Consider the following 132,665-nt stretch of genomic DNA (forward strand, 5'->3'; position numbering starts at 1 on the left):
GGGAAATGAGGAAACTGTTGAAGTCCACATTGATGCCCTTGGGTTGAAGTGTTCCGAGGCGGAAGATGAGGCATTCTTCCTCTGGGCGTCTGGTGGTGAGGGAGCGGCGGTGAAGGAGGCCCAGGACCTCCATGTCCTCGGCAGAGTGGGAGAGGGAGTTGAAATGTTGGGCCACAGGGCAGTGTGGTTAATTGGTGCGGGTGTCCCGATGTTCCATAAAGCGCTCCACGAGGAGGCATCCAGTCTCCCCAATGTAGAGGAGACCGCATCGGGAGCAACGAATACAATAAATGATATTAGTGGATGTGCAGGTAAAACTTTGATGGATGTGGAAGGCTCCTTTAGGGCCTTGGATGAAGGTGAGGGAGGAGGTGTGGGCACAGATTTTGCAGTTCCTGCGGTGGCAGGGTAAGGTGCCAGGATGGGAGGGTGGGTTGTAGGAGGGCGTGGACCTGGCCAGGTAGTCACGGAGGGAACGGTCTTTGCGGAAGGCGGAAAGGGATGGGGATGGAAATATATACCTGGTGGCGGGGTCTTTTTGGAGGTAGCGGAAATGTCGGCGGATGATTTGGTTTATGCGAAGGTTGGTAGGGTGGAAGCTGAGCACCAGGGGCGTTCTGTTCTTGTTACAATTGGAGGGGTGGGGTCTGAGGGCGGAGGTGCGGGATGTGGACGAGATGCATTGGAGGGCATCTTTAACCACGTGGGAAGGGAAATTGCGGTCTCTAAAGAAGGAGGCCATCTGCTGTGTTCTGTGGTGGAACTGGTCCTCCTGGAAGCAGATACGGCGGAGGCAGAGGAATTGGGAATACGGGATGACATTTTGGCAAGAGGTAGGGTGGGAAGAGATGTAATCCAGGTAGCTGTGTGCGTTGGTGGGTTTGTAAAAAATGTCAGTGTCACGTCGGTCATCATTAATGGAGATGAAGAGGTTCAGGAAGGGGAGAGAGGTGTCAGAGATTGTCCAGGTAAATTTAAGGTCAGCATGGAATGTGTTGGTGAAGTTGATGAATTGCTCAAACTCCTCGCGGGAGCATGAGGTGGCGCCAATGCAGTCATCAATACAGCGGAGGAAGAGGTGGAGAGTGGTGCCGGTGTAATTACGGAAGATTGACTGTTCTATGTAGCCAACAAAGAGACAGGCATAGCTGGGGCCCATACGTGTGCCCAGGCTACCCCTTGGTCTGGAGGAAGTGGGAGGATTCGAAGGAGAAATTGTTAAGGGTGAGGACCAGTCCGGCCAAACGAATGAGAGTGTCGGGTGGAAGGGTACTGTTGGAGACGTCGGGAGAGGGAAAAACGGAGGGCTTGGAGGCCCTGGTCATGGTGAACGGAGGTGTAGAGGGATTGGATATCCATGGTGAAGATGAGGCTTTGGGGGCCGGGGAAACGGAAGTCTTGGAAGAGGTGGAGGGTATAAGTGGTGTCTCGAACGTATGTGGGGAGTTCCTGGACTGGGGGGATAGGACAGTTTCAAGGTAGGTAGAGATGAGTTCAGTGGGACAGAAACTTGCTGAGACAATGGGTCGCCCAAGGTGGTCAGGCTTGTGGATCTAGAGAAGGGGGTAGAACCGGGCAGCGTGGGGTTTCTGGACTGTGAAGGTTGGAAGCTGTGAGTGGGAGATCTCCTGAGGTGATGACGTTCTGTATGGTCTGGGAGATGATGGTTTGGTGATGGGGGGTGGGGCCATGGTCGAGGGGGCGGTAGGAAGAGGTGTCCTTGAGTTGGCGTTTGGCTTCAGCGGTGTAGAGGTCAGTGCGCCAGACTACCACTGCGCCCCCTTTATCTGCTGGCTTGATGGTGAGATTTGGATTGGAGCAGAGGGATTGGAGGGCTGCGCGTTGTGAGGGTGAGAGGTTGGAGTGGGGGAGGGGGGTAGACAGGTTGAGGCGGTTAATGTCCCGGCGGCAGTTGGAAATGAAGAGGTCGAGGGTGGGCAATAGGCCAGCGCGGGGTATCCATGTGGATGCAGCGTGTTGGAGGTGGGCGAAGGGGTCCGCAGAAGGTGCGTGGGAATCCTGATTGTGAAAGTAAGCTCGGAGGCGTAGGCGACGGAAGAAATGTTCGATGTCACGGCGTGTATTAAATTCATTGATGCGTTGATGGAGGGGGATGAAGGTGAGTCCTTTGCTGAGGACTAATCATTCGTCCTCAGTGAGGGGAAGGTCTGGAGGGATGGTGAAAACTCGGCAGGGATGGGAGCTGGGATCTGGTGTGGGTGTGGAGCTGGGAGTGGGGTCGGAGCCAGTAACTGGAGTTGGTATGATGGTGGGGGGAATGGGGGTGGATTCATGAGCAGGGGTAGTGTTCCCCTCAGGGTTCTGGGGTTGGGGATAGTGGCAGTGGGGTCTGTGGGGGGGGGGGGGGGGGGGGGCGTGTCAGCAGAATGCAGGTGAGTGGCGTTAGTGTGGGCGGAAGTGGTGGCAGACACGGCAGTAGGGGTGGCGGAAGTCACTGAGCGTGTGACATCAGCGATGATGCGAGGGGCGGAAGTGAAATAAAGTGCTGACAGAAAGTGTACTCTTAGCACTGAGTACCCTCCGCTCTAGGTCAGATTTGTAGGGATCTGTCAAATGTATAGTCTTATTTTTGAATAAAATCCCTAACTTGAAAAAAAATAGAGGAGGTCCCTGCTGGATATTTCTGTGCTAACTGATCAAAAGACATCATTTTGTCTCCCTCAAATAAATCACCCATGCAAGACACACCCCTAGCTGCCCAACGTTTGAATCTATCTGAATTTATCATGCCCGGTTGAAAACTCCACATACCCATTATAGATGTAAGAAAAGATGTTTTGTCAATATTGCCTTCTCTCTGTCAAATTGCCCTCCATGCTTTAACAGTGGGGTTATGGTAATATTCCTCATTTTGTCCAAAAACGGCAAACTAGTAGGCGGGCACTTTGCCTGAGAGGTTTCAATATTGAAAAAGGGTCCCCACAAGCCCAATCACTCACCTAAGATAAAAGCGAGCTCAGTTGATAGTTTTTAAAGTCCAGGATATCCACTCCACCCTCCCCCCAGTCTGTGAGACAATTGCAGTTTAGCTAATTTAATAAGGGGCCGCTTACAATGCCAAATAAAAGAGTTGATCCAATCGTTCAGTCTCCTGAATGTTAGTTTATCGAAAATCAGGGGAAGTATTCTTTTAGGGTACAACAAACTGGGGAGAATATTTGTCTTAATAAGAGCTATCCGACCTAACCATGAGATCAGAAGCGCCTCCCATCTTTGAAGGTCTTGTCTGATTTTGTTAAATAATTGAACAAAATTAGCTTTAAACAACTGATCAAAAAGAGGAGTGATGAGTATGCCCAAATACATAAAAACTTCCCGTGACCACTTAAATGGGAATCGAGATTTGCCCTCAAGACCTAGCACCTTCATAAGACCACCCATAGGCATAGCCTCTGATTTTGCAAAATTAATCTTGTACCCAGAAAAGGTGCTAAGTGAGCTGATGCATTGCATCAGGCAAGGCACCAAAACTGCTGGACTTGACAAAAAAAAATGAGAACAATGAAATCTTATGTAATTTTGACCCCACTTCTGGAGCCAACATATTGGGATCCCTATTAATGCCCTCTGCCAACGGTTCAATCACTAATGTAAAAAGCTGCCCCTAAAAATGTTAAAATTGCTTGATCATACCCCACTGGTGATGACTGCAGCGACAGGGTCACTGGAGAGAACCTTTACCCATCTTATAAAGGCTTTGCCCAAGTCAAATCGCTCTAGAATATAAAAAAGGTACAGCCATTCAGCTTGGTCAAATGCCTTCTCTGCATCTAGAGAAATCATCAATCCCTGTATTGACTGTTGCTGACATGCTTGAATTACATTAAGTAGCTCCTAACATTATTGGAGGATCTACAGCCCTTTATGAAACCCAACTGGTCCCCTTTAACAATGGAATGTAACGCAGTTTCCAGCCTTAACGCAAGAGTCTTAGAGAGGATTGTAAAGTCAACATTTAAGAGTGAAATGGGCCTGTAAGAAGCACAGTCCTTTGGGACCTTCCCTTTTTTAAGAATAAGTGAAATATTGACCTCTCTTCAAGATGATGGGAGATGATCGTGACTGTATAAGTCATTAAACATGTTAAGCATCAGGCCTGACAATCTGTCCAAGAAGGATGGATTGCACCTAAGTTGGAAGGGGACTAATATACTGGCCGGGAAATTTGCTAGAGCTGCTTGGGAGGATTTAAACTTGTAAGGTGAGGGGTGGGTGAGGAAAGAGATCAATTTGAGACTGGTACAGTTGAAAACAGAAGCGACTCAAACAGTCAGGGTAGGCCGAGACAAGGTAGGACTAATAAATTAAACTGCATTTATTTCAATACAAGGGGCCTAACAGGGAAGGCAGATGAACTCAGGGCATGGTTAGGAACATGGGACTGGGATGTATTTACATGGGAGCAATTACAGAAACATGGCTCAGGGATGGGCAGGACAGGCAGCTTAATATTCCAGGATATAAATGCTACAGGAAAGACAGAAAGGGAGGCAAGAGAGGAGGTGGAGAGGCATTTTTGATAAGGGATAGCATTATAGCTGTACTGAGGGAGGATATTCCTGGAAATACATTCAGGGAAGTTATTTGAGTGTAACTGAGAAATAAAAAAGGGATGATCACCTTATTGGAATTGTATTATAGACTCCCTAATAATCAGAGGGAAATTGAGAAAACAAACTTGTAAGGAGATCGCAGCTATCTGTAAGAATAATAGGGTGGTTATGGTAGGGGATTTTAACTTTCCAAACATAGACTGGGACTGCCATAGTGTTAAGGATTTAGATGGAGACAAATTTGTTAAGTGTATACAAGTTAATTTTCTGATTCAGTATGTGGATGTACCAACTAGAGAAGGTGCAAAACCTGATCTATTCTTGGGAAAAAAGGCAGGGCAGGTGACTGAGGTGTCAGTGGGGGAGCACTTTGGGGCCAGCGACCATAATTCTATTAGATTTAAAATAGTGATGGAAAACGATAGACCAGATATAAAAGTTGAAGTTCTAACTTGAAGAAAGGCCAATTTTGATGGTATTAGGCAAGAACTTAGGCAAAGCTGATTGGGGGTAGATGTTCGCAGGTAAAGGGATGGCTGGAAAATGGGAAGCCTTCAGGAATGAGATAGTGAGAATCCAGAGAAAGTATATTCTTGTTAGGGTGAAAGGAAAGGCTGGTAGATATAGGGAATGCTGGATGACTAAAGAGTTTGAGGGTTTGGTTAAGAAAAAGGAAGTATATGTCAGGTATAGACAGGAGAGATCGAGTGAATCCTTAGAGGAGCATAAAGGCAGTAAGAGTATACATAAGAGGGAAACCAGGAAGGCAAAAAGGGGCATGAGATAGCTTTGGCAAATAGAATTAAGGAGAATCCAAAGAGTTTTTATAAATACGTTAAGGACAAAAGGGTAACTAGGGAGAGAATAGGGCCCCTTCAAAGATGAGCAAGGCGGCCTTTGTGTGGAGCCGTAGAAAATGGGGGAGATACTAAATGAGTATTTTGCACCATTGTCTACTGTGGAAAAGGATATGGAAGATATAGAATGGAGGGAAATAGAGAGTGACACCTTGAAAAATGTCCACATTACAGAGGAGGATGTGTTGGATGTCTTGAAATGCATAAAGGTGGATAAATTCCCAAGACCTGATCAGGTGTACTCTAGAACTCTGTGGGTAGCTAGAGAAGTGATTGCTGGGTCTCTTGCTGAGATATTTGTATCGATACTCACTGGTGAGGTGCCAGAAGACTGGAGGTTGGCTAACGTGGTGTCACTGTTTAAGAAGGGTGTTAAGAACAAGCCAGGGAACTATAGACCAGTGAGCCTGACATCAGTGGTGGGCAAGTTGTTGGCAGGAATCCTGAGGGACAGAATGTACATGTATTTGGAAAGGCAAGGACTGATTAGGGATAGTCAACATGGCTTTGTGCGTGGGACATCATGTCGCACAAACTTGATTGAGTTTATGAAGACGTAACAAAGAGGATTGACGAGGGCAGAGCAGTAGATGTGATCTATGTGGACTTCAGCACGGCATTCAACAAGGTTCCCCATGGGAGACTGGTTATCAAGATTAAATCTGACAGAATACATGGATACAGAACTGGCTCAAAGGCAAAAGACAGTGTGTGATGGAGGGTTGTTTTTCAGACTGGAGGCCTGTGACCAGTGGAGTGCCACAAGAATTGGTGCTGGATCCCTACTTTTTGTCATTTATATAAATGATTTAGATGACAGCTTAAGAGGTATAGTTAGTAAGTTTGCAGATGACCCCAAAATTGGAGGTGTAGTGGATAGCGAAGAGGGTTACCTCAGATTACAACAGGATCTCGATCAGATGGGCCAATGAGCTGAGAAGTGGCAGATGGAGTTTAATTCAGATAAATGCAAAGTACTGCATTTTGGGAAAGCAAATCTTAGCAGGACTTATACACTTAATGGTAAGGTCCTAGGGAGTGGTGCTGAATAAAGAGACCTTGGAGTGCAGCTTGATAGCTCCTTGAAAGTGGAGTCGCAGGTAGGATAGTGAAGAACGCGTTTGGTATGCTTTCCTTTATCAGTCAGCATACTGAGTACAGGAGTTGGGAGGTCATGTTGCGGCTGTACAGGACATTGCTTAGGCCACTGTTGGAATACTGCACACAATTCTGGTCTCCTTCCTATCGGAAAGATGTTGTGAAACTTGAAAGGGTTCAGAAAAGATTTACAAAGTTATTGCCAGGGTTGGAGGATTTGAGCTATAGGGAGAGAATGAACAGGCTGGGGCTGTTTTCCCTGGAGCATCGGAGGCTGAGGGGTGACCTTTGAGGTTTACAAAAATATGAGGAGCATGGATACGATAAATAGACAAAGTCTTTTCCCCGGGGGCGAGGAGTCCAGAACTGGAAGGCATAGGTTTAGGATGAGAGGGGAAAGATATAAAAGAGACCTAAGGGGCAACTTTTTCACACAGAGGGTAGTACGTGTATGGAATGAGCTGCCATAGGAAGTGGTGGAGGCTGGTACAATTGCAACATTTAAAAGGCATTCGGATGGGTACATGAATAGAAAGGGTTTGGAGGGATATGGGCCAGGTGCTGGCAGGTGGGACTAGATTGGGTTGGGATATCTGGTCGGCATGGATGGGTTGGATGGAAGGATCTGTTTCCGTGCTGTACATTTCTGTGACTCCATGACTCTGTATGCTTATAAATTCCTTATAGAATTTGCTGAGAAGTCCATCAGGGCTGGGCGCCTTTCCACTCTGAAATAGCTTCACAGCCTCCTGCACCTCTTGCTCTGATAAGGAGGCATTGAGAAAAGACTCTTGTTTAGGGGTCACATCCAGGAGCTCCAGATCGTGAAAAAGGACTCCATTTTGGCCTCACGCTCCTCACAGCCCTCAGATTGCTATAATATGGAGTTAAATCTCTGGAATGCCGCATTAATCTTTGTGGAATCACGTTAGCCTCCCAGACCCTTCCCGAGTTGACCCAATGGCTCGAGGGGCACTCCTTTTCTTGGCGAGATATGCTAGGTACTTGCTCATTTTGTTATCATGCTCATATAGTCTTTGTTTTGCAAAAATAAGCTCCTTCTTTGCTGTCTGAGAGAGCACGGAATTCAATGCAGACTGCAGCACCATAATCCTTTGTAGCTTGGCAAAGGGCCTGTCAAACTAAGCCTTCTCTGCTGCCTTCAACCGTACTTCGATGAGACGATGCTATTCACCCTTCTGCTGCTTCCTACTGGCAGATAGAAAATAACTAACCCCTTGGCATAGGCTTTGGCATTTCCCAAAGGATAGACGGGCTACGAACTGAGCCTGAATTAATATCAACCGCCCTAAATTCCTTACAGAAGTACTCAACAAACCTATTCTTCTTAAGGATAAAGAGATCCATCTTAACCAACAGGTACACTGGAGCGTGTTCGGAGATGGTAATATTACCAATTGTATAAGATGCTGCCAAGTCCAGGGTTGCCATGGAGGTCAGAAAAATAAAAATCAATTCTGGTGTGACATCTGTGTGGATTGGAAAACATAAAATCCTCACTTGTAGGGTGGAGACGCCTCCAGATATCCACCAACCTTAACTCCACACATAGATCCACTCATTGTTTAGTTTGCACAGAGGGCATCAGGTGGCTTTGGGTAACCGGTCTACTGTGTGATCCACAAGACACTGGATGTAGGCTTGCTTGCTGAGTTGGAATGTTCATTTCCAGACATTTTGTCACCCTATTAGGTAACATCTATAGTAGGCCTCTGGGCAAAGCACTGCTGATAATTCCTGCTTTCTATTTATATGTTTGGGATTCTTTGGGTTGGTGATATCATTTCTTGCTCTTTTTCTCAGGGGTTGGTAGATGGGGTCTAGCTTGATGCGTTTGTTGATAGAGTTCCGGTCAGAGTGCCATGCTGCTAGGAATACTTGTGAGTGTCTCTGTTTGGCTTGTCCTATGATGGAGGTGTTGTCCCATTGGAAGTGGTGTCCTTCCTTATCTGTATATAAGTATACTAGTGAGACAGGGTCATGTCATTTTGTGGCTACTTGATGTTCATGTATCCTGGTGGCCAGTTTTCTGCCTGTTTGTCCAATGTAGTGTTTGTTACAGTTCTTGCATTGTATTTTATAAATAAGAGTAGTTTTGCTTGTTGTCTGTATAGGGTCTTTCAAGGTCATTAGCTGCTGTTTTAGTGTGTTGGTGAGTTTGTAGGCTACCATGATGCCAAGGGGTCTGAATAGTCTAGCAGTCATTTCCGAGATGTCTTTGATGTAGGGGAGAGTGGCTAGGGTTTCTGGACGTGTTTTGTCTGCTTGTTTGAGTTTATTGCTGAGAAATCGGCAGACTGTGTTCATTGGGTACTGATGCAGCTTCATCCCAATCATCCCATCATCCACAAACGAAGCTGCATTGGAACATTATTTCAACGAGCCAAAACACACTGTAATACAGAGGAATTACGCAGAGCAGAGAAAAATCACCTACACCATCTAACGAACCAGTCCTTATTTGATAGGACGCGACTTAAACTGCGTAGGAAACTTTCCCAAACAACCTAGGAAAGACTTGCCCTTTGCTGCACCTTACACTATCAGTGTCCTGGTTTGTATTTCACTAACTTAAGTCCCCCTTTATAGCTATTCTACAAGGTTGGCATTTCTCGGAGATTTCCCTACAGGATTTGTTCCTGTACATCCTTTCCACTAGTCAGTGGTCTACAGACTACACTGAAAGAAAAATGCAATTAACTTTTTTTAATTCCTTAGCTCTAACCAAATTGCCTGTGACATCATCTCTCTCCAAAACTGTATTGTCCTCATTAACCAATATTGCTGTTCCTTCTGCTTTTGTTCCTTTATTAAAAATCTTTAATGAATAACTAATACACTGGAATATTTAACTTCCATTCTTGACCTTCCTTGAGCCAGGTCTTGTTGCCACAATATCATATTTCCACATGCTAATTTGCATCTGTAAATCCCCAATCTTATTTACCATGCTCCATGCATTTACATGTATGCACGTTAACTGTGTTTTGAACTTCACTTCTTTCTCTCTCACTTCTCACTATTAAACTATTTTCTATGTTACTGCCAGCTGCATCCCAGAGTATTTTGTGAACCCTGGTACTCTCCTCTATTATTCTCTCTTGATTCCCAGTCACTATCTCACTCAGGTGAAGTCTCCTTCATTTTGAGTGGTTAACTCTGTTACTTAAGATGTTTCTGCAGGAAAGCTAACAGAATAGATGAGTGCCTGCTGTAAAAAGGGAAATGTGGACATAGCCTTCGTCAGAGCCTGTTATCAATGACCTTCATCCACTACTTGGTGCAGCTCAATGTCACTTTTTTGCATAGATTAAAGTGGCTATGTTGCTTATACTGCAATACGTGGTTTAGGGAAGAGTGAACTGAACAATTCTGCAACCTATGGCTCTAAAGATTGACTAGAAAAAGGAACAAAAGAAATAATCTAACTTTAACTTAAATTGACCAAAGAACAAAAGTACAATATTAACAAACCTCAGCCAAGATCAAAGAATAGGTGAAAGATCTTTCCCAATGTAGTTGATGTAACATGACTTGCCAACTTCTATGCTCAACGCCCTGACCAATGAAGCAAGCATGCCATATGCCTTCTTTACCACCTTATTCATTTGAGTTGCCATTTTCAGAGAGCTATGCATTTAACCTCCAAGATCCCTCTCTATAGCAATGCTTTTTAGGAGTCCTGTCATTGACTGTATAAGGATATGTGGAATTAACTGCCTTAAAAATTAGACTTGAATAAAAAAGCTACAAGATTATCTGGTTAAGAATAGAATTAAACTATGAATATACATTATGAGCTGTACAGAACATTATGGCTCCAGCACTGCTGGCTGTAATGTCAGACAGATTGATTCACTGAAGTTCACAAGATTATTCAGCAGGTTAGTGACAAATTTCAGAACATTTTCTTCTTAGATGTTTTATCCATTGTTAATCATCTCCTTCAGCGGACTGAATAAATTGGATCAAGCCAATAACAGTACAAATGGTACATGATCTCCAAGAACTGGATCGAATTAAATGTCCAAAATCAAACAGTCAATACTTATGGACAAGATGTTATGATTACTTTGGGCTGGAATTGACCTATCCCAACAATAGAGCCAAGGGTGTTAATCCACGCCACTGCCCGGCCTGTTTGTCTTTACTCAAAAATTAAGTAGATAAGAAATGCAATACCACAACTCAAAATAAATTTCATTCATAAGTTTAGTCAGACAATTTTCTGTATTTATTAGACTCGTTACAATGAACATTGAATACATTGCTCACTAAAGTGGAACATAAATACATAACATATTCTCCGATGAGTTTCTTTAGGATGATTTACAAATGATTCTTAACTAATACAGCAAAGTAAAATGAAAACATTAATATCTGTGAACTTGGGAAAAAAAAACCATGGGATATTATATACAATTAATATGCATGCATCCCAACTCAAATTATATTTTAAACTTTTATTCGAGCTTCTGTTTGTTTTAAATTTAAAACTACGAGAAAATATGCAATCATATTCTAAGCATTTTACGAACCATGTATGTCCCAGTATTACAAAGCAATAACGTGCGGTGCTTTGGAACAATGAAACCTTGAGTCACACCATATCAGCAAGATACCAATCTTTGCCATATTGTGAAAATACTTAGAATAGACAACTGCAAATAAAACTGAAAAAATAAAGGGAAAACATACTTTAACTGTTAGCTTCCATCTTTTTTGCAGCCAACTCAGACATTAACTTGTGCCTTTCTGTCTGCAAGATGGAGTGGACAAGTGAAAATAGCTAATTTGAAAAAGTAGGGTTTCCACCCTTCAAAATATCAAATATTCACAGACACTCAAAATGAAATTTCCTAGAATCTTTAACTGTTTGCAAAAAAGCATTACATGTAAAAGTTTCAATGAATATTTACATATCTAGTGAGGAAACCTCCTTGATGGGTTGTGGATTTCCTTCTAAAACAGTATACCATATGGAAAAATAAATTGGTTTCAGATGTAAGGCAAAAAGAAAATTACTATGAGTGGCTATGTACACGGGACAGTAGAACTGGTCTGAAAAAAAGTACATTTTTGCTGTTATCTCCATCAAGTAAACAAGCCAAATATGCGAGGAACAGAGTCCCACACTGTGTTCCATTTATGCATTTTCTTTCCATTATTAAAATGCCAATTTATTGGGTATAATTAGTATTTAGTGTTACATAACAGTTGTTCATCTGGTGAAAACAGACCATTAAGTAATTACTCAAGAGTTTTCTGCCCAATCTGAACAAAAACTTTACATAGTAGGCAACATTTTTCCCACTTGTGCTTTTGTGCAGTTTCATTTTGCTTCTTTATGAGTTACATTTTGCATAATAATTTTATTTTCCAAAAATAGAATTAAAGTTTCCTGCAATAAACTATATTTAGCCATGTAATTAATAACTTTACTCCATTGCAAGTATTTTTTAAGTATCATTATTAGTCAGTTCAATAACTTTTGAAAGAACTTACATCATAACAGATTCTGATGAATTATATCATAAGTACGTGAAACATCAATGAATGCAAAGCATAACTTGTACCAACATTTGTTACAAATTAGTTCTTGGGCACATCAGTGAGAAGCCATCAATCCACACAAATCATTTGAAAACGTCTCATATAATGGATTAGGTCACTTGTTTAAGTCAGCGTTTTCACTGCTACCATTCTGCGTCCCCGACAGCTTTAGAGAACACATAATCCCTCCCATTGAAGGTCATTATTCCATCTTTAAGATAAAATTTCCACTTGTTTTTACTTCTGTGAATCTAATACAAAAAGAAAACACTCACACCATTGTAGTCAAATACAGTGCATCATATCAATGATGCCAATGATCACTTCCATAAAACTGTCTTTCAGCATAAAAAGGTAAACTGAATAGCAATGCCAGATTCATATAGGGACCATTGGAAGATAGGAATAACATAATAAGTTGGAAGAACAAACTGCCTTGGAACAAATTTTTAAAATCAGACAATACACAGAACTCCATGAAAATATGAATTTAAAAAGACAAGCTAACATCACAGGAATGGATCTTTTGTCAAAATCCAGTGTTCTAACAAAGGATTGACAACTGAGCAATTTACATTGCAATTAAAGTCAGTAAGAAGGAACAAACTGACAGCTACACACAATTGTTCACACCTCCATGCTGTGTCAAAATGACTACAATTTGTTGGAAGTCAATTGTGTTGGTAACAATAGCAACAAATTAATATATAACAACATTTCACAACCAGCAAGTGCAATAATGACCAGCTATTCTGTTTTCAAGGTGGTGCAATTAATATTGGTTGTGCCAGAAAAATACCCTTTTATCCTCAGTATCTTTTACATCCACGTAAACAGGCAGGTGAGGCTTTAGTTTAGTCTCTCATTAACAACCCAGAATTTCTAGCAACGGAATAATGAAGCATCAGGACAGAAAATACAATCAAATCCTCAAAGTGAAATCAGGATTTCCTAACCAAGACAAGTACTAACACTGGACCAAGCAGTAGGATTCACTCCAACTATTTCAACCCAATCAATTTTGATGAACTTAAGCAAGCCAATTATGGCATGTTCTCAATTCAGTCTCACTGGTTGAAATCATGCAACTGTAGGAACTCTGAAAATTACACTGCTGGCTTTACATTTTTATGGTTATCTTTTCCAATGAAGAGGGGTAATTTAATCTTCAAATACAATCTCAGACATTTGCAGCACAGGAGAAGGCTATTTGGTTTATCATCATCAAGTGTGTGGTGCTGGGAAAGCACAGCAGATCAGGCATCATCTGAGGAGCAGGAGAATTGACATTTTGGGGAAAAGCCCTTAATCAGGAATGAGACTATGAGGGTGCAGAGATAAATGGGAGAGTTGTGGGGCTGGGTGGGGGGGGGGGGGGGGGAAGGTAGCTGAGATAGGAAGATAGAGGTGGGGGTAATGGTAATTGATAGGAGAGGAGAATGGAGCAAATAGGTAGGAAGGAAGATGGACAGGTAGGACCAGTCATGAGGGCGGTGCCAAGTTGGAAGATTGGAACTGGGATAAGGTGGGGGGGGGGGGGGGGGGGGGGGGGAAATGAGGAAACTGCTGAAATCTACATTGATGCCATGGGATTGGAGGGCCCTGAGGCAGAAGATGAGGCATTCTTCTTCCAGGCATCAGGTGGTTAGGGCATGGCGATGGAGGAGGCCAACTCGAAGACACCACCTCCTATTGCCCCCTCAACCAGGACGTCACCTCCCATTACCAAACCATCATCTCCCAGACCATACACAACCTCATCATCTCAGGGGATCTCCCACCCACAGCTTCCAACCTCATAGTTCGGGAACCCACACTGCCCAGTTCTACCTCCTACCCAAGATCTACAAGCCTGACTACCCCAGCCTACCCATTGTCTCGGCCTCCTCCTGCCCAACTGAACTCATTTCCATATACCATGATACTGTTCTATCCTCCACCTCCAACCCCTCCCGTTCCAGGAACTCCCCACATACATTCTGGACACCACCCATGCCCTCCACCTCCTCCAAGACTTTCATTTCCCTGGCCCCCAAAGCCTCATCTTCACCATGGACACCCAGTCCCTATACATCACCATCCGCCATGACCAGAGCCTCCAAGCCCTCTGTTTCTTCCTCTGTTGACATCCCCACCAGTACCCTTCCACTGACGCTCTCATTCGTTTGACTGAACTCGTCCTCACCCTCAATAATTTCTTATTTGAATCCACCCATTTTCTTCAGATGAAAGGGGTAGCCATGGGCAGCCGCATGGGGTCTAGCTACGCCTGTCTGTTTGTCAGCTACGTGGAACAGCCCATCTTCTGCAGTTACACCGGCACCATTTCCCCACCTTTTCCTCTGTTACATTGATGACTGTATCAGCACCATCTCGTGCTCCCATGAGGAGGTTGAACAGTACATCAACTTCATTAACACATTCCACCCTTAAGTTCACCTAGACCATCTCAAACACCTCACTTCCCTTCCTTCTCCATCTCCATCAACAGTGACTGACTCAACACTTTGACTCCCACAGCTACCTGAACTACACATTCTCCCATCCTGCCTCCTGTAAAAATGCTATCCCTTATTCCCAATTCCTCTGCCTCTACCGCATCTGCTCTCAGGAGGACCAATTCCACCACAGAACACACCAGATGGCCTCCTTCTTTAAAGACCACAATGTCCCCTCCCACGTGGTTGATGATGCCCTCCAGCATATCTCATCCACTTCTCACACCTCTGCCCTTGAACCCCCCACCCCCAAGTCCTCACCTTCCAACCCACCAACCTCCGTATACATCGCATCATCTTCCACCATTTCCGCCACTTACAAACAGACCCCACCAGAGATATATTTCTCTCCCCACCCCATCTGCTTTCCTTAAAGACCATTCCCTCCTCGACAGACTCACACCCTCCCTCTCAGCACCTTCCGTTGCCACTACAGAAATTTCAAAACCTGCGTCCATACCTCCCCCCTCAACTCCGTCCAAGGCCCCAAAGAAGCCTTTCACATCCAAAGTTTTCCTTGCACTTCCACATGTCATTTACTGTAGCCGTTGCTCCAGATGCGGTCTCCTCTACATTGGGGCGACAGAATGCCTACTCACGCAGCACTTCAGAGAACATCTCTGGGACAACCACACCAACCAACCCCACCATCCCGTGGCCAAACACTTTAACTCCCCCTCCCACTCCGCCGAGGACATGCAGGTCCTGGGCCTCCTCCATTGTCACTCCCTAACCACCCGACACCTGGAGGAAGAACACTTCATCTTCCTCCTCGGGACCTTCCAACCTCACATCAATGTGGATTTCACCAATTTCCTCATTTCCCCTCCTCCCACCTTATCCCAGTTTCAACCTTCCATCTCAGTACCGTCCTAATGACCTGTCCATCTTCCTTCCCACCTATCCGCTCCACCCTCCTGTCCGACCTATCACCATTACCCCCACCTCCATCTACGTATTGCACTTTCAGCTATCTTCCCCCCAGACCCATTCCCCCTCCCATTTATCTCACCATCCCCCTCAGCTCACAGACTCATTCCTGATGAAGGGCTTTTGCCCGAAACATCGATTCCCCTGCTCTTTCGATGCTGTCTGACCTGCTGTGCTTTTCAGCACCAAATTATTAACTCTAATCTCTAGCATCTGCAGTCCTCACTTTCACCTATTTGATTTATCATGTCTGTACTAGCTGTAAAAGGTCCCACTTTCCTGTTCATAATCCAGATAGCCTTGCATGTTATGGCATTTCAACTATATATTAACTACTTCTTAAATTTGATTTCTGCCTCTTTCAAGTTTTCAGTCAAATATTTCCAGAATTCTCTTCCTCCGAGTGGAAAAGAATGCTCTATTCCCTTCTACAATTTATCTTAAATCTATGCCTTCTTACTCACCACTGCAAATTCATATTTATAAACAAGTTCTTCATTCACTGTGGAGTTTTTTCCTCTCCACCTCTAGCTCTTACTTCTTTCTCTCCCTTTCAGTTCACTATTTCTCTCCCTTCCTCTCTCTTCAGCACAATGTAGAGGAGACCGCATCTGGAGCAACGGCTACTCACTCTTTCTGCAAAGAAGTCTTAATCAGAACACATGCAGGGTTTAATTCTTTTCCATGGATAAACAATTTTACTTTTAGAACCAGTTTCAACAGAATGAAATTATTGCTAAGCCAATGAGAAGAAAGAAAAATAACCTGAGAAAGATACAAAGTCACACTGACCAAGTCAATACACCTGACTTTATTAAAGTTCTCAACACGCAATAAGTTTTGGCACAGAAAGATGATCAAAGAATATGTTGCACACAATCAGCAAAAAAACTTGGTGGATTTTTATTTCAACAAGTAGATTTATTTCGCTGTAACTATAAATAATGCCAGTTTTGACTGTGTCTCTCCCTGAAACAGGCAGAACTCCTACCTCTCAAAAAACATTTATAAAGCTAATACACAGCAGGAGGAGGTATTGCAATCATGAAGTTACAACAGGGTTAATGGGAATGAATTTGTTTTCTGCACGTTCATTCATGGACGCGAGGTAAAAATTAAAAACAAATGTCTGCATTTTTGCAGCAAACGGCATCAGAAATCTATGCAAATACTTTGCGGAGTTCATCTTTAAGACTGCTCAAGACAGTTTCAAAACACTACTCTAAAATTTAAAGCTGATCATGAATTTTATGATAGAAAAAATTCTCTAACTTTTATTTATTTTGAAATATTAAAATATAGTGATTCAATTTCAAGTCTTCAGAGAATCCAAACAGTTCAGAGTAACAACAGAATGTCTAAATTTAGAGCAAAAGCAAAATACTGTAGATGCTGGAAATCTGAAATAAAAACCGAAATATCTGGAGAAGCTCAGCAGATCTGCCAGCAGCTGTGGAAAGAGGAATAGATTTAATGCTTTGAGCCTTGAGAACAGTACTGAAGAGGAGTCTCAAGATGTTAACTCTGTCTCTCTCTCCACAACTGCTGACAGACCTGTCAAAATTTATCAAATCTCTTTAAACTGACTTCTTTACAGCTCCAGAATAAATAGGTTAGACGGGTATTCTGCAGAGGTCCAAGACAATTCTGTTTGATATGCAAGGAATATTGGCAATCCATCACCTTAGTGAGGAACAGAAAAATGCATGGTCATTGTACCTAACATGATTTCATGTGGAAGTACTGTTCCATTAAAAGTAAAATGAACAAAGGAATAGCCTGCTTGGAAAGCATAAAGGATGCCACTAAGTGTTTGACATTGAAATTATGCTGAATGTAGTGGACAAGCATCTTATAGATATAGTGATTAATTTGGTGAACGAAGGATAAAAGAACCTCATTCATTGCGTATAAGGAAGAAGAGTGGGTGAATGCAAAAGCTTTGAAAACTGTAACATGGAAGAGTGAAAAGCTCAGTTGAAAAAAAATTAGCAATCTGAGAGATTGCAGTTTAAAATTTATCAGCTTTGATACCTCCATCAGTAGAAAGATCTTTCATCCCATTTGCCTCCACATTCAATGGAGCATCTTAAGTAATTTTCATCACTTCAGTGTAATAGTACAAAACACATATACATCCCATCCCCAGTATCAGAACTGCAAAGCAACATTTTGCTCGAAAAGTCTCTGGTCCACTTTTCCAATGCTTCCAGCATCATCCCATGCATATGCAGAAAATGCAACATCTGCTCTTTTCCTTCCAATTTCCTCATTGTTTGGAGCCCCAAACACAGGTGAAATACCTTGTGCTTACTTCAATTAAGTGTGAGAGATTTTTTTTCCCTACTTGAAGGTGGTAAGGAAAGTACCAGGAATGGGACACATTCACCATTAGATATATTTTCAAAGCGAAACAAAGTGAAGTAATTGAAAGCCAGATCAGATTCAGCGAAATGGAGCACCATGCTGGTAGATAGGGTTTGGTTGGGCTGCCATTCAATGAGAAGCCAGAAATGATACAGGTAAAGTTCCAGTGGGACTGGATATCCTTGTGAAAAGCAAATAATAATGACAACATATCATGGGGCTTCAGAAGTTTCACAGCACACAGACAGACTGAATTTATCAAGAGAGGTTGGATGTTAGATGGAACCAGTTTAATAGTACAGGAGGAAACAATATCTGTTGATAAAGTAGGAATGAGCATTATAGAGCTAATGTTCAATAAGTTAGGAGATGCCACAAGAGGCTATTCAGCCCATTATATTTCCTTAAGTATTATCCAGTTAATATAACTCCACCATCCCTTCCCCATAAACTGCAATATGTCCCATCTCCTTTTGAAAGTTATTACTGAATCTGACTTCATTATCCTTTCAGACTATACATTCATGATCATCACCACATATGGAAAATGTCTCCCCACCTTCTAAGAACTATGATCACTGGAATCCTTTCTCCAGAAGACTTCATTGCCATCTACCAGATTGTCTCTCAGCCTGTTATTTACTTGTTTTGGAAAGCTTTTCCTCACCAATGTGACTCGAACACATACTGCCAACATCCTATTTCTGACTAGAGTATCCATTCTCATTTGCTACTTACCTGGTCCTGCATTCACATTAAATTTTGTCATGACAGAATGATGCCACCAAGCAAGTCTTCTCCCTTGGCATGCTGGTCAGAAAAAAGCCTGAATTTTCACAATGATGGAGTTGATCTCCAAAGTGCCAAAATGGTTCTGGAGCTCATTTTCTAAAAAGGTCCTGCCTGTAAATCTACTATGTATAATTTTTGCCGGGGTGAAAGAAACAGGAACTGGTTGTAGCTTCCAGTTCTCAGAGGGGAAATCATACAACTTTGCAAATAAGTTCTAAATGTACTGGAGTGTTGTTTAAATTTAAATACGCTTTTAGAATATTAAAGTTCTCTTCTGGATCGGTCCAGGGCACCTTGGAGAGAAGTAAGGCACCCTTTGTGACTAATAAAGGTAGACGTGAATGTGGGTAAAAATTGGATAAACGAAATGGAACTGTCAAGCTATCCAAGGAAATGTTAAACTGCTAAGGGCATTAAATCTCCGCCCTGTAGTTAAAAGAAACAATCTGCAATTTAGAAAAAAACCAGTGCTTGCTATTTCATTCTGCTGACATAAACTCCAGGTCTGGATTTGTGCTGCATGGCTGATTTATAAAAACCATCATTACCACATTTTCATTAACAGCTGAGTTCTTGACGTGCCTTCGTACAGTGCATTGGTAGTGCCCCTTACTTTTGGGTCAGGAGACCCAGTTCTCAGTTTCACCTGCTCTCCACATTTATCATAACATTTCTCAACAGATTGATTAAAAATATCGAGAACAAAGATGGAGTATTGTATCAGACACAAATGGGCAGAAAAGTCTCCTTCAGCACCATAATTCTGCCTTGTGGAGCTATGAGTAAACATGCATATTTCTATATTATGTTAGGGGAAGTTAATCAGTGTTGAGACATTTTAAAAATATTGTGGAGTCATGGGTAGACACTTTGGACTTTTTATTTATTTGATCTCAACATAGGTCCTGAGTCTGCCTATTGTGGGCACTTTGAGTTAGCATGGAGAGCTGACTGTCAAATGATAGTGGGTGGAGGGTATAGGATGGCATAAAGTTGCCATAAGGGCTATAATGGATTATAGTGTTGAGTAGCAGGGCATATCTTGGCATAGTGTGTGTTGTGCAGGGACATAACATAGCATGAAAGGAGTGTAAGAGTCTGTTGGCAGTGAAAAGTGGGATACAGCTTAATATGGACAGTATGAAGGCTATGGGGTTAGTGGGTCGAGGGCATGACGTGAGGATATGGGTAGCAATGAGGGTTCAGCGTGGTGTATGAGGTGGTATGGATGAGGCATGCTGAATATATAAGAGCTGAGTACTGATTACGTTTTATTTTGTTTCACAGCTGGGGCAAAGTTCTGGAGCACCAACAGCAGTCTTTCAGGCAACCCACTTCGACACCCAGCAACCCAAATGGTCTCTGAATTTTTTCTATTAGTAGAGCACTTGCATTTCATTAACACCCCTACCCAGGAAGAAAAGCTACATCACTTCGGAGTCAGGTTTGTGGAGCCAGGGATCTTCCCGACTCTGTCGGATACAGGAGCAAAACTTCAAGCCAAACTGCTCTTTCCGCAATGCCCCTAGTTGCTATGAAATTGATTCAGTGACAGTATTCTTGCATTTACAAGTGGTATAAAACTCTACCCTTAAATGTGTAATCTAGGGTATTATTTCAGTAGCAAGAAAACTCACTGCCAGTGATCCAACATTACAAAATCTGGTTCTTGCAGTTTACTAATTAAAATAATTGCGTAAAGAAGTTGCCATTTCTTGATCACAGTGAAGTCAATCAAGTGATAAAATACCATAAGAAGAATTAGTACAATGTACTGTGGCACATAATCCATGTATGTTGACAGGCTGTTTCTTCTGTTTACTGAAGATCAAGCATAACATTAACTTCTACAATATTCATTCTTATTGAAATACTTTGTCTGTGAACCAGACATCAGAAAGTCAACAGGACTATGACATTTTGAATCAGTGTATTATCCATACAACCTCTTTACTAATTCATAAAACTGTTTTATGATTTCATAATACAAGCATCATTCTAACATCAGCAGTGCCGCCTTAAGTTCTAATCCAATGTGCCCAGTGAACTATTTTGTAGACCACCAACCAAACATTTCTCACACCACAAAGAGAAAATTTTTATTCATCTCAATGTAATTAGTGACTTAAAATTGCTCAAACTTCTGTTTGAAAGTTGCAATTAATGACATCAAGAAGTTCAGACAAATTTCTAATCACATAAATAATGACAGACATAGCTAGAGACTGTTCGTGTACTATCCATTCACAATCAGGCCACTACTTTTGACTGGTTAGAATCTATGTTTAAGTAGTAAGAACTAATTCTATTCCTTTCATTGCTACTCATCCCATTATCTGAATCTTATGAACTCAACAAATTTACTGGTTAATTAGGAAGATATTATCTATTTTCAGACAAGGAAGCATAGAACTGATATACTCAAATAAATTTCATACTGCACACCAGAATTGCCTCAAATGCTCTACATTGCTTGATCTTTCTGATATTGGACAAAATCCACCTTTGCAATCATACGTCTGACCATTTTTCATAATTTACCACTTGAAGTCTGACACCTGACACTTTTATTTCCCTCTCTACGTTGACAGGACTAAGTAAATATAAATTGCTGATGTAGAAGATCTTTTTTGACAAGAGAGGTGGAAGGAAGAAGTAAAGAATCTTCAATTGTCTTTGGGCAAGTGTCAAAATCATCCTAAAATGGAAGGAAGAATAAAAGCCAAGTAGCACTAGCTCATTTTGAAACCTAGAGCTTCAAGTACTTTATAATACAGAACACCAACTGCACAGACAAGGCTCAAAACTACTCATCTTTTCTGCATTCCTGAAATTCAATGTTTTCTAAATGAACTATAATCATTTTTTAATTAAGTCACGTAGGACAGATATTAGAGCTTTCAAATGGGCATTAATTAAAAGTATATCACAAGTGTAGTTATAAATAGTTCTGCAACTGAAATAAATGAGCTCCCAACATAAAATTGTATTTTTTTCCTGAGCTTTTCCATTTTTTAATATTTTCATTTTACTCTCATTTTTTCTGAGATGTACAGATCTTGTGGCAAGTGATGAGCCAAACATGTGCCTGCTTACAAGGTTTCTACATCTTATCTGACAGGTAGAAAGACAGCCGAGTATATATTTCTTTCTAACTTTATCTCTTGTCATACGGTTAAATAAGTAGTTTCTTCTTCCACCACCCCATAGCAAAAACATAACAGTAGGGAATTGAAAACAATTGCTGCATGAATCTGCCCATCTACTGGGTATCAGATAACTTCTAAAATAAAAAACATGATTTGAAAGAAAAATATAAATACATATTTGCTTGAATGCACTAACAAAAAAAGTTCTCACCTTGTCATATTGGCAAACAATTACATTATCTGTATCAAATAGATCAGGTACCTCCTGTTCACTCACATCATCGCCTGAATTTAAAGGATCCTGCAAAATAATTGCATTCAAATTAATTTTGCACCATTAATTACCAAAGATTAATAACAATAACATTTCTGCAGGCTTTATATAAAATTGAAAAAGTAAACAATTGAAAGACCAAGATTCACAGAACACAATTTTAATAGAAAAAGATAGAGGAAAGGAATTGTATTACTGTAGTGCCTTTCATAACCCACAATGCTTTACTGCCAATGAAATAACCATGAAGTGTGGACAGCAAGCAATATTGGGAAGAAAGGACAAGGTAAACCTGAAAGTAGCTGGGTGTTGCAAAGCTTCTAAAATATTAAAACAAACATTCAAATGTCTTTTAAAGATTAATGACAGTTGAGAGAAATAAGAAAAAGAGATTAAAAGCAAAACCAACTATACAAAATAATGGTTGCAATGGAAAATTTGCACTATTATACTACTTTTCATTTGACTTGTAGAATTACAGATCAATTAGAAATTTGCAAGGAAACTGAGGTGGCAATGCTTCAATGGTCAATGACAAAAAAAAGACTAATCTCATGGAGACAGTCAAGCTCTGGCCCACAAGATCATTAAAAGTAATTTCAAGATTGAAATGAAACTCTCTTTCTCTTCAAGCTTCAGAAGGTCTAGAGAACAAATCCTGTTTCCAGTATGAGTAATGTTACATCAGGAGCTCAAACAGAAGTATTTCTTTCCTCATGAATGGAATCCCTGACCATTTTGATAATCTGTGTCAGTTTACAGTCTGTTTACTTAACCAACAGAAATGAACCCAAGCAAGATATCCCCTGATACAGTAACACTCTTGTTGAGCAACTGAACTCAAACCATCATGTACTACTTCCTAACAATCTGAGGGGTTAAGTAATAATAATGTGTTAAGACTATATGTATCAACAAGGTCGTCTCTCTATATTTATCCATATGCTAAAGCTTTTCAGTAATCCCAGAAGGTAATATGCTGTTTTTTGGACAAAGATCTAATTCAGTGCAAGTAGGTTAGACAGAAGTATGTATTCAGTGAATTTGAGTTAATACAATGAAAAGACCTTGAAAAAATAATCTTAAATATGAAAATTCCAAGCCTGTTAAAGGTCTATTTCTATTGTTCTAAGCATTGGTTATATTATCAGCCTCTTTCCCTTTGTCAAAAATGGCTAATAACTGCAGGTGACCAACTTGCTTTTGGGGATTTCTGGGAATCAAATTTCCTTTATAGGTCAGCATTTATTTCTCAACTTTAATTACTCTCAAGCTGATGGCAGTTCACTACCTTCTTTAATCACTTTGATCTAGTGTAAAGATCACTACAACTGCCACTCATATCACCGCTGTTCAAACTATGACATAACTAAATAAACAATTATAATGCACCAGTAGAACACAGTTCAACTTGTCAATCTGGTCTTACATGGGAGGCAGAAAGCCTCTGCAACCAATCTGGATCCATTAAAATCTCTTTCAGTCCAGTCAATGCAGTATTCCGCTCTTGAATTTCCTCAGTGCGTGTGCAGCAAAAGCTTTTCTTTGTCCATCCCATCCTTCGTTTTCCAGGTTTAGAGGGCTAATTAGGTGCCCTTCTGCCCTCATTTATCTTTCTCTTACGATGTTCCATTGATGCTTCTGACCATTCCTCTGTCGCACTTCTTCCTTGATGATGTCTCTCCAAGTGATGCCCAAGACTTTTGGGAGGCAATAGTAATGGAAAACCTCCACTTGTTATACCTTTTCTCTTCTTTTCCATGTTTCACTGGCACAGACTGCAGTTGGCATTACTATGGACATGCAGCTTCATAGTCTTATGGTTGTGTTCATGGTGGATACTGTGACCCAGTAAAACACAGGCAAAGCAGTCATAGAGTCATAGAGATGTACAGCATGGAAACAGACCCTTCGGTCCAACTTTTCCAAACCGAACAGATATTCCAACCCAATCTAGCCCCACCTGCCAGTACCTGGCTCATATCCCTTCAAACCCTTCCTATTCATATACCCATCCAGATGCCTTTTAAATGTTGCAATCGTACTAGCCTCCACCACTTCCTCTGGCAGCTCATTCCATAGACATACCATCCTCTGTGAAAAAGTTACCCCTTAGGTTTCTTTTATATATTTCCCCTCTCACCCTATGCCTATGCTTTCTGGTTTTGGACTCCCCTACTCGAGGGAAAAGACCCTGTCTATTTATCCTATCCATGCCCCTCATAATTTTATAAACCTCTGTAAGGTCACCCCCTCAGCCTCCAATGCTCCAGGGAAAACATCCCCAACCTATTCAACCACTACATATAGCTCAAACCTTCCAACCCTGGAAACATCCTTGTAAATCTTTTCTGAACCCTTTCAAGTTTCACAACATCTTTCTAATAGGAAGGATACCAGAATTGCATGTAATATTCCAACAGTGGCCTAACCAATGTCCTGTACAGCCGCAATATGACATCCCAACTCCTGTACTCAATACTCTGACCAATTTCAAGGTCCTTACCATTAAGTGTATAAGTCCTGTTAAGATTTGTTTTCCCCAAAATGCAGCACCTCGCATTTATCTAAATTAAACTCCAACTGCCACTTCTTTGCCCATTGGCCCAACTGATCAAGATCCCATTGTAATCTGAGGTAACCTTCTTCGCTGTCCACCAAGCCTCCAATGTTGGTCTCATCTGCAAACTTACAAACTCTTCCTCTTATGCTCACATGCAAATCATTTATATAAATGAAGAAACCTAGTGGACCCAGCACCGGTCCTTGTGGCACATCAACGGTCACAGACCTCCAGTGTGAAAAGCAACCCTCCACCACCACCACCCTCCTCTTCTACCTTTGAGCCAGTTCTGTACCCAAACAGCTAATTCTCCTTGTATTTCATAAGATCTAACCTTGCTAACCCGTCTCCCATGGTGAACCTCGTCAAACATCTTATTGAAGTCCATAAAGATCACGCCCACCACTCTGCCCTCAACAATCCTCTTCGTTACTTCTTCAAAGAGAAAATTGCAAACAGATGTATTCTATCCAGGAGTACGAGAAAAGAAGCGAAGTACAAAACAGCAGAAGAGCAAGGCACAGGCTCAGTCACAAACCAAAGAACAACAGCAAAGATTAATGCTGCAAAAGTCACAAAATTCTTGCTAATTGATATCATGGGCAGGAACCTCTTGCTTTTACTGTTCATGGTGTCAAGTTGACTGCTAAAGAATAACTCAAAGGAAAAAAGTCAGTTTGTGAAAGCAAAGCTGTCCATCCATCTCTGCTGATGCCAAAGATTTCCCTGCTAATATTAGCTATGGTAAAACACTAATGGAGATTTTTTCCAAGATTATAACAAGAAAAATGGAGAAACTTGTTCAGTGGTGGACACTGCTGGATCTGCCATGTCTTGCACTGAGTGCTACTGAAGTAGTTAGTCCTGGTTAACACTTCACTATCTTCTTATGAAAGCAGACTTTACATTTACTTATATCACTTCAAACTAAAGATGTAATGTTCAGTTACTGTCTGTCTCCAGGGATTCATTCCAATAACAAATCAAAACACCCTCTTTCAGTTTTGGCTAAGAAATTCAAGCAAATCTGACAAAAGTTACTTTTTATTTTGACTACTAGAGATCCCACGAAAAACACATGAAACCCGAAGACCTGTATCCCATAAAAACAACAAAATGTGCCAAACCTTTGAAGGAAGGATACAAAGCAGCATATTTGCTGAGGAGCTTTCACCATGTAACAGGAGCAGAATTGACCTTATTTAACAAGCAGCGATGCAAAGTTGTACAGAATATATCCTTGGGTAAGAATATAATAGAGAAATTCTAGTTCTCCTTTTGTTCTTCTAAATTGCAAAACAGTTTTATCAACTCTACACCTCTGAAATCATTTTCAAATCTGCTATTTTAACTAATTTCCTCTTCACTTTAAAGTCATACATGTAGCAATCTTATGGATTACAATTCTCATAATCCAACTCCATCCATACTTTCCCCTCAAATCTTCAGCTTTTTAAACAAGAGCCTGACATTAGTACATCAGTACTTCCTATTTGCCTTATCTTTTTGTATTCTTCTTAATCTATCTGATAATCTACACCAAGTGTTTTGGCAGCACACATGAATTTCCTAACAAAAAGACTGCACACCACATATAAAACCAAGTGTCCAGTGCCATTTTTTTTGTAATGCAACAAAGCATTGGGCCTTTGTATAGTTTACAAAATTGATTTACCTAAGTGGATTCATAATTTATGGACCTTTATTTTAAATAAGCAGTTGACTGTCACTTACAGCAATAAATTTTACTTTGGTTAATTAGGTTATTGAAACAGACAAGTAAGGTTAAAAATGAATTATGTAACAAGATGTTGTTAATGTATTGCAGTCAGAACCATTCAAGAACTCATTGCACATATTCTGAATCATTTTATAAACAGCCATCATTTTGTAAATCAATAAACTCGAATTTTGGCGTTTTGTTAGAGACCAACAGCTGCAGAATTTTCACAATTCATTTTTCCAAGGATCCAGTTAATGTTTAATTCTTCAAAAATATTGTCTGTGAGACTTGCATGTTTGCTTCATATTATTAATTATTCTGAAAGAAAGATTAGCAGACAGATTCATAATGTTAAGTTGAGGGATTTGGGCAGAGGAAACACGTCGAGTACAGAGCATTTATTTATAAAATAACTGGAAGAGTATTAAGTTTATATGGCTCATGCAGTAAAATCTCATTGGGGAATCAAAACTTCTCAGCAGCCAAAAGTCTCAAATAAAGACCAGATTTGGTCTGGATGATTGCCAAAAATCAATACAATACCTATAAAGGAAAAACTGATATTTTGGACCAAGAACACTTCTTAATTTCCTGCCTGCATGAACAAATTCATTTTTTAAAATTAATAGTTCAGCATTACAAGATATATGAAGCACTATTCACTACGTAACTGCTAACCCAGTTATTACCAAATATCAAAGGACTGGATTTGTAAATTCACACATTATGCTTCAATGATGTACCTCAGACAGGAATACCTAACCAATTTAAAATATTATCTAACATTCTTAATTAGAATATACCTCTACTGCTATTAGAAACACTGAGTTAAAATCCACCAGACCTCTAAGATCTGCCAAGTCTCACAAAATATACTTTCGAAGTAAACAATATATTAAAGCTTCTGTGCCAGCAGTAACTCTAAATCTATCCTCTTAATTTGCTAAAAATATGATGAGAACCTGTACCAGAACAAACGACAAAATAAACATTTTTACCATACTTCCATTTAAGATTACCAAAAATTGGGCTAAACAAAATGGAAATCCTTTTAGTACCAACAGAAGTACTGAAATCTGGATAGAGTCAAATATTTACTTGTCTTATGATTGAATGGCCCAGAGATCAGAGATCAGGCTATTTTGGATCTGATAATGGGCAAATGATCTCAGAATAAAAGATCCCCTCGGAAATAGTGACCATAACATAGTACTAAGTTTCAAAGTAAAAAAAAGGGTCAGAAACAACAGTGCTAAACTTAAATAAGGGCCATTACAAAGGAATGAGGATAGTGTTGGCTGGAATAGATTGGAAAAGCAGTTTAATAGAAAACACATTTGATGAAAACTGGCAGATATTTTAAAAATAGTTCGTGACTTACAACAAAAATACATCTCAGTAAGGAGGATTCTTGGGAAGTGGATGAATCAATCTATGTTTTTTATTCATTCGTGGGAGGGCATCACTGGCTATACCAGCATTTATTGCCCATCTCTAATTGCCTAGAGGGCAGTTAAGAGTCAACCATATTGCTGTGGGTCTGGAGTCACATGTAGGTCAGACCAGGTAAGGATGGAAGTTTTCTTTCCTGAAGGATATTAATGAACCAGGTGGGTTTTTCCCAACAATCGACAATGGTTTCATCATCATCATTAGATCATTAATTCCAGATATATTACTGAATTCAAATTCCACCATCTGCCATGGCAGGATTTGAATCCAGGTCCCCAGAACATTAGCTGAGTTTCTGGATTAATAGTCCCGTGATAAGACTACTAGGCCATTGTGTCCCCAGTCATGGTTAACCAAGATAGATCAGGACAGTATCAAATTGAAAGAAAAAAACATAATGTGGGAAAGAACTTTTAAGATTGGAAAAGTTATAAAAACCAAAAACATAATAAACTGGGAGAAAATGAACAAGGATAAACTATCAAGTAAAGAAAAAATGAATAGCAAGAGCTTCTTTAAATATGTGAAAAGAAAGGCCAGAATGAACATAGCCCCCTTAGAGAATGAGGCTGGGAAAACAATAACGGGAAAGCAGAAAATGGCAGAGGAGTTGAATAAATACTTCACATCAGTCTTTCGGATAAATACATGAACAGCATTCCAAGAATGCTAAATAATCGAGTGGGATGGGTGGGCGAGGGAGGAGGAAGAAGAAATAAACACAAAAATAAATCACTGGAGAAAACGTACTAGATAAACTAACAGAGCTAAAGGCAAAAAAATCCCCTAAGCCTGATGAGATACATCCCACATTGTTAAAGGAAGTATCTTCAGAGATAATGGGTGCATTTGTACTCTTCCAAGAACTATTATATTCAGCAAAATACCACAAGACCATGTAGCCCATCGAGTCTACACCACCTTTCAATCATGGCTGATACATTTCTCAACCGTATTCTCTTGCCTTCTCCCCTTACCACCGAAAACTTATGTATATCTTAATAATGCTCATTTGAGGGATGGGGATTTCACTGGCTGAGCCAGCATTTACTGTTTATACCTCATTGTCCGTGATAAGGTGGGAGGGAGCTCTTACGTTTAACTGTGGCAGTCCATGCAGTGTAGGCAGACCTACTTGCCATTTGGGAGGGAATTCCAGCCTTTGAGGACCTCATGTATAAATTACAAGAAGCTGGCATACAAATTCAGTAGTTATTAGGAGAGGCAAATGGAATTTTGGCCTTTGTTTCAGAAGGAATAGAATATAAAAATAGGGAGGCCTTGCTAAAACTGTACAGGGCACACGTTAGACCACAGTTGGAATACTGTGAACAGTTTTGCTCCTCTTATCTAAGGAAATGCAAACTTCCTTTGGAGACAGTCCAAAAAAGGTTCACTAGATTGCTCCTGGGCATACAGGAATGTTTATGAGAAGTTGGGTCTGTACTCACTGGTGTACAGAAGAATGAGATATGACCCTATTAAAATCTATACTATTATTAGGGAACTGTTGAGAGGTTGCTTCCTTTTCTGGGACAACATAATCTCAAAGTAAGAGTCACCCACTTAAGACAGGTGAGGAGGAATTTCATCTCTCAAAGGGTCATGAATCTGCGGAAGTTTTTTTACAGTTGAGACCTGTAGAGATTATGTTGTTAAGTATATTCAAGGCTGAGATGGACAGATTTTTAACCAGTTAGGGAATCAACGGCTGTGTGGATAAGACAGGAAAGGGGAATCAAGGATTATCAGATCAGCTATAACTTAACTGAATAGTGAGGGAGAGCTGATGGGCTGAAAGAACTACTTCTGCTCCCATGTCTTATACTTACTACAATTATATGTGATTACTCATCTTTATAGGAACTAAGATCATGATCAAAATATTTTACATAATTACTTCTTCTATAATTTCTTCTTTAGGTTCTTCATCAGAGCCATCACTGGAGGTGTCAGGGCTAGAACTATCATCTTCATCATAACCTTCAAGAGCTTTAAGGTCTTCAGCATCAATAATTCCAAGTATATCATTTTCTTCCACTTCCCGCAGGTTACCAATTTCTTCATCTGAAGACGTATCATTAGTTCCATCTAACTGTGGGATGGATGACTCTTCAGCTTTGATTGGTTGTTCCTCAGATGTGGTGGCAACCATTAACAAGGTTTCATTCACCTAAATGGTATAATCAAAATTTAATTCACCAAAACAAATAATAATCAAATTGTAAAGCAAAAAAAAAATGCTACAGTAGCCTCAAGATATCCAGTCTGGTTTAAGGTTGCTTGAACATAATCTTGTGCAAATTTGAACACGAGTTCATGACTGTACAAGTGATACCATTAAGATGATATAATTAAATACATATTTTATTTGGAAAAAAACAGGAGGAACTATTTCCACAGATTTGGATCTTTCTAAACCTACAGCTTTGTGTGGAAATTTGAGAGGGTGAACATAAAACCGTGGTCACAAACTTCAAAGAAAATGAGCAAAATAGTAACCAAAGAATTTATAAAATCCTGTAATTACTGCAGTTCTGCTCATTTAACCTGCTGTTGCTTTTTGTCAGATGCTAAATGCCAATTCTAACAACTCTTCTTCAACCATGACTCCATCACCAATCATCAAGCTATAATTTCTCAAATGGTCACTGACATCATCTCCTTTGGGGATTTCCCACTCTCTTTCCCACAACATTTACCAATAGACTTCAAGCCTAAAACTTCAGAGCCTGTGTCTACCTTTTTCCAAGGTCCACATACAAGATGTCCCTGGTAACCTCAATGTTTTGTCTCGGATAACTTGTTTCTGCCTATCTCAACTAAGTTTTCTCTCATGACCAGTTTCTTCTAAAACTTTTCAGACACTAACTTCCACTTTAAAAGGTTTCTGGCTCTTAACTCGCTCTTTTTGCAGTGGACACCAATTACATTAGAAACCTATCCTTCACGAGGACAGCAATTTCTTCCTTAAACAAATATATAAATAGCCCCGACCATCTCAAACCTACTTTAGCTGATTGAACCTGTTCTTATACTGAACATGTTCTCTTTTGACTCACAGAAAAATTGACCAAGCCACTCAGCCCAATGATCTCCTCTGCCATTTAACTAGTTCACTGATCTTCTACTGCAATGCCATTTTCCCCCACACTATCCAAAACACCCTTGATAGCTTTAATGTCTGGAAATCAAATAATTGCAGGCTTGAATATATTAAATGCCTGAACCTCTACTCCTTTGGGGTAAAGAATGCCTAAGATTCATCACTCTCTAAATGAATAAATTTCTCCTTATCTCAATCCCAAGTGGCCTTTCATTCTACTAAAACTGTTTCCCCTGGTTCTAGACCGGAGTCAGAAGAAATCTCTTTCCCTTATTTCTCTTATCAAAGCCTCCAAGAATATCACATGCTTCAATGGGATTTTTCAAAACTCTAGAGAATAGACACCCAGTCTCCTCAAAGGAAAATCCCATTCCATGGATCAGTCTTCTGGTGAATTTTTGTTTAACTCTCTCTATGATAAGTATATCATTCTTTATAGACTGAGAACATGAAACTCCAGGTGTGGTCCTACTAAGAATCTAAAGAATTGCAGCAAATGTTTTTAAAACCTGTTTTCTGTATTGTTAAGGCAATAGACAACTCACATTCCTATTGGCTTGTTAGCTTTCAAGTGACTTATGAAAGGGGCACCCAAGTACCTTTGAACATTAACACTTCATAATCACTTGCCATTCAAAAATATTTTGCCTTTCTACTTTTCCTAACAAAGTGGGTAACTTCACATTTCCATGTGCCATGTTCTTTACTTGAAGGTCTTTTGCAACCTCCAAGCAACTGACACTGCCAGCTAGCTTGTCTCATCAGAAAGTATGGAAATATGACATTTGGTCCCTACATCCAAATCATTGACACAGACTATGAATAGTTGAGGCCGAAGTAGTGATCCTTGCAGGTCCCCACTAACATTAGAATAACAAATCCATTCTTTGTCTTCTAACCATTAACCAATCCTCAATCCATCCCAAGTGTTCTAATTTTGGTTACTAACCTGCTGTTGAACCTTAGCAAATGTTTCCAATGACCAAAATGCATTATTTTCTCTGGTTCCCCACTTATCCAATCTGAGAGCCACATCCTCAAAAAACTTCAAACAGTTTGTCAAACATGATTTCTCTTTCATAAATCCATGTTGACTTTGCTCAATCCTAACATTATTTTCGAGTGTCCTGGTGTCACATTTTTAATAATAGATTCTAACATTTTCCATAACAATTCATTTACTGGATTATGGATGTACCTGTCTGGGCCAGCATATTTTGCCCATCCCTAATTGCCCTCAAGAAGGCAATGGCAAGCTGCCTCCTTGAATCACTGCAGTCCATATGCTGAAAGTAGACCCACATTTTCATTAGGGAGGACATTTTAGGATTTTGAGCCAGCTACACTGAAGGAACAACAATATATTTTCAATTCTGGATATGAGTGGTTTGGTCAGGAGCTTGCAGATGGTAGTGCTGGCATACATCAGGTGTCCCCATCTTTCTCAATGTAGTGGCCATGGGTTAGGAAGGTGTTGTCTAAAGATCTTTGATGAATTCCTGCTATGTATCATGTAGATGGTACACATTGTTGCATCTGAGTGGAGGGAGTAGATCTGATGCCAGTCAAGTGAGCTGCTTTGTCCTGGTTGGTGTCAAGTGTCTTGAAAGTTGGAACAGCTGCACTCATACAGGCAAGTGGAAAGTATTCCATCACATTCCTGACTTGCACCTTGTATGTGGTGGACATGTTTTGGGGAGAGTCAGGTGGTGGGGTACTCTTTGCAATATTCCTAGCCTCTGACCTATTCTTGTAGCCACAGTGTTTATGTAGATAGTCAAGTTCAGTTTTTGGTCAATACTAATCTCCTGGAGGTTGATAATGGATTGAGTGATGGTAATGTCAAGGGGCATTGGTTGGATTCTACCTTTTGTGGAGTTGAATACTGCCTGGCACATGTATGGTACAAATCCTACTCGCCATTGTCAACCTAAGCCTGGATATTGTCCTGGTCTTGCTGCATTTGGAAATGAACTGTTTCAGCATTTGAGGAGAGGCAAATGATGCTGAACATTACACAATCATCAGAGAATATCCCCACTTCTGACCTTATGATGGAAGCATGGTCATTGATGAAGCAACTAAAAATGGTTGGGCCTAGGACATTACCCTGAGGAATGTCCACAGGTGTCCTGCATTCGAGATGACTGACCTCCAACAATTACATTCATCTTAAGTGCCAGGTATGACTCTAGCTAGCAGAGTGTTCCCAAGCACCTATATACTCTTCCCATTTTCCAACATTTAGCTCACAGCCTTGTATCCATTTCAAGTGTTCATCCAAATACTTCTTAAGTGTTGAAGTGGTTCCTGCCTTTACCAACATTTTGTTGGCATTTCTGATTTACTTAAGATTGGTTCAAAAGCAATAGATTAATAATGTTTCCAGGTGCTCCACTCATAAGAAACATAGTAAACCAGCATGCTACATGGTGTGAAATAATTAGCTACTTTTTAGCCATTTTCAATTCTCCACTCAGTTTGTATTTTTAAGCAGATAAAACAATATAATTTTATATTAGAACAATCCTTTATGTCTCAGCTTCTCAACTTCCTGATGTCAGAAGCTGCATGTTATGGACATAAAAATTTTCAAATCTGTACATTAATGTCTTTCAGTGCTCATTTTTCTAATCTCTTACCTGGGGTGTAAACTGTTGGACTACACACTGCTCAGAAACACATTGTGGTATGTTTGTTCCTTCATTTGGTTCAGGTGCTTGGTTTTGTACAATAAGTGTATGAGCTGGAAGAGCATTATCTGAATTTTGAATTAACAGATGTTGAGTCTGGCCAGTGGTCACTTGTTCTTCCACAGACTGTTCCATTTGAGTTGGCTGTGTGGATATTACATGTTGTGCTAGCGTTCCTGTGTTTGCTATGGACTGTCTCTGAATAACAATAGGTGGCCCTGTCTGTACTCCCACTCCAGAGTGTTGTAAAACAACCTGTTTCATTGTACCCTGTTGTTGAATATATACGTGTCTTGATATGCCAGGCTGTTGCAGAACAGACTGATTAGCTACATCAAAAGATTGGTTGGTCAGCAATTGCTGATGTGTGGAAACTTGACCTGAATTGGATTGTTGGAGTGTTGGTGCTTGGTCTTGTGAAGTCTGCTGAATGACATGTGTTTGACTAGAAACAGAGTTTTGTTGGAAGAGAGCTGTCTGCCCTGTAACTGGATTTACTTGCTGAATGAAATGACGAACAGGCTGCTGGAAATATTTCTGGCCTGCAGCACTTTGTGTTACCATCACTGGAACATTGACCTTATACATATGACCTAGAAAAGATAAAGATTGAATAGAATCAACAACATGTGAATTAGAATAGTCAGTAGCGACAAAAGACAAATCAATCAATCAGAGAACCTGTATCCCAAAGGCAATACTGTTCTCCCAAAAGGATGTAAAACAGAAGTATTTTTAGGAATCTTATTCAGTGTAAATTAATCCACTGATCATTGCCTTCTCAGAGCCCTAGGATAGTTTACTATAAAAGCTTTCAATCACAGCAATGAAATAAAAATACTGTTCATAACTATATTAATAAAGGTAAAAACAGATGTTAAAATGTTCAAATAAAAAGTACCAATTGTTATTCAAAGTTATTACTCAAAAAGATGAGAATTGTAATCTGAATACATTATAAAAATGAGGGCCAAATATGAAAAGTTACAGTCTAGAGATTTCCAAATGTTTTTTCAAGTCACTGTTTCAAAGACCCATTTCATATCGGCTCCCTCTTTTTAAGGAGCAGCAGGGCCAAATTAGTCCTTGCCAATAGTATAATAGCACGATAGCAAATCGGCTGTGTAGTAATGATAACTGTGCATCCGCAGCAGCTCTCACTGGGCTCAACATTCACTTTTAAAAATCAGTAGGAATTCAAACACTGCAAGCAATGCTAAACCAATTATAGGTTCATCTTTGTATATGCTTCCCTTGAATTTAAACTTAATTGTATTTTAGATATCAGATTTTGAGTGAAGTTTGGCACTGAATATTCACTTCCTCAGTCAAACTCTTTGCCTCACATTTTCTCTGATATCCTTTTCATATTCACCAGTTTCAGGAACTTCTGCTACAACAAAATGTAAACAGCTGACACGTTAGTACTTTGCTTACATGTAGATAAAATGTAAATTGTTCTTTAACTGAAAACTGGGAAAAGGATTTCCTTTCAACATGATTTTAAATCTGAGTACTGTTATAAAGAATGTCAAACTTTCAAATTACACCATTTAAAATTTAAATACAACTTATTCCTATGTACTCTCAATAATTCTAAACAGTCAGCAGAGAGCCAGAAGCAAATAGCACAGTAACAGGGCATATTAATAGTGTCGCTGGGCTAATAATTCAGATCCCCAGGGTAATGTTCTGGGGAATTCCACCAAGGCAGATTTGAAATTTAAATTTAATTAAGAAGATCTAGAATAAAGAAAAGCAGCTAACCTAAAAGTGACCATCTAACAACTGTCAAATGCTATTTAACAACTCATCTGCTGACTAACATCCTGTAAGAAAAATAAATCTGCCATCCTTATCTGGTTGCCCTACACATTACTCCAAATCCATAGCAATGACTCTTAACTGGCCTCTGGAATGAGCAATAAATGCTGGCCTATCTAGCAACACCCACATCCATGAACCTACAAAAAAAATGCTTTCCCTGAATCCAGGATTTCCTCTCCTTAAGTTTTATAACTTGGTAAAATTTTATACCTTCGAGATAAAGGTGTCATAATTTGCTTGCTGCAGTTAAATTGTTAAGTTGCCAATATTATTTTTCCTAGCCTCACAATACCTAAAAGTTTGCAAACCCAGAAATCCAATTACATTTTCTTACTTTAAAAATGTGCATTTTAAAATTTGTTCGAATGCTTATATTGTCCTGAATCTACATTCTATGTCAGCAATAATTATTTATGCATTAAGTGTGTTTGGTTCACAAGCTTGGATATGTTTTTAAACTGACTTGTTCAGACATATTATGACACACTTCTGGGCACCTGAACCTAGATCTTCTGGCTTAGAGATTTGGGACACTACCACTATGCCACAAGGGCCCTCACAAATTTGTATAAATAGATTAACAGCCTCTATAAAACGTCTCTGCAAATAGTGTGCACTCTGAAGAGACAAAATAAAGCAATTTGGATTGACAAAAACAAGAAAAATAATCCAACATTTAACACTGGAAAAACCAATTTACATAAAGTGATTTATTGGAACAGTCAGGAAAACAAAGTACTTGCCTGAAGCAGTCTGCAAGGTAACTCCAGCGGGAACCTGAATTGGAAGAGCAATGCCAGAAGGCAATGCAAGAGTAGTTGTAGCACCTGAAGCATTCTAAAAGAACAACAATACAATGTTAAGGGTATGAAAAACCTAACAGTTAAAAATTTGTTAGGTCACAGCTCTATGATTAGCCTTCAGATAGCCCAAAGCACCAATTTCTGAAGATGAGCCTGCGAACTTGAAACATTAACTCTGTTTTTCTCTCTCCTCAGATGATGTTAGACTTGCTGACTTTCTCCAGCATTTTCTGATTTTATTTCAGATTTCTACCATCTGGAATATTCTGCGTTTTACCTATCATAGCAACGGAGGTTGTCCTTTAATGTAGGTTCTCGGAACAAACTCCATGCACAAAGAAAATCAGTATAGCAGTATCAGAACTGAGTGGAATTCAGGTGCAGGGTTTCCAGGATAGAGGGGTTAGGTGCCATCATAAGGAAGTATACCAGAAAGCAGAAAATGAAACTTTTTAATTGAAATTATTTGTAGGTAGAAGAGTGCTTAACATTAGACATAATTCTTGAAACAAAAAATTAATTGGAGACTGAAATTTCATGCTGCAATGTTCCCAGACAAATGGAGATTACTTTGTGCAGGGTTATCCCTTTTCTGTTCAACACAGGCTTCTCAACAGGGATGAACGAGTGGGATTTACCCCAAATTGGCTACTTAACTCTTCTTATGCAGTACAAGGTGGTCACACTTTCCCCACAAAGTTAACAAAGGACAAATTATTGGACTATGCCAGTGCACATTAATGATAATTGACTGCAGAACTACATTAGGTACAGTAGAAAACTGGTGGGGGAAAGACAATCTAAAATTCAATAGCCTCTAAAAATGAGCACAGAGTGGTGCTATGCATAATAAACCCACACTTTTTCTCAGAAGTAGCACATCAAATTTGTGCTGACTAATTTGCATAATTGGCACAAATAGCTAAACAGATTGTGTGAATTAAATGGCTGTACACCTCAGTATGTTTGAGAAAAGTCAGCATCACTTAAAGCTAGCCTAGAGCTCCTGTGGTGCATCAGTAACACCTCTACTTCTGGGCCAGGAGGCCTGGGTTCAGGCCCCAATACTTCACAGGTGTTAGTGATATTTGAGAAGATTTATAGCTCAAGTTGATTATATGTATATAAGTTAGCTTGCGGAGCAGGAAGGTTTGTTTTCAGACATTTCGTCACCATACTCGGTAACATCAGTGAGAGCCTCCAGTGGAGTGCTGCTGGTATGTCCCGCCTCTCTATTTATAGATTTTGATTTCTTAGGGTGGGTGATGTAATTTCCGTTTTTTTTTCCCAAGGGAAGGTAGATAGGATCTAAGTCAATGTGTTTATTGATGGAGCTCTTGTTAGAATGCCATGCCTCTAAGAATTCTTGTGCATGTCTTTGTTTCACCTGCCCAAGCATGTGCGTGCTGTCCCAATGTGGTGACCTTCTTTGTCTGTATGTAAAGAAACTAGTGATAGTGGGTCGTGTCTTTTGGTGGTCAGCTGGTATTCATATATTCTGGTGGCAACTTTCCTGCTAGTTTGTCCAAAGTAGTAGTTTTTTTACACTTCTTGCATGGTATCTTGTAAATGATGTTTGTTTAGCTGGTAGTATCTAATGGATCCTTTATGTTCATTAGTCACTGTTTAAGTGTGTTGGTAGGTCTGTGGGTTACCATGATGCCAAGGGGTCTGAGTAGTCTGGAAGCAGACACAACGCAACCAAAAACCATAGCCACATTACCTTACATCGAAGACATATCAGAAATTACTTCCAGACTACTCAGACCCCTCGACATCATGGTAGCCCACAAACCTTCTAACACACTTAAACAGCGACTAATGAACCTAAAGGATCCATTAGATACTACCAGCAAAACGAACGTCATCTACAAAATACTATGCAAAAACTGAAAAAACACTACATCGGACAAACTAGCAGGAAACTTGCCACCAGGATACATAAACACCAACTAGCCACCAAAAGACATGACCCACTATCACTAGTTTCTATACATACAAAGAAGGACACCTTTTTGACTGGGACAACACACACATCCTAGGACAGGCGGAATAAAGACATGCATGAGAATTCTTAGAGGCATGGCATTCTAACCAGAACTCCATCAATAAGCACATCGATTTAGATCCCATCTACCTTCCCTTGAAAAAAACCCAGAAATGACATCACACACCTTCAGAAACCAAGATCTATAAATCGTGAGGCAGAACATGCCACCAGCGCTTCACCGGAGACTCTCACTGATGATGTTATCTAGTATGGTGATGAGATGTCTGAAAACAAATCTTCCAGCTCAGTGAGCTAATTTACATGCTTCACAGATGTGTCATGATTTTCAAACATGTTATTAAAAATATCTACAAAATTTAAAGCCAGTCTAGACATCAATGGGAAACATAAAAAATATGAGCAGGAATTCAAATTAGCATGTCTGCTCCTTTTCTCTACTTTCCTCTCAATTCCCCAAGAACTCTCAACTCCTTTGTCTATCACTTCCAACCTGGGATGTACAAACAGCACACGGACTACAATAGTTCAAGAAGGTAGCTCCCTCATACCTTTTTAATGAACAATTAAGGATGAACAATAAATGCTGGCCTTACTTATGACATTAATATCACATGAATGAACAAAAATAAATTCCACAGGGACTGCAAAATGTTCACTTGATAGTGATCAGTGAGTGCATTGTCTGGTGCTTAACCAAATAAGTGAAGATTGACCAAATAGTTGATAGTGAGGAAAAAGATCTTAGGTTACAGGAAGGTATAAATAGATTGGTCAGATAGGCAGATTAGTGGCAGATGGAATATAAGCCTGATAATAGTTACTTTGGAAAAAGTAACAATGAATAGCAGAATATTAGGAAGTTCAGAGGAACAAAGGGATCATGGGATGCTTGCCCAAAATGCCTGAAGGTACTAGTTTAACAGGACAGTTAATAGACACTTGCCTGTGTCAGTTGTGGCATGGATTGTAAGAGCAGGGAGGTTATGTTGGAGTTGTACAGGATGTTGATTTGGCCACCACTGGAATAAAGTCACAGAGCTTTCAGGGATTACTTCAAGCATTCCTCCCAGTGTGCTTCCTTGCACCCACACCCCAATAACCCTGATCTGAAAAAGCGCACTCATAAATATCAATTGAATCAATGTCACAACTTGTGGAATTTTATCTCAGGAACTTGAGTGAGCAATTAAGCATTATTAAATAGCCTGTGGTACACAACCAATCTTTAAAAATAAGTGATTTGTCCAGTGCTTTTCACAAGCGCTGGACATACCTGGAACATGTAGGCATTGATGTGGAGATAAATATGACAAAGTAGGATTGATTAGTAATATAAAACCTACCAAATCTGCAGAGGTAAAATTCTGAACACTTCTACCAGCAGGAATCACAATAGAAGCTGCAACAGAAATTAAGTTTTGATTATCATAAAACAAGATTTGGATTTTACTTTAAATTTCAAAATGTAGCTGACAAGTAAATCTAGCAAAATTATATAGATCTACAATTGTTTAATGGCATTGCCAAAGAAGAAACTATGGAAAGCACACCAGATTAAATTGATCTGACTTGAAACTACTCATTAAAATAGATTACTGAGGGAAAGGTTCTGCAAATAGTATTAGAATAAATTTACCATGTTTGAGAGGGGTTAGCGCCACTTAAAGCTAACCTAAGGCTCATGTGGCACAGCAGTAGTGTCCCTACTTTTGGGCCAAGAGGTCTGGGCGAATTCTAATACTAGTCAATTGCCCAGATGAAAAGGCTTTTGAAAAGGAGATATGGTTGAAGGATCTAATGGCAATCTATTTCACAAGAAATGGTCAAAGCATCCAGGTCTTATTTTTAAATATAGACAGTGTCATGTTGACAAGACGGAAGCACCCAGACAGCATGATGATTCAGCAAAAGCAGGTTCTCCTTCAGGCTGCAAGGGCAAGGTGACAACTCGTCTTCCTTAGGGGAAGGAGGAGAGCAATCAAACAAGCCTGGACTGAGACTGTAGAGGGGCCAAAACCTGCAGACAACAAAAGGTTGTGAATCTAGTGCTGAAAGTGCATGAAAGATCTGCTTTGGTCCTTCAAGGGGAATTCACTTGGCATTTGGAACTTGCATAGGCCAACATAAGTGGCCATGCTTGATGGAGAAAAGTGACCAGCTGTTTGATGACACACAAGATCAGGTAGCATATGTTGTCAGAGGCAAGATTACATTTCAGCAAAAAGCACCTCTCACTGCTGTCCACCACAAGGATGTCATGATTCAGCTGAACAGGACATTGGTTAGGCGACTTTTAGAATATTATATTCAGTTCTGGTTTCCCTGCTGTAAGAAAGTGATTGTTAAACTTGAAAGGATTCAGAAAAGATTTATAAAAATGTTGCCAGAATTGGAGGGTTTGAGCTATAGGGAATGACTGAATAGGTTGGGGCATTTTCGCTGGTACATTGGAGACTGAGGAATTTATAAAATCATAAGGGGCATGGGTACAGTGAATAGCTAAAGTTTTTTTTCCCTCAGAATAGGAGAGTCCAAAATTAGAGGGCATATGTTTAAGGTGCGAGGGGAAAGATTTAAAAGAGATCTGAGGGGCAACTTTTTCATGCAGACAGTGGTGCATATATGGAACAAACAGCCAGAGGAAGGGGAGCAAGTGGATACAACTGTCATTTAAAAGGCATCTAGATGGCTATATGAATAGGAAGGGTTTAATAGGGATCGGGGCTAAATATTGGCAAATGGGACTAGATTTATTTAGGATATTTGATCTGCATGGACAAGTTGGACTGAAGGGTCTGTTTCTGTGCTATATAACTCTAAGTAAGAGAATGTAAGTCCTTCGAGAATACCAGCATACAGGAGAATTTGCGTTCTCTATCGTGTGTAGCTATCAGCCACCAGCATAAGCTTGTGATTATCTCCATAGAGAAACAAAACTGCTCCTTCGTGTATTTTCAGAAGGCCAGCACAGGGCTGCCATACCTGACAACATAGCAAGTGTCCAGTTGCAGAGAGGGGTAAGGGACCATCTGGTGGAGCTGCCAAAAGCTTTTGTACAATGACAAAGGACTCCATCCAACCAAATGCTGATATTTCTTTGGCTTCCTCAATTGAAAAATCAACAACATTCTTGGGGAGTCAGATCCAGCAATGGATGACAGAAGTACGAGCAAACCTGCATATCATTGCTATCTCTGCTTTCAGTTCATGGGAAAGGCAATGTGTTAAGGAGACAACATGCTTGGAGACTAGATCCTCATATCTCTGCAATAAGCAATTGCCTTTCATTTCTAAGGCCTCCTGTCAGAGTGCTTCTCAGGTCCTCTGTTAATACAGACAGTGCTTAGTGTACCTCTTTGTATGATGGGGCCTTCCAGACCTTCAATCAAAAGACTGCCACCAAAATCATCCCAAGATTAAGGGACAAGATGAGCAGGCTGTCAGCAGCTGCGACAATAACTTGTGCAGGAACACCATGTAGGAGTATATATAAAAGATTTAAGCACACATTTGTGCAGTTGGATTTCATACATGAATTCAGTATATAAATGTTGTGTTCCATGTTTGTTATGCTGTTCAATAGAAGTGCTCTTCATCATGGTTTCTTTTTCTTTCAATTCTCATGACCCGATGAAACCTCAACTCCAGTCTGGCTTCTTCAACTGGCTGAAAGTGATACAGTCTTTAACCTTCCAAACGTGCAGTGCGCACCCAGACACTAGGTGATAAACAGCAAACTGAAGGGGGTGACAAAAATGATGCATAAAGGGAATGTTTTAGCATTTCATAATGGTCATAAGAGTCACAAGAAAATATCTATATTTTAGCACATTCTCAACACCCCTTGTCTGTGGTTCATGGAGTTCTTTATCAAGTATTGCCTGGTCAGCTGACTTCTCCAGATCATCAGTGCAGTAAGACTTGGGATCCATAAGGTATTCATTGTCTATTTGTAGTACAGAACTTGAGTATTTCTGAATTTTAAAAAACACATTTGTCAAAGTTTTTTGTCTTACATTCATCAAGACATTTCAGAAGAATCAGTGCAAAGGATAAAAAGCAGAGTATATGTTGATTGGTTGGCAAGCAGACTATGATTCATGAATTCTCCAAATACTAATACCTCTACCAGTTAGATTACGACTGAAGGTTTACTGTAATATGCAATATTAATGAACTTAAACCTGCAAACCCATTCAAAAAGATTAAACACTTAACAATCCATGCTTTTTTCAATATATCATTTTGATTGCATGTCATTGTAATCTTTTACTATAAATTCTGTATATTATATACCATAACCACCTAATGAAGGAGTGGCACTCCAAAAGCTAGTGCTTCCAAATAAACCGGTTGGACTATAACCTGGTGTTGTGAGATTTTTAACTTTGTTCAACATCAGCTCCTCCACATCATGTCATCCATTTTGTTTAGTTGAAACAGTTGCAGTGTTCTTTCTGCCTGCAAAGAATGAAACTTTAGCAGATAATGGTCATTTGATGGTTCATTCTTCATAGTGATGCTTCTACCAGAGTCCACATGCCAACTAATACATGCTTTTCTCGAACATAGAAAAACATTGTTTCTCTTTACATTCTTATGAATTGTCCTGATGAATGCAAGATAAAAATATTTGACAAAATGCATCTTTTTTCTGCAGTACTCAGTGGCTTCATTGTTCAATGCCTAACGTTCTAGGTTGCGAAAAGCACACAACACCACGATGAAGTAAGATACTGCTTATTGGGGAAGACTGAACCCAACAGAAAGATCCAGGCACCTGAATCGCATCTCCAACTGACCTAAGACCCACTTGATGATCACGCAGGATGACTTATGACAGGGCTTGCAACTCGGCCCTGCATCCATAAGTGAATTCCTTACAGGTTTAAACAGCTATGTTTTAATGGCTAGGTTCTGTTTCCCAGTTGCCATCTCTGAAGGTGTAAAGCAGAATCAAAGGAGCTATGGCATCTGGAAGGTATACAGGCATTGTGGCTGCTAACTGAGAACTGTGCACACACTAGAAGGATCACCTTTTACTGGTCATGGATCAATCAAATGTCGAGCAAGAAAAACATCTTTCTTTGTAGAACAGCTCTGATTAATTTGTGGGAGGCTTGATGTCTGCACGCTTGCAATCAATGACACCTCACACCTCAGAAACTGAAAGATGGCGCTAAATTGGTGGAGGTCTCCACCTGACTTGTTGATATACTATCAAACACAGTGACTGATCCGCCTGAACAGGGTATTGGTCACCTCCTTGACGTATACAATGTACCACAATCTGGGAGACACCATGCATCTTCAGCAGATTCCTATAAAAACCAAAAAGTGTGGAAGTTGAGATCAATTATAATCTTCAATGATACTGTCATTAGGCAGCCATCAACCCAATGGGTTTCAGCCCATCCTGCAATATGGCACAATGATCAATGACTACCTCCTTGGAGAGTGCAGACGCTATTACTCAGACATCTAGACAGATCAACCTGAATTAAAATATTCTCTCCAAGGAATAGCCTTTTCTGTGTGTTAAAAATTGGTGGTACACCTGCCAGGTCCTTCTCTGAAGTGCCTACTCCAAGGCTGGCCATATGGATGGTCCTGAGGTTGGAATAAGCCACAGGAACGGCTAAACTTCTTTCACACTCAGCTGTTTTTCCTCCTCAAGGAGAGTCCAATGTTTGGGTGGCCTTGAAGATCTGACATCTTTCAACCAAACAGAAATACTTCACTTTGGTCCTTTTGGATCAAGTTCTATTGCCTGGTGCCATTCTGGCAGCAGACCCCAACAAGACTGGCTCCCTTTTGCCACTGTCTGGCAATGTTTGCTCTGCATCACCCAACCTGGCAAGGCACACTCACTCTCTCGATGACTGCTGAGTGCTATACTGAGCTTCCATTTCCTTGTGGTCTCCCTTAGTTAGACAAGGCTCTGAACCTCTGGTTTCCATATGTCTTCAGTAAAATCAATTTGCATGGTAAAATTCTAGTTAACTAGCCTTTTAAATTCTTTAACTGCTTTAAATTCCTTAATTTTTTAAACATGCAAAGTCAGCCCCCTTTGCTAGGTACCATCAGTAAAATTCCAGAAATGATGAAATAACATCAGACCTTCAGTTCAAAATGCTCTTAACGGATATTAAACCTTAGCATTCCCTCCATCTCCCTCTCTCCAATCTCCAAACACATCCAAGCACTTACACACAATTCAGCCAAAAGTTGCAATGCCAGGCATTCTACAGACTTGAAGCTGTCTGTACAGAGAAGCTTTTTAAATACACAAACCTAGATCTTTTACTTTAAATCTTATGGCTATATTTGTTTTTACTGCTTAAACCAATGCTATAGGAACATTGTTAACATGGAAATCACAAATAATTACTATGACTAATTCTGACATCAACATGGCATTTGAAGAATCCTGAAAGACTGCACTTAAATTTATCGGGGCTGCAGGTAGTGCAAGTTATCATCATGAATTTTAAGTATACAATGCCTGAATCTTTTTGAATATTTCTCAGAATTGATAGAGATTTGTACAAAATGTATCAAGGTTTAAAAGATTTGCTAAGTCCAGAATTTTTGACAGCCATGCTTCAAATTTAGGTACTATAATGTGATGGCTGCACCACATCTGGAGTTTTGTGATTATTACCGATTAAAAAGACAAGTCACGGCGAGAGAACAAAAAAAAGCATCAAGTGCAAAAACAGTAAGTAACACAAAGAACAGAAGCTAACCATGCCTAGGGAACCATACTCTAGTATACTAGCATCATTAGGACAAGGGAGTAAACTGCCAAAATGAAAGTGTTCTCATACTGATAGAAAATATTTTATCAAGTCTTTCCATTACTTCAAACAATTTTGATCAATACAAACTTAATTGAAAGATTTAGCCAAATCCTAGAACTTGGATTTCAACTCCATGTGATTATTTCCTTGGCTGGCCATAGACCTGTGTTCATCATTTTCTTCAGTACCATTGTACTTGGGCAGTGCATAGAAAGACCTGTTGATGCTGAATATCTAACAAAGTTACTCAATGATATTTTACACGATAGAATTCATTATTAGAAACAATTCTTAAACTTGTTGCCAAATTTGCTTTGTGCTTAAGTGGAATAGATTTTCTAAAATGTCATACATGAGAAAACTGATCAATCATGTTTTCAAATTTGTTCGCAATTTCATTGCATTCTTATCTAATAACTAAATTAGATGTGCAAATCTAACTATCATCAATGTCTGTTGTTGTCAAAGTTCAGTAAAGTTCTCATCACTTAAAGTGGGCTCATTAACATCAATGCAATTAGTTGTTACAAGTAAAAGCAAAATACTGCGGCTGCTGGAGATCTGAAATAAAGAGGAAACACTTAAAAATTCATTCAAATGCAAACTGCCTTAATGACTACCACACAGTGGCTTTGACCGCAATAATCATGACTTAGAGGTGCAGCTGTTGGACTCAGGTGGACAAAGTTTAAAATTACACAACACCAGGTTATAGTTCAGTACGTTTATTTGGAAGTACTAGCTTTTGGACCACCTGGAGGATCATCAACTCGGTGAAGGACGCTCTCTGGGTGGTCCGAAACCTGTTGATCTTCCAGCTGAAGGAGTTGACCCCGACTGAGTGTTGCAGACTGGCACATTCCAAGGTCCAGGACTACGTGTTGAGGGACGCGCTGAAGCTTGGGGCAGCTGCCGCCAAGGCGCGGTGGGGAAAGACCACCGTTTAACATCTGCCTGTCGAAAGAAAAGCAGGGGGCCCATGCAGTCATTTGGGCTCTGCTGACGCCTTAGCTCAATATGTGAGTGAGAGATGCACAGATCTGTATGTAATAATGATAATTCGGAGCTGTGTATGTAAATGTGGAAATATGAATGGCATTACCTAATGTACAGTGTATCAAATTATTCTATGCATATTTTATGAATAAAGTATATTTTTGAAATAAAAAAAAGAGCTTTTGGACCACCTGATGAAGGAGTAGCACTCCCAAAGCTAGTGCTTCCAAGTAAACCTTTTGGACTATAACCTGGTGTTGTGTGATTTTTAACTCAATAATTGCGAACTGCTTCAGGAGGCTGGTCATGATCTACAACTCCAGCTTCCCAGCTTGCCTTGATCCCCCACAATTTGCCTACCGACATAACAGGTCCATAGTGGATACCATATCCCTAGTCCTGCATTCTTCCCTGGAACATCTGGACAACAAGGTCACCTATATCAGACTCCTGCGCATTGACTACAGCTCCACCCTCAACACTATTACCCCCTCCAGACTGAACTCAAAATTCTGGGACCTTGGTCTCAGCTCTGCCATCTGCAACTGGATCCTCAGCTTTCTGATCCACAGACCACAATCTGTGAAGGTAAGTAACTGCAAATCTTCCACAATAACACTCAGCATCCTCCCCCACCCCCCCCCCACCCCACCTCCAAGAATGTGTCTTCAGCCTCCTAATATACTCCCTATTCACCCATGACTGTGTTGCCAAATTCCAAATGAACGCCATCGACAGGTTCACTGATGACATAGTTGGATGGATATCTGACAACAAGTCAAAGTACGGAAGGGAGATGGAGGGCTTGGTGAAATGAGAACAATTTCTTCTCAAAATTAGCAAAACTAAAAAACTGATCATTGACTTTAAAAAGAAAGGTGGAGAAAAGACCCCCATCTACTTCAAAGGATTGATGGGGTAGAGAAGTCAAGTTCTACTGAGTGACGATATCTGATAACCTGTCCTGGACTTCCCACGTGGATGCAATGATCAAGAAGGCATATCAGTGCCTCTTCTTTCTCAGACAGTTCAGGAAATTTGGCATGTCCATAAGGGCCCTCACCAACCTCGACACATTGTGACGATGCCTGTCCTTTAACAAGGCTATGCTGTCCTTGGCTACTTTTCCAGAGAGGTTGTAAAAACAGTAATTCCAAAAAGTTTGGCTTGAATGGGTTTTAGGGCCAATTTGATTATAGTTAACAGACACTGTTTCAAGAAAAAGGCTTTTAAGTTTAAAAACACTTGTACAAAGAAAGTGAAATGGCCAGTTCTCCCAGCTCAGCTTTTCTCTGGTATGGTTTGATTTTTGGCAGTCAAGCTGTTGACTTAAAGCAGTCATGCAGGTTTTGAGGCTCCTGATCCAAGAAACAGCTACATTGAAGACAGGGTTCCATGCTGCCGTGTCACTCTCTCTCGTAAGACTGTGTTCGATTTTACCTTTTGTGTCGAGGGTGTTTATGAGGATTGTTACAAATATTTGGAACACCATCATTCAGTTGGGATAATCTGATAGGTTAAACTATTCTTTATTCTATTCCCTTTTGTTTGAGATCCATTCGATAATATTGCAAATAAAATCTGTTTTGTTTAAAAACAAGTGTTTGGGCCAGGTGCAACTCTCCTGGATAATCCAATGTACACCTGCTTAAAACAACTGGCAAAGTTAAGAGTCCGGGCTACTTTCTTGAAATGTTTTGAGGGGTTCTGGTCTGGTCCATAACAGATTCATTGTAGGATTTGTTCTATAGTTCTGATTTGGGATTCAGATTGTTGGACTCAAAGGCTGCGAGTGGTAGGCGTTAGTGTCTTTTGCTCCAGTTGTTGATTTTGGTTGGCTTAAACAACACTTGGGATAGCAATGGCTCTTTCAGTCACCAACAGCTTTCTGCTAGTGGAAGAACTAAGTGACTGTGGGGGTCTTGCAAAAGGTGATTAAGGCCAAGCTGCTGGAGCTGGAGCTTTCTCCTTCTGTGAGGAAAGTGATAATTACAGTAAAAGCTCATTATTTAAATTTGGTGGAAACACAATCAGAATCATTAGAGATGGCTAAAATTTAATTGAACATGAAGCAGATTGAGTTAGAGGCAAAAGACGAAAGTGCAACAGAAATGAAATAGTTTGAATAACGATTAAATGCACGGGAAAGGGATAAAGAACAAATTGCTTTAGCAAATGAAAAAGAGAAGTGACAGAAAAGGAGAGAGGGGAAAAGAAGAAGGAGAGGGAGCTTGCACTTCAGAAATTGGCTTAGACAGGAAAGTCAGCTTTAAAAGGATGGAGATGAAGGTTAAACTTAGTAAAGAACAGAGTGAGGGGGGAACAAACCCATAGTAGCCAAAGACTGGTGAGAAACAATTTAAATATAAAGTCAGATGTACAGCACAAAAACAGACCCTTCGGTCCAACTCATCTATGCTGAACAGATATCCCAAAGCAACTGCCAGCACACAGCCCATATCCCTCCAAACCCTTCCTACTCATATACCCATTCAGATTACTTTTAAATGCTGTAATTGTACCAGCCTCCACCACTTCCTCTGGCAGCTCATTCCATACACATATTACCCTCTGCGTGAAAAAGTTGCCCCTTAGGTTTCTTTTATATCTTTCCCCACACCCTAAAACTATGCCCTCCAATTCTGGACTCCCCCACCCCAGAGAACAGACTTTGTCTATTCACCCTATCCATACCCTATCTATACAGTCACCCCTCAGCCTCCTACGCTCAAAAGAAAACAGTCCCAGCCTATTCAACCTCTCCCTATAGCTCAAATCCTCCAAACCTGGCAACATCCTTGTAAATCTTTTGTGAAGTTTCATAACCTCTTTCCGATAGGAAGGAGACCAGAATTGCAATATTCCAACAGTGGCCTAACAAATGTCCTGTACTGCTGCAACATGACTTCCCAACTCCTCGACTCGATACTCTGACCGATAAAGGAAAGCATATCAAACGCCATCTTCACTGTCCTATCTACCTGCGACTCCACTTTCAAGGAGCTATGAACCTGCACTCCAAGGTCTCTTTGTTTAGCAACGCTCCCTAGGACCTTCCATTAAGTGTATAAGTCCTGCTAAGATTTGCTTTCCCAAAATGCAGCACCTCGCATTTACCTAAATTAAATTGCATTTGCCACTCCCATTGGCCCATCTGATCAAAACCCTGTTGTAATCGGAGGTAAGCTTCTTTGCTATCCACTATACCTCCAATTTTGGTGTCATCTGCAAACTTACTAACTATACCTTTTATGCTCACATCCAAATCATTTATATAAATGACGAAAAGTAGTGGACCCAGCACCGATCCTTGTGGCACTCCACTGGTCACAGGCCTCTAGTCTGAAACACAACCACCCTCTGTCTTCTACCTTTGAGCCAGTTCTGTATCCAAATGGCTAGTTCTCCCTGTATTCCATGAGATCTAACCTCGCTAACCAGTCTCCCCATGGGGAGCCTTGTCGAACGCCTTACTGAGGTCCATATAGATCAGATCCACCGCTCTTCCCTCATCAATCATCTTTGTTACTTCTTCAAAAAACTCAATCAAGTTTGAGAGATGATTTGGCATGCACAAGGTCATGCTGACTATCCCTACTCAGTCCTTGCCCTTCCAAATACAAGTGCATGCTGTCTCTCAAGATTCCCTCCAACAGCTTGCCCACCACTGACATCGGGCTCACCAGTCTATAGTTCCCTGGCTTGTGCTTACCAGCTTTCTTAAACAGTGTCACCACATTAGCCAACCTCCAGCTTTCCGGCACCTGACCTGTGACAATTGATGTTACAAATATTTCAGCAAGGAGTCCATCAACCACTTCCCTATCTTTCCACATACTTCAAGGTTACACCTGATCAGGTGAAGTACAACGTTTATGTGTTTCAAGACATCCAGCACTTCCTCTTCTGTAATATGAAGATTTCTCAAGATGTCACCATCTACTTCCCTACATTGTATGCCTTGCATCTCCTTTTCCATAGTAAGCACTGATGCAAAATACTCATTTAGTATCTCCCCCATCTCCTGCAGCTCCTCACAAAAGCGGCCTTGCTGATCTTTTGAGGGGCCATATTCTCTCCCTATTTACCCTTTTGTCCTTAGTGTATTTGTAAAAACCCTTTGGATTCTCCCTAGCCTTGGCAAAGAGAGTTATCTCATGTCCCCTTTTTGCCCTCATGATTTCCCTCTTAAGTATATTCCTACTGCTTTGATACTCTTAAGGATTCATTCAATCTACCTTGTCTATACCTATCATATGCTTCCTTCTTTTTCTTAATTAAACCCTCAATTCCTTTATTCATCCAGCATTCCCTATACCTACCAGGCTTTCCTTTCACGCTAACTGGAATATACTGTCTCTGCACTCTCATCTCATTTCGAAAGGCTTCCCATTTTCCAGCCATCCCTTTACCTGCGAACATTTGTATCCAATCAGCTTTTGAAAGTTCTTGCCTAATACCATCAAAATTGGCCTTTCTCCAATTTAGAACTACAACTTTTAGATCTGGTCTATCCTTTTCCATCATTATTTTAAAACTAATAGAATTATGGTGCTTAGCGTCAGGAATATCCAGATGATTGGAATAAGGGAAGTCCATTTGTACTTTTTTGCAATCAGAGATGCACTAAATGAATTGACCAAATTCAGTCCATTTGAATTAGTTTTGGGGTATGAGGTGAGAGGACCATTAAAATTAAAGGAGAAATTAGTAAGTCAGGATTGGATTCAGAGACACATATTTGGACTTTGGGTCAAATTTTCAGAATGATTAAATAGAGCAGAGGGGTTGGCTAGACAGCATTTAAATATATCACGGCATTGAATGGAACAGGAAGCAGACAAGTCGTCAAAAACTCAATTTTGCTATCGGGGATAAGGTGTTAGCGTTACTTCCAGTGAAACTTTAAAAGCAAGGTTTAGTGGATCTTATCAAGTCAAAAGGAAGTTGAGTGAGATGAATTATTTGATAATGACTCCAGACTGAAAGAACTCTCACAGATTGTGTCACGTGAACGTGTTCAAAAGATATTTTGACAAGAAAGGAAAGCAAGAGTAGAATGTGTTATTGGTTACAACATAGAGGGAAGAACCAAGTTCAGAAGATTCTGAATTGGACATTCCTCAAATTAAATTGGACAACGAAGAAGTTGTCAAAAATTGGGATAAATTATTGAGTTACCTTCCAGAGCAAAATTAAAATGACCTGAGAGTTATTATATTGCATGGGGTGGGGGGAAATATGTGGAAGTAAGCTGGGAATTATTAACTTAATATGCTGGATGTAAAACATGAGATGCTGCTCCAATTAAGCAACGTCCTTATAGGCATAACCCTCAAGTTGGCACAGTTTCAAAAAGGAGATTGAATACATTCTCCAAGATGACATATTCAAAGTGAGTTACAGTGACTGGAGCTCACCCATAGTGATGGTGCCAAAACCAGATGGTACCCAACAGTTACGGGTGGACTATTAGAAAGTCAATTCAATGCCATTACAAAAACTGATGCATACCCAATTCTACATTTGAAAGACTGGTTTGAAAAGGTAGGACAAGTAACTTATATTTCTAAGTTGGACTTGCTCAGGGGATACCAGCAGGTGCCTTTGACTGAAAGAACAAAGACAATTTTGGCTTTCATAATGGCAAATGGACTATGTCAGTTTAAGTTCATGCCGTTTGGTATGTAAAATGCGCCAGCCACATTTCAGAGACTAACCAATAAGGTCATTGCTGGATTACCCAATTGTGCCGTATATATTGATGACCTGGTGATTTTTAGTCACACACGGAACGGACACTTGCAACGTTTATCAGAATTGTTTGATCAAGTTCGGAAGGCAAGCTTGGCGATAAACCTGGCTAAAAGTGAGTTTGCCAAAACCCTAGTCACCCTCCTGGGCCACGTTATTCGACATGGACAAATGACACCATAGAATGTAAAAAAAAGGTAATTGGGGAGTTTCCCATACCATCAACAAAAAGGGCAATGCGACAATTCCTGCGATTGAGTGGACTTTATCAAAATTCATATCAAATTTTAGCAGTATGGCTGCTCCACTCACTGAATTGCTAAAAAAAAGGCAAGAGGTTTCCAGCGACAACGGACAGCCTGAAAGCAATGTTAACCACTGCCCCAATATCAGCCACAGTACAGAGAAACCTCAATTATCCGAATTTCAGATTATCTGGAAGAAGATCGCAAGGTCCTGACGGAAACATTACATCAAAGAGATGTTTCAACACTGATCCCGTCTTTTGTTTACAATGATTAAAAATGAACTCTGCTTACTGACAGTGGGTGGGTGGTGGGGCTATGGGGTGGGGGCAGATGGATGGGAGTGGGGGCGGGGTAGGTGCAGGCAGGGGGTACCGATTGGGCATGGGTGGGGGTGGGGGCAAGGGTGGTGGCTCACGTGCAGTGTGTCGCTGCCTAATCTCCTGAACAGGGAGCTGACTTAACAAGTGCTCACTTTGTCAATCCCATTGAACAGTTTGGGGCGGTGGTGTGGGGAAGCTTCAGCAATGCCGCAGGTCCCTTACACATAAGTGTATGTACGCTCAGAAACAAACCCTGACAGAGAGAGAGGGAGCATGGCAGGCAGAGTGAGGAACAAGGAAACTTCAGAAAACTCCGAGGCCCAGATGAGAGGCATTGAATCAATTAACCGAATAATCAATTAACCAAATGAAATACTGCCTTCCCATTTCATTCAGCTAATTAAGGTTCCACTGTAATTACACAAAGCTATTCAAGGTGGCTATTGATGCAAGTGATGTGGGTGTCGGTGCTGTGCTATTGCAAGAAGACAACGAGAAGATAGAAAGCCTGGGTATTTCTCCAGAAAAGTGAACATTCATCAGCAGAAATATTCAACAGTTGAGAAGGTGTTGGTGTTACAACACTTCAATGTTTCTTTACCAGCAACATATCTTGAGACAATCATATACACTGACCGTAACCCACTGAATTTTTAAAATGTGATTGATGCCAGCTGCATCCCTCCTGTAATATCACTGTACACCTGCTAACAACAATTAGCAAAGTTTGTGTCCAGGCTACTTTGCTGAAATGCTTTGAGGAGGTCTGGCCTGTTCCAGAACAAAATGCACCATTGAAAAGATGTTGTCCGTGTGCATAATGGCTTGGTAAGGCAACTGCTCTTCCCAGGACCATAAAAAAAATACAGGAGGTGGTGTGCACAGGCCAGACCTTCATGAAAGCCAACTTTCCATCTATGGACTCTATTTACGTGGCTTGCTGCCTGCAGAAAGGCTGTCATCATAAAGAACCCATCCCACCCCAGTAATAATCTCCTATAATCTCTTCCATCAGGCAGAAAATAAAAAGCCTGAACACAAGCATGAGCAGGTTCAGGAACAGCTTCATCCCAGTTTTTATTATATGGATGAAAAGCTGCATGTTGTTCAGGAGGAAACTAAAGGATTTTGATTCAGTGACAGGGAAGGAACAGCAATATATATTTCCAAAACATGGTGAGTGGCTTGGAGGGTAACTTGCAGGTGGTGGCGTTGCCATGCATCGGCTGCCCTTATTCTTCTAATGGCATTTGGAAAGTACTGTCTGAGAATCTTAGTGAATTTCTGTGCTGCATCTTGTAGATAGTATACACTGATCGCCAGTGATGGAGGGATTGGAAATTTATGGATGTGGTACCAAAGTTGGCTGTCCTGGATGGTGTCAAGCTTCCTGGATGTTGCTTGAGGTCAAGTTGGTGTTGTTAGAGTACTGAAGAAACTCGAAATCTGGCAAAACTTCAGGATTCTGAAGAAGTGCATTGAAAGCAAAACATTAACTATGCTTCTCTACGAATAAATGCAGCAGGACCTGCTGAGTTTCTGCAGCACTTTCTGCTTTTACTTTAAATGTTATAAATCTTGGAGAATGTATCATCCTTTAGATCCAGAGAGAGAACAGCAATAGGAAATGTCAGAGTCTGGGAATGAAATGATCATCAGCAACACAGATAACTGAAAGCAGTAAGCACAAAGCAAAATCCGCTCCTAATATTCTATGTGTACTACACTGTGTCGGAATCTGTCTCTCCATGATCAATAGCTCATTAAATTTCCAGTATCAGTAGAAATGCTTCCTGATAAGCTGAGACCCAAAACAGAATAAGTACAGCCAAGGATGGAGAATGGCACGAGGAATCCAAATAATATTTACAACAATAAAGTAGGAAACATGGACTGATCACCTGATGTAATCAACACACTTAATGTATTATATGCAGCAAATTTATAATCGATTCAGTAGAATTGATAAATGGTTAGCATCATTCATTGAATACAGGCAGCTTTTCACAACAAATAGTGGAAATAGTATTAAGTAATTTGCCCTAATATTGTCCTAATATGCTATTTGTTTGGTACATTCAATATAACTGTAATCCAATAATGCTCAATGGGAATCTCTCTTCTATTTGACTCATTCATCTAACTGTAAATATGGTACCATTTGATACATAATTTCACAAAAAGAGGGAGAGAGAAAACAGGGAATTATAGAACGGTTAGCCTGACATCAGTGCTGGACTCCAGAAAGATGCTGGAGTCAATTATAAAAGATAAGATTACGACTCATTTGGATAGCAGTAACAGAATAGGTCAGAGTCAGCATGGATTTACAAAGAGGAAAATGTGCTGGACTAATCTTCTGGAATTTTTTGAGGATGTAACTGTGAAGATGAACAAGGGAGAGCCCATGGATGTAGTGTACCTGGACTTTTTTGAAAGCCTTTGATAAAGTCCCACATAGGAGATTAGTGAGCAAACCTAGGGCCCATGTTATTGGGGACAAAATACCGATTTAGATTGAAAATTGGCTGGCTGGCAGAAAGCAAAGAGTAGTGATAAACTGATCCCTTTCGGAATGGCAGGTGGTGACCAGAGGGGTACCACAAGGTTCAGTTCTGGGACCGCAGCTGTTTACAATATACATTAATGATATTGATGAAGGTTTTAAAAGTAATATTAGCAAATTTGCTGATGACACAAAGCTGAGTGGCAGGCTGAAATGCGAGGAGGATGTTATGAGAATACAGGGAGACTTGGACAGGCTAGGTGAGTGGACGAATACATGGCAGATGCAGTTTAATGTGGATAAATGTGTGGTTATCTGCTTTGGTAGTGAGAACAGGAAGGCAGATTATTATCTAAATGGAGTCCAGTTAGATAAAGGGGAAGTACAACGAGATCTAGGTGTTCTTGTACATCAGTCAATAAAAGCAAGCATGCAGGCACAGCAAGCAATGAAGAAAGCTAATGGCATGCTGGCCTTCATAACAAGAGGAATTGAGTAAAGGAGCAAGGAGGTCCTTCTGCAGCTGTACAGGGCCCTGGTGAGACCGTACCTGGAGTATTGTGTGCAGTTTTGGTCTCCAAATGTGAGGAAGGATATTCTGACTATTGAGGGAGTGCAGCATAGGTTCACAAGGTCAATTTCTGGAATGGCTGGATTACCATATGTTGAAAGATTGCAGCAACTGGGCTTGAACACACTGGAGTTTAGAAGGACAAGATGGGATCTGATTGAGATGTATAAAATTATTAAATGATTGGACACTCTGGAGGCAGGAATCATGTTTCCACTGACGGGTGAGACCAGAACCAGAGGATACAGTTTAAAAATAAGGGGTAGGCCATTTAGAACAGAGTTGAGGAGAAACTTCTTCACCCAGAGAGTGGTGGATATATGGAATGCTCTGCCCCAGAAGGCAGTGGAGGCCAAGTCTCTGGATACTTTCAAGAAAGAGATGGATAGAGCTCTTAAAGACAGTGGAATCAAGGGTTATGGGGATAAGGCAGGAACAGGATACAGATTGTGGATGATCAGCGATGATCATAATGAACGATGGTGCTGGCTCAAAGGGTCAAATGGCCTACTCCTGCATCTGTTGTCTAAAAGCGCAGAGGTCCAGTAACTGTGCAAGATTTTTCAGAATCTTAATTTCAGCTGGTAAGAAGGCATGGTACTTATGTAAATAATAAACACACTTAAAAAAAATCTATGTTGTAATCTGAACAAACCTGATGATGTATGCACAGTTTGATGAGATTTTTGTTGCTGGAGTTCCAACATGATCTGCTGGTGATTATTTTCCCTGAAAAAGCCTTCCACCGCTCTGGACTGCAGAAGTTTGCTCTCCCAAAGCTTATTGCATGAAAGTCAAGAGAGCAAATCAATTACAAAATAGGATTTAAAACATTTTAAGCAAGTTTCAGAATATTTCACGACAAGTTACTAAAAACGAAAAGCAAACAGCTCATCAGTGTAATACTACCCCAGAGTTATCAATGGCGACATCCTGGTGTAAAACTTTTAAGAAACAACTCTCTCAATAGTGAACAGCTACAAATAGAGATTAATAGATTTCTGTGGAAGTATTCACTCATATGGGACAAAGCCTTGAAGGACTAAATATTCTAAAAGGTGTTGAATGCAAAGCAACATTCAGCTACCAACAGCATGGATTGTTCCTGATTGGCATAATCAAAAATTATGCTAAATATTATTCCGAGACTGTTAAACAAAAAAATAAAAATACAAAATGTTGAAAATACTCAGCCAATGAGACAGCATCAGTGGACAGAGAAATAGACCTTACAAATGGGTAATATTATAATGTTAGAGTTGTAATAGGTTTTGAACAAATTACTTTTTATTCATTCATGGAATGAATATTTCACTGGCTGGGCCAGCATGATTGCCCATCAGAAAGGCAGCAGTAAGCGGCATCTTGAACCATTACAATCCATTTAGTGTAGATACATCCACAACGGTATTAGGGAAGGAGTGACTGGCTTTTGGCTCAGTGACACTGAAAGAGTGTTGACATATCTCCAAGGTAGAATGAAGAATGGCTCAGGGGAGAACTTGCAGTTCCCATATATCTGTTGCTGTTGTCTATCCAAATGGTAAGCACCACAATTTGGAAAGTGCTACCTAAGGAGTCTTGGTGAATTTCTGCAGTGCATCTCATAGATTTACTCACTTCTGCTCCTGGGTAGATGTGCTGCAGCCTGAAAGTGAAAAGAAAACTGAAACACGCAGAGGAACAGAAACAAAATAGGCACCAGAGATTATAGTAATTGATCTTAATATTGAGTTCAACAAGGTTGTAAAATACCTAATTAAAAGTTGAAGTGCTGCTCCTTGTGCTTGCATTAAGCTTCACTAAAACAGTGCAATAAGCAGAGGGCATAGCTGTGAGAGCAAGGAGGAAAATATAAAATGGTACACCATCAGAAGCTTGGGGTTACTTTTGCAAATTTAAATTTCCTTTTGAGTCGGAAGACTGAAAACAATAAGTTTGCAAGGGAAATTAAAATTTAATGTTTATCTTCTTTTCAATACAAAAGATTTTACAAGTATTACAAAGACGAGCCAGGCAATATAGGCAGTTAGTATGGAAAGAATTTAAAGCAGAATTGGACAGATATTTGAGGAAACACAGAATAGATCGGAGTTATTTTCAATATTTTGAAGAACCTTTTCAGTCCTCAACCCTCCTATTACAAAGATATCTTTTCTCAACTAATTTAGCAAGCGCATACAGAACGCTACTACACACCTATCACCCCGACGCTTTTCAATCTCCCATAAATCAAGTTCCATCTTCAAATCTGTTCAAAATATGTTTAGTCATGGTTAATATTATGGAAGTAAAATCATGTCAAACATATCAAACTGAACTCTGTTAGGCTGTACATGGCAAAGTAAATAAGAAAAACTGTGGATCTGGATTTATATTTTCAGAAGGCATCCAATAAGATTCTGCATAAGGGGTTCTGACACAACATTAGGTATTATGGAATTCTGTTAATATGTATTGAGGATAAATCAAATTCAGGAAACAGGCAAGACTATGTTGTCTTAAAGATTACATGGTGTAACTAATGAAATGCCACAAGTATCAGCAATCAGGCCCGAGCTATTTAGAGTCTATAAGGCAAAATGAACTAGGTGTGATGTATCCAGGTTTACTGATATTATGCAGTGTAAATTATAAGGAAGATATAAACAAACTGGAAAGGGATATAGTTAGATTAAGTGTACATCACTCAGCATGGGGAGCATAACGTGGGAATAGGATGAAAAAACTGTTGATGTTTTGAGTGGTGATAAAATGCTACTTTTCAGGATCATTAGGTGCTTTTATCTGAGAAACACAAAGATAGCACGTAGGTACAGCATGCAATTAGGAAGGAAACTGTATGCTAGCCCTCATTGTAAGTGGGTTATATAACAAGAGTAACAACATTTCAGTGCAATTCTATAGCACTTTAGATGGACAATATTTGAAGCACTACATATCCTACTAGAATATAGAACATTACAGCGCTGTACAGGCCCCTCAGCTCTCGATGTTGTGCCAACCTCTGAAACTAATCTGAAGCCCATCTAACCTATACTATTCCATAATCATCCATTTGTTTATTCAATGACTATTTAAATGCCCTTAAAGTTGGGAAGTCTACTACTGTTGCAGGCAGGGTGTTCTACACATTTATTACTCTAAGTGAAGAGCCTACCTCTGACATCTGTCCTATATCTATCACCCCTCGGTTTAAAACTATATCTCCTCGTGGCAGCCAACACCATCTGAGGAAAAAGGCTCTCACTGTCCTCTGATCATCTTGTATGGCTCTATTAAGTCATCTCTCAACATTCTTCTCTCCAACAAGATCAGCATCATGTCCTTTAGCCTTTCCTCATAAGATCCTCCCTCCATACCAGGCAACATCCTGGTAAATCTCCTTTGCACCCTTTCCAATGCTTCCACATCCTTCCTATGATACGGCAATCAGTAAATAATACTGCAAGTGCAGCCGCATCAGAGTACGTGCCTTAGAGTGGATGCAATGACAATTCATTAAATTAATTTCTGTGGTGAGTAGATTGGTCTGTGATTGAATAGATTGGATTTATAATCTCGGAGGTTTGTAATGTTCTTCTATTTTTTTATTGTCAGGTCAAGTATTTTTATTGCCACTCATAATTGGCAGACGCTTAGAAAAGTAATACTTAGGATGGAAAATGTAAACTTCTGTGATAACAGAAGTACCAAATACCTGCTTCAGATCCTTGAGAACATGATCGTCAATACCTTCCTCAAGGAAAAAATCATGTACATTGCTGATGACATCCTCAATAACAGATTTATAGAGTCTGGGCTGTAAAACAAAAAACAATTTTATTAGCAGTTAGATATTTTTTCCACAGTTTTGACTTTTATGAGGTTGTTCCTTCCTTTTTTGTATGAGGTAGCAAAACAGTTATGAGCCAGCTATAAGCAAACAGAGATAAAATTTCTTGTGGGATTGCTCACAGCAGTGACGTATAGTGGATCGTAATGCACTGTACATCATTATAGTATAATGATAGATTTCCTACTGTTTACTGAGTTTCAGCATCTATGTTTCAAAAAGATGATCAACCCTGCATTTAAAGTTTTGTAATCAAATCACTTATTCTGGAGAAGCAGAATGCAATAATGCATACTTGGATGATTTGTTTGAAAAACAGATGCAGATGAGATATGTCATTATTGCGGAGGCAGAAATCATTGGCAAATAAGAGGACAATTAATGAATTCTAAAACATTTATCAATGTTGTTTCTTAACTGTCCCCAGTCAGGTATAAAAATCATCAATGGATTTCTTTAACTGCTTTGACCTGAATTTACCTCAGTCACCATGAATAAAACAGATCTTCTGGTCTTATATCTCATCACAGTTTGTATGACTTTAACTGCACCAAGTGGCTATCTGTTCTCCTACATTACGAACAGTGACTACATTTTAAGGCTACTTAACTGGCTGAATGGTACTTTGGGACATCACAGTCTTGAAAGGAGCTAAATAGATGCAAACTAGTTAGACAATCAATAATGATCTCATTGAATGGCAGAACAAGCTTGTGGGGCTGAATGGCTTACTCTTGTGCCTATTTTCTATGTTTTTAATTCTAATTAATAGAATGCTTTGGTTGTCGGAATGGTTTGTTTAGAAGATCTTCAACATTTAGGATAAAGTGAGTGGTGAAGGATGTACTAAGGATGTTAAGTGAAGGTGCTTTATTTAAATATTCCACATCCAGTAATGAGCAGGTCAGCAGATACTACCTGAGTCCTCAGACTTCTCCGTCTTTATAATCTTCCTAATTTAGTTTCTATTGAGACATTCAAGAGATGATTTGATGATTATTAAATAGAGACAATTGACTAAATTTTACCATTATTTACAAAGTCCCTTCTACTCCACAAATCCCCAACCAACTCAAGCTCTTCTCAAAGAAAATTCCCTGCATATTTGGCATTAGCCTAGTGAATCTTATCTGGCCTTGAAGGTTGGATGATCCCTCCAACACTTTGTACCATGCTGCCTCTGGATGCCTTCATGGGTAGATTGACAGGTGCCATTAAAGGCCATGTCCAGCACATTCATTGTCTGCCAGTCATACATATAGATATTCATTCCAGTCCTCTTGCCATTTGTACATACCAACAACAAGGTGACAGGAGCCAAAAGAATGTTATCTCACTCCAGGTGCTCCTTCCTCACAAAATAGACAAAACAATGCCAACAGACACCCACCTGGAGGGGGAACCACATATAGAGTCCCTAGAATTCTTCTCTTATGACACCCAAGGAGTCCCTGTCTTCCAGAGGAGGGTGAACATGCTTTTAATCAGGACAAACCCAGCATGTCTGGGACTTCAAACCAGAAATGCCCAAGGGCTGCATGACCAAAATACCAAGGCCAATGGACTCCAATTACAAGGACATCAAAGGAGGAACAAAGTATTGAGAGACATGAAAGGACCTGAAAGGAAAGGACAAGCTGGAAGGATAGGGTGGTGGGGTAGCTTTGTTATTATAAGATTGAACCAGCATAATAGCTAGAAATGATCTTAGATCAGAAAATGTAGAATCCAAACGACGGAGCTAAGAACTAATAAGGAGATGAAGACACTGGTGGGAGAAATCTACAAGCCCGAACAGGAAAGAGAATAAATAAGGAGATAATCAGGGTATATATAAAAGGTGGTATATTAATCATGGATGACTTTAATTTTTCATTTACATTGAGAAAATGAAATTTGCTGAGGTTGCCATGAGAAAGATTCAACAGAGTGCATTTAACAATTTCCCAGGACAGCATGTTATGGTCTAACCCGAATCAGACTATTTCAGATCTGATGTTTAATGAGGCTGATTTAATAAATGATCTCAGGGTAAAATATCCCCAAGGAAACAGAGATAATAACACAGTACAATTTAGCATTCAGTTTGAGGCAGAGAAACATTGGTCTGAACCAACTACACTAAACCAAATTAAGGGTATTTACAAATAAATGAGGGCAGAGTTGGTTGGAGTGTACTGAAAAAAAATGCATTTAGCACAAAGAAAGCTGATGATCAATGGTAGACATTTAAGAAAATAGTTGGATTCTGGTAACATCTCAGGTTTGAAAAATTGTCAATGCAACCATATTATTCAATAGGGAACAGAGAAAAAAAAACACATACCAGTAGGCCAGATAGCTTCATATCTGTTTTTGGGAGAATACTGGGAGAATAGAATTTTGAGTCTATTAAAAGAATGTAACAGCAATGCATTTAGAAATACATAACGTAACCATGAAAAGTCAGCATAGTTTTATGAAGGAGAATTCAGACCTGACAATTTAATATAGTTCTTTGAGGAGGTAACAAGTAGGATGGATAAAGGGAACCAGTAGATGTAATATATTTGGATTTCAAAAATGCATTAGATATTGCACATAAGGCTGCTTAATAAGCTAAGATCCCGTGGTGTTGGGGGTAGTGCATTAGCATGGATAAAGGGCTGGCTAATTAACAGAAAACAGAGAGTTAGGATAAACGAGGCATTTTCAAGATGGCTATCTGCAACAAGTGTTGTGCCACAGGGATCATTGCTAGAGTGACAATTATTTACATCTGTATCTGTGGTATGTGGGAAGGCGACTGGTGTATGTAGATGGCGGGTAATTGTGATAGGTTGTTGAGGAGGTTGGAGCTGATAGATGGGAAGGAAGATGAGCAGGTAGGACAGGTCAAGAGGGCAGTACACAGTTGGAAAGTTGGATGTGGGATAAGTTGGGGGAGGGGAGATTTGGAAACTAGTGAAGTCAATGTTGATGCCATGTGGTTGAAGGGTCCCAAGGCAGAAGATGATGCGTTCTTCCACCAGTTGGCAGGTGGATTTGATTTGGTGGGAGAGGCAGCCCAGGACTTACATGTAATCGTGGAAGTGAGGACAGATGAAATGGTTGGCCACAGGGCAGTGGGATTGTTCGTGTGTCCCAGAGATGTTCCCTGAAACAGTCTGCGAGTTGGCGATACCAGGTATGGAGGGACCAACTTACGAGCAGACGTTGAGTAGGTTGGGCCTGTACTTACTGGAGTTTAGAAGAACAAGGAGTGACCGTTTTGAAACATAAGAGATTCTTAGGGGGCTTGACTGGATAGATGTGGTGGCGTTGTTTCCCTTTGTCGGAAAATCTAGAACCAGAGGACGTAATTTCAAAATAAGGGGTCACCCAATTAAGAAAGAGATGAGGATATTCTTTCCCCCACAGAGACTAGTGGAATTCTTTACTGCAGAAGGCTATGGAGACTAGGAAATTAAGAATATTCATGGCTGAGATATACAGATACTTAATTAATAAGGGAATCAAGGGGTCTAGGTGAAAGGCAGGGAAGTAGAGATAAAGATTATCAGTTCAGCCACGATCTCGTCAAATGCCTTGGCAAACTGGTTGGGCTGAATGGCCTACTTCTGTTCTTATGTCATATGGGCTTTGTGCTTTGGATAAGAGGGAATCTATAGATGTACTGTACTTGAACTTCCAGAATGTATTTGACACGGTGCCAATTAAAAAGGTTATTATGCAAAGTAGATATACATGATTTAGGGGATAATATATTATCAGATAGAATATTTGCTGGTTGGCAGAAAACAGGACGTGAACAAATAGATAATTACAATAACAATAGATGATGCTATTATCATTGGCAGGATGCGACAAGTGGCATCCTGAGGTCTGGGTTTATATGAATGACTTAGCTGAGGGGAGAGAAAGCTTGGCAGGTAAATTTGCAGATGGCACAAAGATAGTTAGGAACTACTCGTGAAGAGGACATAAAGAAGTTGAAGAGAAATAAGTTGAATGAATGGGCAAAATCTGGCAGATGGAACATACTATGGGAAAATGTGTAATTATTCACTTTGGCAGGATAAAAATGCACAGTATTACTTAAGTAGAGAACAACAATTGAGATGCAAAAAGTTCTAGGTGTTGTAATGATTATTAAATTTTTGTGGCGTGTGCAAGTAATTAAGAAGGTTAGTGGGATGCTACCTTTTATTGCAAGAGGAATTGAATATAAAAGGAATTTGTACTTCAGTTATACACAGCACTGGTGAAGCATATCTTGAATGCGATGTGCAGTTACTTAAGAAGGTTATAAATGTGTTGAAGATAATTCAGAGGAGGTTTGCTAACTTGATATCTGGAATGAGTGGGTTGTCTCATGGAAAGATTGAACAGATTGGGCTATTCCATTCTTCTAAAGTGAGGGTTAACTCAATTAAACTTGATAAGATCCTTGGACAGTAGACCGGAAAAGGATGTTTCCTCTCGTGAGCCAAAACGAGAGGGTATTGTTTTACAAGTTAATGACATCCTTGTAGAAAAGTAATTAGAAGAACATTCTTTCTTTGAGGATTGTGCAACTTTACAATTCTCTGCTTCAGAAAGCATTGGAGGGGGGTTACTTAATATTTTAAAGCAGAGTTAGATTTTTGTTAGGCAAAAAAAATTAAAAAGGGTAGAACAGAAGTAGAAGTTGAAACATGAGCAGAACAGCTATGATCTGTTTGAAGACAGAACAGGCTCAAAGGACCAAGGAGACTATCTCTGCTTTAAATCTAAATGATCCTTCTACAGAGGATCCCTGTTGTGCACTGCCCTCCCTCAAATGCGAGAACACTTGAATATGGAGTAATATGCTGCATAGTGCAACATGGTTGCCTACAATGAGGCTTTTTTTTATTCTTTCATGGGATGTGAGCATTACGGAGGAGATCAACATTTGTTACCCAATCCTAATTGTTATGGAAGTGGTGGCATATTATGGCAGCAAGGTGGCTCAGTGGTTAGCACTGCTGCTTCACAGCACTATGGACACAGGTTTAATTCTATCCTAGGGTGACTTGTATGGAAGTTTACAGATCCTCCCCATGTCTACATGGGTTTCCTCTGTGTGCTCTGGCTTCCTCCCACAGTCCAAAGACATGCAGGCTAGTTGAAATAGGCCATGCTAAATTATCCATAGTGTCAAGGGTTGTATAGATTGGGTGGGTCAGCCATGAGATGCATGGTCACAGGGATAGGGTAGTGGAGTAGGTTTGAGTGAGGTGCTCTTTAAAGGGTCAGTGTAGACCCGATGGGCCAAATGGCCTGCTTCTACACTGTACAGATTCTATGGTGATGGTGAACTATCCATTTAAATTGTTGCATTCATCTGATATAGCATAGCCCTGTTAAGAATCTCCAGGACTTTTATCCAGATAAAAAGGTGCAGTAACACCAATCTAGTTCCAACTCAGGATAAGCGACTTGGAGAAGAACTTGCAGGGGTTGGTGTCCACTGCTCCAGTTTGTTAAAATTGCAGGATGATATTGATACAGGCTTTATAAATTGCAGCAATGTTTTGTGGTTAGGTGATACACACTACTGCCATTGTATGTCAATGGTGGGTGAAACACAGGTTTATGGTGGCAGATGTTCTGCTAATCAAGCAGACTGCTTTGTCTTTGAAAGTGTTGAACCTCTTCAGTAGTGTTGGAACTACATTCATCCAGGCAAGTTGGAGTATTCCCTCATACCCTTGACCTATGCATTGTAGATAACTAGACATTGTTTAGGAAGACAGGATTCAAGTTACTCACCATAGACTCCCAGCCTCTGGTCTGCTCTTGAAGTCAAATTATTCATATGGCCAGTCTATTAGAGTTTCTGGTCAATGGTCACACTAGAGGATGTTGATGAATTTAGCAATAAATGAAAGTGTTATCGAAAGTCAGAGAGATTGTTCGATCTGCTGTTGCTGGAGATGGTCATTGTGTTGGCATTCATGTTATTTCCCAATTTATAGAAGCTTTGACATTTTCCAGGTGTTGGAGTTTACGACTAAACATTGTGCTATCATCAGGGGACACACTGAATTCTGACTTTATAGAACATAGAACAGTACTGCACAGAACAGGCCCTTCAGCCCACAATGTTGTGCCAACTATTGATCCTCATGTATGCACCCTCAAGTTTCATATGCATGTCCAGCAGTCTCTTAAATGTCCCCAATGACCCTGCTTCCACAACTGCTGCTGGCAATGCATTCCATGCTCTCACAACTCTGTGTAAAGAACCCACCTCTGACATCCCCTTTATACTTTGCTCCAACCAGCTTAAAACTATGACCCCTCGTGTTAGCCATTTCTGCACTGGGGAATGGTCTCTGGCTACGATGGAAGGAAGCTCAATAAGGAACTCCTGTAGTGATGTCCTGGTACTGAGATGGATGACTCCAGCAAACAACTATTTTCCAGTGTGCTAGGAATGACTTCAACTAAGGGACAGCCACCTGCACTCCTTGATCTCAAGGGCAGTTGCTCTCACCTTTCATCTTGAGTTCACGTTTGAACCAAAGTTGTAATGAGGTCAGGGGAAAGAGTTTTCTTGTCAAAACCAAACTCAGCATTGGAGGTAGGTAACTGCTGTGGAGGTGTTGCCTCTGAGCTATGGCCTTCAACCATTTCTTGATATCATATGGAGTAAATCAAAATGACTGAAGACCATAGCTCAGAGTCCAGGCAACTTCAGGAGAAGTCAAAGAGTGTGGTGCTGGAAAAGCACAGCCAGTCAGACAGCATCCGAGAAGCAGGAGCATCGTTGTTTCAAGCATGAGCACTTCATCAGGATCCTGATTAAGAGCTTATGCTCGAAACGACGATGCTCCTGCTCCTCAGATGCTGCCTGATCGGCTGTGCTTTTCCAGTACCACACTCTTCGACTCTGATCGCCAGCATCTGCAGTCCTCATTTTCTCCAACTTCAGGAGAAGGCAGAGTTGGATCATTCAGCTGCTTAAGATGACACTCGTATTATAATAAAAGGGGAGTGGTAGCAGGTAGCTGTGATGACAGTTGTACATTGTCTCAAGATAAATGCATCATGGCAGTTCCCTGGGTACCTTATAGAACTTGTATGTTGTTAGAGAAGTAATCTTTCCTCTTAAAAGATACTCCTTATTCACATTCTAGTGCCTAGATAGCAATCCATGTGCAATAAATAACATCCTACACAAAAAAGCTACAAATCCCTGACTATCTCTGGTTAAATGTTAAGGTCAATGAGGAAGATGTCCTACTATGGGGAGGTGAAGGCCGAATGGTATCATCACTGGATTGTCAACCCAGAGACCCTGGTAATGTTCTGAGTACTTGGATTCAAATCCCACCAATATCTGTAATTAAAGAGTCTAATGATAACCATGAATCAACTATTGAGTATTGGAAAACCTATTTGGTTCACTAATGCCCTTAGGGAAGGAAACTGTCACCCTTACCTGATCTGGCCTACATGTGACTCCAGACCAACAGTAATGTGGTTGACTCTTAACTGCCCTCTGGGCAATTAGGGATGGGCAATAAATCCTAGCTTAGCTAGCACTGCCCTCATTCCATGAATGAATAAACAAAATAAGACTTGTGGCCAAGCCAATTACTTGATTGGCACAGTAAAAAAATTCTACAACATGAATACTAATGTAGCTGATGTCTCCGTATCATATGAAAATGGCAAAGTTATTAGCAAAGCATGATGCCATGGTCCATCAGGCCAGGTGGTAGGCCCTACTGCAAAAGACAACCTGAACAAGCAAAAAAAAAAGAAAGATGCTGGTAGGCAGGAACAAAATCAGACATTGCTGGAAAAACTTAGCAAATCTTGCAGCATCGTGTAAAGAAACTAGAGTTAACGTTTCGGGTCCAGTGACCCTTCTTCAGAACAGATCTGCCAAATTTGCAGAGGGTGATTTCTGCTGATTTTTTTTCCAGCAATTTCTGATTTTGGCTTTGAACTTGGAGAAGCAGTCTCCTTCTACAGAAATAGATATCCAAGAAAGTGAGTCTTCACATCATGGGAGATCAATCTTCATAATTTTAACAAAACCCCAACAGCCTGAGGTAGGCATCACTTCTGACTTAAATACCAGTGTGGTTGAAATGGCAGTGGAACATGCACATCATGAATCCCCCTAACCCTGCTCTGAGATACATTTTTCCAACACCAGCTGCTGGGCAACCAGGGTTAAAATCAGCCTGTGTTTTAAAATTATGCTTTGAAACGGCAATGTACCAATCTCTCCTTCAGTATCTAAACGGTCGCACTAAATTCACAATAATTTAAAGTGCATTAAACAAAGTTAATCATGAAAAGTGTGAATAATGAATTTCTGTCGCCTATCCCAATGGTAGTTACTGTCAATGCACGAGTTCTAACTTCTACTGAAAGGTGTCAAACGGTCAGTCCCCAGCGAAAGTAAGGTCCCCTCCCAAAAGTAATTGGATTTGGTAAAGAAGAGTACATGGTAAATGCTGGAAGCTGCTGCCTTACCACCAGGTTGACATTGGGGGAGCAGGCCATGGTGTCCCTCCCTGAAGAGGAGGAGTGCCCCACGCCAAACCGCCGGTTGCTGGCCTCGTAACGTCACCGCTGACCGTTAGGCGCGGGCGTGATGTCACAAAGCGGGCGCTGTGGCGTCATAGAGGCCTCGCGGGATGACGTCAGCGGGGCTCGAGCGCAGTGGCCCAGGTATTTTTAAAAATGAACCTGTTTTGACAGGATTGGGGGGGAACTTGAAACCAGAGTTAAAGGTACTACCCACTGCACCACAAGAACTCCCCTTCCTGATGGCTGCCCCAGGTACTTTTTAACCAATCTTTTCTGATAGGGTCAGGGTTGGGGTTGGCATGAAACGAGGCCTTCTGGTTTAGAGGTCCGGACATTTTGCACAGAGGCTATAGTCCCTTCTGCCTCAGCAATGTTCTGCAGTGTTTGTTTTCCCAATGAGTCTGAGATTTATAGCAGCTCATAACTTTCTATATTTCGATTGTTTACAACTCTATGCCATAGTTTTGTAATTCTCGCTGACCCTTGATGGATGGTACTTAAACAAGGACAATGGCTGAGCAAGGGGGAATTGAGTGGACAGCAGGTTAGACGGTGATCTTAGGTTCAAGGGCTGATTAATAACTGTACCCTGGTACTGGTCCTTGCATGTCAGGAATGCAGATTAGGTGGTTATGCTCGTCTCCCTTTTCCCTATGACTACCCCAGCTAAAACTTGCACAAAGCAAACCTACTATTCTGGTCTGGGCAGATCAATAGGAGTGGACTACTACTAAAAGATGTTTTTAATTCCTCAAGGTAAAACAGACAGATATAAGCACATCTGATGCTATGAAAGCAGATAAAGGCTGCAGTGGATTGACATTCTCCAATTGAATAGTTTGCTATGGCATTAGTGGAAGCCATGCAACTAGATTGTGTAGTTGTCAAATGTACACTGACTACCCTTAAGTTAAAAGGTGACACATGCAATCCTCTACGAGGGGCACAAATAAGCCCTACAATGGTAGATGTTTAGCGTTGTGAACCTTAGGTTTCTTGTCACAGCTCTGCAGATAGATAGTAAGTGCTTAATGGTCACTGACCTTTTGGATTTGACATAGAAGTAACTACAGTAGACAATCAGAATGCAAGTACTGGCAGCCATCCCATCTCTAAAATCAGATCAGCCATTATGTTTTGATAATGGAGCAAGCTCAAATGTCCAGGTGTCCTGCTCTGTGACTTGTTCACATGTTCTTAACAGAACAAATTTTGTTTTAATTACCTGTGTTAGGTGCAACTTCATCTGGAAGAGCACCATCAGCAAAGAAAGAGTCGAATAATCAAATGCCAATGGTGGCCTCCTCCTTTTCAAATCCATTGAACCTAAGCACAGCATCACAAAGGCATCCTTTCATTAGAAAGATAAATACAAGGCCACATGGAGACATTGCTGATTCAAGCATTGTCACTCCCTGAGTTAGACTATTGTCTGTGCCTTTAATGGGAAGGATCTGCACATCAGTAAGGCCATGCTGGGTGCAAACAACTGTTGGATAGACCACAGATTGATTTTTAGTTATGCAGCATGGGTGCTGTTGGCTGGTTTGTATTTATTGGCTGTCTCTAGTTTCCCTTGAGAAGGTGTTGCTGAACTGCCTTCTTAAACCACTGCAGTCCATGTGGGTGTGGGCCACAATACACTCAGAGAATTCCAGGATTTTGACCCAGTAATGGTGAAAAAACAGCAATATATTTCCAAGTGAGGATGATGATGGCTCGGAGAAGAACTTGCAGATGGTGGTGTTCCAATGTGTCTGCTGCTTTTGTTCTTCTAATAAATGAGAATAACTTCATTTTACTCGCAGAGTGAGTCTGTAGATAGGTGGCTGTACAGACTGATACGGTTACCACAGGCTCTGTTATACTTGGAGCAGGAGTTGGTCATAGGAAGGTATGGATGGGGCATTGATGTGGCAGCTTTCTTTCAGTGTTCTCACCTGGCTTCAATTTTTGCTCAGTAACAACAGTGTGTACAATCTACAAAATATACTGCAGAAGTTCACCAGGGCTCCTTGGACAGCACCTTCCAGACTCTCAACCACTACCATCTAGAAGGACAAGTGAAACAGATACCTGAGAACACTACCATCTGCAAGACCCCTCAAGTCACTCACCATGGAAAAGTATCACCATGCCTTCACATCACTGGGTCAAAATCTTGAAACCCCCTCCCTAATGATGTTGTTGACACCGTTCAAGGGCAACTAGGAATGGGCAGTAAAAACTGGCTGAGCGGGTGATGCCCACATCTCTAGAGTGAATAAAGTAAAAGTATTTGGGCAAGTATCTTCAGCCATAACTGCCAAGTGCATAATCTATCTCAGAGTATTCTTGAAGTCCTCAATATCACAAATGCCAAATTTCAGAAAATTTGTCTCACTCCAGATTAGATTACTTTCAGTGTGGAAACAGGCCTTCAGCCCAACAAGTCCACACTGACTCGCCGAAGCACAACCCACCCAGACCCATTCCCCTACACCTAACACTACGGGCAATTTAGCATGGCCAATTCACCTAACCTGCACATTTTTGGATTGTGGGAGGAAACCGGATTACCCAGAGGAAACCCACGCAGATACGGGGAGAATGTGCAAACTCCACACGGTCAGTCACCTGAGGCGGGAACTGAACCGGTGTCTCAGGCGCTGTGAGGCAGCAGTGCTAACCACCATGCCGCCCAGATAATATCAAGAAAAGGCTGAAGGCAATGGATATTGCAAAGGCAATGGGCCACGACAACATTCTGGAAATAGTACTGAAGATTAGTGCACCAGAACTAGACCTGCCCCTAGCCAAGTGTTCCTGTATATATACAACATTGGCATCTACTTAGCAATGGTGAAATTGTTAAGGTATGTCCCAAAAAGGCAGGATAAATCCAAACCTACTAATTACCACTGCATCAGCCTAATCTTGATCATCAGCAAAGTGGTAGAAGTTGTTGTCAGCATCACTATTAAATCTTAAATACTCAACAGTAACTTATACACTGATGCTCAATTTGGATTCTGTCAAGGTCACTTTGTTCCTGACCTCATGGCAGCTTTGTTCTAACCATGGGCAAAAATGCTGAACCCATGACAGGAGATGAAAGTGATATCCCTTGACATCACGATAGAATATGTTTGGGTGGCATCAAGGAGCCCTGGCAAAATTGAAGTCAATGGAAATAAAAGCAAGCTCTTTGCTGGTTGGAGTCATATCCAGGCCAAAGGAAAATGATTGCAGTTGTTGGAGATTAATTGTTTCCTTTCCAGGGACATCACTCTGGGAATTACCAAATCCCACCGCCTTCAGATGTTTTAAGGTAAGAAGTGGGAATGTTCGCTCATGAACTCAACATCATCCTGGACAAAACAACCTACTGAATTGGCACCCCATCATCTTAAACATTTGGTCCCTATATCACCAGTACACAATATACCATGAACAAGGTGCACTGCAGCCACTTATCAGGGCTTCTTCAGTGACAATGTTTCAAACCTGTGACCTCTACCACCTAGAAAACCAAGGGCAGCAGATATATGGGATCATGACAACCTGCAATATCCCCAATTATATGCACACAACTCCTGACTTGAAACTATTTCACAGTTACTTTATTGTCACTGAGACAATATCCTGGAACTCCCTGTGCACCACATGGAGTGAAGCAGTTCAAGAAGGTAACTCACTGCCAACTTCTCAAGTTAATTGGAATATGCTACAAATTGTAATCTTGCCAATAACGTGCACATCCATGAAGAATAAAAATAATCCTGCAGATTCTGTTATTAAGTAATTTCGGTAAACATGCAATTGCTGTAAAGTATTTCCTGGATTTTGCATGACTATTTCAGCACTTGACCCAATCCCAAATATTGCTTCTTTTATCCCTCGTGCCTGTGACTTCAGACTTTGGCTTGGTTACAATGCTTTCTAACCCTGGCCAATTTAATCTGTTAATGTTTATATATATATATATATACTTCTCGTGTCAAATGTCTTCGTATGCTATCATACATATTAGGCCTGACAGGTGGAAACTCCATAAAATGTGGTTAGGTGGGAAAGTTATTCCAATCCAAACACACCTCAACCAAGTGACTAGTTGATACATTGAACATTATTGCATTGAAGTTCCTTTGAAGTGAATTATGAGTGACAATGTTTCTGAAGCAGGAAACCAAAATGCTAAATCAGGTGAGGACTTCCACAAACCTGGAGGTGAATGACTTTCACCTCACTGCTGGACCTAATGTGCCTCGTTAACCCCTGGGAATAGCTACGCCTACTTGTAATTTAACTGCTGAATCATATCTTCTTGCATTTGCTGTCATGTTACCTGTTTTGGGGGCTTTCTATAGTTGGCTCATTTTCAGTGGTCTACATGGAACATGCAGTTAATTTAACAGCTGCTATGTAAACAAGTTCTTCCAGAACTGGGTGGACATGTGGGCCTTTTTAGAGACATTGCACATGGTTGGGAGATTAAAGAAAATCTACTGAGATGAAATCTGCTATTTGCAAACTGGAGGAGAAAGTGAGGACTGCAAATGCTGGAGATCAGAGCTGAAAATGTGTTGCTGGAAAAGCGCAGCAGGTCAGGCAGCATCCAAGGAACAGGAGATTCGACGTTTCGGGCACAAGCCCTTCCTCAGGAATGAGGAAAGTGTGTCCAGGAGGCTAAGATAAAAGGTAGGGAGGAGGGACTTGGGGGAGGCGCATTGGAGATGCGATAGGTTGAAGGAGGTCAAGGTGAGGGTGATAGGCCAGAGTGGGGTGGGGGCGGAGAGGTCAGGAAGAAGAAGATTGCAAGTTAGGAGGGCGGTGCTGAGTTCGAGGGAATCGACTGAGACAAGGTGGGGGGAGGGGAAATGAGGAAACTGGAGAAATCTGAGTTCATCCCTTGTGGTTGAAGGGTTCCTAAGTGGAAGATGAGGCGCTCTTCCTCCAACCGTCATGTTGTTATGGTCTGGCAATGGAGGAGTCCAAGGACCTGCATGTCCTTGGTGGAGTGGGAGGGGGAGTTGAAGTGTTGAGCCACAGGGTGGTTGGTTTGGTTGGTCCGGGTGTCCTGGGAGGCGCAGTAGTAGTTTGGCGCACCGACCTTTACACCGTTGAGGCTAAACGCCAGCTCGCGGACACCTCCTCCTACTGTCCCCTTGACCATGACCCCACCTCCCACCACCAAACCATCATCTCCCAGACCATCCATAACCTCATTACCTCAGGGGATCTCCCATCCACCGCCTCCAACCTTGTAGTCCCACAACCCGGCACCGCCTGTTTCTACCTCCTGCCCAAAATCCACAAACCTGACTGCCCTAGCCGACCCATTGTCTCAGCCTGCTCCTGCCCCACCGAACTCATCTCCGCATACCTCAACATAGTCCTGTCCCCCTTAGTCTAAGAACTCCGCACCTACATTCGGGACACCACCCACGCCCTCCACCACCTCCATGAATTTCGCTTCCCCGGTCCCCAACGCCTTATCTTCACGATGGACATCCAGTCCCTGTACACCTTCATCCCCCATCATGAAGGACTCAAAGCCCTCCACTTCTTCCTTTCCCGCCATACCAACCAGTACCCTTCCACTGACACCCTCCTTCGACTGACTGAACTGGTCCTCACCCTGAACAACTTCTCTTTCCAATCCTCCCACTTCCTCCAAACCAAAGGAGTTGCCATGGGCACCCGCATGGGCCCCAGCTATGCCTGCCTCTTCGTAGGATATGTGGAACAGTCCATCTTCCGCAACTACACTGGCACCACCCCCCACCTTTTCCTCTGCTACATCGACTGTATCGGCGCTGCCTCGTGCTCCCACAAGGAGGTTGAACAGTTCATCCACTTTACCAACACCTTCCATCCCGATCTCAAATTCACCTGGACGGTCTCAGACTCCTCCCTCCCCTTCCTAAAGCTTTCCATTTCTATCTCGGGCGACCGAATCAACACGGACATTTACTATAAACCGACTGACTCCCACAGCTACCTGGACTACACCTCCTCCCACCCAGCCCCCTGTAAAATGCCATCCCATATTCCCAATTCCTTCATCTCTGCTGCCAGGAGGACCAGTTCCAATACTGTACAGCCCAGATGGCCTCCTTCTTCAAGAACCACAGTTTCCCCCCAGACGTGATCGACGATGCCCTCCACTGCATCTCCTCCACTTCCCGCTCCTCTGCCCTTGAGCCCCGCCCCTTCCAACCGCTACCAGGACAGAACCCCACTGGTTCTCACCTACCACCCCACCAACCTCCATATACAACGTATCATCCACCGTCATTTCCGCCACCTCCAAACGGACCCCACCACCAGGGATATATTTCCCTCCCCTTCCCTATCAGTGTTCCGAAAGGACCACTCCCTCTGTGACTCCCTCGTCAGGTCCACACCCCCCACCAACCCAACCTCCACTCCCGGCACCTTCCCCTGCAACTGCAAGAAATGCAAAACTTGCGCCCACACCTCCACCCTTACTTCTCTCCAAGGCCCCAAGGGACCCTTCCATATCCGCCACAAATTCACCTGCACCTCCACACACATCATCTATTGCATCCGCTGCACCCGATGTAGCCTCCTCTATATTGGGGAGACAGGCCGCCTACTTGCAGAACGTTTCAGAGAACACCTCTGGGACACCCGGACCAACCAACCCAACCATCCCGTGGCACAACACTTCAACTCCCCCTCCCACTCCACCAAGGACATGCAGGTCCTTGGACTCCTCTATCGCCAGACCATAACAACACGATGGTTGGAGGAAGAGCGCCTCATCTTCCACTTAGGAACCCTCCAACCACAAGGGATGAACTCAGATTTCTCCAGTTTCCTCGTTTCCCCTCCCCCCACCTTGTCTCAGTCAAATCCCTCGAACTCAGCACCGCCTTCCTAACCTGCAATCTTCTTCCTGACCTCTCCGCCCCCACCCCATTCCGGCCTATCACCCTCACCTTGACCTCCTTCCACCTATCGCATCTCCACCGCCCCTCCCCCAAGTCCCTCCTCCCTACCTTTTATCTTAGCCTGCTGGACACACTTTCCTCATTCCTGAGGAAGGGCTTATGCCCGAAACGTCGAATCTCCTGTTCCTTGGATGCTGCCTGACCTGCTGTGCTTTTCCAGTAACACATTTTCAGCTATTTGCAAACTGGGGTTAGGACAGGAGCAAGAGTGTGCAAATTGGTTTCTGTACCTATGGCTGGCCAAGTGTTCAGGGAGGTAAGAATATTGATTTTTTGAGGAGGAAGTGAGGACTGCAGATGCTGGAGATCAGAGTGAAGAGTGTGCTGCTGGAAAAGCACAGCAGGTCAGGCACCATCCGAGGAGCAGGAGTCATAGTTTTAAAGAGATGTACAGCATTCCATTTGACGTTCCAGGCATAAGCCTTCATTTCTGATAAAGGGCTTATATCCGAAATGTTGATTTTCCTGCTCTTCGGATGCTGCCTGACCTACTGTGCTTTTCCAGCACCACACTCTCGACTGTAATTTTCTGAGACAATCCCTATAGATAGGGGTGGCACGGTGGCTCAGTCATTAGCACTGCTGCCTCACAGTGCCAGGGACTGGGTTTGATTCCATCCTCAGGCATCTGTTGGTATGTAGATTAGATTTTTTTTTTAGATTAGACTTACAGTGTGGAAACAGGCCCTTCGGCCCAACAAGTCCACACCGACCCGCCGAAGCGAAACCCACCCATACCCCTACATTACCCCTTACCTAACACTACGGGCAATTTAGCATGGCCAATTCACCTGACCCGCACATCTTTGGACTGTGGGAGGAAACCGGAGCACCCGGAGGAAACCCACGCAGACACGGGGAGAAAGTGCAAACTCCACACAGTCAGTCGCCTGAGTCGTTTGCACATTCTCTCCACATCTGCATGGGTTTCCTCTAGGTGCTACAGTTTCCTCCCACAATCCAGAAATGTGCAGGTGAGGTGGATTGGCCGCGCTAAATTGCCAATAGTATCCAGGAATGTAAAGAGGAGGTGAATTAGATATGGGAAATGCAGGGTTCCGGGGTGGGTGTGGAGGTGGGTAGTGGGGTTGATGTTTGGAGGATTGGTATGGATTTGAAGGACTGAATGCCCTGTTTTCCACAAGGTAGGAATTCTATGATAGCTACAGCTTCAAATTTCTGGAAAATCAGACTTTGGCCTCAAGTTGTTCATTGTTCTGCTTTTCATTGATGGATGTATATGTTGCTGGCTGGTCCAGCATTTATTGCCATTCTTAGTTATTCTTGAGAATGTAGTGGTGAGATGCATTCCTAAACCACTGTGGTCCATTTGGTAAACGTACATCTACATGCTGTTAGGGATGGAACTGACATAACAAAACTGGAGAACCAGCAATATATTTCCAAGTCAGGATGGTGAGTGCCTTGGAAAGGAACTTGGAGGTGGTGGTTCTCCCTTGTACCTGCTACCTTTGTCCTTCTAGATGTAGGGATTGAGAGTTTGGAAGGCGCTGCCTAAGGAATCTTGGTAAATTTCTATAGTGCATCTTTTAGATGGTACACACTGTTGCTACTGAGTGTCAATGATATGAAGGTTAAATGTTTGTGAATAACGTGCCACTCTAACAGGCTGCTTTGTTCTGGGTGTTAGAGCTGCACCCATCTGAGCAGGAGGGGAGTACTGAATATAGAAAAAAAACCCACAGAATCCTTAGGAAACAGATTTCAACAGCAGAGCAGTACAATCAGGCTTTAGGGAGTTGTGTATATGAGAAACATCTAAAGATAAAGAAACCTAAAAAGCTGGATTTGGTATTAAAGTGAAATAAAATTAATGTTACAGTTTCACTTATTAGCCCAAACTAACCATATAGTGTATTGAGGTGTTTCTGATGAGTCAAAGTCTGACTCTGGGGAATCCATACCATTAGGACCGTTAGAAGTTGAGCTAACAAAATTCAGAAATGGTGAATTTTGGTGATGACCATAACCATAAAACTGGGGGTAGAATAAAGCTGCTATTGGAGGGAACTCAATGACTGGTGAAGAAATTATGCCGAACTCTATCTGAAGGAGACAGTGTTTTGAAGGACTTTGGCACCATGCTCAGCCACATGTGCTAAGAGGACTCCAGTAAATCTGTAAGATCTATCTTTGTTAAATTAACTACCTGAAGGATAATAGTTTCTATTGAAGATCATTTGCCTGATAATTCATGCTTAATTTATGTTGACTTTTGTTTGATTTTAGTGAACATTATAAAAGGGGGAATCTTGTGTTCAGAGTTATTCAGATCTTTTGGGCTATTGGGCTTAATGGTGTTCTGACCACCCTGCAAAGAAGAAATGACTGATAGATCAGGGAGGACAAAGGACTGAAGGTTTTTCAGCGGGAAACCAAATTCAAAAAGGGTGCTTAGGGAGTACTTCTCAGACCTGAAATTCACCTGCCACCTGGTCTATGCTGAAATCTCAACCTTAGGCAGGCAACATGCAGTTGGTATCCTCACAGCATGTCAATTGATAACCATGATTAAGATGCAGTGAATCACTGACTCCATTCTCAGGGTTAATTCAATTTAGTGCCCAAGTTTCTTTGTGACTGCCACAAATTAAATAAAGAATCATTGTATGTGAGCTTAACCCATTTGCCCTAAACTGGTTGTTTGCTATCATTAATCTTAATTTTTAAGTACTTTCAGCAACATTAGAAGGAACTCAGTCGATAGGTAATGTGGCTTAATGGGTTAAAGTGCTTATCTAGTAAGCATGAGATCCTGAATTTGAACCGCAGCTATTTCTTTACTTGTTTTTACAAGTTTTGTAGCATGATGATAGAGGCCCTACCTCTGAACACAAAGGCCCAGATCCAAGTCCCACCTGCTATGGTGCCAAACACGTCCAAACAGTTTGATTAAAAAACATCTTAGAAATGTTTTAGAAAAGTGACTTGTTGTACTTCCTTTTCCACCACCAGGTGGGGCTCTTTACCATAGAAAGTAGTAACCGCACTGTCGCATGCCAAACCAGACAAAGGCATTTTTATGCACTACAAAGACACCCTGAAAAAGCCAGTTACAAACATCTGCATTCCCTCTCTTGGGAAAACACTACACCCAATGGCTTATGTGGAAACAAACATTGAAAATTTGGTTCAGCGTGTCTCAAGGAAATAAATGGCAGAAAGTTCCCGAGACACGAACAACCATGACATGAATGGCCAGCTCTAGATGAAATGGTAGTTTAGCATCAGACTCTCCAATCATGAGAAGACCCACAAAATTTGAAACTTGATTACAGCTTGGGTGTACTCTAGTAACAAGAACAGTCAACCACCATTGCCTGAGGGTAGATAGAATACAACAATTCTCAAAAGATTTGATGGGTCTATAAGTCCTTTCTGTTGGAGTTAGGTTAGAATCGAACACAATATTCTCACTGTTGCCTGCAGTGTCTTTTCTCACTCGCTGTCACACACCCCAATCCTCAACACCGTCAATCCTGCATGCCCTTTGCATTGCCTACTCACTTGCTCAGGAGATATCCTCACAACGTATTTTCCCTTCTAATAATGTCTGCCTCTTGCTCATTCCAGATGGAAAACATCCCCCAATGGGGCAGGATGAGTCCAGAGGCATTGCCCAATACTTGACTCCTCACCATTTATGAGGATAGGATCCTGAACTGTGGCCACTATTCAAAAATTTGGAGGCAGTTTGATATCCATCCAAACCAATGCCATGTTTGGAAGATCTTCCAACAGTCCATGTTTGTCAGCAATTTGATTTAATCAGGAAGAAACTCAGTGCACTGTCAGAATTTGTTAACTTGTCTCCTTTGTTTCCCAGACCATTAGCTTTTCTTTTGCCCATTTTAAAATATCATCTGAGCAGAGGTTTTGTTGTGTTTTGTATTGAGTGTCTGCATTGGAATTAAAAGAAAATATGGTTCTAGTTCCAAATTATAGTTTAGGTGTTAACAATTTTGACGTTTATTTTTAGAAATTAATTCTGTTCTTTAATAAAGATATTATGAGTTCATTAAAGCAGTCTGATGAACATCTTTATTCTCGAAAGCAGTACAGAAGGGAAACAATTTGTCATTTTGGTGATTGAATCAAAACATTTATACTAATTGTGACTCATGGCTTAGTTGACTGTGCATTCTTTCTGACCCTGTTATTACTTAAAAAGTGGAAAAAGGTATTTTTCTTTTACTCTCTTTAACCTTCCTCTGTCTTAATCTTTCTTCTCTTTATTTTCCTGTCTACATCTGACGTCAGTGGGAATTGGGGAAAAACACTCACACTGACTAGAACCATACCTGGCACAAAGGAAGGTGTCTGTCATTTTTCAGGACCTGTCATCTTATTTTCAAGGCATTATTGCAGAAGATCTTTGCGGTAGCGTTTAGACCCAACCATCTTCAATTGTTTCATCAGAAGTTGGAATGTTCACTGATGATTGGACACTGACCCTGCTCACATGTAGCATGACCTGCTTGGGCTGACAAGTGATGAGTACCATTTGCACCACAGCAGCAGAAAGTAGTTCCCTCAAACAAGAGAGACCCTAACCACCATCCATTAACTTTCAATGGCGTCATCGTAATTGATTGTTGGGCCCCATTGTTTGAGGATTTAAGTTCCGAAGTAAGGATGTTTGACGGCAGTTAAACAGGATCTTGATGAGACCACACCAGGAGTATGTATGGAGTCCCAACCTAAAAGGTTATATTTGCTACAGAGGGAGTTCAGTGGAGGTTCATAAGACTGATACGGGGTTGTCTGGACTGTCCTATGATGAGAGATTGGTTCAACTGTGCCTGTATTCACTACACTTTGAAAAGATGAGAAGGCATCTGACTTAAAAGTATAAAATTTGAAAAGGAATGACAGACTAGATGCAAGGAGCATATTTCCCTTATTGGGGAGTCTAGAACTAGGGATCACAGTCTTACAATACAGTGTAATCCATTTAGGGTGTGAGATGAAGAAACATTTCTTCACTCAAAGGGTAGTCAAACTCTGAAATTCTGTCACAGAAGGTTGTAGAGGCCAGGTCACTGAATCTTTTCAATACAGCAATAGATATATGTTTCGATTTTAAAACCTTGACCTACCCTTGGACAGGTGACTGAGGTGTCAGTGGGAGAGCACTTTGGGGCCAGCAACCATAATTCTATTAGTTTTAAAATAGTGATGGAAAAGGATAGACCAGATCTAAAAGTTAAAGTTCTAAATTGGAGGAAAGCTAATTTTGATGGTATCAGACAAGAACTTTCAAAAGCTGATTGGGGGCAGATGTTCGCAGGTGAAGGGAAGCTGGAAAATGGGAAGCCTTCAGAAATGAGATATCAAGAGTCCAGAGACAGTGTATTCCAGTTAGGGTGAAAAGAAGGGCTGGTAGGTGTAGGATATGCTGGATGACTAAAGAAATTAAGGGTTTTGTTAAGAAAAAGAAGGAAGCAAATGTCAAATTTAGATAGGATAGATCGAGTGAATCCTCAGAACAGTATAAAGACAGTAGGAGTATACTTAAGAGGGAAATCAGGAGGGTAAAAGGAGACATGAGATAGCTTTGGCAAATAGAATTAAGGAGAATCTAAAGGGTTTTTACAAATACATTTAGGACAAATGGGTAACTAGGGAGAGAATACGGTCCCTCAAAGATAAGCAAGGTGGCCTTTGTGTGGAGTTGCAGGAGATGGGGGAGATACTAAACGAGTATTTTGTATCAGTATTTACTGTGGAAAAGGATATGGAAGATATAGAATGTAGGGAAATAGATGGTGACATCTTGAAAAATGTCCATATTAAAGAGGAAAAAGTGTTGGTTGTCTTGAAATGCATCAAAGTGGATAAATCCCCAGGAACTGATCAGGGTACCTGAGAATTCTGTGAGAAGCTAGGGAAGTGATTGCTGGGCTTCTTACTGAGATATTTGTATCATCGATAGTCACAGGTGAGGTGGCGGAAGATGGGAGGTTGGCTAACGTGGTGCCATTATTTAAGAAAGCTGGTAAGACAAGCCGGGGATCTATAGACCAGTGAGCCTGACCTCAGTGGTGAGCAAGTATTTGGAAAGGCAAGGACTGGTTTGGGATAGTCAACATGGCTTTGTGTGTGGGAAATCTTGTCTCAGAAACTTGATTGAGTTTTTTGAAGAAGTAACAAAGAAGACTGATGAGGGCAGAGTGGTAGACGTGATATATATGGACTTGAGTAAGGTGTTCAACAAGGTTCCCCATGGGAGACTGGTTAGCAAGGTTAGATCTCATGGAATATGGGGAGAACTAGCCTTTTGGGTACAGAACTGGCTCAAAGGTAGAAGTCACAGGGTGATGGTGGAGGGTTGTTTTCAGACTGGAGGCCTGTGACAAGTGGAATGCCACAAGGATCGGTGCTGGGCCCACTACTTTTCATCATTTATATAAATAATTTGGATGTGAGCATAAGAGGTACAGTTAGAAAGTTTGCAGATAACAGCAAAATTAGAGGTGTAGTGGACGGCGAAGAAGGTTGTCTTAGATTACAACGGGATCTTGATCAGATGGGCCAATGGGCTGAGGAGTGGCAGATGGAGTTTAATTTAGATAAATGCAATGTGCTGCATTTTGGAAAAGCAAATCTTAGCAGAACTTATACACTTAATGGTAAGGTCCTAGGGAGTGTTGCTGAACAAAGAGACCTTGGAGTGCAAGTTCACAGCTCCTTGAAAGTGGAGTCGCAGGTAGATAGGATAGTGAAGGAGGCGTTTTGTATGCTTTCTGTTATTGAGTACAGAAGTTAGGAGGTCATGTTATGGCTGTAAAGGACATTGGTTAGGCCACTTTTGGGATATTGCATGAAGTTCTGGTCTCCTTCTTATCGGAAGGATGTTGTGAAATTTAAAAGGGTTCAGAAAAGATTTACAAGGATGTTGCCAAGGTTGGAGGATTTGAGCTATAGGGAGAGGCTGAGTAGGTTAGGGCTGTTTTCCCTGGAGTGTCGGAGGCTGAGGGGTGACTTTATAGAAGTTTATAAAATCATGAGGGGCATGGATAGGATAAATAGACAAAGTCTCTTCCCTGGGGTGGTGGAGTCCAGAACTAGAGGGCATAGGTTAGGGTGAGAGGGGAAAGATATAAAAGAGACCTAAGGGGCAACCTTTTCATGCTGAGGGTGGTGCATGTGTGGAATGGGCTGCCAAAGAAAGTGGTGGAGGCTAGTACACTTGCAACATTTAAAAGGCATCTGGATGAGTATGTGAATAGAAAGGGTTTGCAGGGATATGGCCGGGTGCTGGCAGGTGGGACTAGATTAGGGTGGGATATCTGGTCGGCATGGACAAGTTGGACTGAGGGATCTGTTTCCATGCTGTACATTTCTATGACTCTGTGACATCAAGTAAGAATGGGGAGGAAGTGGGACTAAGATAGAGGTCAGCCATGATCACATTTGATGGCAGAGCAGGCATGAAGGGCCAAATGGCCCACTTCTGCTCCTTGCGTTTGTGTTTCTCTCAATGACTTATAGCAGCTAGCATTCAGGACAGACAATTTAATGTATTTCACAGATGTACATGAAACATAAAAATAATGTGATAAAATGGTGATAAAATGTAAATCCAAAAATAAAGAAGCATGCATTTCTAATACTCACTCAAATCAGCCAATGATAATATGTCATTGTTTTGTTTCGTTCATCAGATAAAAAAATACCATGGTGTAATTACGTTTTCCAACATTTTAAACAATTAAAAAGTCAAATCATAAATGAGCCAGCCATACAGCATTATGAAAACAGAGAGCTTTGAAGTCATTATTCTTTGGTTGTATGAGACCATGTCATATTTACTTATGATATACTGTATATATGCCTGTAATAATTTACAAAATACATCTCCGTGTAAGAAGACAAAAACCTAGGCTATCCCCTTGCAAACTTCTATACCAAAATACAACATAAATTTGCATATCTATCTATTCTGTAAAGGCAGAATCAGTTTTATTTCTCCCTTCTTATGTTTCTTTTTCTGAGGTTAATCTTTGTATAAAACAACCAAACTGCTATTCAGACTCCAGAAGAAAGAAAACTAGTCCTTTAATATTCCCCTTATACTGTGAACTTAGAGCTCCTTGTGGAGATATTTGTAGCTCTGTAACTCAGCCAATATATCATAATAATGTAAAATGTCAATAAAGAAGTCTTTTTGAAACTGCATGACCAAATGCTACTTTTTGTCCTAACTTAAACTGTTCACCATGGCAGTTCTGCAGAGAGGTGTTCTCTTTAATTGTCACTGACACCTTCAGCCATTTTTTTTAAAGTTTTAAGAACGGAGCATTAAAATAACTTTGGATCATGAGTTATAAAACCTTCTCTTCCTTTGACACACTTTAGCCTACAACTAATCCATTAAGTTGTGGCACTAATGTTGTTGGTGAAGGCTCTTGAAACAGGGAAAATAGGGTCTGTTTTCGCTCAGCACTGTGTTTAATATTAAAGTTTCCCTCCTGTGCAATACACACCTTTCCCCTGCAAAAATTAGTCTGTTGGAAATGAGGCAGTTCTTGTTAATCTGGCTCTTTCCCACCAGGTGTAAGGAGTCCTTCCAACTCAGTGAAAATCCATCACTGGTGTCAATATCAAACACTCAGAGATTTGTACAGCATAATTCCAGATTCAGCCTCAGATTACAGAATTCAATACACCTATGATAGGTGATGGCGTTCAGGGTTAGTGTTTCAGAATGGGAGGGAGGGAGGGGTGGAGTGGAGTTGGGATTCCATTTCTGACAAAGGGAGGACAAAATTATTTGGTATTAGTTTTGCTGTTGCAGCACTGTTACATTATTGCTGACCTTGAGAGTGTTTAAACATTTATTACATCTATACAAATATAGGTGTTATTAGCTGGAATTGGCTTTTCGTCCCCTTGAGCCTAATCTGCCATCAATAAAATCATGGCTGATCTGAATATTGCCTCAATTCTACATTTCCACCTACCCGCAACAATTTTTAACTCCATCACTAGTTAAGAATCTATCTACTCTGTATTAAATATTTTCAATGACCCACCGTCCACCACTTCCTTGGGAAGAGTCTTGACTTGAGAGAAGAAAATACTCATCTCTTTCTTAAAAGGGAGATCCCTATTTCTAGCCTCTTGCACAAAGGGCATACTTTCAGCCTCCTCCCTGCCTAGTCTCTTCAGATTATTAAATGTTTCAATAAGATCATCTCTCATTCTTTTAAAATGTAAGTACTTTACAATTTTATATTTATGTGTTTCAATTAATTAATCGACTGTTTTGACAGTAAATTTAATTGAGTTGATTCAAAGCACTAGTCAAGATAGTTTAGCTAATGGTGCAATACATTTAATAATTTGAGGATTAACAGTCAATATTAAAATCCTGCTTCCAAAAAATAGAATATTGATTAAAAATAGCATTTTTTACAGAATTAATTTAATTCTAAAGCAATTTATCAGCTAGGATTTGAGCAAATATTCAGATTATTAGGAGTTGGTGCTATCAGTATTCAAAGTGGATGTAATCAGGGTTACTTAAATCAATCTTGGTGGACATATTTTACAGAAATAGCCTGTGATTTTAAGTGTTGAAAAGGAAGGTAGCCATACACTTAATAATGGAATCAGTTTGAAATAAAGAGGGTTAGAGTTAAGCTTCTCCAGTTGCATAATCCTGACTCGTGATATCACTGAAGAGAACCCCAAAAGAAAAATGCCTTTTCCAAGGTTGCTTTTACAGGGCATATATGAGGGTAACTAGAAACGACTGATGAACATCACTAAGTGCACAGGAATCTGTCTCCTTTTGTGAAAGTGTACACCTTTTAAATGTTTAATATTATTGGATGGATTTTAGGGTGTGTTTTGGTCTCTAACCATTCAGCTACAATATCTGTGAGCTGTGTTAATTGCTTTAAAGCAAAACATCTGTCCCAATCTAACTCACAACTTAGAGAACTGCAGCCAGTCAAATGGAGCAGTGGCCACGACTGGGACTACAGGCAGTCCTGACAAGGGGAACCCGAACTTAAGTGAAATCTGGCATCTGAGATCAGGATGGCAGACAAGGGATTTGGAGGGACAAATTTGAGAGGACACATACAGGGTGTAAAGAGGGTACAATGAACTTTGGGAAGTGGGGGGTGCTTCTGACGGGCACAGGAGACCTGCAAGGAACATCCTTCAACCCCCTTGCTCAACATTAGCCCATGCAGATAAAGCTGCTGGACTATTCACTTGCCTGTGCCTCTCCTTGCTGTGGGTAAAATAGCATGAGGGCAGAATAAGGCCATTAATCAGTCACCACAGGACCTGAATTGACCTAAGAGTTAGTGGGTCAACCAAGGCTTCCAACACCTCTTGTAAAATTTCAGATAGTTCAGGGATGGAAAGGTAGTCATTAGTAGACTTAACAGCAGATTTTGTGAGGCATGCCACCTTTCAACCCATTGGCGGGGAGCATGACCTCCAACCCATAAGGGGCAATTCAATAAGTAACTTGCCCCTTTTAATATTGTAAAAATCATATCACTCCATTTTAAATATATGAAAATGAGATATTTTTCCTATAGCATTTACTGTTGTCCAAATTTTTAAAATTTTCTGTATTCTTAATGTGAATAAATATTCAAAGCATCGTAATAAGTATATTTACAACATTGGTTACCTTCACGAAAGTAATTAGACCAGTTCCATAATGTTAACAACCAACAGGAGTAACTTGCAAGAAATGAATGGTTAGACTCATTTTGTTGTCGCCTATTCCAATTGTTAACCACACTGCATTTAGCATTTGGAGTTTCTGTGAATAATTTGCTTTTAATTGTTCTTTTGTACTGAATGAATTAATCATAATTGGCTAAAGAAATGTCACATATGAGAAAATGTTTCTTGTTAGTTACTTGCTAAATGCTAATCAATTCCATCGTTAGCATCATTCATTGAATAGATTTAGCCATAACCACCGAGGAGCGTTGTGTGCTGTGCCAAACGTAGATCAGGATTTATACATTTGTCAAAATGGTGAGGGGTTGCTCTCCTTCGATCGTATTACTGAGCATTGCCACTTAATGAGCCACCGCAGTACAGAATGCGCTCATTTCATTAAAGAGTACACTCCAGCCACTGGTTGTTACTGAAGGTCAGGATTTATTTTGGATAATACATTTGCTTAGGTCTACATCTGTGAAAACAGTCAGCAACTACAATTATCAGACTACAAAGGAACATATTTGTCCTTTAATTACAGAATTATAGAATGAAACAGAACTGAAAGATGCTACCATGCGTGTACTGTCGATTTAAAACAACCTTTGAGTTGTTATACAATTAATTCCAATCCCTGAACTTTCCAAACACACTTGTATTATTTTCTGAGCAAATATTTATCCAATTCCCTTTTGAATCCATCCCCATTATACTATTGGCTAGTTTATTCTAGGTGTAACAACTTACTATAGAAAAAAATTCTTCTGATTGCTTTTAGACTTTACGTCAGTTGCCTTCACGCTGTGTCCTCAGGTTACTGATCCTCTGCTTCTGGATAAATCAAATCCTTCGTGATTTTGAAAACCATTGTTAAATATCCCCTTAAATCCCTCTACTCTAAGGAACATATCTCCAACTTCTCTAGTTTGTTCACATAACCAGAGTCTAAAGCCTTGATATCTATCTGAAAATGTGGCATCAAGAATTGGATATAAAACTCCACCTGTGGTTTAACCAATATTTGCTCTCATACTCCATGCCTCTGTGTAAAGTCTCCTGTCATATTTTAACATGTCCTGATCTCACTCCTTACTGGTTCTCTAGATGCTGGCTGCTATCCAGCATCAGTCCCCAGCAGTTAATTACCATGCAGGAACTCAGATGATAGGTCTATCAGTTTATCAAACTGATCCCCATGTGGTAGAACTAATCTATGAAGAGATACTGGATCGGTTTAGAAGACTGAGGAGGGATCTCACAGAAATCTATAAAATTTTAATGGGACAAGAGGGAGTAAACACAGGAAGGATGTTTCCCAAAGACTGCAGAGTTCAAAACCAGGGGTCACAACGTGAGGCTAGTCTATTTAGGTCTGAGGTGAGGAGCAATTTCTTCACCTAGAGCATTGTGAGGCTGTGGAATTCTCTGCCACAGAAAACAGTTGAGACCAAAATATTGAATGTTTTCAAGGAGTTAGATATAGGCCTAAAGTGACCAAAGGATATGGGGAAAATGTAGAAACAAAATACTGGTCAGCAATGATCATATTGAAAGGCAGAACAGGTTTGATGGGCAAAGTGGCCGACTCCTGTTCCCATTTTCTATATCTATGTCCTCCCATCTTCAAAGCTTGTATGCATGGCTCCAGATTTCTTTGTTTCTGCATTGCCTTGAAGATTATAAGTTTAATTTAGATTGTCTTATTTCATTTGCTAAACAAAATGCATGACTTCACATTCCTCCATTAAATTTCATCAACCATGTGTCTGCCCTTTCCACCAATCTATGTTCTTCTAAAGTCTGAGTCTCGCTATTTATTACATTTCTGTATTTTAAACCATCTGCAGAATTCAAAATTAAGTTCTGTGTAAATTAAAATCAAATAAGACAACAAAATAAAGAAATTCCTTGATAGATTGCTGAAATTACCTTCAATACACAATAATTGCCTGACATAGCCGGTGATGGAGAAACAACGCGTGATACTGTGCTCAATGCGGCGTTTCTAATCTCAATCCAGACAATTTTTCATAGAAAGTGGGAAACATCAAATGAAGAGTCTTCACCAGGCCATATTTTCATGATCGTAATTGTAAGTAGCATAAAAATACACTAAGAATAATATCCTGAACTTTCTGTGTTACCACACATTCAATATCACTTTCAAAATAGTCAGGTCCATTGTTATAATCTTAGTCAATAATTGTTACAATATTATGCTGGAGATTATGTACAATACAATATTCATTGGGTCATGCAATCTCCAAATAGTCAGGTCCATTGCTATAATCTTAGTCAATAATTGTTACAATATTATGCTGGAGATTATGTACAATACAATGTTCACTGGGTCATGCAGTCTCCAGGTTTGTCTGGATCTTCTCCTTCAATACTAATCCACTTCTTTTCAATTTCAACCTACAATTAAAAATAAATCCAAAGTAAGTAAGAGAAGTTGCATTAGCTACACAAACCAGAGAGAGGTAAAAAGTAAATCTGGAAACTGGACAAATGTGGTTTGATTTAATGTGTGAATGGACCTGTTCAATCAAATTTTATGAAGGCCATTACACCATAGGAACAGAAGAAAGCTGTTTGACTGCTTGAGCCTACTGCCATTCAACAGAATCATGAGTGAACAGACATTTCTCATGTCCACTTTCCTTTTCCCGTAACCTTTGATTCCCCTACTGACCAACAATCTATCTCAGCCTTAAGTATACACAAGGACTCTACCCCCACAGCTCCCTTTAGGAAGGAGTTCCAAAGATTCACAACCTTCAGAGAAGAAATTCCTCCTCATTGCAGTCTTAAAATGGTGCCCCTTTAATCTGAGACTACACCCCTTTGGTCCTGTACTTTCCCAGGAGGGGAGACATGCTCTCAGCATTTCCCCTGTCAAGCCCATTAAGCGTCCAAAATGATTCATTGAGATCACTTCGCATTCTTCTAAACTCCAGTGAGTGAAGTCCCAACCTGTTTAGCCTTTGCTCATAAGACACTGCCTCCATACCAGGGATCATCCCAGTTAATATACTCTGAACAGTCTCCAGTGAAATGATATCCTCAAATGAAAGGGACCAAAACTGCTCATAGTATTCCAGTTGTGATCTCACCAGCACCTTGCAAGGTCACAGTATAATTTCAATAAGCCTACCAATAATCTACACATTAAGGATTCGCCTAAAACACTAACAACATTATTGTGTCCAAGTGACTAAGACTTTTATCCAGTCTTAATGAAATTAAAGTATTCTTTTAATGATATACATTGGCGATGCTTTTCATGATGTAGCATAAAATAAAATTTGCTGGGTAAAAATGGAGGGATTTCAGTGGAATTATTGCTCATGTACAATTTAAAATATAATCTGTCAGGTAAATTAAAATGTCCATTTTGTGGGTTACTCAGGATGTAAAGAAACTTTGTCCTGATTGTTAATTTAGGAACTAAATTGTTCTCCAGGAACAGTTAGGGAGCTTCGTTACTTATTTTAGGCCCTCCTGAGAATGGACTAGAATAGATTTACTTTTCTCATGTCAGTTTCTTTTTTTGCTCTTTTTGAATTACTTTAAAGGGCCTCAAAGAATATAATTAACAAAACTATAGATGATGGACGAGATATAATCTTGCATTTCACTTTATAGTGTGTGATTTAATTTAAAATAAATTAAATGTTTTCAGTTTAAAAAATAATCATAGAATCAACTCTAATATTCTGTGCATTGATAGTCACAGGTGAGATGCCGAAAGACTTGAGGTTGGCAAACGTGGTGCCACCGTTTAAGAAGGGCGGTAAAGACAAGCCAGGGAACTGGTGAGCCTGACCTCAGTGGTGGGCAAGCTGTTGGAGGGAATCCTGAGGGACAGGATGTGCATGTATTTGGAAAGGCAAGGAATGATTAGGGATGGTCAACATGGCTATGTGCTTGAGAAATCATGTCTCACAAACTTGATTGAGTTTTTTGAAGAAGTAACAAAGATGATTGATGAGGGCAGAGCAGTTGATGTGATCTATATGGACTTCAGTAAGGCGTTCGACAAGGTTCCCCATGGGAGACTGATTAGCAAGGTTAGATCTCATGGAATACAGGGAGAGCTAGCTGTTTGGATACAGAACTGGCTCAAAAGGTAGAAGACAGAGGGTGGTGGTGGAGGGTTGTTTTTCAGACTGGAGGCCTGTGACCAGTGGAGTGCCACACGGATCGGTACTTTTTGTCATTTACATAAATGATTTGGATGCTGCATAAGAGGTACAGTTAGTAAGTTTGCAGATGACACCAAAATTGGAGGTGTAGTGGACAGCGAAGAGGGTTACCACAGATTACAACAGGATGTGGACCAGATGGGCCAATGGACTGAGAAGTGGCAGATGGAGTTTAATTCAGATAAATGCGAGGTGCTGCATTTGGGAAAGCAAATCTTAGCAGGACTTATACACTTAATGGTAAGGTCCTAGGGAGTGTTGCTGAACAAAAAGACCTTGGAGTGCAGTTTCATAGTTCCTTGAAAGTGGAGCTGCAGGTAGATAGGATAGTGAAGAAGGCATTTGGTACGCTTTCCTTTATTGGTCAGCGTATTGAGTATAGGAGTTGTGAGGTCATGTTGCGGCTATACAGGACATTGGTTAGGCCACTGTTGGAATACTGCGTGCAGTTCTGGTCTCCTTCCTATTGGAAAGATGTCATGAAACTTGAAAGGGTTCAGAAAAGATTTACAAGGATGTTGCCAGGGTTGGAGGATCTGAGTATAGGGAGAGGCTGAACAGGCTGGGTCTGTTTTCCCTGGAGCATCGGAGGCTGAGGGGTGACCTTATAGAGGTTTACAAACGACAATTGCAACATTTAAGAGGCATTTGGCTGGGTACATGAATAGGAAGAGTTTGGAGGGATATGGGCCGGGTGCTGGTAGGTGGGACTAGATTGGGTTGGAATATCTGGTCGGCATGGACAGGTTGGACTGAAGGGTCTGTTTCCATGCTGTACATCTCTATGTCTCTATGACTCTATAATTGCCAAAATTTACAGAAAATAAATATTATATCCTAGGACTAATGTTGAATTTAGTTTGATATTAATGTGTCCATATGAAGTGTTTTGCCCATTTGTTCAATCTGTTCGTTTTAAAAGGGTTTGCACTTATGGTACAGTATGGATTAATAAAATTTGCAACAAAATGTTTGTTCCAAATATCACACGGTAGAATTTGAACTCTTCTGAACTGATGAAATAACCAATGGAAAATGTAGTGCGCAGACAGTGAGCATTGATGACAACCTTTTGTTTCTTTTCCTTATTCTGATTACCAAGCAAAGCCACTGCCCACCTAGAATTTTATTGTATAAAAGCAATTTAATGGGGGAGTTAATTTTCAACTGAAAAGTTTTCACCTGAAAAGTTAGAAAATTCTGACAAATTGGAGTTCAAATCTTTTGGAAAGGAAAGGCAGAGTTTGCACAGTGCATGATAATCTCCGTTTCTTTTATTTGAGAGGTTTAAAGAGACCACTTGAGGGTCTCTCCGAAAAGATAATGTTCCTGTGTTTTTTAAAAGATCTCCATGGTACATGACAAGCTGATGTTCTCTTCCAGGCTCCATAAAAATCTCCTGACTTGTTGCCAGCTCATTCTCATTCCACCTCCTCACCAACACCTATCCCTGCCAGCATCTGCTCCCTCATACAAAAACATCCCTTAGTCATCCATTGGCTTTTTCTTCAGTTGGCCATGTTTCCACCGCAAGAAAAAAGCTACTGCAACAGAGCACCAGAAAGACAAAAAAAAACTGGAATATGCCTCATTGTGTAGGTATGTGCAGGCACAATGTTGATATCATGCTTGTTTGACATCCAAATAAAACTTGTCTGAAATGTTTGCTTCTAGGTTCATTCCAATTAGCAATTATAGAGAAGTCATCCAACATAAAGGTGTCTATCAATTTGTATAGTGACTGGCATCTCTCAGTCATATCTCGTTATTCTATTTTATACAGAACACCAAGCGATAACAGTAACTGTGCAGATAGAGCCTCTATTAATATTTAAAGGCAAATCTTGCACACTTCTGGGTGACAGTGGCTCAGTGGTTAGCACTACTGCCTCACAGTACACGTGATCCAGGTTTGATTCCAGCGTCAGGTGACTGTGTGGAGTTTAGGTGGAATTGCCATGCTAAATTGCTACATAGTGTCCAGGGATGTGGAGGCGGTGAAATGAATGCAGGGTTACAGCCAAAAGAAATGCAGGGTTACAGGGATAGAATAAAGGGGTGGGTCTGGGTTAGATGCTCTACGAAGAGTCAGTGCAGGCTCAATGGGCCAAATTGCCTTCTTCCACACTGTAGGGATTCTATGACTTTCTCTTCAATTTTGGTATCCACTGTCCAGTTCTTAGGACTAGATCCACAACAGAAATGATCATAACTAGGGAGGATAGATCAGCATGATGCAGTACAAGAACCATGAGATTGGCTCATATAGAAATAAAAAGTAAGACTCAGGAATATCACCACCTTCGGATCGGCAGGGTATCTGCCTTGAACAAAGAGTAAGCCTGTAAATTCAGTTGTTTTGTTTTAAATCTCTTGTCCTGGAGTAATTAGAGCTGACAAACAGGTGCACAAACTTGAAAATGTTTCATTTTGCAACCTTTAAATTCCTTATCTCAGAAAGTAAAGGATTCTTTCACAAAATTGTAATCCAGAGTTCAGAAACTGCCTTTTTCAAATTTCCATTGAACATTGTAGAACTAAAACCCACAACATTCTGTTTTACAGGCATTAACAGGAAATATTTCCATGCAGAATATTTACCATTCTTTCCAGTGGGAGGGTTCTACATTCTAGACACAGCAAGAAGTTTCAGTAAGTGTAAATAAATTTGATGCCAAAGTTATGTCTCTTGTGGTGTGCCAGACTGACTCAGCTTGCCAACTTTCTAACAGTGGATTTGGTGCTATATGAACAAGGGACTGAATTAAAGTTTTCCTTTGATGTTGATCCAAATGTACATACAGACATGTGTCTGCTCAGTGACACAAGAAAGGTAATGGTGACAATTAAAGGAATTTCATGAGTACTGTTAGCTGATAGTCATGTGCAACTCACCATGTTCTAGCGATTCAGAGACCCAAGTAATGTTCTGGGTACCCAGGTTGAATCCTGTCATAGCAGTGGTGGAATTTGAATTCAACAAAAAACTGGAACTAAGAGTCTTTTGATGGCCATGAAACCATTGTCAATTATTGTAAAATCCTATCTAGTTCAGTCTGTGCTTTAGGACGGAAGTCTGCTGCACTTACCTACTCTGGCCAATATAAGACTCCAAACCCATAGCAAAAGTGTGATTATCTCTTAACTGCCCTCTATAATGGCCTAAAGTTTCACTTAGTTCAAGAACATTTATGGATAAACAAGTGCTGGCCTTACTAGTGGTGCCCATATTCCAATTGGAGGCTGCTGTGGTGGGCACGGAAGAAGGAGGTAGCTAAAGGTGTTGGAGGGGAAAGTAAGAGGCTGCAAAGGGGTATAGAGGATGCTGCAGGAGGGGGAATTGAAAGCTGCAAGAAAGAGGGTAAAAGTGCAAGTCTAATAAGTACCCTGCAAGGATGCAAATAAAGAGGCTATAAGATGGAGTGAAGAAAGAGTATTAAGGGGAATTAACTCTGCAGACACTTGTCTTTTCATGTGTGTGTGGCTGTATTTGGGATTGAGGGAATATAGTTCTATTTTAGATCATAGCTTAGCCGTTACCCAGAGTTTGCACTTGCTTCAAGAAAAAAAAATGAGGGTTGTAGTTTTTAAACACCACGGAAAGAAGCCTTTTGGCCCATTACGTCCATGCTAGTCATCAGATATCAATCTATTCTAATCCTATCTTCCAGCACTGGACCGATAGCCTTGTATGGTATGGCATCTAAATATTCTTAAATGTCTTAAGAGTTCTCACCTCTATCACCCTTTTAGGTAGTGAATTCAAGATACCCACAACCCTCTGCTTGAACGAAAGTCTTCATATCCCCTCTGAACTTCCTATTATTACATTAAAATTGTGCTCCCTTAAGAGAAAAGCTTTCTCCCTACCTACCTTGTCTATAACCCCAAAACTTTGTATGCCTCAAATCAGATTCTGCTTTTGCCTTTTTTGCTTGGAGGAAAACAGCCCCAACTAATTTGATCTCCCCTCATACCAGAAAATCTCCAACCCAGGCAACATCTTTTTGTGCCCTTTCTCGTGCAATTCCTATGAATGGCGACTAGAACTGCACAGCTACAGCCTAATTAATGTTACAAAGTACTCCATTATAACCTCCTTTCTCTTGTATTCAATACCTTGATTCATAAAAGTATGTTTCCCATTTCCCTTCTTAACCATCTTGCCTACCTGTCCTGCTGCTTTCAAGGATCTGTGCTCATGCACACCTCTGCCTTTGATGAATCTGCACTTCCTAGGGTCCTACCATTCAATGTGTGTTTTCTTGCTTTGTTAGTCCTTCTAAAATTCATCACATCACACTCTTCAGGTATAAGTTCCCTTTGCGTTTGTTCAGACCTTGTGACCAGTCCAAATATATCACCTTATAGTCTAAGGCTTTCCTCCATGCTATTTACCACACCACCAATTTGCATGTCCCCTGTGAACTTATTAATCATATCACCAATTTTTATGTTTAGATCATTAATGTACACAACAAACAACGAGGGACCAAACACCACTGAATAATCGGCTTCTTGTCACAGAAACACCCTTCCACCATCACTCTCTGCTTCCTGCCACTAAGCCAAATTTGAATTCAAATTGCCAAACTGCCCTCGATCCCATGAGCTCTAACCTTCTTAACCAGTCTACCAATGGAGACCTTGTCAAAAGCATTACTGAAGTCTTATAGACCATGTCAACTGCACTACCCTCATCTACACACCTCGTCACCTCCTAGAAAATTCAATCAAATCTGTTAAGACATGATCTGTCTCTTACATCTTGTGCTTAATTGCAAGTGGAAATTTAATTCATAATAGCATTTAAAAGATGCCTTAAGCGAACCAGCACAGGAAGAGAAAATACTATGGAAAATTCAAGTTTTTGAGAAAATAATGAAGCTAAATGGAACAGATGTACTTCAAAAGGATTGTTGTGGACATCAGGGCAGTCCTCTGGTTTGGAGCATGAAACCCAGAACAAACAAAATTGTATGGGAGTTACATCTTCTCGTTCCTTTGCAGGAATGGCACAATCATGAGATGGAGAACTCAGAAAAGAATAAGGCAACAAAAAAATTTAGGCATAAAATCTGGGAAGCTAATAACTCTTCAGAACCTCTGGTAGATTAAACAGCCAACCTGCAAAAAAGCATCACAGCACATTGCAATAATAGGAGTTAAAAAATAAAATACCTGCCTGGCTGAAATCCTTCAAATCTTTTCAAATGACTTTACAGTGAAAGAGTGTTCAATAAATTAGCAGATTCAAAATACACTTTTCAGTCCCATTTTATTGCAATGTCCTGTTGTTTACCACACAACAGAAACTCTTGCAAACAAGATGAATATATAAAGTATGACCTGGTAGTGGTATTGAGCTTTTCGATGAATGTGCTTCTCTGGCTGGATATCACTTTCTGTTCCAAATGATTTCACTTGCACTTTGGAAGCTGATGTGTCAGGTACCTCAAACTCCACAGCAATGACTGGCTTCCATTCTGAAGGTATTTCTTGATCTGAACCCAGCTCAAGTTTACAAGAAAAACAGTGTGGATGGTCAGATGCTACAAGATAAAATGAGAGAAGTAGCATTTCACAGAGCAGTGAGGAGCAATACATTGAGCATAACCAAACCTTAGTAACAATTTTTTTCAAGATTAGAATTATCGATGGGACAGTATGGCTAACAAATAATAAACATATTAAGTATTGACATTACTGAAATATTAAAAAGATGTAGTGTTGAAATAATAATAAATAAAAATCTGAACAATCATGGTGTAAAGTTTTACTAATGACCATATGAATTAGGCCTGATCCACGTCCACACCGGTACCTTTTTAATCAAGAATCTATCTTCTTTTGCCTTAAAAAAATTCAGTGCCTGCCTCTACCACCCTCGGTGGAAGGGGGTTCCAAAGATTCACATATCTCTAAAAAAAAACAAAAATTCCTCAATCTCAATCTTAAATGGAAGACCCTTCGTTATGGTAGCGCTATTATTGTAATTACCGTGTTCTCTAGTTCTCATTTACTTTACATATCTCCACATTCTTGGTGAATTCAGTTTCAATAATACAAGTTGTAGTTTTCCTTTTCTTTGATTGTATTTTGAAAGATTTTCATTATTTATAGCTGAACAGGAGGGCAGATGTGTGTGTTCCCAGACTCTATTGGTGCACTTCTCAATATAAAGAATTTATAAAGGTGAAATTATAATGGTGAATAAATTCCTTTTATTCTCCCTCCCTCCCTTCCTACGGAAAGGTGTAACGTCTTCTTGGTACAGCCCCATAGCTGAACAGATGATTCATGGAGAAAGTAATTCCCATTCGTTTACACCCTAACAGCCTGCTTACTGGCTTGGAAGCATCAATGTAACTTGACATGATGTGGGACCCCAGACAGCAAAGACAGCCTTGCGGCAAAATGAGATTCCTTCCTCTCCTCCATGTGTGAATGGTCCTAATGAGATTCACAAACTCAGTCTAAATCTCTTCCATCGCAGCTGGTCCTAACCTGCTGCAGTCCCAGCAGTGGCCACCACTCCCTTTGGTACCTTTGAGACTGAAGAGGTGACTACTATCTAATGGACCAGAAATCTGCCAGGGCAGACACCTCTTAAAAGAGATGGGAAACTCCAATTGCAGGCAATTAATTACCAGAGGAATTTAAAATATAATGGGGACTTCCATGGCCAGTTGAAGTAGGGTTTCTCAATTTTCTGACTGATGTCCACCACTGTCCCATAAAATGTTTAACTTTATTTTATTATTGGATATCAGAAACTATGCACTCGCTCACCAGATGACCCAATTTCTACATTTGGATTGTTCAGCAATTATATGATGGAATATACCTGCATTCCTATCAGGTAGACGATCAATCCTCCAGACAATTGCCTTGAAAGCATGTTCATACTTAGCTGTACCAATGGTGACTTGCATTACTGGTTCACCACCTGTTGTGCTAACAGAGCCAAATCGAGCATTCCGATTCATCTTCGCCTTCAAGGACTTCTGTCTGAAGAGATTCCCAGTTCGAAATATCTTGAACCAAGCTGGAGGAACAGGAAAGCGGATCATCACATTTTCACAATACATAGATGACAGCCTGTTTTGGAGATTGGAATAGGCAGCGGACATAACTAGAAATGCTTGCAATTCTGTGTAGGCTCCATGAACTGTGACCAGACCCTTTAACAAAAAGGGAAGCTCAGGATTGTCACAGACTGTTTTGAAACGCATCAGCTCCAATCTACAGGCATCAGGCAGAGTGAATTTTATGACTCTAGATTTTTCAAACTCATTTTCTTTCACACACTTATGAACCCGGTAGTCAGAGATCTGAATCCATGTGCTATCCATTTCATTTTTCAAGTAACAGCGGTCTTTTCTTTGAAGCTGTAAATCATTAAGAGTCAAAAAACATTCAACATTGCCATTAATGAAGCACAGACAATAAACGTGGGTCACCACTGAAGCTTCAATCATTTTCCCTTCTCTTGAAAATTTTCCCCAGAAGTGATCTGTTATTTCAAGTATCATTTCTTGTTCTTCATAGCTCTTTCTGCGCTGTGTAAGGAGAGGTAGTTTCATTAGTTCCTCTTCAACAGCAGCAATGAAGTCTGTGAAGTCCTTGTAGTCAGTTGTTCCAAATTTCAACACCTGTTCAACCTCTGCTTCATGTAGGACTTCGGTTTTTGGGTGATATTTTCGTTTTTCTGTGTATGACACATGTTCAATCTTCACTGTGTGGATCTTTTCTGATGCCTTGTAGTTCTCCAGCTTGGGTTTTGAGAGCCTACAATACGGTTGCAACTGAAATTCTTTGAAAGGTTTCTCAAGGCCCTGTTCATAATAGAGTTGTAAAACTCCCCCAGCCAGGAGGTTCAGATAGATTGGGCCCCATTGACGGGAAGACATCATATTCTTCTTCTCAGGGATCCTCATCATTAAAGGCCAACCATTTTTGTACCCAATTCTGAAGAGATTCCTAACATTAGGTGAAGATATTTGAACATGATGTTGTTTGTTTTCTGAAAATGTCTTCGAAGGTTGGAAGTCATCTGCTTGTACCTTTTCATGTTTTTGACAAAGAACAGTTAGAGGGGAATTACTCCGACTTTTCTGGGGTCCATTCATTTGCTTGGGGCCATGAAAAAAATTGTTTGTTGTGCTTGTGGTTGAGATTTCATGAGCCTGGTTACTTTCTTGTTCACAGTGAGAAACACCAGTGCTTGAAATATAACTGTGATTCCAAAATGGATTGGTGTATCCATTCTCATTATTATGTGGCCTAAATTGATCGGTTTGTGACAGATCCTCAAACTTAAAGAAACAGCTATCCCCGGATGAACTTGCTGTGATTGGTGTCTGAAGTCCAGACATTGGCGTGGAAGGAAAGTTTGTGAATGGTGAAGAAAGTGGCGTGTTACTGCCAGAGGCAGATCTTCTGGACAAACCATGTTGAGAAGAAAGACTCAATACCAGACCATTGGACTTGTGCTCATTGTCCGAACTGAAGGACTGTTTTGGTGACTGGAAACCATAATCATCATCAAAAGTCACCCAGTTTGGATAATTCAGCGAAGACATGCTGTGTTTAATTCATAAGTAATTCCTCTTTTCACTATTCTGGAAGACTGGTTCCAGTATAGCCTGCTGAAGGAACAAAATAATGAATAGTTTTTGTTTTACTTTAATCTATTAGTGCTAAATGTTAAATTATATCAGATAATAGATGTACAGAAGCAGAGGTCTTTTATTAAACAGTGGTAGCCTGAAGATTTCATCATACCAGTGAAATAATATTGTGCAGTTTGGAGTATAAAACACCTTCAGTAACAACATAGGAGAAGCTCAAGAATATAATGTTTTGTACCAGATTTCATGCTTCAGGGTGTTAAATTTAGATACAAAAAACTTTATGAAAAAAGAACATTAAACCTAGTGATTACTTTAAAAAATCTCTGCAGGTTATAGTCAGCTGTAATTACTTTTTTCCTAGTTTGAGCTCAAAACGTTAAGGTAATTTAGCAACTGAATTTCATGCTGGTGTGAGTCCTAGACCACAAGCCCAGGAGGGGCTCTAGTGGTGCAGTGGTAGTGTCCCTACCTCTGAAACAAAAGGCTTGGGTTCAAATTTCATCTGCTCTATAGGTGAGTAATAACCCCTCTGAACTGGAGTAGTGGGCCGTGAAGAAGGTTGTTTCAAAGTCTAACAGAACCTTGATCAGATGGGCCAATGGGCCAAGGTGTGGCAGATGGAGTTTAATTTAGATAATTATGAGATAGTGCATTTTGGGAAGGCAAACCAGGACAGGACTTATACAGTTAATGACAGCGCTTATAGGGAGTGTTACTGAACAAAGAGACGTGAGGTGCAGATGCATAGTTCCTTGCAAGTGGAGTTGCAGGTAGGCAGGGTGAAGAAGGTGTTTAGCACTCTTGTCTTCATCGGACAATACATTGAGTATAGGAGTTGGAACATCATGTTGCAGCTGCACCGGATATTGGTGAAGTCACTTTTGGAATATTGTGTCCAATTCTGTTCTTGTTGCTATAGAATCCCTACCGCATGGAAGCAGGCCTTTCGGCCCATCATGTCCACATCAACTCTCTGACCAGCATCCCACCCAAACCCACCTCCCTAACCTATTCCTCTAGCCCTGCATTTCCCATGGCTAAACCACCTGCACATTCCTGGACATATACGCAATTTAGCATGGCCAACCTACCTAACCTGCACATCTTTGGACTGTGGGAGGAAACCAGAGCAGCAGGAGGAACCCACACAGACATGGGAAGAATATGTAAACTCCACACAGCCAGTCACCCGAGGCTGGAATCAAACCCAGGTCCCCTATGCTATGAGGCAGCAATGCTAACCACTGAGCCACAATGTTATAAAACTTGAAAGAGTTCAGAAAAGATTTACAAGGATGATGCCAGGATTAGTGGGTATGAGCTGTAGGAAGAGGCCAAATAGGCTGGAGCTACTTGCCTCGGAGCGTCGGAGGGGTAAGATTTAAAAGGGACCTGAGGGGCAACACTTTTACGCAAAGGGTGGTGCATGTATGGAACGAGCTGCAGGACGAGATGGTGGAGGTAGCGACAATTACAACATTTAAAAGACATCTGGATTGGTGCCTGAAAAGGAAAGATTTAGAGGGATACGGGTCAAATGATGGCAAATTGAACCAAATATCTGGTCAGCCAAGGACAAGTTGGACCAAAGAGCCTGTTTCCATGCTGTAATACACTATGACTCAATAACAGGTTGATTAGAAAACATCTAGACTACAAGCACTTAGACCTCAGTGGGCTTTGCACACAAATTAATTAACATGGTGGGAAACACTGGTGATTTATTTGTAGTGGTTAATAGATAGGGAAAAAAAAAAGAGATAATTTGGTTTTGGGGGAAAGAATAATCATTCAGTTGTGCTTAAGAGTGCTTCTGGATATAATAATAAAAAAAGACTATCAGCTTCTTGGAGGGTTCGTATGGTGTAGTGGTAGTGTTGCTACCTCTGGGCCAGGAGGCCTGGGTTCTAGTCACAACTGCTCCAGGAGGTGTGTAAAAACATCTCTGAACAGGTTAATTAGAAAATATCTAGACTTCCAGCCATCAATGTCATGAGAGATTATATCCATGAGAGGTATATTTAAAATTAGTGGCTGGAATTGTCGATCATGCACATGTGCGATTTATTCACATGACCCAATACAATCAGGTTCTGTCTGGCAGAAACTTTACCCTCTAACTGTACATTGAATTACTTTAACCATTTTAGTCAAATTACTTCGTTTGGAAATTATTTCAAATAATTACCTTGTCTTGGAATAAAAGTATTTTCTACTGAAATTTAATTCTAACCAACTTGCACATCTATGGAGAACAATTTAATCCTATTCCTCCCCGATGAGTTTGGTCAGGGTTATTTATTCAGGAGGGAGGGTAGCATGTAGGAATTCTGCTACTTTCTTATCCCCAGCCCAGTTGATTCCATAGAATAAAGATGTGTGGATCCTCTCCTGGCTCAGAACTGTTATTCCAGCAGCCGGTGAGGGGCTTGCCACACGGTGAGGATAACAAACAAATTCCTTCTGGGTTACCTGTGGACACTCAGAGGAATTCTTCATCGAAGGGTGTTCCATATCCAACTGAGGTACTAGCCATTAGGGAAGGGAGGAGTGTGCCACTGAGTATAACACCCTTCCCTCTATCCTTGCTAGCAATCTGAATTCCCAACAGTCCCACCCACTACTTCCACCATTGCTAACCTGTAGCCTGGGACTCAGTGACAATCTCAGGACTTAGTGGGTGCCCTACTGACAGGAAACAGCTGATGTCACTGCTACTTGATACAGTTAGGAGAAAGTGAGGACTGCAAATGCTGGAGATCAGAGCTGAAAATGTGTTGCTGGAAAAGCACAGCAGGTCAGGCAGCATCCAAGGAGCAGGAGAATTGACGTTTCCCGAAACGTCGATTCTCCTGCTCCTTGGATGCTGCCTGACCTGCTGCGCTTTTCCAGCAATACATTTTCAGTACTTGATACAGTTGCCAACATTTGATTGGCCAGCAGTTCCCAGGGGTCGGACTTCATCCGAAGGCCTTTGATCTCAGGGAAGGCTCACAACTGTTAAATAAATTGACAATTCTTCCCCAAAAGTGGTAATGTGTGGCTCTTGCCAACCCTTACTAGCAGGTGATGCCACCTTCACTTTCATTAAACCTGACCCATGAATTTTCTGATGGATTTAAAGAAACATTTCATGTGTTAGATACTTCAAAAAAGTCCCAATTAATGGTATTCTCTCTCCAGAACTATATTTCCAATGTTCCAACACCCCCTCCTCCTGAAGAAATTCATTCTCTTCATATGTCAGATTGCCCTCTCAGTCTTAAATCAGTATAATATTACTACTTCTTTATTGATTTAACAGTATATAGGAAAAAACTTAAATGCAGAGGATTAAAAGGGAGTAATTAATAGAGTTACAGATAATAAAAAAATAAGAGAAGCAAGGTAATCAAGGAACTGTTCTTTAGTACAATAGCTTTGTAATGCCCACATTAAACTTAAATGATTCTGAAGTAATTGCTGCAGCATTATGAAGGTGAAATCAACATTTAGGTGCAGGGAAACAACAGGCAGTAATACTTTCTGTAATAACTAGTTGTATTTCCAAGGTTCAGAGAACTACAACCTCTTCAGCACAGTTTGACTGATTATCTATTGGCATTAGATATCTACTGATAATTTCAATGATATAAAATCATTCATTCACCTTCAAGATTTCAGGAATGGTGTTTGTCAGGGGAGCAAAAAATAAGATGGGGAGATTGAAGAGCTGTCTGGAACAAGCATTTCTGAGACAGATTTCAAAGCATGTTTATAAAACAACACCAGTGAAATGGGAGATGGTACGGGGCAGGGTGACACTAGGCACACAGACACAAGATGGCCGCTGAGCCATACGTTGACCACTTGACACACAACATGGCTGCCAGACCACAATATGGAGAGACACATTTACTGCCTGTGGCCACCAGAATACCAGCACAAAGCACTCACAACCTAGTTGATTAGTTTAAGGCAGGTGGGGGTGAGAATACATATGAGTAGCATATACCGCCCGCCGAAGTGTCTGGATCCAGCCAACACCTTTGATAGAAATGCTAAGTATTTGATACAGACTCCATACAAAGTGCTAATAGGCATAAGTGAGGACTGCAGATGCTGGAGATCAGAGTCTAGATTAGAATGGTGCTGGAAAAGCACAACAGGTCAGGCAGCATCTGAGGAGCAGGAAAATCGACATTTCAGGCAAAAGCCCTTCACCAGAAATAAAGGCAAGGATCCTCCGGGGGTGGAGAGATAAGTGGGAGGGGGTGGGCTAGGGAGAAGGTAGCCAAGAGTACAATTGGTGGATGGGGGTGGGGATGAAGGTGTTAGGTCAGAGAGGAGGGTGGAGCGGATAGGTGGGAAGGAAGATTGGCAGGTAGGACCAGTCACGAGGATGGTGCTGAGCTGGAAGGTTGTAGCTGGGGTAAGGTGGGGAGAAGGGAAATGAGGAAACTGATCAAGTCCACATTGATGCCCTGGGGTTGAAATGTTCCAAGGAGGAACATGAGGCATTCTTCCTCCATGTGTCAACTAGTGAGGGAGTGGCAGTGGAGGGGGCCCAGCACCGGTATATCCTCGGCAGAGTGGGAGGGGGAATTGAAATGTTGCGCCATGGGTGGTGGGGTTGATTGGTGTGGGTGTCCCAGAGATGTTCCCTAAAACACTCTGCAAGAAGGCATCCGGTTTCCCCAATGTAGAGGAGACCGCATTGGATCAACGGATAAAATAAATGGCATTAGTGGACGTGCAGGTGAAACTTTGATGGATGTGGAAAGCTCCTTTGGGGTCTTGGATGGAGGGGAGGGAGAAGGTGTGGGCGGAGGTTTTGCCATTCCTGTGGTGGCGAGGGAAGGTGCCAGGAAGGGTGGGTGGTTGTTGGGGGGTGGGGGCATGGACCTGACCAGGATTCATTCCTGATGAAGGGCTTTTGCCCAAAACGTTGATTTTCCTGCTCCTCTGATGCTGCCTGACTTGTAGTGCTTTTCCAGCACCACTCTAATCTTGACTCTGATATCCAGCATCTGCAGTCTTCACTTTCGCCAAGTATCAACCTGACTCCACCCCAGACTCAGCTCACTTTCTGCTGAAATCTTCATCCCTTACTTTTGTCCCCTCTAAATTTGATTGTGCCAAAGCACTTCCTTGCTGGCATTCTAAATTCTACTGTCCAAAAACTGGGGTCATCTAGCACATATCCTTACTCATACCAAATTTTGTTTGCCTTTCACCCTATGCTTGCTGACCTACAGTGACTTCCAATCATGCAAAGCATGAATTTTTAAAATTCTCATCCTTGTTTTTAAAGTTCACCTGACCTCACCCCTTCATATCTCCTTGGTCATCCCCAGTCCCATAACCTGTTGAGATTTCTGTATTCCTGTGATTCCAGTCTTTTGAGCATTCACAATGTTATTGCTCAAAGATCGATTGCTGAGCCTTCAGCTGTCAACCCAAACTCTGGGATTTCCTCCCTCAATCTCTATATCTCTCCATCTATTTTCTCAATTAGCATATCTATTAAAATTTCTCTGTGGCTGAGCTTTTGGTTATCAGTCATGAGATCTCATTATGTGGCTTGGGTCCAGTTATGCTCTGGAATGCTCCTGTGAGGTGCCTTGGCATAATTATTGCATTAGAGGCACTGTATAAATGCAATTCGTTGCTGTCATGACCCTTTTTTTTTCATCATTTTCAATTTTCTTCCCTCAACCCAGAAAAGGCTTTCAGATTGATCATTTGCAGAACTTACAAATTTCCATTGAGGCACAATGTAAATAGAAACATGCCTATTATTCAAAATGCATGACAAAATATTTTATAACTAGTTGGTTCAGTGTTCCAGTGCAATGTATTTTCACCTTTAGGTATGAAAATGGTTGAGATAAGGTCTGTTTTCACTGAGTTTTGTTGCCCTATCCTACAGTCATAGAGATATACAGCATGGGAACAGACCCTTTGGTCCAACTCATCCAGGCAGACAGATATCCTGACCTAATCTAGTCCCATTTGCCAGCACTTGGCCCATATCCCCCTAAACCCTTCCTATTCATATACCCATCCTGACATCTTTTAAATGTTGTAGTTGTACCAGCATCTACCACTTACTCTGGCAGCTCATTCCATACATGCACCACCCTTTGCATGAAAATGTTGCCCCTTAGGTCTTTTTTAAATCTTACCAAAGGTTGGCAGCTGTATTGAGTATGATGTTCAGACGATGATAAGTGAACTGAAACAGCTTTGGTCAAGTATGTCAGGATGCAAGGGCTGAGGCCATTACACAAACCTGAGATTGCTGGCGTGAGTAAAGGCAATATTACTCTGACACAGTAACAACTGTTCTTCTTGGGCTATATTTAAATGATTGAAGAGAATATTGGAGCCCTTCAGGGTCAATTTTATCAATGTGCATTACTGCAGGAAATGTTGCCTGCCAGCCTTGTGTGTTTTAAGAGTTCACTGAAGCATTTCCTACAACTTTCCATGAAGCATCTGTAAGTTTATACCCTTTACAATTACCTCCTACAGTCTATGCTCCACTTGATCTGTTAGTACTTAATGCAGATTCTGGATCAAAACACTTTGAACTCACAATATTGATATATCTAAATCCTGTAACTGCCACAACAAGGACTAAAAAAAAGCACCTGAACATTACCCATATGAAGTGTTTATTTGTGAAGGTTATCATTTGCTATCAGTAAAAACACTTTTAATTTTATTGCTTGAGAGAAACAGCAAACTGCCTTTTCTGGTCTTTAAAGCAATAGTTTGGTGAACAGGGAGCTGATCAGTTCACTGTCTCACCATTCTAAAACTGTTACCAAAAGAGAAAATGCTGGAAAGTCTCAGCAGGTCTGGCAGCATCTGTAAGGAGAGGAAAGAGGTGATGTTTCGAGTCTAACTGACTCGAAACATCAGCTCTTTCCTCTCCTTACAGATGCTGCCAGACCTGCTGAGATTTTCCAGCATTTTCTCTTTTGGTTTCAGATTCCAGCATCCGCAGTAGTTTGCTTTTATTCTTAAACTATTGTTGTTTCACCAGTTTGCAAGTTGTGTCCTTCCAGCCACTTAATCTGCCTTATTAAGGTCTATGTAAAAAGAATACTTGTGAGAAACTAGACCATGCAGTCTATGTATTGCTTGATAAGGATTTGGGACTTTTACAGGAAATTAAAAAGATGAACTATAAACCCTGGATTGCACAAAGAGCAGAATTTGATATTAAATATATTAACAACAACAAAAAAAAGTACACAGAACTGTTAGTGTTTCGAAGGTATAATGAGTAGATTGACCAAGTTCAAAAGATATTTTTAATTATTTGGAAGGCTAAATGGGACAATATGTACTTTTGTGGAAACATGAAGCAAGCTTAAAGATAAGGCAGCTGTGGTGCTCAGCGTTGAAAGTCTGTCATAAACATCAGATGCTGTTTCTGCAGAATCAGCTGTTTGAACCATAGCAATAGGAGACTGGACAGCTGGCTTTTGCATAAACCAGAGGGGTAAAAGCAGCCATTTCAAGACTGCTCCAGGACATAGCTTAGAAGGATATCAAGAATGTGAGTGAAGAATTAACCCATCAGTCTCCCAAAGTGGTGGAAACTTCAACCATCCTGAGCTCTGAGTTGTACTTATAAGGTTTTAAGCATATCCAGCTAACTTACGGCCCTGGAGAATAAAGAGAATTTTTAAATTACCCAATATCAAGTTAATGTACTGATCTGTGTGATGTTAACAACTCTCAGCCATGGAGGGAATGGGGTTGGGAGGGAAGGGGTGTCTTCCATTTCACTTTAGCATCTAGCATCCCACAATCGGATGGAAAGAATCAGACAGGGTCCCTCCTTTGATCAATAGCTACCAATCTGTCATGGAAAATATTTGTGTGGAAGTTCATTGATCTTGGTCTGCTGCCCCTGATCATCCAGACTCGTTTGTGAAAACTGACAATCTGAAAGGCCACTGGCATTGTGAAATCATCAGCACATGTCAATGTCTTTCAGACAGCAGAAAAGAAACAATTTCTTCAGTGCCTTGTAGATGAATCTTATCTTTTTTGACTACATCCAAGTTGTTTTGAGTTTCTTGAGGGTTTTTCAAAGTGAGATGTTTTCTGCCCTAATTTACTAAACTCACCACATTAATTACAAACCCAGCACTAACGGCATTTCTCACATCTAATTTCTGCCCCATCTTACCACATAACATTTCCAAATTAACTTAGCACTCAGTGGATATCTGCCAAAGTACCAGCATCCCCGCCATCTTTAAAAGGGTGCTACACACCCAGATGAACACTGGTAATCTGAAGCTACCCTGTTCGACACGAAGGTTTGTACATGTTATCGGAGAAAAAGAAGGTGGCATAATGATTCTTTGACAGGGATCTGGAGGCACAAATGAAGAAGTGTCCTCTTCCCAGAGGGCAACCAGAAGATACTGCACCATCAGCACTGACCCAGGTGTCAGGGCCAGCAGTGCAGAAAGAGCAATACCTTACCTGCTATGCCAGAGTACATAGTGCATTCTTCTCTCTGCTACATCACACTCACTCTCTATCTGTCACTGCTCCCTTCAAGGCTCATGCTCTGCCACTCCCACTATTGCCTATGATATCTTTCCTCACCTTCTCTCCTCCTTCACTTCCATACCATCAATCCTGCTTTGCCCTGTACGTCACCTCCTTGTTCCTCATTTGGTATATTATCTTGCCCCATTTGTTTCAACACTGACAGCTACGCAACTCACTGTAATTTTACTCAGTCACTCCCTTTTTCTCATTACAAGAGAAAACAGCCCACAAAAGGGCAGAGAGAGCTTATAGTGTTGAGAGGTGTCTGACACCCATGCCTTCACCCCTTTTAGACTCCTGACCCTTGCAGAACTACAGGACTGCTCCTGTGGAGATAGTGAGACATCCATGACCGATCAAATGAGTAAGTACCACTTTGCATGCCACCACCAGTCGCCCATTAACACCATTGTGACTTGAATGACTGACCATAATAGCTTCTCTCCCTTCTGTCTTGGATGCCCCATAATCCTTCCGAAGGATCTATGACATCTGTGAGAGATGGTTGGCTGTGGACCTTTCAGGACAAAAATACTCAGGCCTCAAGAGGAAACATCAGCAAGGCTGTCTCTTGCACCACCCACCAGCCCTGACAGACACTTTTGGGAGAAATCATCGAAGGACAGTGTGTGGGAGTACAATGTGGTGAGCACCTCACAGTGGCAATTCCACAGCTGGCTGAGGAAGAAATGACAGCCCACTCCACTGGCACTCAGCGGGGTGCTGGCATGTTGGACTAGATTGGTTGCATTGACGAGTTAGACCGAAGGATCTGTCTGTACATCTCTATGACTCTATGTCTGCACTCCCATTGTCCCAATCCTTAGACCCTAGAGCAAACCCAGGGTTACAGGTCCAGGTGCCCCATCCTCAAGGAGACAGGGCAACACTGAGAGGCACACAGGTAGTGAACACAAACCCTCTGTCTACTCAGGACACTGCAGAGGTGGCTGCCTGTTCTCCTCCAAATGGTGTAGGCTGAGGAGAATTAACGTGTGTCTGGAAAGAAAACCATCAGCATAGCTTTGGCCTGTCTAAATACAAGCACCACAGGCTCTTCCCATGAAGCATCAGGACCAACTATCTTCCCAGCAGAGCTGGCTCTCTCACCCCAGCTACAGAACCAGGGAGTGCACTGAGATTTTATGGAAGGGAGAGAGAGAGAAAAACATGCTCAGGGCACTTTGGTAGCACCGGATATGGAGTTTCTTATCAGCCGGTATCAGTTTCTGGCTACCCATGAGGCTCAATGGATGGAGAGCCCACTGCAGTAACTACAAGCAGGGGGAGCAAAGCATACACATGGCATTGGGTCCTGGTTAACATCTTAGTACTTTCTTGTTCAAATGCCTAATGTTTAGCTTCTTCTGTGCTCAAAGATCTAGTTTAGATTAGATTAGATTCCCCATAGTGTGGAAACAGGCCCTTCGGCCTAACCAGTCCACACAGACCCTCTGAAGAGCAACCCACCCAGAACCACCTCCCCTCAACCAATGCACCTAACACTATGGACAATTTAGCATGGCCAATTCACCTGACATCTTTGGTGGGAGGAAACCAGAGCACCCAGAGGAAACCCAGGGAGAATGTCTGTGTGGAGTTTGCACAGTCACCCGAAACTGGATTCAAACCTGGGACTCTAGTGCTGTGAGGCAGCAATGCTAACCACTGAGCCACCTTGTCAGAGTTGTCCAGCAGTGGCTGTGCCAAAGACATGTGACAGAGAGGGTCAATGCTGTGCAGTGGTTTAGGAGAAGGCAACCTGGGAACTGTACATTGCATGGGGCCTGTGACCAATGTTATCTCCCTTTAAAAAAACGCTATGAACAGCAAGTTCTGCAGCCCCCTAAGCTGCGAACACATGGAGCAGGTGTGAGGTTAATATAGCACACTACCACACAGCAAGATGTGCATCCCCTAAGGACTAAGGACTGTTTGGCACCAAGGCAAGTTGCCTATTTGTGTGACTGGCATCATGAGGCAAAACATGGCAGAGATGCTACAAGCCTGCTGTTAGGTGCTAAATAAGGAGTGCTAAGATAGCAACTGGCTCTCCCTGTATTGTTACCAGTCTAGTTTGTGTTGCTGCTGCAGCCTATCAATGTTGGTTGCTTGTGTGCCCTACAATGCAAGTTTGTGCTTTCAGAGTGCAATGCCAATGCATAATTGAAGTATCAGGTTAGGCATGATTGGTCAGCAAATAGCAAATGTCAATTCCTGGGAAACAGAGATGTGTTCTGATAATGCCCATTGATTATGACCAGGGCTATCCTTTGGCTACAGTCAGCTGTTGGAGTAAGTGGCGGGTTGACCAGCCACATATGCACTCTGGTTTCCATATCGAGTTCTCCCAACATCAAGTTTGATTGGTGAGTTTGGTAAGATAGGAGTCTGCATATTATTAACGTGAGTTGTGATGTTGACAAAGATGTTTAACAAAATACAAGGAGTGTCAAGTGCCTAGCAAGAATCTGGCGACATCACCTGAGAAAAATATAAAAGATGGCATGTGATGATTTTGATTTCAAGATGGCCCTCATCATAAAATTGTTGCCAATTGTGCCATACATCTTGCCATAGCCCACATCACTCAGGGCTCTGGAAGATTCTGTCTTTAGTGTACATTATATATTCTCCGCTACAGCGGAGATATGTAAGAGATAGAGAACAAATGCTGAGAAGCATTTGTTTTGGTGGACCACAGGGTAGTTTACTTTTTATCATGGGCCGCAATATATGCACATTTAAATTATTTCTCCTTTTGAATTATAAACAAAATTCTCACTTGTTTGTTTAAAATGTTTTTGGAAGAGCCTTATTCAGTTTAGTCTCAAGGTGAAGTGTAATATATCTGGAGTCAGAGCACAATAGGATGCTACCATTGAAACATCAATGATTGGTGCAAACTGAAGAGAAGCATAGTTTGGCAAAAGAGAAGTAGGGAAGAGTGAGGCAGATAGAAAAGCAAACCCAGGTAGACAAATATAGGCTTGTAAAACAGTGAGGAAATAGCAATTAGAAAAACAAGCAAACAAATAGAGAACAAAGCAAGAGATTAAGCAATGAGAGTAACCGCAACAAGGGAGCCAAAGACAAATGGAACAAGTACTGAGTTGAACTTTGGGCATTTTTATTACAACCTTATGATTGTATTTTGATTTCCATAAGGTTAGGTTTTATATATGAGTGAAGAAGGGCTGATGCCCGAAAATTCCGGAAGAAGTGCTTATGCCCGAAACGTCGATTCTCCTGCTCCTTGGATGCTGCCTGACCTGCTGCGCTTTTCCAGCAACACATTTTTCAGCTCTGATCTCCAGCATCTGCAGTCCTCACTTTCTCCTAGTTTATATATGAGTGTCCAGAGAGGGGCTGCAAATATGCAAAGATAGCAGCTGCCCATGATTCTTTTTCAATTCAGCCGCTATAAATGAGCTGTTTTTGCTTTTTGTTTTATATTTCCAGCATCTGCAGATTTCTGTTTCTTAGCCATAACTAACTGGCTGAGTCTCCACAATTTTTATAATAAAACCAGTTATGTACCAAAACAGATTGTCACAAATGAAATCACTTCTACCATTAAAGCTAAACAACATTAACTATAAACAGATTCAAAACTGCTTCCAAATACTGTTCTATTATTTTGGTCTCAGGTGTACATGAACTATGGAGGTTTACACATCACCATCTTTCCTTAAAATATCAATTTTTTCAAGGTCAATACAGAAAATGAGAGAAAATACTTTGCAGGTTAGGCACTCAGTGTAGAAACAGATGCAGGTTCATGACATTTCATCAGGACTGGGGAAAGCAGGACAAGGACAAAAGAAAGACCTGTGATAGGTTGGAAGATAGGAGAGATTGAATGACAGAAATATCAGTCCTCTAGGGCAAAGGGATTGGTGATGGAGCAAGAAACAAAAGAGCTACTGAGAGAGAATAAGCCACTGTCTAAAAAAAATTAAAAAGCAAAGAAATGGAAACAAAATGGATCAAGAGTTTACAGTCTTAAATTGTTGAATTCAGTGTTGAATCCAGAAGGCAGTCAGGTCCTAATCAAAATTTGAGGTGCTGTTCTTAAGCCTACGTTGAACTTCATTGGAACAGTGCAGTAGATTGAGGACAGAGGTGACAAAGTGAGAGCAAGGGTCATACATGAGAACAGAATGGAGATGTTCCACAAAGAGGTCACCTTAATTTGCATTCTGGCTCCCTTAGGTAGGGGACATCACATGGCAAGCAGCGAAGATCGTAGACTAGATTGAAAGATGTGCGTGTAAATTGCTGTTTCCCCTGGAAGGAGTGTCGTGTCTTTGGAAGGTGAAGATAGTGGAAATAAAAGGGCAATTGTTACATCCCCTGCATTTGCACTGAAGAGATGTTGGAGGATGCGAATATGGTGTGGATGATGACTGAGGAGCGGGCCAGGATATCAGGCATGAAATGACCCTTCTGGAGTGATAAAAGGGAATGGGAAGATATATTTGGAGGTGGCCAGAATGGTGGGAAATTGTTGAATATAGAGGCAGTTATGGTCAAAAATGAGGAGAGGGGAAGCTCCATTATGGTTCTGGGAAGGGTTGGGAACACAAGTTCAGGAAATGAGGACAGTCAAGGCTCTTGGCAATCATGATGGAGTCGAAGATAGAACTCCTTGGTTGAGGAAACCAGAAGATGGCTCAGAGATACTGTTTTAGAGGGTTGCATCATAAGAACAGCAGTGATGGAGGCAGAAGAAGCACTGAGTGAGAAAGTATAGTTGAAATGGCTAGGAGAGTCAGGTAATTAATAATGAATTGAGTGGCAATCTCATCACTGGAAGTGGAGAAGGAGAAGTTGAGGGAGGGAATTGTCAGAGATAAACTATGTGAAGATGGGACAAAGGTGGAGGAATTTAGAAGCAATGGTGATGAAGTCTTTTCATTCAGGACAATAACAGGATATGACACCATTCTGGCACCAATGTACTGGAAAAAAAAGAGTTGAATAAGATGCACAAGAAATATGTGTCGTATGCAGAAAAAGGTATGCATATCTTCAACCTGTACAAGTACCCATAATAACAACTTGTATTTGGAGGAAATGAGTGGTGTTGAAGAAATTGTTGTTCAGAATGAAGAAAAGCTAAGTCAAGTGGAGGATGGGAGTGTTTGAACCTCATTCAAGGAAGAAGCAGAGATTCCTGAGACCATCCTAGTGTAGGTTGGAGGTCCAGAGAGATTGGACATCCATGTTGAAGAGGAGACAGGGCTATGAAATTGGGAATTTTTAAAGTGACAAAGGGCATCAGAGATGCCACAGCTATACGAGAAAGAGTCTGCACAAGGGCTAATAAAAAGTAGTCATTAGACAATAGGCGCAGGAGTAGGCCATTCTACCCTTCGAGACAGCACCACTATTCATTATGATCATGGCTGATCATCCTCAATCAGTATCCTGTTCCTGCCTTATCCCCATAACCCTTGATTCTACTATCCTTAAGAGCTCTATCCAACTCTTTCTTGAAAGTATCCAGGGACTAAGCCTCCACAGCCTTCTGGGGCAGAGCATTCCATACACCCACCACTGTCTGGGTGAAATAGTTTCTCCTCAACTCTGTTCGAAGTGGCATACCCCTTATTTTTAAACTGTGTCCTCTGGTTCAGGACTCACCCATCAGAGGAAACATGCTTTCTGCCTCCAGAGTGTCCTATCCTTTAATAATAGAAAGTGTCAAGTTAGAAAGAAATCAGTTCATTGGGTCAGGAACAAACTAAGCAATAGGTCAACGGGGAAGTACTGTTTCTGGATCTTGGGAAGGAAGTAGAAGTATGCTGTTTGAGATTGGGGAACCATGACATGAGAAACTGTAGAGGGAAGATCATCAGAGTCAAGGTGGTGGCAAACACTGAAGAGGTGAAAGAGTTCACTAAGAAGGGGATGGAGTCCTGCCTAAAGGAGAGTACAAAGTTATGCTCAAAATTCATGAAGGTGAGGGCATAAGGGCTTAAAGGAAAGAAGTGGAGTTTTTTGCTGAGGACTCATGGTTCATCGTCAGAAAAGGGAAAGTTGGAGAATGTCATGAATGTTTGCAAGAGGCAAGATTAGCAGTAGAGTCAAAAGGAAGAATGGGCAGGAGGAGCAACTCGACCCATTAATTGTTGGAATTTGAAGTCCCTCTGTAATGAAGGGGAAAAGTTTTTTCTTAAAGTGAAACAAAGGGTGAAATGAAACTGGGAACCTGGGGACCTCTAAGATAGAGTGAGTTGGTGTTTCTGAATCGAAGAGTGTACATGTGGCAGCACATGGCATGGAGTAATGGATCTTAAGATACAGACAGAGTAACTGTCCAAGGAATGTTGAATGTCTGGGAAATGCCTATAATTATGGCTGGATCCATAACACGAAGGGCAGAATTTCAGTTGAAATTATATGGAAGACGTTAGAGACGAATACAATTATCAAGGAAGAAAATGTGAATGTGAAAGCAGATTTTCATGGATACTTGAGCAAAGACTAGGAAGGAATCTCTTTCAGCATGTAGTTGTGACTTATCTTCAGGTATCCTTATTCCTGATGAAGGGCTTATGCTCGAAACGTCGAATTCTCTATTCCTGAGATGCTGCCTAACCTGCTGTGCTTTGACCAGCAACACATTTGCAGCTGTGATCTCCAGCATCTGCAGACCTCATTTTTTACTATCTTATATAAAGGCAGGAATGATTCTATATCTTCCCAGCGGAAGGTATCACAACTAAGCCTGAAATAAAACAGAAAATGCCAGAATACTCTGGAAGTCAGGTAGCATATGTGGCGGGAGAAAGAAGTCAGCAAAGAGTAATACTCAGAATTCTGTGGAAAGTCATCAACCTGAAACTATTTTTCTCTACTGGCTGAGTATTCCAGCATTTTCTATTTTGATGTCTGGTTTCCAGTATTTGCTGGATTTCACTTTTGTACAACCAAACCTCACCCAACATGCAATTTCCATCAAAAACTACTACCAAAGAACAAAATGAACAGAGAAAATTACAGCACTGGAACAGGCCCTTCAGCCCTCCAAGCCTGCGCCAATCCAGATCCTCTATCTGAGCTTGTCGCCTATTTTCTAAGGACCTGTATCCCTCTGCTCCCTGTCCATGTATCTGTCTAGATACATTATAAATGACACTATCATGCCCGTCTCTACCACCTCCACTGGCAATGTGTTCCAGGCATCCACCATCCTCTGCCTAAAGTACTTTCCACACGTATTTCCCGTAAACATTTTCCCTTTCACCTTGAACTCGTGACCCCTAGTAATTGAGTCTGCCACTCTAGAAAAAGCTTCTTGCTATCCACCCTGTCTATACCTCTCATGATTCTGTCGACCTCAATCAAGACCCCCTCAACCTCCATATTTTGAATGAAAATAATCCTAATCTACTCAACCTCTCTTCATAGTTTGCGCCCTCCATATCAGGCAACATCCTGGTGTACCCCCTCTTCACCTTCGCCAAAGCACCCACATCCTTTTGGTAATGTGGTGACCAGAACTGTACGCAGTGTTCCAAATGTGGCTAAACCAAAGTCCAAAACAACTGTAACATGACCTGCCAACTCTTGTACTCAGTACCCTGTCCGATGAGGGAAAACATGCTGTATGCCTTCTTGATCACTCTATTGTCACCTCTGTTGTCACCTTCAGGATACAATGGACTTGAACACCCAGATCTCTCTGTACATCAATTTAGCTCAGGGCTTTTCCATTTACCATATAGTTTGCTATTGAATTGGATCTTCCAAAATGTATCACCTCACATTTGCTATTTCTCTGCCCAACTTTCCAATCTATCTATCGTCTGCTGCACTCTCTGACAGTCCCCTTCAATCTGCTACTCCACCAATCTTAGTGTCATTTGCAAACTTGCTAATCAGACCACCTATAACTTCCTCCAGATCATTTATGCATATTACAAAACAACAGTGGTTCCAACATGGATCCCTGTGGAACACCACTGGTCACAGTTCTCCATTTTGAGAAACTCCTTTCCACTCCTACTCTCTGTCTCCTGTTGCCCAGCCAGTTCTCTATCCATCTAGCCAGTACACCCTGGACCCCATGCAACTTCACTTTCTCCACCAGCCTACCATGGGGAACCTTATGAAATGCCTTAATGAAGTCCACGTATATGACATCTACAGCCCTTCCCCATCCTAGACACAGATCCTGGGGATGAAGGACATTGGAGCGGGGCAGGCAGTTTGAATAGGTATACTGCAATGAAATAATCTGTTTCAGCTCAAAGCAGTGAGCTCATCATACACAAGGGATATTTTCGAGGTTCGCGTTAACATTCTTACCCACTCCAAACTTCTTATTACGCTTGTCTCTGCTGTAATTGTCAGCTCCAACAGCATTGCAGACAGTTGTGTTTAAGATAATTACAGGCTGAATCCAGACATAACACGTTGCAGAGCCATCCATGACTAGCTCCACTGTCACATCAACAAGAATGTTTTTTATTCACCCCATCTATCAAACCAACACTGTTTCCTCACTATTCTCAAGCCTTTTGTCATTGGGAGCACCAGGCAGACATGCATGGTGCAAACCTCATTGTTATTCAAATTACAGACATGTGTGATAACAGAGTCAATGATGGGACCGGAAATGCCAGCTTTTTTTTATCAGAGCAAAGTGCAATCCTCTTGTTGACTACAGGCCCGTGCTTGTACCTCCTCCCCCAGTCAATTTCATTGGTTCCTGCAAAGAGAGAAGCCAAAAATATCCTCACGAGAATATGAGTTTGCAAATTAAGTTTTACTGCAGCAAGAATGCTCATTGGAAACAACTTCTACACAGATGGCCAGCTATTTAATACTTTTTTAGCCAAACTTTTCTTGGAATTTTGATCCTGCATGAAAGGTGGTGGGGCTGAATGTTAATATGTTGTGAGCAAAGGACATGATATTAATGAGTGCTACCACTTGACTGTTATCAACTCCTGATGTAAGGAAACAAAACGAGAACGTTCTTGGCGGCTCTTCGGGTTAAACACGGAATGTAACGGAATGGTCCATTGCAGCAAATCCCGGGTCTGACCAAGAAACTCCCAACTATTACTAGCGGGTCCCATGGTCCTAGCCCACAGAGAGCAGAGAAAGCGGCCACTGTTACAGCTTCAGGTCTTTAGTCGCTTTGAAAGTGTGCAATAAGGACAAGATTAATGCTGGCTACGATGCATTTCACAGTCGAATAGCCTGCTAACACTCAGTGCCTATTGAACAGACGATTGGTTCATCGAGAGAGGTTCGAAGGGATCTGCTGATCAGAGTGAACCCTGGTTTAGAAAAATCACCTCGGCGAAAGAGCATAGGAGATTGGAGGGGTGGGGGTGGTTGGCGGCGTTAATGACTGAATGCTCGCACTCAGATGCTAATCTGCATGGTCCAAACCTCCGATTTTCAACATTTCAGATTTATTTTCTAATCTCTCACAGCCTTACAGAAACTCGTACAGTTAACCCAAGTATAACGTGACTGATCCTGGTGCAGTTCCTCAACTCCGTGAAGTTTTCTTTGAGAAAATATAAACACACGCAAACAAAAACATATGGCATATAACAGCCGTACTTACGATCAAATGTCAAGTCTCCAATATCACTCGGGCCCCAGCAGCTTCTGTCCATATACATTTGTACTAATCATCCAAAAAGTTTCTAAAGCGCGGTCGCTTCTCCAGTTTTTGTTCCTCAATGAAACGCCGCGGCTCACAGAGAGGGAGAGAAGACTAAACCCTGGAATTTCTCAAAATGGCACAGAGCTGCTGTCGAACCCAGTTAAAAGCTGAACTGCAGACAAGCGGGTCAATGCATTGCTGGAAGCTGGAGAGAGCAGTGAGGGAGAGGACATATTACAGCCTTCCCACCATCTGACGTGCTTCCAACCCAGCCTCTGAAAAGACAGATATTTGAAAACATTTAATGGCGGTCGCATTTATCTCCCTGCAGGCGGAATGTCAAACATTTCATTAACTCGAATTTGTCCATTCCTGTTCACTCTAATGGCAACATGCTGCGTATATGTAGGCACACACACACATTGCTTAATGGAAAACATCTTACGGTTATATAGTTCAGATAAGATTCACATTAACCACTCACAACTTTGCAAGAGACAGTGTCTGACTGCCTAATACATTGCATCTAAGAGAAAGATACCCTTATTTCTCAACAAACAAAGCCAATACAGTAGATTGGGGTGGGGATGGTATCATTTGCTGAAAGGGTTCGTTTCTGTCAGAAATTTGAGAATATCTGCTAGTTTTTTTAAAAGCGACAAACACGGGTAGATTATGGTAAGCGAGCAGACTCCAAGCAAAAGTCATGTTAAATCTCCAGAGACACCAGGTCATGTGCAGAGTGATTAATGAAATCTGTATATAACATTGGTTTGGAGCTAGTCCAGTTCTGGAATAGAGCGAGCATCAGAACAAAGCCTTTCCTTAAGTAAAGCTAGCTGACAGATTCCTGAAGAAGGGCTTATGCCCGAAACGTTGAATTTCCTGTTCCTTGGATGCTGCCTGACCTGCTGCTCTTTTCCAACAACACATTTTCAGCTCTGATCTCCAGCATCTGCAGACCTCACTTTCTCCTAGCTGACAGATTCACCAACCTAGAGAGTAATGAACGTATATTTCAAAGCACGTTGCCCCCTCTTAAAATGCGACTCAAAATCCAAACACTTTAAAAGACTTGAAATGGTTTTATCAATAGAATGATTCACGGAATTGGTCTTGTATCTCTCTGGACAGTACAGAGATATTTTAAAATCCATTTGATTCACATCTTCCTAATTTACCTTAATTCTTTCTCTCTGGTTTTAGCTTTGATGGTGGCTTATGTTATAGTCAGCCTTTCAATCAGGCTTCCATTTCAGCAAAATAAGTCAAATGGAAATTGTTCTAGAAACACTGATCAAGGAACAGCGGAATAACATTTATACCAAGTGGAGGTTTCTTCAACTGATAAAAAGAGAGTAAAGAATCAATATGTAGACCTGTGTAAACTGGTTCTTTGAAACAGTTAGTCCCATTCTCTTACTCTGTACCCAAAGTGCTGCAATTCCCTTTGAAGATTGTTATATATTTAACAAAAGTGTAATGGGGAAAATTACAGAACATTATACTACAACGGTAGGATTCACAAAAACATCATCACGAAGATAAAGCAAATGAAAGCACATGGGGTGTTGGCCTTTATTACAAAGAAGGTGGAGTATAGCAGTAGGGAGTCTTATTACAAATGTACATATGTATGTGTGGATCCCCGAGGAAATGTTGAGCCGGTTGAGCCAATACTCATTGAGGTTAAGGAGAATAAGAGGTGACCTTATTGAAACATAAGATTCTGGAGGGGATGGAGGAGTTGACAGGATAAATGCTGAAAGGATGATCTTTCACATGGGAATATACAACTAGAGGGCACAGTTTCAAAATAAAATACAGGTAATCTTTCACATGGGAATATACAACTAGAGGGCACAGTTTCAAAATAAAATACAGGTAAGGATGAATTTCTGTTCTTAGAGGGTCATTTATATTTGTATTTCCCTTCTTTAGTGAGGAGAAGAGGCTGGGTCATTGTATATATTCATGGGTCAGATAGACAGATTGTTTATTGACAAGAGAGTCAAGAGTTATGAGGACCAGGCAGGAAATTAAACAAAAGTGATAACAAGCTAATCAACATCACCATCACTAGGTTCGCATCACAGTATAATTAAAACATTTACTCACCCTGAAAATTTCACAATTGTTCCTACCACCCTTTATAAATACATGTTCTTAGACACCAAGATAATAACTTAAACAAAAAATAACAAAGTTAAAAATCACACAACACCAGGTTATAGTCCGACAGGTTTAATTGGAAGCACACTAGTTTTCAGAGTGTCGCTCCTTCATCAGGTGGCTGTGGAGGACACAATTGTTAGGCACAGAATTTATAGCAAAAATTTACAGTGTGATGTAACAAATTATACATTGAAAAATACCTTGATTGTCTGTTGAGCCTTTCATCTGTTTGAATACCATGATAGTTTCACTTCTTTCATGTGTAAATAACAAAACTTTTTCTTCAGGTTAACTGTAACAATTGGTGTTAGCTAGACAATATGTTTGACAGTATTAGCCCCCTGTGTTCTCTGTCTATGTCATGATGTTTAGATTGATTCTAATCTAAAAAGTGAGACAACCAGTTAACCTGGGAAAAAAGTTTTGTCATTTACACATGAAAGAAGTGAAACTATCATGGTATTTGAATAGATGAAAGACTCAACAGACAATCAAGGTATTTTTCAATGTATAATTTCAGTCACATCACACTGTACATTTTTGCTATAAATTCTGTGCCTTGTAATTGTGTCCTCCACAACAACCTGATGAAGGAGCGGCGCTCCGAACACTAGTGTGCTTCCAATTAAACCTGTTGGACTATAACCTGGTGTTGTGTGATTTTTAACTTTGTACACCCCAGTCCAACACTGGCATCTCCAAATCAAAAAATAACAATGTATTAATAAGAACATAACTTCAGTAGAACACAGATAAAATCAAAGGCAATCTAGTTAATATCTATGTTCTAAACTCAATATTCTTTGATCATAATTCATCACTTATACACCGGCAGACAGACAGACCAATTAACAGATAAACTGAAAAGGAAAATAAAAGAAACAGACAAAGGCAGCACACGGTCTGTGCAGGAGGGAGAGAGAGAGAGAGAGAGAAAGAAACCCACACTGCTAACAGCAATGAAACTGCACAGTTACTACCTTTGCTGTTGAATTACTGTATTGATGGACTTTGGAGAGCGCCTGAGAAAATTAACAAACAGTGAAATTCACAATTGACCTTGGAAGAACCTGTTTGGAAGAGATCACAGAACAGAGACAGATAAGTGGATAGTTTTAAGTGTGGCCTTGCTGTAAGTCTGCAGTACTGAGTAGAGTAGATTCTTTCTTGATTATATGTTTTATTAAGATATGTCTCTTGATTAAACTTAAAAATATAAGACATAAGTATTAAGTAAACCTGGAGTAGTATTTTGACGATGCTATTTTCTGGGTCTGCAGACTGGAAGAAGCAAAAATGGCCCTTAGTAGATATGTTCTTCTTGTCAGATGTGGGAGTTTAGGGAGAGCTTACTGAAGATTATATCTGCAATAAATGCTGTTGGTTGCGAATCCTGTCAGATCAAATAGATCAGTTGGAGTGACAGTTAGAGGCAGTGAGGAATTTAGAGCAAGGGGGTGTGATGGATGGCAGTGCTAGGAGGGGAGAAAAGTCACAGATACAGTCACATAGATGGGTTAACTCCAGGAAAGATAAGAGAGGTAAGCAGGTAGTGCATGAGTCGTCTGTGGCTAGTCCCATTTCAAACAAGTATGTTGTTTTGGAAAATGTAGGGGGTGATGGATTCTCAGGGGAATGTAGCATGAATAGCCAAGTTTGTGGTATTGAGACTGGCTCTAATGCAATGAGGGGTACGTCGGGTTCCAAGAGATTGATTGTGTTAGGGAACTCTCTAGTCTAAGGCACAGACAAACGTTTCTGTGGCCAGCAGCGAAAAATCAGAATGGTGTGTTCCCTCCCTTATGCCAGGATCAAGGATACCTCAGAGAGGGCGCAGAGTGATCTCAAGGGGGTGAGGTCATTATACACATTGGAACCAATGACATTGGAAGAGAAAAGGTTGAGATTCTGAAGGTAGAATATAGAGAGTTAGACAGGAATTTTAAAAGGAGACCCTCAAGAGTAGTAATATCTGGATTACGGCCAGTGCTACAAGCTAGTGTGAGCCGGAATAGGAGGATAGAGCAGATGAGTACATGGCTGAGGAGCTGGTGTATGGAGAAGAATTCACATTTTTGGATCATTGGAAGCTCTTTTGGGGGAGAAATGATCTGTACAAGAAGGACGGATTGCACCTGAATTGGAAAGGGATTAATACACTGGCAGGGAGATTTGCCAGTGGAAGGATCTAAACTAGTAAGGTGGGGTAGGGTGGGTGGTGCAGAGGACCCAGGGAGTTAGTGAGGAAAGAGATCAATCTGAGACTGGTACAGTTGCAAAAAGAAGTGAGTCAAACAGTCAGGGCAGGCAGGGACAAAGCAGAGAACAAGTTAGGACAGATAATTTAAACTGCATTTATTTCATTGCAAGAGGGAAGGCAGATGAACTCAGGACATGGTTAGGAACTTGGGACTGGGATATCATAGCAATTCCAGAAATATGGCTCAGGGATGGACAGAAGTGGCAGCTTAATGTTCAAGGGTACAAATGCTACAGGAAGGATAGAAAAGGAGGCAAAAGAGGAGGAGGAGTGGCATTTTTGATAAGAAAAAGCATTACAGCTGTGCTGAGGGAGGATATTCCTGGAAAAATATCCAGGGAAGTTATTTGGGTGGAACTGAGAAATAAGAAAGGATGATCACCTTATTGGGATTGTATTATAGACCCCCTAGTAGCCAGAGGGAAATTGAGAAACAAATTTGTAAGGCGATCTCAGTAAGAATAATAAGGTGGTTCTGGTAGGGGATTTTAACTTTCCAAACAGACTGGGAATACCATAGTGTTAAGGGTTTAGATGGTGACGAATTTGTTAAGCATGTACAAGAAAATTTTCTGATTCAATATGTGGATGTACCTACTAGAAAAGGTGCAAAACCTGACCTACTCTTGGGAAATAAGGAGGGCAGGTGACTAAGGTGTCAGTGAGGGAGCATTTTGGGGCCAGCGACCATAATTCTATTAGATTTAAAATAGCAATGGGAAAGGATAGATCAGATCTAAAAGTTGAAGTTCTGAATTGAAGGAAGACTAATTTTGATGGTGTTAGGCAAGAACTTTCGAAAGCTGATTGGAGGCAGATGTCCGCAGGTAAAGGTACGGCTGGAAAATGGGAAGCCTTCAGAAATGAGATAACAAGAATCCAGAGAAAGTATATCCCTGTTAAGGTGAAAGGAAAAGTAGAGACAATGCTGGATGACTAAAGAAATTGAGGGTTTAATTGATAAAAAGAAGGAAGCATATGTCAGGTATGGACAGGGTAAATTGAGTGAATCCTTACAGTATAAAGGCAGCAGGAATATACTTAAGAGGGAAATCAGGAGGGCAAAAAGGGACAATTAGATAGCTTTGGCAAATAGAATTAAGGAGAATCCAAAGGGTTTTTACAAATACTTTAAGGACAAAGGGTAACTAGGGAGAGAATAGGGCCCCTCAAAAATCAGCAAGGCAGTCTTTGGAGTTGCAGGAGATGGGGGAGATACTAAACGAGTATTTTGCATCAGTGTTTACTGTGGAAAAGGACATGGAAGATATAGAATGTAGAGAAATAGATGGTGACATCTTGAAAAGTATCCATATTACAGAAGAGGAGGTGCTGGATGTTTTGAAATGCATAAAAGTGGATAAATCCCCAAGACCTGATCAGCTGCACCCTAGAAGTCTGTGGGAAGCTAGGAAAGTGATTGCTAGGCCTCTTGCTGAGATATTTGTATTATTGATAGTTACGGGTGAGGTATCAGAAGCTTGGAGGTTGGCTAATGTGGTGCCATTATTTAAGAAAGCTGGTAAGGACAAACCAGAAAACTATAGACTGGTGAGCCTGACGTTGGTGGTGGGCAAGTTGTTGGAGGGAATCCTGAGAGATAGGATGTACAGATATTTAGAAAGTCAAGGGTTTTATGCATGGGAAATCATGTCTTACAAACTTGATGAGTTATTTGATGAAGTAACAAAGAAGATTGATGAGGGTAGAGTAGTAGATGTGATCGATATGGACTTCAGTAAGGCGTTCGACAAGGTTCCCCATGGGAGATTGATGAGCAAGGTTAGATTTCATGGAGTACAGGGAGAACTAGCCATTTGGATACAGAACTGGCTCAAAGGTAGAAGACAGAGGGTGGTGGAGGGTTGTTTTTCAGACTGGAGGCCTGAATCTGTTCCCTAGCCACTGACTCTAACTTTCTCCTGTCAACAGTATGAAACAAACAGCCTGTTCACAACGTCTTGAGCATTCCCGGTTTGATCCTTTATGCCTTCACTTATCCAAGCTGTAAACCCTGAAATTCTCTCCCTTCATCTCTCTATCATGGTTTCAGCCTTTAAGGTATTCTTTAAAATCTATTTCTTTGACCAGATGTTGGATCACCTGACCTGATATCGCAACATGTGGCTCAGTGTCAGATTTCATTTTACAAAGTTCCTGGGAGCACATTACATATTTTAGTCTGTTCAAGATATCATATAAAAATATATGTTGTTCTTGTATAAATATATATGTTCTTTGTTGGTCATTTGTTCATAGTAATTTAGCTAATTGTATCCTTCATAAAACTAGCTAACTCTGTGTTCCTGATTGGACTATGGAAAACTACTCTCCCCTCCCTTTGCAACAATGAAAGCAGCAATTTCTATTAGACAGTTAAAAATCACACAACACCAGGATTATAATCCAAAAGATTTATTTGGAAGCACTAGCTTTCGGAGCGCTTTTCCTTCATCAGGTGAACCATCTGATGAAAGAGCTACACTCCAAAAGCTAGTACTGTACTTCCAAATAAACTTGTTGGACTAAAACCTGGTGTTGTGTGATTATTAACTTTGTGCACCTCAATCCAATGCCAGCACCTCCAAATCTGTATTAAACAGTACTTGTAATGTTATAAGGATGTTTGTGTAATCAAACTGAAAATTTAACTCCTGTTTACAAAAGGAGGTGTTAAAGCAGATGAACAAAAGTTTGGTGAAAGAAATTGATTTCAAGGAGCACTTTAAGAGGAAAGGAAGATAAAGATGTGGAAAGATTTAGGGAGGTAATTCCAGAGTTTACAACTATAACACGTACAGGCATTCCTACCTTTGATGGAGGTGTTAAAATTAGGGAGACACAAGAGGTCAGATTGGCAGAGTGCAAATGTCTCAGAGAGTTGTAGGGCTGCAAGAAATTATAGAATTAGGGCGAGGTGAAATCGTGAAAGATTTTGAAATCTGGGATAGGAATTGTAAAATCAAGGTATTATTTAACTAGGATCCAATCTGGATCCGCCAGCATGAGTGTTGGGCGAACAGAACTTGGTGAGAATAAGAACATGGGCAATGAACCTTCGGATGGCCTCAAGTTTATGGACGGTAGAACATGAGAGGCTGTTCTAAAGAATATTGGAATGGTCAAGGCCAGAGGTGACAAGGACTGTACTGAGGGTTTCAGCAGCAGATGATTTAAAGCAGGAGTGGAGTTGAGTAACGTAATTAAGGTAGAAGTAGTCAGTTCGAGTGATGGCCTGGAAAAGTATTTGGAAACTCTTCTTGGGATCAAATTCAGTTCAGTCTCAGTCCCCAGATTCTGAACCAACTTTCTGCTCCAGTCTAGTACCTAATGTCTCCCATTTTTTCCCAATCCTAGCCCAGTAATCCACATGCTTCCAGATCAGATCTCAACTTCCCTCCCAGCCCCAACTTCAGTTTTGAACTTTAAAATAAACCTGAAAAATCGTTCAGTTGCCGCCTGACAGATGTGGAACAGGCATCATTCATTTCTGAGGAAGGGGCACCGGAACCAAAATGTTAATTCCAATTTCTCTTCACAGATGCTGCTAGACCTGCTGAGCTTTTCCAACAGCTTCTGTTTTTGTTCCTGATTTACAACATCCGCAGTTCTTTTGGTTTTCATTCATTTCTAAGCTGGTAAGTTTGCTGTAACAGGGTAGGCGTCTGTGACAGACCAAGGTGAGAGAAAGGTATTGCAGGAAAATGACAAAATTAACACAGAGATGTACCAGCTAAAGTGGTGCCCTGTGGCATGTTGCCTTGTGTTTTGCCTGTACCACATTCTTAGTCATAGAGTCATAGTTGTTAGAGCTGTATAGCACAGAGATAGAACCCTTGGTCCAACTTGTCCATACTGACCAGATATCCTAAATTGATCTAGTCCCATTTGCCAACACTTCCCATATATTTCTAAACCCTTCCTATTCATATACCCATCCGGATGCCTTTTAAATGTCATAATTGTACCAGCCTCCACCACATCCTCTGACAGCTCGTTCCATACATGCACCACCCTCTGCATTAAAGAATTGCCCCTTAGGTCCCTTTTATATCTCTCCCCTCTTACCCTAAACCAATGCCCTCTAGTTCTGGACTCCCTTTCCCCAGGGGAGAGATTTTGGCTATTTACCCTATCCATGCCCCTCATGATTTTATAAGCCCCAAAAAGGTCACACCTTATCCTCCAACACTCAGGGAAAACAGCCCCAGCCTATTCAGCCTCTCCCTATAGCTCAAATCCTCCAACCTGACAACATCCTTGTAAATCTTTTCTGAAGCCTTTCAAGTTTCACAACATCTTTCCTATAGGAAGGAGACCAGAATTGCACACTTTGTTTTGTCAATAAAAATGCAATGGTCACATAAGGACTATTAAAAGGATGACTCGCAAATATTTTCTTTATGTTTCCTTCTAAACCCGTCAGGCATCAATACTTCATTCTAATCCAAGCTGAACAGCTGGGGTTTGCCTGTATACTGTTTCCTGTTATATTTATTTTTCCAACATGTGGCTGTTGGCTCTTGATTAGAGTTCCAAAATAAATTTGTTGGACCTAAGATCCAATTGCCTGAAAAACAGCAGTTAAATGGATCTGATTCTGGGCTGTTGCCAAAAAAGAAATTGAGACTAAATTTCTGGGAAAAACAATTGTTGAATAATAAAACATTTCAGGAATTTTGTTTTCTGCGGTGCGGTCATTTCCTGCCTGCTCCACATGATCTGCCAATTTGCTGATTTCAGCTCTTTCTAGTGGAAAGGGTTTGGAAATGATATTAGTTTTCTAAATTTCACTGCAACTCTCTTCAAGTCATGTATCCCTGCCCAGCTTTGATTCAAATGCATCTGCTGCTCCTGAACACTTACCAAAGTGGCAAATTGCAATATGTTATACTAGATAGCAGGTAATTACCAGCACACCATTTGAACATGTGGGCTGTTATAAATGAGGCCAAAATTGTCCTCTCCCAAAGTCCACAGCTTTTGAGCAAGAATGACCTCTCAGTGATCAGGAATATTTTGATCATCTTCCCCCATAAACTGAAAGTACTGCCTTCACTCATAATGTTCTTATTGTGATTCAGCTCAGGGTCACTTTCCCAACATTAGGAACTTCCCAAACACTGAAATTTTACTTACATTTCAGAAAAAAATTGAAACTTATAAACTAATGTTTGAATATAAATCATGACTTTGTTATGTTATGGAATGATTGACTACAATATATAAAGTGACATGGCCAGTTAAAAAATGAACTGAGACACTGCTGTATATGTGGCCATCACTAATCATGAAAACATTTCCACTTGATGCCAGTTGCCAGCAAAGTGGTTCAGCATTGTCAAACCTGTGATTTATATGGCTTATGTGGTGTACTGCCACATGAAGTGTCAGATTTACTGTGTATTTATAAAGCTATCACTATAAATAGTACAAAAATTATATAAACTTAAGAAAATCATGGCTTGTTTAATGACAGTCCTACAGTTGTGCATTTGATATAAAGCAGCTGGCATCAGCTACTGGCCTGGCAAGAGTGACAAGAATCCTGGCCAGTTCAGCAATCATAAATACTGCACTAGGGCCATGCTGCTTTTGGTTTTAACAAACTAAAATAATGCAACTTGTGTTGTTTACATAAATAGACATCCTAAAGCAATGTTTAGGAATAAGCAAATCAAAACATCCTTTCTATGTCAATAGTTTGCATTGATATATTGTCTTTTATAACCAAGCCATTTCACAGAGGCGCAATCAGAAACAAATGGATCCAGGACAACAAGGAAACATTGGAGGCACGGCCAAAAAATTAGTCATCCAGGAGGCTCTTAAAGCAGGGAGAGCTGGAAAAGTTGGGCCTAAGGAAACAATGCTGGGGCAGAAGCTGGAATAGGAATGCCACTGTGACAGGGTTTTAACAAGTTTTGAGAAGATTTATAGGTCAGGTTCAGGTTATGGATGTGGGTTTGCTTGCAGAGCTGGATGGTTTGTTTTCAGAAGTTTCATCACCATATTAGGTAACATCTTCATTGAGACTCCAGATGAAGCACTGGTGGTGTAGCCTGCTTTCTATTTATATGTTTGGGTTTCCTTGGGTTGGTGATGTCATTTCCTGTTCCTTTTCTCAGGAGTGGTAAATGGGATCCAAGTCAATGTGTTTGTTGATACATGAACAACAACTAGCCACAAAAAGACATGACCCACTCACACTAGTATCCTTACTTATCAATGAAGAAAAAGGCCACTTGGACTAGGACAACATATCCATCCTAGGACAAGCCAAGCAGACAGGCAAGAGAATTCCTAGAAGCATGGTATTCCAACCTGAACTCTACCAACAAACACATTGACTTGGATCCCATTTACCACCACCTGAGAAAAAGAACAGGAAATGACATCACCCATAGGAAATGGCATCACCACAGGAAATGATGTCACCAACCAAAGGAAACCAAAATATATAAATAGAAGCAGGCTACATCACCATGCTTCATCCACATGCTCACTGAAGATGTTACTAGTATTGTAATGAAACATGTGAAAATGAACCTTCCAGCTCAGCGAGCAAACCTAGTATATTCCTGTTAGGGTGAAAGGAAAGGCTGATAGGTATAGGGAATGCTGGATAACTAGAGAAATTGAGGATTTGGTTAAGGAAAAGAAGGAAGCAAATGTAAGATATAGACAGGATAGATTGAATGAATCCTTAGAAGAGTATAAAGGAAATAGGAGTATACTTAAGAGGGAAATGAGGAGGGCAAAAAGGGAATATGAGATAGCTTTGGCAAACAGAATTAAGGAGAATCCAAAGAGTTTTTACAAATACATTAAGGACAAAAGGGTAACTAGGGAGAAAATAGGGCTCCTCAAAGATCAGCAGGGCGGCCTTGGTGTGGAGCTGCAGAAAATAGGGGAGATACTAAATGAGTATTTTGCATTAGTATTTACTGTGGAAAAGGATATGGAAGATATAGACTGTAGGGAAATAGATGGTGACATCTTGCAAAATGTCCATGTTAGAGAGGAGAAAGTGCTGGATGTCTTGAAATGGGTAAAGGTGGATAAATCCCCAGGACCTGATCAGGTGTATCTTAGAACTCTGTGGGAAGCTAGAGAAGTGATTGCTGGGCCTTTTGCTGAGATATTTGTATCATCGACAGTCATAGATGAGGTGCCGGAAGACTGGAGGTTGGCTAACGTGGTGCCACTGTTTAAGATGGATGGTAAGGACAAGCCAGGGAACAATAGACCAGTGAGCCTGACGTCGGTGGCGGGCAAATTGTTGGAGGGAATCCTGATGGACAGGATATACATGTATTTGGAAAGGCAAGGACTGATTCGGGATAGTCAACATGGCTTTGTATGTGGGAAATCATGTCTCACAAACTTGATTGAGTTTTTTGAAGAAGTAACAAAGAGGATTGATGAGGGCAGAGCGGTAGATGTGATTAGCAAGGTTAGATCTCAGGGAATACAGGGAGAACTAGCCATTTGGATACAGAACTGGCCCAAAGGTAGAAGACAGAGGGTGGTGGTAGAGGGTTATTTGTCAGACTGGTGGTCTGTGACCAGTGGAGTGCCATAAGGATCGTTGCTGGGTCCTCTACTTTTTGTCATTTATATAAATGATTTGGATGTGAGCATAAGAAGTATAGTTAGTAAGTTTGCAGATGACACCAAAATTGGAGGTGTAGTGGACAGCGAAAAAGGTTACCTCAGCTTACAACAGGATCTTGACCAGATGGGCCAATGGGCAGAGAAGTGGCAGAAGGAGTTTAATTCAGATAAATGCGAGGTGCTGCATTTTGGGAAAGCAAATCTTAGCAGGACTTATGCACTTAATGGTAAGGTCCTCGGGAGTGTTGCTGAACAAAGAGACCTTAGAGTGCAGGTTCATAGCTCCTTGAAAGTGGAGTCGTAGGTAGATAGAATAGTGAAGAAGGCTTTTGGTATGCTTTCCTTTATTGGTCAGAACAATGTAAGACTTGGGAGGTACTGTCATAGAAGCCTCCTCGAGTTGCTGCAGTGTATTTGTAAATGGTACTCAATGCTGCCATTGTTTGTGTGGTGGAGGGTGTGAGAATGTTTAAGGCGGTGATAAGTATATATTTCTGTAGTTGATCAATTTCCATTGCTGGTCAATTATGCCTGTATAGTGTTTACGATGGGTGACTCAGAGATGGCAATGCCATTGAATGTCAAAGAGATGAGTTTGGAGATGGTCAGTGCTTGGTTCTGTGCACACAAATATTAAACCTGCTGCTTATCAACCCAAGCCTGAACATTGTCCATGTTTGCTGCATACAGACAAGGATTACTTCAGCCAATGTGTACTGTGATTATCAACAAACATCACCATTTCTGATATTAGTATGAAATAAATGACATTGATGATGTAAAATATGGACCCATACAGAACATTACCTTGAGGAATACTAGTAGTGATGTCCTAAGGATGAAATGATTGATTTCCAACAACCAAAATTATTAGATTAGATTACTTGCAGTGTGGAAAAAGGCCCTTTGGCCCAACAAGTCCACACCAACCCACTGAAGCGCAACCCACCCAGACCCATTCCCCTACATTTACCCCTTCACCTAACATTCTGGGCAATTTAGCATGGCCAATTCACCTAACCTGCACGTTTTTTTTGGACTGTGGGAGGAAACCGGAGCAAACTCTCATAGACACGGGAAGAATGTGCAAACTCCGCACAGTCGCCTGAGGCAGGAATTGAACCCAGGTCTCTGACGCTGTGAGGCAGCAGTGCTAACCACTGTGCCACCATGCTGCCCACTAGAAGCTCTTGCTATTCTTTTTCATATTTTAATTAGAGTAGATTCCCTACAGTGTGGAAACAGGCCCTTTAGGCGCAACAAGTCCACACAGACTCTCTGAAGAGTAACCCACTCAGAACCATTCCCCTCTGATTAATGCACCTAACACTGTGGGAGGAAACCGGAGCACAAGAGGAGAATTGCAAACTCCACACAGATGGTCCCAGTTTCAATGCCAGCCTCTGGTGACTCTGGTGCTGTGAGGCAGCAATGCTAACCAATGAGCCACCGTGCCGCTATTCATTGTTGTTCATTGTGCTAAGTATTACTCCAGCCAGTGAGAGTTTTCTTCCAATTTTTATTGACTTCAATTTTACTGTGTTCCTTGAGTTTCTCACATGGCCAGAGGCCAGTCAGTCTCATCTCAAATGTGGGTAATTTCAGCAGAATGCGTCTGTTGTGGTCATGACCACTGTCAGTAAGAGCAAATTAACATCTCATTCCCTTTTCCCCTACAACCAGGCAACATTTTCCCTTCCATTGTTATCCAATTTAATTTTCGAAACTGCATTTGAGTCTGCCATCACCATTCACATCATTTTTCCTAATATCACTCTTGGTTCTTTTGCCAATAATTTTAATTTTGTGCCTCTTGATTCTTGACCCATCCACCAATGGGAATAGTCTCTCATCTTATGCCTTGTCTTGACCCCATCAGAATTTCCTCTCAACCTCATCTTCTGTATGGACAACACCCCAGTTTATTGACTGATAGAATCATACAGCATAGAAACAGACCCTTTGCTCCAACTAGCCCAAACTTACCATGTTCCCTAACCACATCCCACTTGCCTACATTTGGCCCATTTCCCTCCAAAACATTCTTATCCATTTACTTATCCAAATGTATTTTAAATATTGTAACTGTACCTACATACACCGCCTCCCCTGGCATTTCATTCCATATACGAACCACTGTATGTGTACAAAGTTGCCCCATATCCTTTTTAAATCTTTCTGCTCACCTTAAAAAATGCCCACTAGTTTTCAATTCCCCCACTCTAAGGAAAATACCCCTGCTCTACATGATTTTATAAACCTCTGTAAGATCACCTCTCAAACTCCTACGCTCCATTGAAAAAGTCTCACACTATCTTCATAACTCAAACATTCCATTCCCAGCAACACCCTGGTAAATCTTTTTTGAACCCTCTCCAACTTAACAATATCCTTCCTCTAGCATGGCAACCAGAACTGCACATAGTATTCCAGAAGAGGCCTCATCAACATCCTGTACAATCTCAACAATCATATCGGAACTCCTATACGCAACGGTCTGAACAATAAAGGGAAGCTCCCTAAATGCCTTCTTAAGCTCCCTGTCTTCACATAATGCAAATTTCAAAGAATAATGTACCTTAACCTCTAAGTGTCTCAGTTTTACAACATTACCCAGATTCCTACCATTAATTGTATAAGTTGTGCCCTTTTTTGTTTTAACAAAATGCAATACCTCTCATTTATCCAAATTAAACTTCATCTGCCACTCCTCAGCCCATTTGTAGGTGGCATGGTGGCTGAGTGGTTACCACTGCTACTTCACAGCACCAGGGACACTGGTTTGTTTCCAGCCTCAGGCGACTGTCTATGTGGAGTTTACACATTCTCCTCCTGACTGCATGGGTTTCCTCAAGTTTCCTCCCACAATCCAAAGATGTGCAGGTTAGGTGAACTGGCCATGCTAAATTATCCAGAGTGTTCAGGGATGTGTTGGCTAAGTGCATTAGTCAAGGGAAATGTAGAGGAGTGAGTCTGGGTGGGATACTCTCCGGAGGATCACTGTGGACCTGTTGGGATTCTAATTTTTTAAATTTAAATTGGCCCAATTGATCAAGCTCTCTTAATAATCTTTAATAATCTTTGTCACTGTTGACTATAGCACCAATTTTGGTGTCATCCGCAAACTTACTAATAATGCCTTCTAAGTTCTCATCCAAATCATTTATATAAATGACAAACAAAAGTGGACCCAGTACCAATCCCTATGGAATACTACTGGTTACAGATGAAAAGCGTGGCACTGAAAAGCACAGCAGGTCAGGCAGCATCCAAGGAGCAGGAGAATCGATGCTTCGGGCATAAGCCCTTCATCAGCAATGCCTGATCAAGGGCTTATGTCTGAAATGTCGATTCACCTGCTCCTCGGATGCTGCCTGACTTGCTGTGCTTTTCCAGTGCCACACTTTTCAACTCTGATCTCCAGCGCCTGCAGTCCTCACTTTCTCCTAACCACTGGACACAAGCCTCCAGTCTGAGAAAAAACCCTCTACTACCACATTATCTCCTACCATCAAGCCAATTTTGTATCCAATTGGCAAGCTCTCCCCGAATCCCACACAATCTAACTTTACTAATTAGTCTACCATGTGGAACCTTTTCAAAGGCTTTACTAAAGTCCATGCAAACAATGTCTACCATTCTGCTCTCATCAATCTTTTTGGTCAGGTTTGTCAGACACAATTTCCCTTGCACAAAGCCATGCTGACCATCCCTGATGCATGTGCCTCTGAAACCCAGCTTTCAGAATACCCTCCAACACCTTACCCACCACCAGTGTCAGACAAATTGGTCTATATTTGCCAGGCTACTCCTTGCAACCTTACTTAAATAAAGGCACAACATTAGCCACCCTCCAGTCCTTTGGCACCTCCTCCATGGTTATAGTTGTACAAATATCTCAGCTAGGGGCACTGCAATTTCTTCCTGAACTTCTCACAATGTCCTGATCAGGTCCCGGAGATTTATGTTATGTTTATGTTCACCTTTATGTTTTCTAAGAGCTCCA

At 41.0% G+C, this 132,665-nt stretch overlaps 1 protein-coding gene across 1 annotated transcript; it reads right to left on the reverse strand.

Annotated features, from left to right (window-relative positions):
• Positions 1-12,246: 12,246 nt before the first annotated feature.
• Positions 12,247-116,971, reverse strand: LOC132819389 (stonin-1-like). The gene is made up of 11 exons (XM_060830873.1): positions 116,566-116,971; positions 96,617-98,420; positions 95,119-95,321; positions 59,190-59,291; positions 56,145-56,268; positions 39,635-39,690; positions 36,221-36,314; positions 33,600-34,243; positions 29,752-30,024; positions 22,051-22,140; positions 12,247-12,354 (listed from the first exon to the last, which is right to left on the reverse strand). Exons 2-11 carry the CDS (start codon positions 98,352-98,354, stop codon positions 12,247-12,249), a joined length of 3,432 nt encoding a protein of 1,143 aa, XP_060686856.1. The 5' UTR covers positions 98,355-98,420; positions 116,566-116,971.
• Positions 116,972-132,665: the final 15,694 nt, after the last annotated feature.

Source organism: Hemiscyllium ocellatum, chromosome 10 (genome assembly GCF_020745735.1).
Source record: "Hemiscyllium ocellatum isolate sHemOce1 chromosome 10, sHemOce1.pat.X.cur, whole genome shotgun sequence".
NCBI classification, from domain to species: domain Eukaryota; kingdom Metazoa; phylum Chordata; class Chondrichthyes; order Orectolobiformes; family Hemiscylliidae; genus Hemiscyllium; species Hemiscyllium ocellatum.

Bases quoted from the DNA above. Each gene is read 5' to 3' on its own strand.
- LOC132819389 (XM_060830873.1), bottom strand. From the start codon at position 98,354: ATGTCTTCGCTGAATTATCCAAACTGGGTGACTTTTGATGATGATTAT. The intron at 95,322-96,616 runs GTATATTCCATC...TTTATCTTGTAG, and splicing joins TCTACCTGATAGGAATGCAG to CATCTGACCATCCACACTGT. The intron at 56,269-59,189 runs GTATTTGGTACT...TCATGCAATAAG, and splicing joins TTCTCAAGGATCTGAAGCAG to CTTTGGGAGAGCAAACTTCT.